This window comes from Xenopus laevis, chromosome 1L (genome assembly GCF_017654675.1).
Source record: "Xenopus laevis strain J_2021 chromosome 1L, Xenopus_laevis_v10.1, whole genome shotgun sequence".
Lineage (NCBI taxonomy): Eukaryota > Metazoa > Chordata > Amphibia > Anura > Pipidae > Xenopus > Xenopus laevis.
Genome location: NC_054371.1, coordinates 157,857,429 through 157,963,749, shown reverse-complemented (window position 1 = coordinate 157,963,749; position 106,321 = coordinate 157,857,429). Strand labels below are relative to the sequence as shown.

The 106,321-nt window shown below is 38.6% G+C and overlaps 1 protein-coding gene and 1 long non-coding RNA gene across 5 annotated transcripts; one reads left to right on the top strand and one right to left on the bottom strand.

Moving 5' to 3' along the window:
• Positions 1–29,667: 29,667 nt before the first annotated feature.
• On the bottom strand, positions 29,668–78,649 carry tbx5.L (T-box 5 L homeolog). Of its 4 annotated transcripts, none has more exon segments than NM_001085701.2 (9): positions 29,668–31,436; positions 34,228–34,457; positions 36,546–36,637; positions 38,003–38,155; positions 50,142–50,289; positions 55,121–55,240; positions 73,578–73,672; positions 74,308–74,473; positions 78,404–78,588. In NM_001085701.2, coding segments are annotated over 8 exon segments (1,560 nt in total). In that variant the 5' UTR covers positions 74,455–74,473; positions 78,404–78,588; the 3' UTR covers positions 29,668–30,861.
• A 75-nt stretch (positions 78,650–78,724) lies between these two features.
• Positions 78,725–80,309, top strand: LOC121394556. The gene is made up of 2 exons (XR_005961762.1): positions 78,725–79,369; positions 79,806–80,309. It is a non-coding gene; the product is annotated as an uncharacterized LOC121394556 (long non-coding RNA).
• Positions 80,310–106,321: the final 26,012 nt, after the last annotated feature.

Below are 106,321 nucleotides of genomic sequence, written 5' to 3'. Positions count from 1 at the left end.
TCCCTTGCAGTAAGGTCAGTATCTAAAATTCTGCATTTTAGGTTACTTTCATTTACTTATTTAAAACTATATTTGGCAGCAGGCCTGCAGGACAGGTCATTTAATGGATTACTGCTGGTACTGTGCACACATTTAAATACATATAAAAAAAGATATTAAATACATATAAAGAAATATCAAATAATTAAGTAATACAGCTGTTTTAAAAAGACATATTGTTATTTGAGCACTGGGAAATGGTTGTGCCATAGTCACATGTAGGTATAAAAACCCTGCAGGTGCAGTATTTCGTACTTTGTTTTGAAGCATGCTTGGAAGATTTATTGCAGTTTTACAATTGTAATGGCAATGTACTTCTGTCTCGCTCATAAATGTTATATGTATTCATTTAGGACTGCTTATATTAGCTAGTTTTCTTTGCCATTTAGGAGGCAACCCTTGAGGAAGGAACAATAGTGCATAATACAATAGTTCTGGCATTATTGAAGAAAATACATACACAGAAAATGCACTGCTTCTCAATAGGTAATAAAACATAAAAATAATTTAATTGTATGCATTTGTAGTATTCTTGTATTAGCACTGTTAATTACTCAAGAGCAATTTTACTCAGTATGTTTTGTCTTATACTTATCCTTTTAAAAAAGGGGGTCACACTAACAATCTTGATTTGATGGATGAGAATTTCAGTAAGAGCCTATATTAATTGAGAGAAATTCAAGGGTTAAGTGCCAGCAACTGCAGACATGATGCTCTCTCTGCTAATACCCCCACCCAGGCTTGGAGCCGCTGCCTCCCCTCATTAAGGAAGCTCTCGCCCTGTCAGCTCGAGCCCACTAACAGGACCTGACTGGATTACAATATGGATCCCAGCGGGTGGGAAGAGGGCAGCTCAGCTCATGGTGTTTGGAATAAACATTTACTCTCATTAGGGGCAAAGTGCAGGTGATAAAACCGATCCTCCTTTTGTAGCTATCAGTCTCTTTTGAAACAAACTCAACTTACTATTCTCTGTATAGACATTTCCTACCAGTTTACTTCTTTTTTTATCTAGGATAACCAGATCACATAACAATTGGAGAATGTGTAGTACATGCAATGTGAGTTTTAGGAATCAGTAATGCAGTCTGTGCAGTATTGTGTCTTGTGCTCCAGTCATCTAAAGATCTAGTAACCATCAAAGGCCTACATCATTGTTATTTATATTGTATGTTGAATGTTGAGTAGCGGATAAGAGAAATTATCAAACTAATAGCATTTATTTGTACAAAATTTTATATCATATTGCATTTATTGATAATGGCAAGCAATGTGACATAGATTGATGGCTGTAAATGATAGATGTTTAGATTGTAAGCTCTTCAGGGGTGCTTTTGCCAATAGGCAAGGTGAACATGTTTCTTTGGGCAGCACTTTATCATGGGCAGCAAATACGTTGTAGTTGCCCTGGTAAATTCAATTTTCTTTTTATAGCCAGAATTTTGCTCTGTAAGTGCAGAAAGCTTAATTGTTTTCTTGGCCCATGTCTGGCTCTAAATGCAAAAAAAGGTTTGGAGGGGTAAGAGATTTATTAAATTTTATAAATAAATTATAGTAACATACAAGTAGATATGATTTTTGGTACCTGTTATGCCCATTAAAGGGTACCTATTACTTTCCCTACTGGAGATACGGGCTGACAGAATGTCAACTGCAGTTGGGGGAAAGAATAGTCTTATGGGGGGAACAGCCATAGATGTGTCCCTCAATCCTATCTACCCTCTCTCCCTGGGAGCTCCAGGATTGGAGACTAGTTAGTTTGCTAGTGGCATTTGTATGTATGTATAACTTGTAAAGCACTGTTAAAGGGATACTGTCATGGGAAAAAAAATAAATTCCAAAAATGAATCATTTAATAGTGCTGCTCCAGCAGAATTCTGCTGAAATGCATTTCTCAAAAGAGCAAACAGATTTTTTTATATTCAATTTTGAAATCTGACATGGGGCTAGACATATTGTCAATTTCCCAGCTGCCCCAAGTCATGTGACTTGTGCTCTGATAAACTTCAATCACTCTTTACTGCTGTACTGCAAGTTGGAGTGATATCACCCCCCTCCCTTTTCCCCACCAGCAGCCAAACAAAAGAACAATGGGAAGGTAACCAGATAGCAGCTCCCTAACACAAGATAACAGCTGCCTGGTAGATCTAAGAACAACACTCAATAGTAAAAACCCATGTCCCATTGAGACACATTCAGTTACATTGAGAAGGAAAAACAGCAGCCTGCCAGAAAGCACAAGTCACATGTCCAGGGGCAGCTGGGAAATTGACAAAATGTCTAGCCCCATGTCAGATTTCAAAATTGAATATAAAAAAAATCTGTTTGCTCTTTTGAGAAATGGATTTCAGTGCAGAATTCTGCTATAGTAGCACTATTAACTGATGCGTTTTGAAAAAAACATGTTTTCCGATGACAGTATCCCTTTAAGGAGCCGCAGAGCCATACAATGCATACAAGTACAATATATAACAGTACACACAGGGAGGACAATAAATACAATAAATATACACAGTACACTGAGCTCATATAAGGACACATATCTAAAGTGCTATGTGGAAAGGATGTCCCTGTCCTTTAGAGCTTACAGTCTAAGTAATACTATTGTTTCCTTCATCAGAAGTGTGTGCTCTGTCAGCCTGCACCTCAGGTAGGGAAACAATTTTAAAGGGATAGGTGCCCTTTAGGGTTTGGTGGCATCTTTGATTTCTCTATGTAAATGTTCCTTCCCTGCCTAATATCTACAGTATATGTATAACCTTTCAAACATGGCTAGCTGCATTTCACCCTTTGACCTTTGCCAGGGACCTGTTGCTTTTCACTTTCATTTCAGTGACCCCTGGGTCAGCTGTCCTAGGGATTGAGCAAGAGGAGTCACCCACCTAGAGATAAAACATAGCTAAAGTCTCATCTCAGCTTGATAAAAGAAAGCAGTACTAAGAAGCACTTAAGAACTGTCTCTGCTTCTCTTCTGCTGTTCCACCAAGATAGTATTCTTCAAACTGACTTTCTCATTCAGGGAGTTAATACTGGCTCTGTTATCTCTAAAAGATACTTCATATTCCAATATCTTTGGTTTTTCTTTAGAAAGGGTCATTGCCAGTTTGTTCTATTAAACAACATATTTGCATAATACAACATCACTATACATTATTCTGGTTTGAAGTTTTCTTTTGATTTACCTATAGGTTAGCACTTGTTTGTATGTGTAGCAATGTCATTATTGTTATTTAATCCGTATGTAGTGAGAATGCAAAAGCACACCGTTTTTTGGGGGGGAAGGGTTAATCTCTTATTTTATCATAGGAATGTTCCAGTCTAATAGAGGTTAAATTAAAAGTAAAAAAAAATGCGAAAAAGACACTTTTTTGCAGTGATAATGGTTGGAAAAGGAACGTTAACCGTATATCGGATATAAGTGTAATTTATAATGAAATACAAATATAACTGTTACCTGGGATTGCAGTGACATTGTATTAGCTCTTGCTTAGTGACATTTTCCCCTCTGATTTGCCCCGTTATGTCCAGATATGTCAGTAGCAAACTCACTATTTTCATGCATCTGACATTTGGCTTGTTCAAGTGCTCCAATGTTGAAATCGCTTTCTAGAGTGAAAATGTTAGAATCCAAAATGGATATTAGAGGCGCTGGAATAATAAACAATGCAGTTTAATAGGGTAAAATGAACCCAATAAATAGGGCTTGATTTGTAAATGCTTTCTGATTATTATTTGTATAAAGATACGTACTGTATAGTTTTTGGAAGCTGTTGCACTTGATTACATTTTAATTTTCAACTTGATCCAACCTGTGAGAATTTACGCATGCGTCCTGTCCGGCGCAGGCGCGCTAATGCGCGCCGACGCTGGCGAAGGGCGGGGGCGCGAAGGCGCCGGCGGCTGGCGCAAGGACGCGGGCGGAAACGCCTAAGATGGACATGCTGGCGTCAGTTCCGCAACGCCAGCGCAAAGACGCCAGTTTGGCGCCAAAGTAACAATATTTAAACCAGATCCAGACTAAGATGCATTGCCTGGTTATTAGGTTGTTTGACTGAAACCCTAGCGTCTTATACTCCTGAATTCTTGTTACCGACCCTTGCCTGTACCTGGACTACGATTTCTTCTGCCTGTCTCGACTCTTCGGCCTGTCTCATCGTTTACGAATATCGCTGCCTGCCTTCTGACCTCGGACCTCCTGACTACGACTTTGCCTAATCCTTTTGTACTTCGCTTGATCGTCTCATTGGCTACTCTCCACAACCCTGCTCCCTGTTCCACTCCAGGTGGGTAGCGGTTGTGTGAGGCGCTTGTGGGTTCAATATCTACAGCTCCAGCTCCTTCTACGACTGGATTATACTGGTAAGCCTGACAGTATAACCAGGCCACTGTCAGGTTTACCAGTATAATCCAGTCGTAGAAGGAGCTGGAGCTGTAGATATTGAACCCACAAGCGCCTCACACAACCGCTACCCACCTGGAGTCGAGACAGGCAGAAGAAATCGTAGTCCAGGTACAGGCAAGGGTCGGTAACAAGAATTCAGGAGTATAAGACGCTAGGGTTTCAGTCAAACAACCTAATAACCAGGCAATGCATCTTAGTCTGGATCTGGTTTAAATATTGTTACTTTGGCGCCAAACTGGCGTCTTTGCGCTGGCGTTGCGGAACTGACGCCAGCACGTCCGTCTTAGGCGTTTCCGCCTGCGTCCTTGCGCCAGCGACCGCCGCCGGCGCCTTCGCGCCCGTCACCAGCGTCACGCGCCGGCGTGCATTAGCGCGCCGGCGTGCATTAGCGCGCCTGCGCCGGACAGGACGCATGCGTAAATTCTCACATTGATGATATTCTTGTTTTTTCTAATTCTTTGGAAGAACACAGACTACATTTAAAGAGGGTCCTGGCACGTTTGCGCACTCATCAGCTGTATGCCAAGATCGAGAAATGTGTGTTTGAACAATCATCTGTGGACTTTTTGGGTTTCTTCATTTCTCCTCAGGGTATCCAGATGGACTCCAGGAAAATTTCTGCAATTCTTAACTGGCCAATTCCGTCTTCCAAAAAAGCTGTTCAACGTTTTATTGGTTTTGCAAATTTTTACAGAAAATTTATAAAGAATTTTTCTCAAGTCATCCTTCCAATTACTGAGTTGACTCGCAATAATCAAAAGTTTTTTTGGTCCACACAGGCTCAGGGGGCTTTTGAGAAACTAAAGACTCTCTTCACTTCAGGCCCAATTCTTCACCATCCAGACGTCTCCCTTCCTTTCATTTTGGAGTTTGACGCTTCAGAACTTGCGGTGGGTGCTGTGTTGTCGCAGAGAACTGGGATTCAAGAGGATCTTCATCCTGTTGCTTTTTTTTCTCGTAAGTTGGCCAAGAGTGAATGTAATTATGATGTAGCTGACCGTGAATTACTTGCCATCAAGCTAGCTCTTGAAGAGTGGAGGTATCTCCTTGAAGGGTCTAAACATCCGATTCTCATCTTTACGGATCATAGGAATCTAGAGTATCTACGTTCGGCAAAGAGGTTGAGACCTAGACAAGCAAGGTGGGCTTTATTTTTCATGAGATTTAATTTTCACCTCACATACCATCCTGGGTCAAAGAACGTTAAAGCGGATGCGTTATCTCGAATGTTCTCTCCTGAAGACGAGGTTCCTCTGGCTCCTGAGACGATTTTAAACTCTAACAATTTCCTCCTGCTACAGTCTACTCTTATAGATGGAATTAAAGACGCATCCATAAACATCTCGGAACCATCATTAGTTCCCAAGGAGGGTTTTCTTCTTCATCAAGGTAAAATTTTTGTTCCAGAACAAATGCGTTTAGAGGTCCTTAAGAATATTCATGATTCCAAATTGGCAGGTCATCCAGGTATCAAGAAGACCATTATCTCGGCTAAGAGATTATTTTGGTGGCCTGGGATGGCTAAAGACTGTTTTAAGTTTGTTTCATCATGTGAAGTTTGCACCAGATCCAAGGACTCTCATTCTAAGCCTATTGGTCTTCTTCAACCACTGCCAGTGCCTTCTCGTCCATGGGGTTCAGTTTCTTTGGACTTTATTTCTGATTTACCTTTGTCCTGTGATTGTTCCACTATTGTTGTTTTTGTGGACCGTTTAACCAAGATGGCTCATTTTAAGTCGTTACCAAGAATTCCTTCTGCCTCTGAGACGGCCGATACCTTCATTAAGGAAGTAGTAAGACTTCATGGTCTTCCAGATGAGGTGGTGTCGGATCGGGGACCGCAATTCACATCACAGTTTTGGAAATCGTTGTGTGGAGCACTCAAGATTTCGGTGTCCCTTTCTTCTGCTTTTCATCCCCAGTCCAATGGCCAGACCGAGCGAACTAACCAGACTCTCGAGCAATATCTGAGATGTTATTCTTCGTACCTCCAAGACGATTGGGTGAATCTTCTTCCTCTTGCAGAGTTTGCTTATAACAATTCCCACCATTCTTCAATCAATCAGTCCCCTTTCTTCGCAAACTATGGTCTTCATCCAGTAACTTTTCCCTCTGCCATTGTTGCTGACATTTTAGTTCCTGCTGTCAAGGACCGACTAACTTTTCTGTCCAATAATTCAAGAAACGTGAAGAAGGCTCAACAAAATTTCAAAACTTATGCTGATCGGAGACGGAGAGGTGACCCGGAGTTCAAGGTGGGTGACTGTGTATGGTTGTCAACTGTTAACCTTAAGCTTTCTTGTCCCAGTAGGAAGTTGGGTCAACGTTTCCTGGGTCCCTTTCCTATTATTCGTCAAGTCAATCCTGTGGCTTTCCATCTTAAACTTCCAGCATCCTGGCACATTCATCCAGTGTTTCATGCTGCACTTCTGAAACCGGCCTCAACGTTTCGTTTTCCTGGCCGTACGGCTCCTCCTCCGCTTCCTGTTGTGGTCGATGGTCAAGAAGAATTTGAGGTTGAGGAGATCCTAGATTCCAGATTAAGAGGCAAACGTCTCCAGTACCTGGTGAGATGGAAGGGTTATGGTCCGGAAGAGAATTCTTGTGAACCAGCTTCTAACATCCACGCTCCGGAGTTGCTGGAAAAATTCCATGGAACTTATCCTGGTAAGCCTTCTGGTTGTCGCGTCCTGAGGCCGCTCCTTGATGCGTATGCGTCCTGTCCGGCGCGGGCGCGCTAATGCGCGCCGGCACGGGACGCTGGCGATGGGCGCGGGCACGAAGGCCCGGGCGGCGGTCGCTGGCGCAAGGACGCGGGCGGAAACGCCTAAGACGGACGTGCTGGCGTCAGTTCCGCAACGCCAGCGCAAAGACGCCAGTTTGGCGCCAAAGTAACAATATTTAAACCAGATCCAGACTAAGATGCATTGCCTGGTTATTAGGTTGTTTGACTGAAACCCTAGCGTCTTATACTCCTGAATTCTTGTTACCGACCCTTACCTGTACCTGGACTACGATTTCTTCTGCCTGTCTCGACTCCTCGGCCTGTCTCATCGTTTACGAATATCGCTGCCTGCCTTCTGACCTCGGACCTCCTGACCACGACTTTGCCTAATCCTTTTGTACTTCGCTTGATCGTCTCATTGGCTACTCTCCACAACCCTGCTCCCTGTTCCACTCCAGGTGGGTAGCGGTTGTGTGAGGCGCTTGTGGGTTCAATATCTACAGCTCCAGCTCCTTCTACGACTGGATTATACTGGTAAGCCTGACACAACCTCCTTAGTTCATCAGAACTGTTTTGAGAGGAGAAAGTAATGAATCACTTTAGCTATAACCCGGTGACACAGGTAGCAGCTGGGTATAGGGAGGAGCTTCTTAAGTCAAAGTTCATTATTTCTCTTCAAACTAATTGAGGCCGCATGTGGACAGATCCTGTATGGTATCTGGGTGAAGGGCCCACCAGTATGGACACCTTTGTATTACTCTGGTTATTTGGATCGGAACAGCAGAAAGTGAGGAGCTGAGACTCCTCTTTACCATGATTTTATGGACAGCTGTAGAGATGGGCTAATTTATTCGACAGGTGCGAATTTCCGCGTTTTGCCATCAGCGAATAAATTCACGAAATTGCTGGAGTTGTCGCCGTCGCCGATTTAGACTCCCGAGAATTGTCTCTGGCATCAAAATTCACCTTTCATGAATTTTTCGCACGTTTCGCGGGAAATTCACACATTTTGTGGCAAAGCGAAATGGGACAAATTCGCCCATCACTAGACAGCTGCTGTCCCATGTTCATATATGACTAAATGTCGTCTGTATTTGTCACTTTATAATTTAATCTCTTGCCATTATAAGCATACCTTAAACATGCCAATTACCAAACCATTTGCTATAATCCAACTTCACAAGTCTCCTATTTGTTACTTTAAGTGGAGCAAATCAATACAAACTATTTGGTGTTACCTATTGGTCGACATGCTTTCAGAGAATGGCTATATTGTGGAGATAATGTGATTGCAGCTATAATAGGGGAGAACAAAAAGAAACAACTGTGTTCACCAAAATCTTTTAGGGATGGTATACTTTACCTTTAGATCTTCAGCAAAATCCACCATTCCAATATCTTGGAATTTCAGCAATATAGCTTATTCATTTGAACTAAGTACTAAAATCCATTGTCATGCACAAACTCACCCTTAGTACCAGTATTAAATAAACTGTCTGCTGGACCAATTACATGCCAGTTATCACCTGTAAGGCTAACTTGCTCTGAGTCCCTCACTACAGGACTGGACATTGGCACAGGGGATGTGAGAGTCCCCTTTGGACCTCAGAGGTTTCCAGTTCCAAGAATCTTCTGTATATTACTCATGTTTCTACTGTTTACTTTTATGTCCATCTGGAATTAGAGGAGAGCTATAATAGCCACTTTCTGTATATATTATGAAGAAAGAAGGGGGGCAGGCTCCCCCAGGGGCACCCACCTCAAAGCTTCATTTAGGAATCTTGTTTTGACATGCAAGCATTAAGGGTCTAAATGTGATGGCCTCAAAGCTTGTATCCCTTTGATCATCTGACACATAACTCTATGGATGGACAGACTGTATATAGTGACCACAAAATTAATTTTATTACAGCATAAGACTACAATCCGTCGTTTATGTGGCTGCTTGGATTCCTAAACTGCATTATAATGTGTTATGCCAAGTCTGATTTTCCCACTATTACGCTGAGAGCAGTTCTACAAGCCCCTGTATAAAGGGTTAAAGACAGCTTTCCCTATGCTCTAGGTGTGTGTGCTATGGGATGGTGATAAAGTGAAGCTATTGAAGAGGTTATCTCTAAACTTTAAATGAAAGCAGAACAAAAGTAACTCCACTTACCATTGGATAATGTCAATGACAGGGGACTGTTCCAATGGTTTCAGTTATGTTATAAGAATGTTGGGACATTGGAACTACAATTGGACAATTGGGTTACTCCAGCACATCACTGAATATCAAAACAAGGGTAACTGTTTACACTGAAACAATAAACAGGACTTAAGTGTGATGAAAGCTAGTTTGTAGGCAATCCTTCATGGGAAGTGATAACAGAAGTGGCAGGTTTGCAGCACAAGTTTATTAAAAATGTTTACACGTAGTTAAACGTAGTTATATTTTTTGAATTTGCCATCTTTTTCTGACTGTTTCCAACTTTCAGATGGGGGTCAAAAAAAACATGCTGTGTAAGGCTACAAATTTATAGTTATTACACATCTTTCTATGGAGGGCCTCACTTATTCATATTCCAATCTCTTATTCATATCAATGCATGGTTTCTAGGGTAATTTGACCCTAGCAACCAGATTGCTGAAATTGCAAACTGGAGAGCTGCTAAATAACTCAAAAAACAATAAAAACCAAATGCAGATTGTCTCAGAATATCACTTTCAACATCATACTAAAAGTTAATTTATAGGTGATCAACCCCTTTAAAGGAGGTTACTTGCTTATTTACTTCTGCAATATTAGTTATTAAGTTATTGTTCCACTTTAATATAGAATTCTTGTTAAGAGGTTTTGCTAAGAATTAAACTCTTTCCTCTGTTTTCTGTATGTAATTTCTCAAAGGGGAGCTAAACCCCACAATTAGGGTTGCCACCTTTAAAAAAAAAAAAAAAAAATACCACCAGTGGTGGGGGCGGAAAATAAAGGGACGGGGCGTGACGCAAAAAGGGGTGGATCCGATAAAGGGGCAGAGCCACATGGGGTCGCGTCACAAAAGGGGGCGGGGCTACCACCCAAAGCCGATGAAGATGTAAGTTTTCATTGGCGGGCAAGGGATTTTGTGAATGGTATTACAAATTACCTCCATATAGTTGAGCTTGGCACTGCTCAGTCCTTCCTGCCTTCTGTTCAAATCGAGCACTGCTGTGCTTATTGACATTGGAGAAACCACCACCTCCTGACTAAGCAGTACCTTCAGGGTTCCCTTTGTGACCAGCGGCAATAGGTGCGGCACACTTGCACCTAAAGAATTGGGTGCAGTCGTCATTCACGCAACAAAGACCAGAAGTGATAACAGATGGACTTTGGTGCATTTGCATCCAATTTGTGACCTAATACAAGAGCAATTGTGTTAATTTTGGTGAATCGGATGCAATTGCATCAGGCGCAGCACAACTACATCAGTAGCATCACCCCCAGCAAAGTTAGCATCCCCCATGTATGACTGTGTCACTTCTGTGCTCAAACTCCCTACCGCTGATGGCAAAGCCTCTTATCCTGAAATGGGAAAAGGGGGAAGCATGCCATAGTACCTCGAACAGTGCTTATATTTGACTGGCCAATTATTTGGCATAACACATGTTCACTTGCTAGATTTTGATTTGTTATTATTAAAACGAGGATGCCTGTTTCCCCCAATTTATGCTAAAACAAATAATAAGGCTCATTAAAATAGAAACACGCTCTCTGGGTTTTTTTTTTTTGCACATTTGGAAAACAAGATTTTAATTTTAAGTCTATATTTGGGCAGTCACGAATGCTTTTAAAATCAGGGCTGTAGAGTTGGTACATAAATCCTTCAACTCCGACGCTGACTCTGACTCCTCAGTTTATGGTACCTCCAACTCCTCTGTACATGAACTCTTTCACCCATTGATAAATACGATTGTAAAAATCCCATAGGATTGGATAAAAAGTGGGTGACATTTTGATAAATCTGCCCCTACGTGTCAATATCAATATGATAATGAAGTGAAGGGGATATTTGCTAGAGACATGCTTTTTCTTTGTGCTAGAAAAACCTCTGTAATCTTCGTTATTTATCCAGGACGGACTTTTGAAATGAAGGAAAATATTAGCATCTCGGAAACCATTTGGGTTAAATAATGAAGATTGCAGAGGTTTTCAAAGGCACAAGCAATATAAAATTGGCTCCTTAATATGTTGAATCAGTGTCTCATGCACTATATATATATATATATATATATATATATATATATATATATATATATATATATATATATATATATATATGTATATATATATATGAATTGTGAAAGGTTTCTGACAAAATATAAAAGGCTTGGTAACTTTACCATGCATGTTTTATGACCGTATAAGAGCCTCTCACATCAATTTTTTACTGACCCCTACTTTCAGAATTTTTACAAATCATCTAGTAAAACGCAAAACCTCTTAGGCGGTTATTTACTAAAGTCAGAATGCCAGAAGCTTGAAAAATTTTAGTTTTTTTTTTACTGTAAAATCCCAATTTTTTAGTGGAAAAAAACAAAATTTATTACTATATACCCTAAGAATGGAAAAAGTCAGAATCCAAAAATCTGGCATCTCAGACCTGCCGAGGTTATATATAAGTCAATGTCCCGAATATATCCTGATCTGCGCTGGGTTTTGTGCAATAATCCGAAGACTTTTCAGGCGAAAATGAGAAAAAATCGGTCATTGTCAGCTTGTGTTTTAAGTTGACATTACAGATATACAGTAGGTAATGGTTCCCTTATTTGTTTGCCTGTTTTATTTCAGATTATATTCTTAATCAACTCAGCATATACATCTTCAGTGTATTTAAATGTACTGTAAAATAATGAATACAAAAGATCCATGAAAGTCTAAGGTAGTATGAATTAGTTTAAAGGAGTAAGTAGTTTCCTTAGCAGATTTTACATTCTGTTCTAGGCCTTACTTACAAACTTCCTTAACAGTCTGACTTGTGGAATTTCATACCAATATAGAGCTAACAATGGGCTCCTGTGACTCATATTTTCCATTAGTTAGGCCACAATCACAGCGTGAGTACTGAAGAGAATCAAAGTATATTGAAAGGACTGCCATGTCTGCTGCCCCAATTTGATCAATAGCAATGATTGGTGTCAGTATAGAACTTCATTTGGCCAGCTGTCTATGTATCGACTTTAAGGAGCTTAGGGAGACTGAGTACTGAGCTGGAATGTATGTGACCCCGAGTAACTCCCTAATTTAGAAAGAAAAACAGCTCTACTACTGCTCCTATAGCACTAGAATAGACCAGCAGCTCTCCCACTAAAGGAAAATTAGAAGAATTAAAACTAAATATGTTGTTTTGCTTTATATAAAATAGTCTTCTCACTAGTGTTGTAGGAGAATCTTGAAGCCACCAAACTGAGGAAAGGCTAGGCCAGTAAGTGCAGAACAATGGCAATATAATAATGAACTCTAAAAAAGGAAAAGCGTGAAGAGTAAATTCATTTTTATATATAAAAAAATGTGTGTAATGTAGTAGAGTTGTTGCACAGTAACATGTCAGTAAGGGCACATCTGGAACACTGACAACAATGACTGGAAACCAGATGAAATTTATAAATAAATCAGAGGTACTTGGATATTACTATTGTAGTTTACAATTAGAAAATTCATAATATTAAAATTGCTTTGTTTTCCAGAAAACCAGCATTTTTTTAATATGAGAGCAGAAATCATTAAAGGAGAAGGAAAGCTACGGAGGCATTTTATTGCCAATAGATTAGCTGCAATAGTGCAAGCTAGAATGCTATATTTATTCTGTAGAATGTTTTACCATACCTGAGTAAAAAGCTCTAGAAACTCTCTGTTTGTTTAGGATAGGAGCTGCAGTATTAATGTGGTGTGACATCACTTCCTGCCTGAGTCTCTCCCTGCTCTGGGCTCAGATTACAGTAGAGAAGGGAGGGGTGGGGGGAGAGGAGCAAACTGAGCATGCTCTTGCCCAGGGCAATGAGGTTTAAGCTGAAGGCAGGAAGTCTGATACAGAAGCCCATGTGTACACAATAGAAGGAAAGAAATGCAGTGTTTCTTTTGACAGGGGACTCAGAGCAGCATTACTTTGGGGGTTTACTGGTATATTTAGATGGACCTTTCTGATAAGGCTTACTTAGTTTTAACCTTTCCTTCTCCTTTAAGGGTAACACACACTAAATAATATAGCAATAATATTCTTTAATAATATTATTTAATATAATGATTGTCTTCCTTGTGAATATTTCTTTGCATTGTAAAATTGTACAGTGCTGCAAAATCCTAGTATTGCTATGTAAAGTTATGCATACTTAAAGCATTTCTTTGCTCTATTAGATGGGAACAATGCTAGTGATTGCCACACCTCCAAAGTGAATGGGAATTGCCATTTTGTGTGGGGTTATGTATAGTTACAGGTATAGCAACCAATCAGCAGGTATTATTTACTGGTCAGCAAAAACATGGTCATTCAGACACTCAAAGGACTTTATTCAAAACTACATGAAAATAGTCAGTATTTCCACTGCCGTATGCATTTTGTGCCCTAGGGAAACTTGGTCATGGGCTTGAAATTCGTAGAGGTTGCAGAAGCTGGCTATTTTAAAGTAGCTTTATTTTAAAGCTTTTTTGCTTTTGTGGCCCTTTGTGCAATTGTTTGAGTGCTTGAATACCAATGTTCTTGCTGTTCAAGGTTTGCCTCTCCCTATGCTAAGATGCATACCCATCTCAATACAAAAATATAGTGTTAGAATAAGGATAATAAAAACAATGGTACCTTTTCCCCGGATAGGAAAGTTTCAGATATACCTTCCTCAGTGCAGTCCAGGATCTGGCACCTTCAAAAGAAAGTAAAGAGTGTTGAACAATGAAATACTGAAAAAATGTACTTACTTTTCTCCCTATGCTTAGGGTGTGGGGCTGGTGCATTTGCACCACCTTTTGTACTTGGTGAAGGCATTTATGCTTTGGCCTTCTGTACCCCTTTTCTTTTTGGTTAGTATTTACTGGTCACCTGTTAAATTAAACATCATATAGGTTGGTATGGGCAAACGTTGTGCCTTTTATTACATGTGGGTTTTAACTTTGTAACACAAGAGTACAGTAAACTGTAATAGCAACACCACAGTGAATGAGAAGGATCCATACTGCATTTTTTAAAGTGTTCTTATTTAAGTCTTTGGGGGGGGGGAGTTACTTCATTTCTCTAGGAACAGTTTGCAAACCATGAACATCCCTCTTCTATGTTCAATAATAAAGCCAACATACATTTTACTATTAGTTCCCCTTGGAGTGATAGTGAAAATGTAAATGTATATTAATGAAATCCAAATTCCAATGCCCTGAAGTGATCTTCTCTTTAACCACCATACAGCTGTCAATAATCTTCTTCACTTTGCTATCAGATATACAAATCAGCCATATTTTGTCACACTACAGACATGGAAAAGTCTCATGAGAGGCTTTACACTGTAACATTTAAAAAAAAGTTGCTAAATTGCCTTTCTTTTATCTCTAGGGATCTGTCTAAAGTTGTTATGCCAGAGCCCCTCCTAAGTGTTTCGTATTAATGGCTTATTGATCAGCTAAAATGCAGGGGGAAAGGAAGGACTCCTTGACCTTTAGCTGTGTCTGGGCATAAAGCCGCACGTTATAACCCATATAGTTTGATATGAACATGGTGTCTGACAGACTGTTAGCCGCAGAGCTGCCTGCCCCTTGTCAAAACACAGTGTTTGGTGTATGTCCCGAGGGGTTACATGGGTAATGGGGTGGGGGGGGGACAAGAGAATACGTGTACCTGACTTGTTGAGGAATTAAAATGACAAATCTAATCCAACTGAAATGGAATGTGGCAGAGGGTCCCTCTGAGTAAGAAATATGTTTAGTGTGACAAGTGTATATACAGGTTTGTGTCCTCTTTTGTCTAGAGGTCTTTAATTGCACAACAGTTAAGGCTAATAAATAAAACCAATTTGGACCTTCTTTTTTCCTAAATTCTGAAAAAAAAATAACTAAATGGACTTTTGTTTTCTTTTGTTCAATCAATTTAACTAGGTTTCTTACATTTTTATAGAACATGGATGAAGGTGGAACAGGTGCCATTCTGCTGCTATGGAACCAAAACCTCCAGAAAGCCTAGCCAGATGTGGTAGGTTTGACATGCAGTTTCTGGAAACCTTCCACACACACACACAAAAGATTTCTTTCAGCTCACCCATTCATGATCTAATTACATGGTGACAATAAAGACCAAGTCAGAAAGGGCATACACGAAGGTGGCACAGTATATATCACCTGTTTTCTTCAAGCAGAGCAAACACTGCTTCTGGTTAAAGTAGACATTTTTATAATTCTATTAAATAATATCTTTACTGATAAAACAGCAACAAGCGTACTCCATTAAAATGTCATTATTTTGCCATGTATATTATTGTATGTATACTTTCTGAGCTAGGTGGTACTCAATTTGCTCACCTTTAAGGCTGGCCTTCCCACCTACCCTTATGGATGTTACTTCACAGGCAGAGAAACAACTCTAATCAACTCCTTGCTGTATCTGGCAACCACCGTGTCAGCCTGTCTGCAAGCACAAAGAGCAGATTTTGCAGTGAAATTGCATAACTCTTTTTCCTCACCAAAATCAGCTGTGTATGTCTGCACACAGGTTGATGCCGTGCAGTTACATGAAGGATCGGCTGTTGCTCCGCATTAGCTTTAAAGGAGAAGGAAAGTTTAAAACTAAGTAAGCTCTGTCAAAAGAAACACTGCATATTACTTTCCTTCTATTGTGTAAACATGGGCTTCTGTATCAGACTTCCTGCCTTCAGCTTAAACTTCCTTGCCCTGGGTGTGAGCATGTTCAGTTTGCTCCTCTTTCCCCCCACCCTTCTCTGCTGTAATCTGAGCCCAGAGCTATAAGTGAGCAGGGACAGACTCAGGCAGAAAATGATGTCACACCAAGCTAATACTGCAGCTGCTATCCTAAACAAACAGAGAGCTTCTAGAGCATTTTACTCAGGTATGGTAAAACATTCTGCAGAATGTATTATTAGCTTGCATTATTGCAGCTAATCTACTGGCAATAAAATGCCTCCATAGCTTTCCTTCTCCTTTAAGGTCAGTTTAACACTGTGCCAGTAACTTTATGATCAATACTTCTGTAAAAAATAAAAAAAATGCTCCCCCCTTTAAGAATCTTGTAAACGCTACCAAATCCCCCCAATAATTCCTTGCAACTGGACTGTGGAAATACAGTGATAAGACTATGCTGTGTGGGAGAGAAACAATTGGAAGGGGGAGAGATGAATACTGCTACTGACCTGCAAACATCCCCCTTTCCCCGAATATGGAATATATTGGTATCAAAAATAGTTTTTACATTTAACATAGACAATTACTTTGGCTTTTTACCCAGTTGGTGTATTTTGTTTCTCTCATTAGTTGCTAGGGTAATTTGCATCCTAGCAATCAGATCACTGAAATTTCAGAACTGAAAAGCTGCTGACTAAGAAGCTAAATAACTCAAAAAACACAGTTAATAAAAAATAAAAACAAATTGCATTTTTTCTCAGAATATCACTCTCTACATCATACTAAAAGTTAATTTAAAGGTCAACAACCCCTTTAAAGGATAGATTGCATTTATTGTATCTTTATTCTGCACACAACTTTTCTGCACTCTGTATATTGGTGTTTATAAATAGTAGAAAAGCACTGTCAAGTGGGTCATCCTTTTTTAATTATTACTAAAATAATATATGCAATTGAGGGCTACTACCCATTCAATCATTAATTGTTCCAGAGAAAGTGTTCCAGAGAAAGCAGTTGTTGAAATGCTGCTTGTGTTAGGTACATGCTTTAAAAAACACAACTCCATTTACATTTTTCATGCCAAGAATCCTTCACAGTTTTTAGTACTACTGAGTGACAGACTACATCATAAGGGAGATTTAGGGGACTTATTGATGGTAACTGATGCTGGACCACAGCAAAGTTTGTGCTAATAGCAAGAATGCTTCAGAAAGAAGTTATAACTATTGAGGTTTACCATGGTTCTTTCAAGTCACATCCTAATTTGCTTTTAGGCCTAAACTCTCCCTTATAAACTGCTTTCTCCACTGACTTGTTAGACCAGTGTACTTTTTGTCTCTCCCCTATATACTTTCCCAGGGCCGCCATCAGAAATTGCAGGGCCCCATACGACAAAATTTCCTGGGCCCCCTGGGCAAGCCCCACCTATAGGTCCGCCCCCCACCACACAGTAAAAAAACAAAAAAAATATTGGTGGCTAGGGTTCCCACATGTTAATAAAAAATAAAAAGATATTGGTGGTCAGGGCCCCCCATAAAAAAACATTTGTGGCCAGGGCCCCCCCATTAAAAAATATTGGTGGCTAGGACCCCACATGAGAAAAGAAAAATTGGTGGCCAGCCCCCCCCCCCACATTATGAGAAAATTGGTGGCTAGGGCCCCTTAAACGTCCATGCCTTCCCAAAGTCAGCACTTACTTGATTAGCCTTCCCGGCTAATCAAGTAAGTGTGGCGTGGCAGGGCCCCCCTTACCCTCGGGGCCCCCTACAACTCTCCCCCGTCCCCCCCTGATGGCTGCCCTGGGCTTTCCTCTGATATAACATTATACAAAATAGAAATTATTATAGTTATATACATATTCTAGTTATATACAAAAATTGTATCATACAGTAACACTTTCCACTTTCTCTTACACTTCCCCCTAGTAAGACTAAAAAAGCTGGCCATAGACACAAAGATTTCATCATACGAATCGAGGATTCGTGCAATTTTCGGAACGTGTGTGGAGAGTCCCGACATTTTTCGTCCTGCTCATTCTTTCCTTCGCCAGGCTTTAATACTTTTACATTAGCCTAGGGATGGTACAAATGCCATCTAATGCCCATTAGAGTAATGAACACAGTTTTTGGCCTGTTCAAGTTTTGGCCAGGACACACCACCAGTTGCCAATAACTTCTAGCTAGATCTATCCAACAAAAAAAAAAAGCAAACTGCTTTAATGTGGCTACCGACTCTGCTATATGAAGCAAATATTAGCATGCTGGCATGTGCAGACATTCAACTGCAACAAAAGTGTTGTGACCCATCTTTTATCTGCACAAACAATATGAAGCCCATGGACCTACCCCAGGATCACACTTCCATCCTACATCTTGCACTGCAATTCTTTTATTTCTTGATGCAATTCTGGAGGAATGCCTTATCACTCGTGTGCATGCTGTCATAACTGAGTAGTTAAAAGTGCAAATGAAACCATAGTCCACATCACGTCATACACCTTCCAAAGTTGGAGCAACACTAAATGGAGGGCCTGCCATTGTGTCTTTGTTAAATCTAGATGGATAAGTCCTAACTAGCTGGCTGATTTACTAGATCAGGCTATACTTCAAGAGAATCTGTTTTCTGCTGGGTGCACCACATCCCCAGTCGTAAGGGTATGCATCTTTGCAATCACCACATTAGCTGGCATGGATACTGGGGTCAGCCCAAGATTCATGATTCGGACCAGAGCCCATCCTTTTTGTACCTGACCATCCATTTTTCCTGCAATTCTACTACAGGAAATAGTTCCTACGGTTCAATCAGGGGTAGTATTACATCATGGCCACTATTGATACACCATGGACCAGGTCAACCCAAACCCAACTGACAATCGCCAACTTTATGCCTAACCGACCTGCTACCTTCTGGCTGCCATAAAACAAAAAGTGATATCACTATATCCAAATTATATATCTCTGCAGCAGAGAGAAGCCAATGCACTTCACTCTTCTCTGCCATGTCTCTACATTGACAGGAACAGAGTCACTCCCTGTGTGCAGAGACACAGACACTTAGCCACTAAACTATCTGCCACATGTGACATTTGTCTTAGGGCTGCTTTGCGTGATTAAAGGGGTCTCTAATAGGTGTCTAATTGTGGCATGGTGAATAATTGTGTTATGGGTGCCTGAATAAGCCAGAAATAATTATGTTCTTCCAGGCAGTGGAGTGATTACTAGGGAAGCAAGGGGTGCGCGTTGAAGGGCTTTTTGCTGCAAGCTGATGAGAGGAGGGAAAAGGTTTCTGATGCAATGGTTGGGCCAGATTGCAAATTTTACCCAGGGTTCAGTCCATTTCTATTGCAATAAATTGCCACTTTAGGTTAGCTTCCACTTCTGGAACTCCTATTCCTTTTCACTTAGTGCTCTCATTAGTCTGTCTCATAAAATGTATGTTTATTTCCTTGGTACCTAATAAAAAAAATATGCAAATGATATGATGGTTATCATGAGCCAGATTATGCTACTATAGGACTGAGAGCTAGTATTTAAAAACCACTGACCCCAGAAAGCCAACCTCTTATGCAAGGGACATGCAGAACATGCACAGCACAGGTGAAGTGGACTATAAATTGTGCTAATCTGAGGCTCAACAGCTTCACATTTTATTTATTTGCTGGAAATAAAAGAAATCTGCATATACTTTTAGATTTTTTTATGGAGATCTAATCTCCCAACGCCCAATGGCCTAACAGGAGACTGGGACTTTTGAGGAAACCACTAAAATCAAATTTGTAATATAACTGTTGATTTTACAAGCAACCTCTTTACTACTTATTAAGCAGTAGTGTTAGTTTGATTTGGCATACAGACTGCTTTTAACACAAGTCTGAAACCTTACTACAACTCTATTCAAAGATGTGTGAATAAATAGTGCCACAGATGTGCTTAAAAGTATATTAGCAAATTCATTCAATGGTGTGGTGCATTTTTGTGCATACCATAGCACGGCACTTAGTAACTGATCTTTATTATATACAATAAATATATAGTTTATATTATTGTTAATTAACACGAGTATTTGCCTATGTGACTGCCCTGGTTTATCTATGGTTTTGTTAAGATGCAGGAAATGTGTTTACATGGTGCAAATGGCAGCATTTAACTAAAAACGAGCAGATCTGGGGTTTGACAATACCACTGCTTAAAAGCGGTTTATTAACTTTATTTTAGCAAAGGCTTCATTCTCTCCCTCTAACTCCCCTTTGGAAAAGAATATCTACCCACTCCCCCATCTGTCTGTTTAGGTAATGCAGATGTTTATAAAAATTCTTCCTGCCACTAAGAAAAATTGACAATCCCCCCTCTCTTCTCTCGGCTACCACCTCCCTCTCTTTTTCCTTAACTCAGCTAAGGATTTTGTTCTTTCTAGCTCCCTCCTTCTCCAGTTGGCGGTGCCCACAACGTACTTGGTAATTTATCAGGATTCCACATTGCAGCCGCACACCCATATGGAACTAGTTCTGCTAGGATGAAGGGAGAGAAGTACTACTAGGTAACTTCAGGGACTTAGGAGCTCCAGACCTTCCCACTGGAAAGATCTGCTTAATATCAAATGAAACCCTGGTCTGCAGATGCTTGTACATTTCCTTTTCAAACTTCATTCTTATATTATTTAACCTTAAGTGAACCAGAGAGGTAGCGTTTGTTTTTTGGAATATTAATATATGTCTCCTTAAGTTAGAGAAAATAATCTGTTTTGTGTCATTAAACCAAATGCTTTCTATTTAATTTTTGCAATTACCTGTACAGGCGTACCATGGCGATCGATTGTTCAGTTGATTGGACAGGTTAAAAGATTTATTTCAACTACTGATAAGATCTCTGCATGTATTGCCTATCTGACAATATCAATGGGAAACTGTCACTATTTGTCCGACATAACTTTCATATGATTGCTGTCTGTCAATTAATGTCCAGAACATCATGTGATTTGTTATTTTTCCTACTTATTTTAATCTGAATGGTTAACGGTGGATTGTTAGACTAAAACAAACAAAGAATAAATTCTGCACATCTATGGCCAGTTTAAGATATAATTAATTCTTATTGGCAGCAAAACCAGCCTATTGGGTTTCTTTAATGTTAAAATTATTTTCTAGTAGACTTAAGTTACGAAGATCCAAATTATGCAAAGATCCTTTATCCAGAAAACCCCAGGTCCCAAGCATTCTGGATAACAGGTCCTATACCTGTAATACTATAACCACTCTGCTAAAAGATAAGTATGGTAAGGTATGGGATTCGCTATCCGGAATCCCGTTATCTAGAAAGTTCAGAATTACGGAAAGGCCGTTTCCCATAGACTCCATTTTATGCAAATAGTCTAAATTTTTAAAAATGATTTCCTTTTTCTCTGTAATAATAAAACAGTACCTTGTATTTGATCCCAACTAAGACATAATTAATCCTTATTTGAAGCAAAACAAGCCTATTGAGTTTATTTAATGTTTACATGATTTTCTAGTAGACTTAAGTATAACGATCCATAATATTGAAAGATCCGTTATCTGGAAAGTCCCAGGTTCCTAGCATTATGGATAACAGGTCCCATACCTGTATTACAATTACATGTGTAAAAATTAGCTGAATTTAACAATTTGATAGGTAGTATAATTGAAAAATGTAAACATTATGCAAATCAAAGGCTTTAATTCAAATATTGTTCAGATGCTTCAGAAACCCATGCTGATATTTTTATTATAGCATTGTAAAATAGGCATGCTTCGTGGCATTGAGGGGTATAAATTAAGTGGCTGATCTCAGATGTATGACTTTTGTCTCTTAAAAAGTTCACTGGACTAAAATATATCAAAAAGGAAAAATAAAAGTGCAATTTCATTGAACACCAGTCAGCAATTGATCATTATATTGTTTTTAAAAGCAACAAAGGCTCTCTGCAGCAGGGATACTTACTTCCTAGGTTAAACAAATTATCTCTAGTATGTGCCTGTGGTAGGGAGATCAGAATGCAATTAGAATGTAAGCTCTGCTGAGGTAGAGGTTGATGTGAATCAGTAAGCATTCTCATCTTAGTGCTGTGTAATATCAGGTCCTATTTAAATAAAGGCTAACAATGATAGCAATAGATGTGTGTGTATGTGCTCAATAGAAATCCAGTAAGGGCTTCTTGTTTGCAGTTGATGCCAAGCGGTGTCTGTTTCCCTGCATAAATGACTGACATGCAGTTTTATTTCCAGGCATCTAACATTTCCACATTAATTTAGTACTCCTATATCTGTCTTGCCATTTCTACTTATTTAATACATACTTTTGCTTATTTAATTTATACTTTTAGTGTTAGGTCTTATGCAGCCATGGTAAAAAGCAACAGTCAAGATTTGTGTGTGTGCGCATAAATTAGTGTTGGAATAATGTAGATCAGGAGTGCCTATTTTAGTGATGTTGTCCCATTATGATCTACATCCATAAAACCATTGTTGGCATTCTGCTCCATGGAAAATTACTTAAACGTATTTATGGGAAAATATATATTATAATATTTAACTATTTCTTATGTAACCTTAACATAATAAATATCTGAATGATATAGGAGGGTGATTTAGATAAGCTGTTTGTTGACAGTGTCTTGAAATCTACTCGTCACCAACTAAAGGTCTACTGGTAGATCCCAGTCTACCTTTTGGGCACCCCTGATGTAGATCATTCGATCTTAGAGTTTTATTGAAACTGTGTGGTAGAGAAAACATAACTGTAATGACATATTTTCATGGTCTTGCAGCGATTAGTGCTCAAGTACAGGTATACGTTATCTGGAAACCCGTTATCCAGAATGCTCCGAATAACAGGAAGTCAGTCTCTCATAGACTCCATTTTAATCAAATCTTGATTTTAATCTGGATCTTTCTGTAATTTGGATCTTCATACCTTTAGACTACTAGAGAATCATGTAAACATTAAATGAACACAATAGGCTGGTTTTGCTTCCAGGAAGGATTAATTATATCTTAACTTGAATCAAGTACAAGTACTGTTTTATTATTACAGAGAAATAGGTAATAATTTTTAAAAACTTGGATTATTTGGCTAAAATGGCCTTTCCGTAATTCAGAGCTTTCTGGATAATGGGTTTCTGGAGACGTGATCCCATACCCGTACCCTGTCCTTGATCCCAATTAAGAACTAATTAATCCTTATTAGAGGCACAACAATCCTGTTGGGTTTATTTAATATTTAAATACATTTTAAGTAGAATTAATGGAGATCCAGATTATGGAAAGATCTTGTCTGGAAAATGCCAGGTTCTGTGCATTCTGGATAATAGATCCCATATCTGTGTATTGAAATGAACTATTTCCCATTCACACTTGAGCGCTGATCTCTACAAGAACTTGGAGACATTTCATTATATACATTACATCACTATAATTACATTATTTCTTATTAAATTATTTAGCTGGTCCATAAACAGATATATTAAAGTGGTGGTTCACCTTTAAGTTAACTTTAAGTGTGTTATATCGTCATTGCTACTTTTTATTACTCATCTTTCTATTCAGGCCCTCTCCTGTTAATATTCCAGTCTGTCATTCAAATTAATGCATGTTTGTTTGGGTAATGTGGACCCTAGCAACCAGATTGCTGAAATTGCAAACTAGAGAGCTGTTGAATAAAAAGCTCAAAAAACTCAAAAACCACAAGTAATAAAAAATGAAAACCAATTACAAATTGTCTCAGAATATAACCCCATACATCATACTAAAATTTAACTGAAAAGTGCAAAAACCCTTTAACACAAATATACATATCAGTAAAAGTAGCAGCTAATTTTGAGAGATGAGAGGTGACACTCTCTTAGCCTTATGATACATGGAGTGGATTGACAGCCAGTGTAATCAGGTGCAAAAAAGTGACGTAATGGTGAAAATGCTACTTTCCTTCTGTTTTTGCCTCCCATAGTGATACATGGAAACATTGCCTAAGACAGGAGTGGCAGCCTGGTGGGGACAGGCAGACTTTTGTTCATAAACACAGCAGTCTGTCACTGCCAAATTTTCCAGTTTAAGTTAAGCCTGGTTACAGGTGTTGTCAAGCATCATATTTACTATAGGCTTTAGTTAAATTATATAGTGATTGAGTCTCACCCCTATTGCAAAACTCTTCATGCTACAGAAGAGAATAATATTTGGCCTTCAAATGCCATGGTCTATTTTGAATCTCACTCTGGCCCTGACACCATCATTTTTCTGAACATCCAAGAATGTAGGTGTTTGTCAAAAAAGGTAATTTCTGTACCCAAAACCACACATGCTCCTGTACAATATCCCAGTTTGTGAATGAAACATTTTTTTAACATTCCTTACTTAATCCACCTATGTCTTAGTCAATAAGACCTGTTTTTAATCAGCTGCTATACCATCTTAAAATAAGTGCAAAGAATACTGGGAATTGTAGTTTTTGTAGTTGTTGCCAGTACCAATTTATTATGGTGAACAGTTTTCTTTATGGTTTCTCCAAACTTAATGTGAATGTGCTTTTATAGGCGAAATATACAATCACCTTTGCTTTTTCACAACTGTTATCTGTTTTTAATAGGTTGCCATTGTTCCGTCACTATGCTGTATTTTCCCCCCTGGAGCCTGATATGTAGTTAAACCTTTTACCTTTCAGCTTCCCATGCTACTGTTAAGCTTAAATAGCAATTTTATATAGCGGGTCCTCCTTTGTATGCTCTAAAGCACTAGCTGGCCATGCCAAACCCAGTCTGCTCTCTTTCTGAGCAAGCCACTCCATCAATTTAATGTTTGCATCTAGCCAGGGAGGAGATTGTAGGAGTTCTGTGGTTAGCTGAGGTCTTTCCCTTGTGATCAAAACATAAAGGCTGGAACACATTCCAGATTTCCTGGTTCTAGGCTAACATTGGCAGATCCGTTGCTGCCTCTTTTCTTAAGTGCCCCCCTGAGAGATAGATGTGGTTTTCAACTTCTCTCCCTCCATTTGCACACTTACGAATCCTGTGAAGAAGCAAGAGAAGCAGACAGAAAAGTACATGTTTAACCCATGCACCTCTAGGCTGCAGGTCTCATTCGTGCTTTCTCCACCTTTTCAATCCATTATATTTTTTCTGCTAACAAGGGTTCAGTACTTATGCTCCTGTGGAGCAGTCATCCAGCAGGCTGCCCAGACATTATTATAAGTAGACTACACTTATTGATGGAATAGTTACTTTAAGAAGTAATGTGCGAGGCAGTGAAATGTTTCCTATTCTATATAGGCTATATATGCCCTTGTGTGTCCCTTTCAGTGTTTTCATTATTGTAATTGATCCAATTAGTCCATTTATTTATTTATTTAGCACAATGAAATAAGAAAGATAGTTGCCGCACTGGCTTTTCCTCACCCTCGTTGATTCCGCTGCTATCGGTTGACTCTCCAGATTGGGTGCTGACTCAAGCGGGACTCCAACTGGCAATGTGTTTTTTTCTATGTTGATAACATTTATTTTAATTTAATTAAATAAATAAATAAATAAATAATGATGACTGCCGAGCATGGAGAGCCTGCATCAAACCATCCCATAGATTTTCAAAGATATTCAAGTCAGGGAACTGTGACGGCCATTCCAGAATATTGTACTTCTCCCTCTGCGTAAATGCCTTTGTAGATTTCGAAATGTGTTTAGGGTTATTGTCTTGTTGGAATATCCAACCCCTGCGTAACTTCAACTTTGTGACTTATGCTTGAATATTATCCTGAAGAATTTGTTGATATTGGGTTGAATTCATTTGACCCTCGATTTTAACAAGGGCACAAGTCCCTGAACTAGCCACACAGCCCCACAGCATGATGTAATCTCCATCAAATTTGACAGTAGGTAGCAGGTGTTTTTCTTGGAATGCGGTGTTCTTCTTCTGCCATGCAAATAACTAAATTTATGTCTCATCAGTCCAAAGCACTTTGTTCCAAAATGACTGTGGCCTGTGTAAATGAGCTTTTGCATACAACAAACAACTCTGTTTGTGTGAGTGCAGAAAGGATTTTTTTTCTCATCACCCTGCCATACAGTTGTTCTTTGTGCAAATTGCACTTAATTATAGAACGATGTACAGATACACCATCTGCAGCAAGATGTTCTTGCAGGTCTTTGGAGGTGATCTTTGGGTTGTCTGTAACCATTCTCACAATCCTCCACATATGCTGCTCCTGTATTTGTCTTGGCCTAGGTTTTACAGCAACTGTGCCTGTGGCCTTCCATTTCCTTATACCATTCCTTACAGTTGAAACTGACAGTTTAAACCTCTGAGATAGCTTTTTGTAGCCTTCCCCTAAATCAGGATACTGAACAATCTTTGTTTTCAGATCTTTTGAGAGTTGCTTTGAGGATCCCATGCTGTCACTCTTCAGAGGAGAGTCAAACAGAAGCACAACTTGCAATAGGCCACCTTAAATATCTTTTCCCATGATTGGACACACCTGACTATGTAGTACATGGCTTAACAAGCTAATCCAACCAATTTGGTATTGCCAGTAATCAGTATTGAGCAGTTACATGCATTCAAATTAACTAAATTGCAAGGGTACCCACATTTTTGCACAGCCAGTTTTCCACATTTGATTTAATTTCATACAACTGAATACTGCTTCACTAAAAAATCTTTGTTCAGAAAACACCCCAGTACTCGGATATTCCTGGGAAATGAAAGACAAACCACTGTTATCTTTTTTGTTGAAAGTGGATTATATAAAACAAGAGAGGTGTTATCTATTTTTAGAATAGGATTATTGTCATAGAGGCTGCCACATTGCTTCCGGTGGGTATTGCGATCTTGGAGAAAGCCAGTAACCAGTAAGGAGAGGTTTCTAAAAATGATATAGTTGCCACATATAATGCTATAATAGATTAGAATAGGCTTCCAAACAACCAAATGATGCTCCCATCAGTATTAGCAAGATGATGTGCTGTGTGTATGTTTTTATACCAGATATTACTTACCATTCAGACCAAACAATCAGATCACAAATTCCTCCTGCACAATAAGCATTCCCTTATTTTTTCTTGAGAAATCAAGGCATCGCATGATATAGATTTGCTCCAGCGGACGCTTTTCTCTTGTTCCCCTCCTATACAGGCTTGTTGAGTATGCATGATATAGCTGAGTAGAAACAGTTTCCCCAGTCACAGGCAGATACAGATGTATAGTATATAAAATAACCTTAGCTCATCAGACTTTGCAGTAAAGATCTGATTAAAGAAAAGACTTTGGTGTCAAATCATTTCCACGACAATAGATAAAGTGATTTTCTTATTTATAATTGTACCTTCAATGGGCACATCTTTACTCTGTTTCAGTCACATTATGTTGTATAATTCAGTAAACTTCACTTATACTTTATAAATATATACATACGTGTGTGTGTGTATATATATATATATATATATATATATATATATATATATATATATATATATATATATATCCCTGCATTTTGTCTATATATATATATATATATATATATATATATATATATATATATATATATATATATATATATATATATATATATATATATATGTATGTATTTATTTATATAGGTATGGAATCTGTTAAATGGTATTCCTTGGACCTGGGGCCATTTAAAGTCACTTGTCTTGCGGCCATGCTTTTGTATGATCATGAAATGCCTCTGTGACTTTAACGGGGTGGTTCATCTTTAAGTCTGTAGAAACAAGTCAAATTATCCAACTGGCTTTCTCAATTCAGAATAACTTGTAAATCTCTTTATCATATGATGATTATTATATTATGATAAACAGATTATGCTGATTGGAGTAACATTCCATGGTATTTATGCAAGAGAGATCTTATTTACAAGTCCCTCTCAATTGAATTGGATGACTAGTGAAACGTCTTCAAGAAAAACACAGCAAGTCCACTTGATTTTACTTATTTCTACAGACATACCATCTTCACAAACATGGTTCACCTCTAAGTTAATGTTATAGAATGGCCAGGTTTAAGAACCTTCATTATTTATTTTATATTTTTTTAATTGGTTGCATTCTTTTGCTTCTTTCCAATTTTCAAATATATTGTTATTGCTACGTTTGATTACTCATCTTTCTATTCAGGCCCTCTCCTATTCATATTCCAGTCTCTTATTCAAATCAATGGTGGCTAAGGTAATTTGGAGCCTAGCAACCACATTTCTGAAATTGCAAACTGCTGAATAAAAAGCTAAATAACTCAAAAACCACAAAGAATAAAGAATAAAAACCAATAACAAATTGTCTTGTAATATCACTTTCTACATCATAATAAAATGTATCTTAAAGGTGAACAACCCCTTTAATATGCCTAAATTTTACAACAGGAATAAATGATCTCCTTTATAACCTAGTATGGGCATTTTCTGTCCTTTGCACAGTACAGTCAATTATATCTTTGAAAATGGCTTGACATGAGAATTTGGGAGTTTTACTTTGAAAGCAGCTAGTAAGTTGCAGGAAAAACTTAGTCCCTTTGTAAAATGTATAATGAAGCAATAGAATTCTTAATGAATCAGATGAAAATTGAGCATAGGACTGGCCAGATATGGCCAGCTTAAATATATTGCAATTTATGGACAAACAATCCCTGTTTTGTTTAAAGGGTAAGGCATTTTTCAGTAGCAGTATGCACAAAATGTCTCTGTCTTAAATATATTGATAAGAGGACCTCTTGTATTTGACATGAGAATATGCCATTTTGTAAACTATAACCTATATAAACAGCGATGGACCATAAGGAGAACTTCATAGGATTTATAATAGTGAACAAAACTGACATTGAGAGAAGAACAGCCAGGCAAAATAGCATTATGTTTACTGTAAAGCATTATGTCAAACCCTTCTTCCTGAGAAGTATGGAAACAAGACAAGGTACTCTCAGAAACTCAATAACAGGAGGATCCTTCCAAAAAAGATGAAGACATAGTGTCTGAAATTCCCTTTAACATAACCTGGACTATTGCTTCTTTGCTGAGTCCACCCCAAGGGCACTGAATTCATGCTATGAATCACAGCAGCACAACCTGTGGCCTCATGCTTCTCTGTGATCATGGAAATTCTCTGTGACTTATGATAGCCATAAATATCACAGTACATTAGTAGTTCATATTGCTTATTAACACATTTAAACCATTGACCAATTCTCTCCATATTTTGCACCATCCGTCTTTTCTTTTATTGCAATAACATGCCAGTCTGATAAAGAGCAGCCCAGCAGCATAAAATAAGCCTGTATGGAAGGCTGCACTAATGAAAATGTTTCTCTGTAGTTTGCCAAGCAGCATGAGAGTGACTCACTTGTGAGATATAGGAATTATGTGATCAGGTGAAACCAACACAGATTTGTTTTTAGATAAATTCATTGCATCAATGTGTGATACAACTTTAACAGTAATAGTGCCTCTGTCCTGTCATTTCTATATGATAAGGGCAACATTACCTGTTCTATTTAACCTCACCTTGTGGTCCATAGGCTGAGCCCACCAAAAAGTTTGTAAAATCCTTGTACATGAAAGAAAGCTGAGAAAATTTTGCATCTGGTAGTAATGGTTAGAAATCAAATGCATTTTTTTATCCAGGAATCCAACTCAGGAAGTCCACACAAAACAAAAATATATTATCTTTTATTATATAACAAGGTCAATGACACAACATTTGACAAACCAAGCACTCTGTTTTATGTGGAGGTGAGGTGCAGGCTAGATCCATTGTTCAGGCCCGTTGTAGGATGGCTGCAGCTGTTGGAAGTGTTGACCACCCAATTATGTAGCCAAGGGTCAACGTTATTTAGCAATTGGGTCACAAAGTAATAATTAAAAATAACTTATGGAGGTTTTCTTACAAAAAAAGGTAATTGTGGGAAGGAAGGTTTAACTTGGCATGATTTTACTCATTTCTGTGGCAGAAGAGAAACCATACTTCCATGATATGCATATTTGCATTATGTTCTTGACGATCTTGGTAGACAATAGATAGTAGCCAATGTCTTTGAATTGGAATGAAATTGGGTGGAATAGCAACATAGCTATGTAGAACTATTGCAGAACAGAAATTGTAATTTTTTTACTCCAATTTTTTACAAAAGCAATACTACAAATGACCACAAGATTCCAATTATATAAGCTGTCATGCATCAAATACTGAAATGGCGGTATCTGCAACCATCACCAATCTACAGTACAGATCAAGGATTTATTCATATGTTTTCCTCCCATGTTTTTAGTTATTGATTTCGGATGAACATTTAATATTCTTAACATTGGTCTCTTTCCTAGAGGGTGACCCAACTCCGAAGACTTGCTGAAGTGTAGGAATCTAATTACAAGCTCTGCTTTTTCTCCAGAGCAATCTTTCCATGTCCTCCTTGACAGAATACACAGCATCATCATTGTTTTTACATAGACTGTTCCATTCTCCTACAGCACACTGAGTAATACACTGCAAACACCAGAGCCGTGTAGGTGCTTACATTAAGTGCATCTTTTTGCCCCTCCTTTTTGCTTTATTTGTCCTTCCACAAGGATGCCACAATATAGTGTTAGCCCACTGCATGAAGTGCAAAGCTACAGGATTTGAGAGGTCTCTATTTTTTTGAGTGTGAATCCTTTTAGGAACACTCCAACTTTGTATTATTCTTCTTTCTATGTAGGATCACAAAGCTAGAGAGTTTAGGAAGAAAGTGGATCACTGAAATAGGTTCCAGTACACAAATCCTTGCATCCTTCCAACATCTGTCCACATTCAATGGCTCTCTGAACAACATATCGGTTTTGCACTCCAAAACCACATCTTTCTGCCCTGTTAGCTGTTTTCATTCCAGTCTGGGACCATACCTACCCCATGCACAGAGTGGTATTGATGTGGTGAAATGGTCCGGGGAACACTGTGTGGGTACAAGAATTCAGTGGGCTGAAGAGCTGATGATTGTTGTAACCCAGATTGAGGATTGCATTGCCTTACAATGGCCTGATGAGAAGACTGATGTTGGAACATGGAGTGAGAATCACTTGGCTGTGTGCCTGCATGATTACTCAGTCTAGGCATGAGGGAACTAGAGGTAAAGTGAGCAGAGAAGTGCTGATATGGGAGGCGCTCCATGGGTTGCATTCCTCCACCTACTGTACAGCTGCTGTAAGAGGGCACACTAGACCAGCTGTTGCAAGATATATCCTCTATGGATGGTACAGGCTCTGTGGCAGGTGCTGAACTAGCATACATGCAGGCCTGTCGTTGGGCAGATTCTGTGCGGAAAGAGGTGGTAGATGAGGAAGAGGATGAAGGTTGTGGGTACCCAGATCGGTAAAAAGGGTCCTCTTCGCTTGGTGAAGTGTCCATGTAGGGTTTCTTATAGGAATGCTCAGCTGGCTCTTCACTTACTATATAAATAAAATACATACATTGTATGATTAATATACATTATCTGTTTGCAACATTATAATCGAATTTCAGGTGTGCCCTGACTAGTGATTTACCAAAGCTAGCTCTCCTAGACATTTTTTGAAGATTCAGGTTTGAACGAATCATTAAGGTTTAGCTGAACCTAATCCAAACTCATAAGACTTTAAAGCTGTGGATAACTGAAAGTGGCAGTAAATAATGCAGATATTTTCTTGTTTTCATATGATATGATGATAATATGCTCATTAGGGGTTGGATTTGGTTTTGTATCCAGCTATTTCTTTTGTGGAGAAATCTGCATTTTGGCCAAACTTGGAAATTAGGGATATGTTGTATTGTTGTTTTTTTTATGTGTCAAAGTAACTTTTGATTATATTAAAATCCAACATTAAAAAGGTTTAATGATTCTAAAGTTATTTGTAAATGAAACTGAAATAAGAAAGCAGAATTTGCTTGTCCCTTGCTGGTTTCTCCACTATACAGATATAGGGTTCCGTTATCTGGAAATCCATTATCCTGAAAGCTCCAAATTACGGAAAGGCTGTCTCTCTCAGACTCCATTCTAATAATCCACATATTTTTTTTTTATAATTTGTTTTTAACTTTTTTTCAGTTACATTTGGGTATACATTTGTAGAAATTATTAGTGAAATTGTTAGTGTAATAGATGGGATGTCTGTTGAGAGCCATTAGTGTAAGATTGTTTTCTTAGCTGCTGCTGCTGCCGCTCTCATTGGCAGTTGTTTTTTGGTTTTTGTTAAGTGTGTATAGGGAGTGGTATTGCTAAAAAATGCCAATGTAATTTCTGTTTGGATTGGTTTCCCAACAATCTGTGTCAAGTAAGTTATACCTCTTTCAAAAATATTAGAATTTTTGGACATGTCCATAAGGTATGAAGATTTGCTTTTGGAGTGAGGCATCGAAGACATTTATCTGAAGGAAGCTTGCCCATTTTAAATCTACGTTCTGTGGTTAGATAGAAGTTGTGTAAAGGTTGTAGGGCCATTTCCTGATATTTACTGGCTGAGAGTGTTGACCTGATTTTGGAGTGATTTTTTTTAGAGCTGTGGATAAAGTGAGGTTGGGTATATCTAATAACCATGGAAACACAATTTTTATGTCTGTTTCTATGTTGATCAGTGAGAGGAGAGTTTGGTAAATGTATGCAGTTGATCTGTGCTTTTTTTGTCTTACCACAGATGTGTGAATGGGTTTTGTTTATCTATCTCTTTCAGGTTTCTAAAAATTTGTGTGGTGTAGTGATGTTTTTGAAGTACTAAAAATGTGTGTGGATGCGAAAGGATATTTTTCAGTTATCTCCTTTGGAATTAGTGGGGTTACATCATTTTTTTAATAGATCTCTTATGATATTTAGTCCTTTTAATTTCCATTGTTCCGAGATTGGGGTTTCTAGACCTTTTGAAAAGTCCTTGTTTCCTGCCCATGTAATATATAGTGAGGTGTTTGAGGATAGTTTGAGTCTGCATCTAGTTGAGTTCCATGTGCAATAGGTATCAGTAAATAAGGGGTTTATACGCATGGCTGGGGGGATATTAACCTGGGGATGTATGTAACAAATAATTGAGTGTAAGATTGTTTGCTAGTTGTTGATCTAAATCTACTGTGGTGAATAAATTCCTGCCTAATAACCAGTCCCCTGTGTAACGGAGAAGTGCAGCTTCGTTATATTCCTTTTCCTAGTGATTTAGGTTGCTGAAGTTTGAAGCGCTGTCTTCTAGGTCTTTTGTTATGCCATATGAATGAATAAAAGATGTGATGTATACGCTTGAGATCTTTAGGTTTTATTAGATATGGTAGCATCTGCAGGGGATATAGTAGTTTGGGAAATAATATCATTTTTATCAGATGTATTCTGTCCAGAAATGTAAGATTAAGGTGTTTCCATCCACATTTTTAAAAATGATTTCCTTTTTTTCTGTAATAATAAAACAGTACCTTGTACGTGATCCAAACTAAGATATAATTAATCTGTCATGAAGGCAAAACTATCCTATTGGGTTTATTTTATGTTTACATGATTTTCTAGCAGACTTAAGGTAGGAAGATCCAAATTACCGCAAGATCTGTTATCCAGAAGGGGGCGGGCTATTGATTTCACAGGGGTGGGTCAGTAAGACAGGCCGGGGATGTCATGGGTGGGGTGAGGACTGTACCAGGGGTTGGGCTATGATGTGGCAATCCGCCAGATTCTTTATCCAGAAAACCTAGGGTTGCCACAATTTACTGGTCTGGGATCCGAGCAGAGAGTGGGCCAGTGGAGCAGGCCGGTGACATCATGGGTGGGGTGAGGGCTATACCAGGGGTGGGGCTATGACGTGTTAATCAGCGATTAGCTGGTTGCCATGTTAATTGAGTTAAATCCTTGTCAGTTTTCCTTATTTGGAAAACTTGGCAGGCAGTCTTGACCAGGCAGCCGGGCTGTCCTGGTCAAAACTGGACAGGTGAAAACCCCAGGTCCCAGGCATTCTGGATAACAGGTGCCGATAATGAAGAAAGTGAAGGGGAGTGCTTGCTGGTCAGAACATATTTTTTTTGCACAAAATTGTAAATTAACGAATGAAATAGCAGCATGTGTCACTGCCCTTAAACTTTTGGTGCTGAAGCAAACACACTTCTGCTGTAAAGTAAAATAAACAATAATACAAAGAAATTATAATTAAAAAGGGTTGCACTTGCAGGAAATGTATGTTTTTTTCAATTTTAGTAACTAACATGCACAAAGCATACTCTACATTCTTACATGCTTACCTTTTCTTTTTGTGCAGTGATATATAGTACCAGACTCATGGGGCAGGGAAGTATATGCACTGGAAGGTGGCAGAAGATCCTGAGATGTGCTGCTAACACCATTCTCACACTGATATTGGGAATTTAGGGTAGAAGATCCTGTAATGTTACGGGTTTCTTGAGAGAATGGGCTGTGGTTAGAGGAGACTTTCTGACGGACTGTGCTTCTTGGCACTACTGGATACTCTTTGCTTAAGAGAAGACAAAATGGAATCAGTGTTTAGTACTTAATAATAACAATGTATACAGATATCTGCATCAGTGTACATCATGTAGTAAATACTGTAGGGCAATGTCAAAATAGTATGAGAACTCTATATCCAATCTTTCCTATTTCTTCTTTTTTTGCAGATTAAAACTTTTTAGAACAAAAAATGTCCAAGTCCCCCTGGTTATTGCAGCATGGTGGGCAAGTATCACGCTTGTGCGAATCCTCCACAAATTATGTGGCTGGATAATGACCAGAATCCTGACAATCACACATCTTATGTAGATGTAGCAACGCAGGTTCTGATTCATCAGATCTACAGTTAGTCCCATGAATATTTGGACAGACAACTTTTTTTCTAATCTTGGTTGTGTACATTACCACAATGAATTTCAAATGAAACAACTCAGACGCAGTTGAACTGCAGACTTTCAGCTTTAATTCAGTGGGTTGAACAAAAAGATTGCATAAAAATGTGAGGAACTTAAGCCCTTTTTTAACACAATTACTTCATTTCAGGGGCTCAAAAGTAACTGGACCAGGGGCTCAAAAGTAATGTGGACACTGACTCAAAGGCTATTTCATGGCCAGGTGTGGGCAAATCCTTTGTTATGTCATTATCAATGAAGAAGATAAAAGCCCTGGAGTTGATTTGAGGGATTTTGCTGTGAACAAACAACATGCGGTCAAAGGAGCTCTCCATTCAGGTGAAACAAGCCATCTTTAAGATGGAAAAACAGAAAAAAAACCATCTGAGAAATTGCTACAATATTAGGAGTGGCAAAATCTTCAGTTTGGTACATCCTGAGAAAGGAAGAAAGCACTGGTGAACTCAGCAATGCAAAAAAGACTTAGACATCCATGGAAGACAACAGTGGTGGATGATTGCAGAATCGAAGAATCCAAAGCATATAAAACATGGCGGAGGCAGTGTGATAGCTTGGGCGTGCATGGCTGCCATGGCACTGGGACACTAGTGTTTATCCATGATGTGACATAGGACAGAAGCAGTCAAATTAATTCTGAGGTGTTCAGAGACATACTGTCTGCTCAAATCCAGCTAAATTCAGTCAAATTGATTGGGAGGTGTTTCATAATACAGATGGACAATGGCCCAAAACATACAGCCAAAGCAACCCAGGAGTTTATTAAAGCAAAGAAGTGGAATATTCTTGAATGGCCAAGTCAGTCACCTGATCTGAACCCAATTGAGCATGCATTTCACTTGCTGAAAATGAAACTTGGACAGAAAGGCCCACAAATAAACAGCAACTGAAAGCTGCTGCAGTAAAGGCCTGGCAGAGCATTAAAAAGGAGGAAACCCAGAATCTGGTGATGTCCATGAGTTCAAGACTTCAGGCTGTCATTGCCAGCAAAGGGTTTTCAACCAAGTATTAGAAACAAACATTTTATTTTCAGTTTTTTTGCCCAATTACTTTTGAGCCCCTGAAATGATTGTGTTAAAAAAAGGCCTTAGTTACTTACATTTTTATGCAATCTTTTTGTTCCACCCACTGAATTAAAGCTGAAAGTCTGCAGTTAAACTGCATCTGAGTTATTTTATTTAAAATTCATTGTGGTTATGTACAGAACCAAAATTAGAAAAAAGTTGTCTCTGTCCAAATATTTATGGGCCTAACTGTAATTTTGTACACTTCTAACATTTGATAAATAAAATAATGGCAATAGCTAATAAAATAACAGCTCTCCACATATTGCCTATTTACTGCTCATACATATTATTCAAAGCACGGCCCTAATTCATGTGTCATCTTTATTTATTACGGTTTCTCATATTGAATTTGATATTTACGTATTACGATTTTCTAATCTCCAGATATTCTCAATTTTTTATAATGTCTATACTATTATTGTACTCAAACACAAACATTATTTCATGATAGCAAACTGTGCAGTGCACAAAATAGAACATACATGAAGTTCAGGACTGGGTCGGACCCACCCAGCATTCTGAGCGCACAAGTTTTTAAAATTGCACCTTAACTGAATGCTGTGCCATATAATGTTGAATCAAGTAATACATAAGTGGTGCCATAGAAGAGTTAGTTACCTCTGCATCCTGGACATCCGGTGTAGCTCCATGTCATCACTTCCCCGAAATCCTTTGGCAAAGGGATTGTTCTCTATCTTTAGCTGTGTGATCTGATAAGAATATTGAACTGAATTCAGGACATTGTTGTGTTACATACAGAAAAAAAAGCTTTAAAAGGAAAATAAAATCATGTGGATAATCCCATTATCCTACTTGATTATCAGTATATACAGTGGTTTCATAATTCCTGATATTAATCTAAGACTCCCTCTGTGGTCACCAAGTCAATATTTGTGTCAATGTACCATTGACAATACTGAATGTGTTGGAATTACATACAATGTATTTTTGAGGAACATTGGGGGCGTACCCTGAATATTGCTTTTTTTATAGATAAAAAGGATGCCTGTTTTTCTTGACTAAATTGATGTCACCCGATAAATCCACTTCATTCAGTGGAGATGAACAGGTGGAAATGATAATGATAGTGGATGATAATGGGTGCCAGGAGTCTGGTATTCTCAATCTCATCTGTCTTGTGCATACCTCAGACAATTTCCCACAACTCGTAAACAGCTCAGAATTAGATATGCAGAAATTGTACTGGTACACAAACTGGTTAACAGCCCTGTACACAATTGAATCTAAAAGACCCATAAAAGAAATGACCTACTTTACAAAATGTTCTAAGGTGGCCATACATGGGCAAATCCAGTTGTTTGGAAAGGTTGCCAAACGAGCAGATCTTGCCCTTATATTCCCACCTTGATCACTTTGTCAGGAATGCAGGCAGTCAGTGCAAGGACCACATCAACTACACAATGTCATTAGCGGGGCGGGTCTATAAAAGGACTCCGGCAGCGCGGGCGTGGGCTGCAGCAGGGCTGGTTAGGGTTGGGTGTGGGTCAGGAAAACCCTGGCCTGCACATCACTAGGCACCACAGTCCAAAGAATATCTTGCTCAAAATTCTCTTGTTCTGTTTAAAGGGGCAGTAAACACCATAATAAACCATTTACAAAATAAGCAAAATAATTAGGCGGAAACAATTCATTCCCGCTATTCTTTTAATTAAAAAAAATTGGACCATTTATTATTCTCAAGCACTAGCTTAATTAAGATAAAATTTGAACAGAATAGTTACAGACCTGCACACAAGCGAGAAGTTTTTCCATTCATTTTTAATGATCGTGAAAGCCTTCGCTTTAATAAACAATTCCCATTGACTTATTTTAAAAACTCACCAGCTTTTACATGCCGAGTTTTTTTCATGCAGCAGAGTTGGTTAGTTGACTAGAGATACTGAGCTGCTATATAAAAAGCGAAATAACTTAAAAAACACAAATAATAAAAAATGAAAACCAGTTGTAAATAGTCTCAGCATATCACTCTCTATGTCATACTAAACATTAATTTAAAGGTGAACAACCCCTTTAATATAAAAGTACAGTATGCGTTACAGAGCTTATAGCTTTACCTTGTGGTTCTGATATGAGGTGACAGCAATAAAATCAGTCTCAGAAAATACATGAGTGCAGAAAGCTGTATTCTTGGACCCAAAGCCATTGTTCTCATCTGCCTTGACAATGTGGAGCCGTGGCTGGTACTTGTGCATTGAATTCAGGATGATCTGCATGAGAAAGACAGAGGACAGAAACGTTTAACTTTTTCACTTATCTGTAGGCTAAAGGCACACTGGGCATTTTGACATTCACAATGGCAGTAAGAAAGTCCCACTGTGCCTACTCTTTCATATAAGCTGAAGAAGTGCTGTCTATGGTGGGCACTGCCAGGCAAGGATCCCATGGAAAGCCTAAGCGAACCACAACTAACTGTGCCAGCATCCGCCATAGGTAGCAAGTTTCTTGACTGCTAGTGGATGGAAAATTCGATGTCTAAGCGGGTTATTTATTAAAGGTCGATTTGTGTTTTCCTGAAAAATTTTTTTCAAGATTTATTATTCCCTGAAGCTTCTAAAAAAGCCCAAATGTGAAAATACTCCAGCTAAAACCCATCGAGGTCACTAAACGCTGACATTCAACCCCAGATAGCAGACTGCTTTGTAGCCATTTCTTCCTGGATGAACCGCCACCTCAAGCTCAACTTAGCCAAGATTGAGCTCATGGTCTTTCCACCCAAGCCGAGCCCTTCACTTCCTTTCACCAATGCTATTGATAGCATGATCATTAACCCAGTTAACTCTGCACGCTGCTTGGGGGGACATCTATGACCTGTTGTTTCTTCCTCCCCATTATAGCCACGATACACCCCTTTCTTTCGCAAGCAACAGCCAAGACACTAATCTATGCCCTTAGTCTTTTGCAATCTCCTCCGAACCGGTCTTTCTGACTCCCATCTCTCTCCAATCTATCTTAAAATCTGCTACCAGGATCCTTCTGCTCTCTCCTAAAAGGGAACCTGCTCCCTTCTACAAGCATTCAAAGCCCTTCACTCCTCTGCTCCTCACTATATTTCTTCTCTTGTTTTGATATACGTTCCTGGTCATCTCCTCCACTCCTCTCAGAGCCACCTTCTCTTCACACCATCCACATGCACTGCCACTTCTCATCTCAAACCCTTTTATCTTGCTGCTCCTTACCTCTGGAATTCTATCCCTGAATTCCTCTGTAGGGAATCCTCTCCCAATCTCTTCAAGAAAAATCAAATTGCCTACTTTTGGAGCACTAGAACATTAGCCTAGTCTTGTGCCTACTGACTATGCCTTACCTTGCGCACTTTTTCATCTCCAATTTGTGCCTGTATGTTCTCTTCTGATCCGCTTAGACTGTAAGCTCTATGGGACAGGGACTTCCTTCCCACTGTGTATCGTACCACATAGCACTTAAGCTCTTTTGTATATGATTTCTGTGTATATTTATTATGTGATTTCTCTTCCCCATGTATACTTTTATATATATAAAAACAAAAAAGAAGGTCAGCACTCACAGGTCTTAAAAATATCAAATAATAAATTTATTTAGGAACTATGGACTAACGTTTCGATATATATATTGTACTTTTATGTACTGTACAGCGCTGTGGCTCCTTAACAGCACTTTACAAATAAAGTTATACATACATACAACTCCATTTTGTGGTAAAAACCTACCAGACCTATAGTTACGTCTATGCTTATACAGCTTATATGCAGACAGCAATCAGAAGTATTTCACTGCAGAGAGCAAGTTAACTGGTTACTCACTTGGCTGAGGATCCTATCCTATACACTTACATGTCATATGGTCCCAGACTCTTCATTGTCTCATCCAAGAAACAATGTTATTTCTTGCTGCTATAAGTACTTTCACAGAGCTAGGCCTGGCCTCATTACATCTACCCTTATTCAACAAGGTAAATATTGCAAAATGACAAATATTGCGGACCTAATTCAGATCTTGTGATGACGGGTGTCCCCCACACAGATTGGAACCACTGTTGTAAGAATCCAAAAGGCCAAATATATGAAAAGCCTATTTTCTATTGTAAATACACTTGAAAGGTCACTTTTAGAGGTCAGGTTGGGTAAAACATATTTACAGTCCATGGTATTTTTTGTAGCTTTGTTCTAAGCTAAGGGGCTCCCCCAGATCTAAGCGTGACCATGACAATAGGTATATTTTTCTTATCTTTGCACTGGTGCTGAAAGTCGTAACTCTACTGTGAATACGGTGGAATTTTGGATCTGTTGCTCTGCAAAGGATTTTAAACTTTTCATTTAACTTTCTTGGATTGTATCAAAAAATTACTTTTCTTCTGAACAGATGCAGTGTTCTGAAAGTAAAATCCTCAACATACAATAAAGAAAATCACCTAAAATATGACCGGCAATTTTTTTTCTTGATTAATGCATTTTATATTATTTCTTTTTGAACAGCAGGCATTGTTTCCTCCATAGCAGGAGAAGTCTGATTGGGTTATCAATTTTAACAAGATCTGACAATTCATTTTAGTTTCACAAGTGAGCATAATCAGCTTGTGTATGTCAGAACCATGTAAAAAGATTAACTCCATTTGTTTTTTTTATTACAAATAATAAAAAGTAATGTATTCACTTAAAGTTGAACGTTTTACGCCACTGAGATAGGGAGACATTTTAATCCCAGACAAAATTTAACATTTTCAACAATAAAAAATGTTAAGAGATACCATTCCAGTCTCTGAATTAAGATTTCCATTTTTGAATAGGAAAATCCATAAAGTTTATAGAACCTGGAAAAATAACAGAATTTTAAGAGGCTAGGAGCAAGGCTCCAAAGACAGAGGCATCTGATCCAGCTTGGGATCTGGAATACAGAAATGATTATTAACTCCTCATATGCTTCTCTGTCTCACTGTACCATGGGTTGTATATGTGAAATTGCAGACTGCATCTCCTGTATTTAAATTTAAAGGTAATGTCTGTCGGTACAGCACTGCAAGTTTTTGTCTGTTTTTGTTATTGCAGCCAACAGGCCTTAGGTATGTCAAAGGACATTTTAATATACAGGTATGGGATCCCTTATTCATAAACCTTTTATCCAGAAAGCTCAGAATTACGGGCCATCTCCTATTGCATACATTTGAAGCAAATTTTTAAAAAGTGATTTCCTTTTTCCCTTATCTTTTCAGTTATCTTCCGAATTAGGATTTATTATAGTAAATATACAGTAAATTATATTATTAATAATAAACTGGATGCACTACTATGGTTTATGTAGCCTAAAAACCCACAGGTTTGCATTCCTTGTGTATTTGGCAGAAGTAGAGAACTGGAATGTGTTGCATTTACAGTCTTTGAATACATTCACATCATCCCGAAGTCTCATTCTTTTCGTTATGTTGGCATGGGATGCTTTGTATATCCCTTCACCATAAAAACTGGCGTCAGAGGGAGCGATGTCCCGCCAACCCCACCCCACCCCACCCTGCAACAGGGGAGACATTCACGAGGCCTCTCTCATCCCAAAGGCTTAGCCAAATTCCTTTGACATGTGGGTAACTTGCAGGCCTCTGCTGTGAATGATCTAATGGTTTTTAATTTCATTACAGAGTCTCTAATTGAGAGGCTACTGCTGCACTTTTGCTCTTAGGGGACATAATGCCCTATTCCCTTAGTCTCAGCTCACAGTAGGGACACTGCTCCCATGTAGCTGCCCCACCCCCAGTCTCCTTCCTTACCTCCCATCATTCTGCTGAAATAAATTCATGCTTCATTACACTCTGGCTCCTTGTAGCCTATAGGGATGCTGTGTCCCCTTCACATGTACAATCATGATATCTGTCTCTGGCTTATAGCTTGCATACCCGCATTGACACTCTTGTTAGCTAATGAATCCTTTTTTCCATATCGCAAGTCTCTCCTTCCAGATATAACCTTCCATTTCTAACATGCAGCAAAAGAAACAAATGAAAGATATATATATATATATATATATATATATATATATATATATATATATATATATATTAATCGCTTTATATCTGTACATTATTTTGATGTATTTATTTCCACCACAGTAAAAAAAAAATGCCCCCAGCATTGCAAGGCTTAATCCACGCTACCAGATCATGTTTACACAAGTAAAGCCTTAAATTATTTCCCCCGTAAAGGTGTTCATACTATATGTATTATACATTATGTTTGAACATATGAGAACACAAGACAGATATCCCAATATCAACAATGCAGCAATGATCATTCTCAAAATGGAACAAACATATTTTTAGAATTACAATAGACAGAGTAGACCCTGCGTAGTGTGTGTACCTCCTTGTAGTATTTAGGGTTAAAGCAGGCGAGATATGTCGAAATGGAATTTCCAGCCTTGCTAACGGATGCTGATAGAATTTGCCCTGTTGTCTTATGATAAATATACAAGCTCAAAGCAGGACTTATCTGAAGAAGCCTTTGAAGAGTGACTTAACCCCTGCGAGAGTCACTGTGGTTTGGAAGGAGCTGCTTGCACTTCCATCCGGCCTCCTGTTGCCCTCTGCTCTTCTCTCCTCTCAGATCTCTTTGTCTCTGGAACTCCTTATCCCATACTGGATGTGAGCTGGATCTGATTCTTTGTTTAGTGTGGAAGATGTGTCTTTGTTCAAATGAATTGAGGAATCCACATCAATTTAGCAAATGAGTGATATCGCTTCATCGTAATGCTGCATACACTGATCTGAAATTATTTTCCACTAATCGTTTACATCAGTGCAATACAACTTTTTGCATGTGCTAGGCCAATTATTTCTATTATTTGATGTTTCAGGGCTTTAATTATATTAAAATCATGATGTCATATGGAGCCTTTAAACAAACTTGAAGGGCCTTTTTTTTTTATCATTCTCATATTTTACAAAAGGGGGCATTTTTTTAATCAGGGCCGGAACTAGGGGTAGGCAGAAAACGTATGCGCCTAGCGCGCAACAGTGGGGGGACACTAGGCATGCTCCTCTTCTATCATTCACGTACCCCTAGTTGGGACCTTTGCCCCCCCCCCCAACACACCATTTACCAGGTATCCTCCTGCGATGCACATGCTAGTTTATATGTCTTGGCAGTGGGGGCAGCTTAACCCTCCACTGTTATTTATGATACACCAGCAGGGTACAACAGGGCTGGCGGGACCCTGGGAAAAAATCAGTTGGGCCCCGCCGGCACTCCCCAGGCCGTTGATCTCCCTCCCCTAATGCCTACCCTAAAGGTAGGTTTAATTTAAGCTTGCTCTGTGGGGGGTAGGTTATGTCAGCTCCTGTAGGGGTGCGGCTGGGGCCCTTGCGGGGTGCGGGGCCCTTGATGTGGCTGCCCAGGTGGGCCTTGCACCCACCAGTCCAACCTGTACAAAGGGTACAGTCATGACACAACTAACTTCACTAAGCACAGATTATATCTTATGACATCACTATGCACTGTTTATAAATGTATAATTTGCAGGGTGTTAATGGCTCTCTGGTGTGACCATTAAATACGTTTGGAATATTTTGGACAACACATTTTTATCACAAGATGACGGGCAGTTAGCTTTTAGTTTTTGTAGAATTGTTTTTCTGATTGATGTTTTAATTCCTTCCAAACACTAAAAACATGTATTGAAATAATCAATGTGCACACTCTATCGCTCACTACTAACTGTTCATATACTAACCTATTATTTTTTTTCTATAGTGTGTATAACTCATAACAAGCACCTCCTTCAGTCACCACTGTAACTGCTCACCCATTATTAGATATCATTCTGCACAAATCCCTTTGTTTAATAATTGCATTTTAAAGCTGACCATACATGGTACAATATTGTCAACTTACTGACCAGTGTATGGGCTCAAGACAGACTTACTGACCGATACGTAAAAGCCATGTAGCAGTTATCTCCCAATGGGTCTACAGATTCTCCCACGTGAGTCGAGTGTTGGCCAAAAGCCAAACCATAAGTCTGATTTGGCTTATCACCTGCCCAATTCAAACAATGATCCACTCTAGTGGCAACCTGGTTGGGTCAAGCTGAACATTGTTCTGCAAACTGTGTGTGCAAAAAGCAGCACTGAGCTCTAACACACCTCCGACATGAGTTGCTATCAGGGTCTATTGATTTGATGCCATTTTTGTATTTTACCAAATGAAAACTACTGGTACATTTTGGATAACTGTCTTCTGTGTTTAGGTAGTGTAATATAACACAGCCCCTCTCTGGCAGGTGGACCATATTCAATCCTATCGCTACGCACACAGGATACATACAGACAGGATTGTCTTTTCTCTGCTGATATTTTTGCGCTGGTAAAGAAATTAATGTGTGTGCCACAGTCCTAGCTGTTCCAAATATATCATATTATGTAACTTATTTGCCTCATTGTTAGACACTTCCACTAACTACTCTTGCTATGCTTCCTTTGCACATTTCTAATTGTTACCAATCCTTATCCATTACATTTTTGTTTATCTGTAGTCCCAAACTTTTTATCTGCTTTTGTAATTTTTTTCCCACAATTTTGCCGCAATTTATGTGTTTAACATGTAGTGAGCTGAAGGTTATTGAATGTTTAGGCTTCTCGAGGAGATTTGGTGCCCCTGTGTAGGGCAGATTCCTTCGGATGACAAGCCTCATCATGTGTCATTTCCGTAAAGTTGACTTCTTTAAATGGGTTATTACTCAACAATTTGACCTCCTAACAACTTTCCCATCTACCAAAAGATGATATAATATCCTCCTTTAATGTTCAGCTAAAATTACTGCTTGTAACCACTGCATAAATCTTCTTTATTAGCATAACGCTTCAATTTTAAAATTTTCACTGACATCTTTGTAAAAGTTTTAGCTTCAGTAATTCCATATATTTGTTTCCCTAATGACTCATGATGAATGTAACTTTTTCTCTCAGTATTTGAATTAAAGAAGGCAAACTATCTTAGGGCGCCTTGATTTCTGAAGACGCCCGAAGTTTCCTTGTGATTCAACTTCGGGCGACTTTGGAAATCGAAGCGCTGCAAGTGCATTGGCGCTGGCGTTTTCTCATTATAGCAGGGGGAAGGCAGGGGGAAGGCAGTTCGGGGCCAGGCAACTTAATCTCCCTGAATCTGACCGTGTGCTAGCTCCCTTACCATTAATTATTTGCTTTGCAAAATATATTGGCCATGGAAGGGTTAGTTTCCAGCTTTACGGTCTTTCCCAACATGTTAAATTATATCTCCATGCGAAAGGCCCAGGAACTCCAAGGTTAAATCCAAAGTCATTTTCCCTTATCTGCACACTCAAAAGCCACATTCAGCAGATAAGTGCTCAGCACCATTAGCAGCCCTTGATCCCTTCTACTTTCTGCTAGACTGTAAAAATAAACACCTTTTTCTTGATGTCAGTTTGTAATTCTTTCTTTGGTTTATTTCCAAGTACACGGAACAAGATAGTATAAAGGTGGCCATAGACGCACAGATATTATCGTACGAAACAAATTTTCATATGCTATTCGGTGTGTGTGTATAACTGGAGACAAGCCAACCAATATCAGCAGAAGACTTGGTTATTGGTGGGCTCCTGAATCGGCCCAAGCGGAAAACTTTAAACATCACCCACTTTTAAGCTGGGCAAAGAAGTGCAGATTTATCTTGATATCGGACGAACGATCGTTCAGTGCCATCTCCCGACCTGCCACTGACCATTCAGATCAAATAAAGTAGTAAAAGAACAGATCAAACAATGTTCTGCCCCTGACAGCAATCGTAAGAAAGTTATGTCCGCCAAAAGTTGGTGACAGTCTCCCACTGATATAATCAGATCGGCAATACGTGCTGAGATATTATCGTTAGCCAACAGAAATTTTCTAACCTGTCCGATAGTCTGAACGACCGATCGCCGTTGCACGAAAAATGTCAGGACATGCCACACCCGGCCTGAAAATCGTACCAAATGGAGATTCGTACGATCGAATCTTTGCATCTATGGCCAGCTTTTGTATTAGCAATCTCACCAAATGATCAGATCTTGCTGTGTGGGCCAAGCTTAATTTTGTGGAATTCTCTACTTAAAGGTGGCCATAGACGAAGAGATCCGCTCGTTTGGCCATGTTGCCAAATGAGGGGATCTCTCCCCGATAGGCCCACATGAAAGTGGGCAATATCGGCTGATCCGATCGTGGGCCCTAGGGCTTTTTAGGGATTTTTTTAATCTGCCCAATCAAGATCTGGCCTACTTTTGGCTAGATATCGATCGGGGAAGCCCCCAAGATAGCCCCACACATGGGTCTGTCGGCAGCTTTTATCAGCCGGTGTATGGGGGCCTTAACTTTTCTCATGCTGGAATCAGATTACTGATTGCTGCTGAAGGTGGCTATACACAGGCAGATTAAAGCTGCCGATATCTGTTCTGCCGATATCTGTTCTTCTGACAGTATCTGACAGGGTCCTCTGATCTATGTTTGGCGACCTTTACTGATTACTAGTGTTGCCACCTGCCCGGTATTTTACCGGCCAGGCCAGTAAAAATGAAGGTTGATCCCAATGTTATTAATAGGGAAAAAGGATAAATATATAGAAAGGCCAGTATTTTTTTCCAGAAAAGGTCACAACCCTACTGATTACTGATGCTGAAAATCCTAGGTGGATCTTACTTGGAGCAACAAACTGATTCCTGAATTATAGGTCTAGAATACCAAACACCAGGGATGTGTTGTTTGCAGCATAAAAATATTAGAGGTATATTACTTAAGTAGTGCATATTAAACCATTTAACTAAAAAACACTATAATTGCAAAAATAACAAAAGCTTAATGGCAAACAGATGAATTAAACACAACAGGTTGGGTGCATGTTTACAGTTCCTCTTCAAGGCTACTTTAAGCAAGGGATTTCCTTGCCTTATACTACACACATTCAGCTTGAGATACACAGGGCAGATTTGGCCTCCAGACTGCCCAAAGTTTGCAACTACTTTTATTTGATATCCTATATTTTTTTTAATCCAACTATCTTACATATAGACTATTAATTATCTTATCATAGTGCCAAATGGATTGAGGTACAGGACTCAATATTGTTTTTAGTGCTATATAAGCATTAATAATAATCTGGAAAGTTTGAATGGGTGTGACTGTCAAGAATATATTTTCACATTATTATGTATAATACTGATGCACTCACATTTCAAAAGAAACAAAGATACCCATGTGGACTCTCACAGGGCTGGAGTCTCAACTAGGGATTCCTTTTTCATCAGGATTCGGATTTGGCCTAATCCTTCTGCCCTGCCGAATCCTAATTTGCATATGCAAATTAGTTGTGGGGAGGGAAATCATGTGACTTTTTAGCACAAAACAAAATGTGCATATGCAAATTAGGATTGGATTCGGTTCGATTCAGAATCTTTTGCGAAGGATTAGGGGGTTCGGCTGAATCCAAAATAGTGGATTTGGTGCATCCCTAGTCTCAACCGTATTGCAGCATGAACTAGATGCTCATGCCTTCACACTAACATACTATATATAACAATATCCTTAGGGCAGCACAGAATGTAAAGTCAATAAGACTGGTTCATGCATAAAGGGTTCACCTACGTTCCTAGATATAAACAAAAAGGCAAAAATGCAGCACCAATATAAAAATGTATCAGTTGAATGATATATTTATATACTCACACACACTATATGATTGTGCATGTGCCTATTTATATAAACAGTTAAATCCTAGAACAACCCCCATCATTCCTCCCTCTCCCTTTAGACTTCCCTTTTTCTTCCCCCTTTTCAAGACAACCATTCAATCAATCGTAAGAAGCCGCAGAGCTCGTTTCTGCCAAGCAGCAGTGTGTGTATAAAAGTCCTGTTCATTCAGCCATTGATATATGAGGCTGATTTAATCTCTGCCTCTTCCAGCATCAACTGCTTTACCAGCGTCTGATCACGAAGTTTACCTGCTGCCTGCTGAAATCTATCTGCACCAGGCCATTGAAAGGATGTTTCCAGCACGCTGCTTGTGGAGTAACTGCCAACAATTGCTATTTCCCGCAAAAACTTGGCTCACCGCTCAGCATGTTCAAGTAATCTTTCTGCTGCAAAATGGTCCTGAAATTACTTCTCGGGTTGCAGAATAGCTGATGTTTCTATTGCAGCATTGCAACTCGAAAGTTTACTTTTATCCTAACTGCACAATCATCTGGGAAATCTTGCAGCCTGCAATCTATATCAGTAGATATTCTTAAATAATAGTAATATTGCTTTTATAGCTTTTCTTCTGATTTCAATCCAAATTAATTACCAAATCAAACCATTCCATAGACCACTGCTGTCAAACTTCTTTCATGTTGCTGCTCCGTAAACCTGATTGGACCGTGTTTGATGGTTAAATTGCATTAAAATATTTATGCCATAGTGTTAGTCTAAGGAGTAATTGGACGGCATGTATTTGAAAAATCCTGTACAAATATTGCAGTTGTATTTTATAATATGACAATATTATAAAATGCAAATGCAGGAGGGTCTGCTGTAAGATGCCATAGACAGTCACTATTAATTGGACCTGTGGGGGGCTGTTTGGGCCTCTGTATACCTTAAATGCCAGAGCCTATTTTGAATACCAGTCCAGACCTCTGCACCGTGTGCTTTGTTATGAAATATGTTTGATAACTGGGCTGAAATAACCTTTGCAGAGAGCATCAAACAGAGCAGTAAAACCATTGCTTTAATCCCCAGGAAAGCACAACATTACTGTTATTTCATAAGGCAAGTAATATAAACTAGGGATGCACCGAATCCAGGATTCAGTTTGGGATTCTGCCAGGATTTCGGCCTTTTTCACCAGGATTCAGATTCAGCCGAATCCTTCTGCCCAGCCGAACAGAATCCAAATTCTAATTTGCATATGCAAATTAGGGATGGGGAGGGAAATTGCGTGACTTTTTGTCACAAAATAGGGAAGTAAAAAATGTTTCCCTTTCCCACCCCTAATTTGCATATGCAAATTAAGAATACGTTCGACCGAATCTTTCGCGAAGGATTCGGAGGTTCGGCCGAATCCAAAATAGTGGATTCAGTGCATCCCTAATATAAACCCTTTACATTCAGATCATATCACGTAAGAGAAGTCTCCTGAGGCCAGAGACTCAAGCAGCAGAGCACTGATGACAGAATGGCTGCTACCATCAAGGTGATAAATACCAGCTTATATCTGCTGTCATATTCACTGTATCTATGTAACTGTGATAAAGCAACAAGAACAACAAAAAAATGCTTTCAGTGGAATTTGAACGGCAACTTCAAAGACACGTTTTTACCACTAAATCTGTTAGGTGCCCAGTAGTCCTGTTCATAATACATTACCTCTTTAATGTCATTTTAAGTAGCATTGCCATTAATGTTAGGAAAAAGTAAAGATATTATAGCATGACAGCGCATAATCATCTGTAAGGTTGCTGTCCCAAACAAACCTGAGATATTTTTTTTTTTTTTTTTAAATTCATAAACAACTACTGTTTGAAAAGCAAAATGTGATTATATTCTTTAAAGGGGAACTATCGTGAAAATGAAAATGTAATATAAGCTTTATCATACGGAAATAAGACATTTTCTAAATACAATCAAATTAAAAATGCTGTACTGTTTCTGAAAAAATCAAGTTTATGTTCACTATCCCTCTCTCAGCATCTGTTTCTCTTCATTCTCTCTTCATGCAGCAATTAGCTGTCAGATATTCATTGACAGTTAGATCCTAGAAGATGTATTAGAGCTCACTCTGTTAAAATCACCAGAAATCCTGTCTCTATATATGCAGGAATTGTGCAAAAGGCAGTTATTTTGTTAGATTTTGTTTGTACTGGAATCAGTTATTTGAGTGAGCTCTAATTCATCTGCTAGGAAAAGAAGCCCCCCCTATAAAATATATTGGATCTAACTGTCAATGAATATCTGATACCCAACTGCTGCAATCAGACAGAATGAAGAGAAACAGATGCTGAGAAAGGGATAGTGAAGATAAACTTGATCATTTCAGAAACGATGTTGAATATTTAATTGATTGTATTTACAAAGTTTCTTATTTCAGTATGACAAAGCTTATATTAAATGTTCATTTTCGATAGTTCCCCTTTAACTTTTAAGGCCCCCTAGTTTAGCGGAATATCAGAAAGGTGCTAAATGTCTTTCATTTAAATTCTGTCGCTTACATGTCCAAATGGATCCAGATGGTTGTTTGTGAGCTTCAGCTTCTGGAAGGAGACTAGCTGCCTCATCCAATGTGCGCCCGTGGCTGGTGAATCTGGGTGAACATACAAACGTCCTGGCATAGCGGGTTCAGCCTTGCCTGTGACTGACCTACAACAAGAAAAAATATTGTTTGCTGAATTGTTTCATGAACAGAGAACACTAAAATATTCTTTGTATGCCAGTGGTTGCACCATATGCACTGCAGGGAATCAAGGTCTAGATGTAGCTCAGCAACATAAAGGTCCCTAACCTAACAGCTGTGCAGAGAGAATAAAAGTACAAACAGACAATCTTAATAGGATCATTTTTCTGAATGTATCCTTTTTGTAAAGAACAGCAAAGGCTATGCCCTGTTCACTGTTTCTTCAAAATTGCTTACAGAATACCATAAAATTATGAGCAAAATAGACAATTCTGTGCTCCTTATAAAGGCATTTATACGTTGGCATTACATTATCTTTGCACGTCTTGTAAACTCTAATGAGCAGGACCCTTTATCTAATGTATTGGTCAATATTTATATGTTATGTGCATAATTTATGTTTACACCCTTCCATTGCAAAGCACTGTTTGCTTATTTTATCCCTTGAAATCTTTACCAGTTGACATTCAGATTAAATCAAGATAACCCTGCTGCAGCTTACAACTAGCCATTAACAAAATATCTGTCGCTGTATAACAGAATTGTATATTATGAATTATGGATATTAAAACTTTCTCTATTTTGGCTCTATTCCACCACCCACCCACACAAACACACCTTTTTATATACTGTTCACCTTAGTGTTTACTTGTTGTCTGTGCATGAAGACATTATTGAAGACAGATGTAACACTGAAATCCTTCTCTTATTGGAGAATTCAGTGTAGGGCCCCCTGAAGTTTGGAACCTGGTGGGACACCAATGCTACAGTCCAACCCTTTGGGCTACTGCCACACCAGTGGAATCAGCCCCTACACGCCTATCATCTTTTTGATGTGCCTGCACCCATAGGCACATGGAGCAATTTTGGCAACACATTTTATTCAGATATTATAAAACATTCACATCAGACCCTGCCCCAGTGGAGCTTACAATCTAAGGTCACATTAACACATAGTAGGGACAGTTAATCAAGAAATTGATTAACCTGCCTATATGTGGAATGTGGGAAGAAACCCAGAAAAATGTCCAAGAAGACACATTCAAACTTCTTGCAGGCTGGAATCAAATTCAGTAGCTCATCTTGCATCAGAGATGGTGCTGCCCACTGAGATGCAATGTCACCCATAAGGTACATAATGCCTCTTTAAAACACCATTGTGTGTAGTTGTTATAGACTGATTTTTACCAAAAGGAAATGCTTCTCCTGCACCCTGCAAAAACCTGTGCATATGATATTTCCTTTAAGCTGGCCATAGACATGCAGATTCTCATATCGTAATGATAGTACGGCGCATTCTTCCGACCTGCAACTAACCATTCAGATTAATTACAGTAGTAAAAGAAGAAATCAGATGATGTTCTAACCATGACAGCAATCGTATGAAAGTTAAGTCCGACAAATACTAGTGACAGTCTCCCATTGATATAGTCAGATAGACAATACATGCAGAGATAGTTTCACCGACAGAAATCTTCTAACCTGTCTGATCGACTAAGCTACCAATTGTCGTGGTATTAAAAATTTCAGGAAAATCCACACAGGGTCCAAAAATCATATGAAACTAATTTTCGTGCGACTTTATCTTTGGCGTGTATGGCCAGCTTTAACTTCATTTAGCATCAGACCTTCCAATTTCCTTCTCCCGTTTGTATTACACAGTTCTCTGCAGTGAGATACATATGCATGTCAGTCTATTCTCTCTCTGGCAGAATGTGGCTTTTCTCAATCTGCTATACACACTTGACTTCATGGTGTGATTTTGATTATAACTTTCACTGGCTATAGTAAACAATTACCCACAGAAGCTTTTTATTCCTCTGTCAACAGCTCTTGTTAAAATGTTTTTTTTTGTCCTGCTTCTTAGCCAAAACACATCCTTACAAAAGTGGTTAATGCTCAGAACGCCCATTCCTAAGTAAAACAAGATGTATTATATAATGTTTCTCAGTATCTCTGCTTACTAACTGGCTATGAAAGTTATAGACTGTTCTGCGGCTTCTGTCAGGCATCTCTTTATTACTTGAATTGGAACCATTTATCAGAAAGTTGTGCCGCAAACTAAACACAAAACCAACTACTAGATTTGGGGGTTAGACTCACAAAGGGGCATATTAAAAAAAAGCACAGACACCACATGCAGTGTACTTCTGGAATGCTAATTTAATAGTGATGCCTCCCTACAGCACTTGTGAACTACAGCTATAATGATTGCTGCCTCCTTGGAACTTGGTTTACCAGCCTTCAATTATTTTAATGTTTTATCCTGTAAAATACTGTTCAGGTGGAAACCCTATTTGGCAAACATTCTAAAGCTGGCATTAATAAACGCTGACCTCAGATTTAACTTTTGCTATAATCCCATTCTGCGTATGCAGAAATTCATTTTAAGACATTCAAAACAAATGTTCATCTGCTAATTTAAAGCATACTGGATATTATACATTGCTTACAAACTCATCATAAGTTGGCCTTTTGATGACCAAGACATCTGTTACTTTCAGTTTCAAGAACAAACTGGGGTTTTCTAGTGCTATTTCTTGCATGATACTGTAAAATAATCTCATGAGAACTAAATGCTATTAGCAGCCGATCTCCATATGACTTCCTGGTGATAATGCCATTGGGTTTACCAGCTAGCAAGTTTTACTAATCTATACCACTGGTGATTGGAGAATATTTCCTTACTACTGAGCAAAGCAAGCAGATTCTATCACTTCACTTTAGGTAGCATTGCATTAAAGAGAACTAAAGCCTAACTTAAGTAGACTAGAAATAGTACATTATGTTTTGGGCTTCTATACCAGTCCAAGGCAACCTCATACTTTTAGCAGAGAAGATCTGTGTCTCCAAAGATGCCCCAGTAGCTCCCCATTTTCTTTTCTGCTGATTCGCTGCACATGCTCTGTGCTGCTATCACTTACTGAGCTTAAACTGAGCTTAAACTGACTCAAAATATACAGTATACATAGAATATAAATGTCTCATATATATATATATATATATATATATATATATATATATATATATATATATATATATATATATAAGGCTAATTAGTAATTAATACAGATAATCAATACATGGCAGCACAGAAACCAGTGCATCTAGCATCAGAATTTAATAATCAGCCCTGTAGCATAACATATTACAGACAAACCTCATTTTCTGCTTGATAATTCGCAACGACCCCTAAGCTTAGATTCTCAACAGCTGCTCAGAGCCCACTGAGCATGTGAGTGTTGCAGATACTTTCCAAGATGGTGACCCCCTGTGACAATTTTTTTCTGGATCACTGCTGCTATTGACAAGCTGACATTTTACACTGGTGCAATAAGTATATAAAATATGGCATATTTAGCCATATTAATTTTTAGGGTTTAGTTCTTCTTTAAGGTAGTACTATATGGATTGATTTTAGTTGGGACATTAAAGCTCCAACTTCCATGCATATCTTATTCACTTGACAGCTTTTCCATCAACTGATAAGAGGGTCTTACAAGATCCATCTAGCTAAGTTCACAAGAAAGAGTCGTAATAGAAACTTCCAGTTGGTACTGGTTGTACAAAGTTTGGATTACTTCTTTGGTTTACTTATTTGTCTTTACTTTTTCAAATAACATGTGTAGAAATGTTCTTTTGTATGCACAGTTTTAAAGCAGAAGGTGGTACCAGCTGGCTGGTATTCTATTTTGTGTGCACATTAGCACACAGCTTAGACTTAGAGTGATTTCTAGCTAGCGTATGCTGAAAGTATTGTCTTATCAAGCAAACTTTTTTTTTCATGATCAAATATTTACAACTTCAGTCTGTAAAAAAAAATACGAGCTCATAAAAATTGTATGGCTGCAGTTGTCTACAAAAACCATATTGGTTAAATGAAATGTGAAATTTTTAGGGCAAGGGCAAACACTCAAATTCTTGAAGCAGACTAATTTCTAAACATATCTAAAGCTTTGTGCCTGTGCAGTAACCCAACAGCTAATGGCATCAAGGGTATGTTCTCTGTTAGCATTTTTAAGTGCCTGAAACTGACCCTGTCACCTCCCGTTCATTTTAGTATGAAGCCAGTGCCAGTACAAATGTTTCTCAGCTTTAGAATACTTGCTAGGGCACAGTTGGAATAGTTTTGTCTCCAATTATTTATTTATATCTCGCTGACATATTACCAAGCTCTTTACAGAGATTATACATACTGTAGTTCAATCCAGTTCCTGTCCCAGTGGAATTCCCTAACATATTCACACATAATATGGTCAATATAATCAAGAGCAAATGAACCTGCCTGTTTGCTTTTCACAAAACAAAAAAACTGGATTACCGAGGGGAAACCCTCACAGACACAAGGAGAATGTACACAAACACATCAAACCTAGAACTTATCTAGAGCTGCGTCTGGCTAATTGCTCAGTACAGCAACTCATGGCACCTAGCGATACATAACATGATCTTAAAAATGTAGAAAAGCTGAGGAAACAAGCCTTTTTGTATCCAGTGTGATGTTAATTTTGCAAATTTGACGATTCTGTTTGATTTAATTGATATTGACCCATTTGTAGTAAATAAATTAAACAAATATATTTAAGGAAAAGAAAGACTTTTTAACTCCTGATACAAGATGAAATTTTGCAGTACAGATTTGCATTGGGCAGCAGTCACTGAGAGATGGTTAAAATTGTTCTGGGCAAAAATCAGTTAAGTATTTGGCACCAAGGTGTCAGGGGATACAATAGTGTCAGTATCACTTTAGAGGACTAAACCTGTTGTAGAACAGACACCAACAGAAACAGATCTTACCATTTGTTATCAGCAAACTTGTATCTGTGGTCATCTGCAGGAACGATATCCATGAGGAGGATGTACTTGGTTTTTGGGTTCAGGCCAGTAACCTTCACTTTGTAACTAGGGAACATGCGCCTGCAAGAGCAAAGTTTGCACATTTGTATAATGCATAAAACGTTTATTATAAACATCATTCGCAGAAGACATATAGACCAATAGTTATGGAAAACAAACTGTCAATTTCAATGTACCAAATAATTCCATTCTTCTGGACGCTTTATGCTAGGCCTTCCAATTACAAGGTTAATCTCAAACCCAACGCAGTAATTTATTTAAAAATGTAGGCATACATGCCTTCGCTCTTCTCCTATAATTATGTCACTAAGTGACATGCATGTATCACTATAGAAAAGGGCATACAGGCATATCATGTTTATTTCACAGAAGAATAAATAAATAAATGTCCAAGCCCACTGCGGTGGATAATTTGCTCTCCTACTTTGCCACCTCTGTGTGGTTACTTTATTCATCTCTGGCCATCAGATTAGTATAGTTCAGATAAATGTTTCCTTTAAGAAGCATTACACGATCAGAAGCCAGAATGAATATGGTGCAACCTAATCTACTCAGCACAACCACACTATATTACAAGAGGCTTTAATAATTACAGATGTTCCTCCCAGTTCATAAATCAAAATTTCTCTTAGTCCATCCAAGAACCACTGCTGCAGAGAGGCTTCTCTTGAGGATTTTTTTTTTTAGGACTGAAAACAATGACCCAGTTATTGGACAAGCTGCTAGAGCATTGATAGACCCCTCTGGAGGTCTAGCTTTTGTTAGTCTGCAACTTCAAGCATCAACAGATGGATAACAATCAGGGACATGGCCAGGCTGTACTATTCAATGATTGTGTTTGCATATTCTTAAGAAAGGGTTCTCTTAACTTCATAATTATTATATATATATAGAGAGAGAGAGAGAGAGAGAGAGAGAGAGAGAGAGAGAGAGAGAGAGAGAGAGAGAGACCTGCACCCAGGCCTTCTTCATTCTTCCTACTGCATTATAAGAAATATGCTTATATATTTAAAAAAAAACATACCCACACTTTATTTACATCACACCATGCATTCACACATTTTGATCCCTTTGTTTGTTTGTTCCTGGGGAAGGTGAGACAAGAGTGACTGAAACATTGGAGAGTGCAGTGCATTTTGTCTGTCTTTCCAACTCTCTCTTTTGATATATGATGTTGTATGCAGTTATTTACAGAGATGGTTCTTTATTCACACCAGTCCTTACCCATACTTTTGAGTTTCCTAATGTATTTACACAACACAAATTTAGTTTAATCAGGAGCTAGATACAGTATCTTTCCTGTTTTGGGGAAAAAAAAGTGTTGGAGTGCTCTACATTACTTTGCAAAAGTATTCAGACACTTCAAAGCACCAAAACACAAAATATTTTTAAATGTCATTGGGGGAAATGTAATAAAATTTGCAATGAGAACAAATTTGTAAAAAAAAATGTACATGTCGCAATGTAATCTTCTTCATTAGACTCTTTAAAGAATCTGAATTGTGCATTGCAAACTTTTAAGACCTGCTTGAAGGTGGTGTAAACTTTTGGGGCAAACTTAACAACATTTCATTAAGAAGTTTTATTACAAACACACGGTCCCCCGAGCGGCAAGCCCTAAAGATTCATGGGGCGCCCTAAAGTTTGGAATCCGGTGGGCCCCCAATGCTCTGGTCTGACAAACACTGCACATTATCACAGACTAAAAAATTTGTGATCGCTATCCTACTGTTGCCAGGCCCGGATTTGTGAATAGGTCACAAAGTCCCCGGCATAGAGCGACAGAATTTTAGGGGGGCGGCATGCCGCCTAACCACACCCACATTGGTTAGGAAGCACAGGGAATTTGCAATGCTTTTTAAAATTTCCAGTGCACCAATCCCCAGTACTCTTAATGCTGAAAACTTGCACATATGCACAAAGGAAGGAGAGGGAACAGGGGGGAATAAACGGTGGCGGGCCTAGGGGTGGCTGCTATGTAAATCCAACCCTGACTGTTGCATGAAAGGCAAAGTGTTTGCAAAGGCAAAATTAATCACTTTGCGAACATTATTATTTGCATTGTGAACAAATTGCGTAAGATTTTTACGATAGCGACCAATATTACATTCTTCCATTTTATAGTAGAAAAAAATCCTAAAAAAACAAAACTATGCTGTTTATGTATATGTATTCAGTTCATATATTTTAATATTTTTGCAGAAATAGCTTTAAGTATTTTGTAGTCGCTAGCTTTGTACACTGTTCCAGAGCACTTCTTTTATTGCTGTTCTTGAGGCAATCCAGTATTACTTTAGTGTCAGGTTTTCTATCATTATTTTAGTGAAAGATGACCTTTCTCCCAATCTTATTTTTTCAGGGGTGTTCTGGTGCTTAGTTTTATTCCATCTGAGAAGGCCAAGAGGGAGCACAGTAGCTCTCTCAGCACTAGAAGAGCTTAAAATTCTGATTAAAAAATCGTGGCGTTACCAAGAGTGGCTTTTTGCTGCCCCTGGTTACTTATGGGGCGTTGCCATACCTCCCAACATTTTAGAAATAGAAAGAGGGACAAAAAGATTTGCCGCATGGAGCGAGATGAATTTTATTGACCATGCCTGTTTTTGTGGCCACCTCCTAATTACTATGTTCATTTTACAAAATTTGGCAGGGTATGAAAGTTTAAACACATTTCTGTGGTTTTTATGTGTTATTACAGTTTTGCTTATGAAGGTGAATTGTCCTTTAAGCTGCAAATAATTTTTTCCCAAGAGACCTGCTTATATTAAATTGTTACAATACAGTAGTTTATTTTGTTTATCTTAAATTGTTAAAAAAATATCTTAAGTGCACCTGGCCCAAGGCATAGAGGAGGGGCAGACAATATTTGATTCAAAGCTGAGATTTTTAAATGAGCTTACAACAGCTACGAATGCTTTAATATAAAATAGAAATTGGATTTGATGTTTAATTTGAAAAGGACTTTTATTATACAGATTTTTGTGTCTGGGTGACAGGTCCACTTTAAAGGGGTTATTCAGTTGTTTTCAGATTATAGACAGAAATAAAGACTTTTTCCCAGTTGATTTAGTATGTTTTACTGTTTTTTCAAAATCTATGTCTGATGTTTCAGGCTGGAGCTCACTAATTAAGGTGCAGATTCTGCAATATTGAGCAAAGTTGATACATTTTTCTGCAGCATCTGTGGCATATTAGCAACTGCAGTATCAATTGTACCCCTCTCCCTATTGTATCTATTGTACCCCCCTCCCAGAGATGGTTCGCAAGACACAAGGTGAAAATTTTAATTTTACACTTCATTATTACAAAAATCACAAATAGATAAAATCTTAAAACAACTGAACTAAAAGAAAGGTTTGGAAGGTGAACAATCCCTTTAAAAAATGTTTTATTCATTTAGTATTGAGGCCCCATATTGGTTTTGTTGATTAATATATTTTGCATCTTGCCACTAGGTGGAGCATGCAGTGAAAACTCCACAGAAAACATTCTGGTAAATCCTTGAAAAATGGCATTAATGCAAAAGCTTTCAGGCGTTGGTGCTACTGGCCTTCTGTCATTTGACAGCCTAAAAGCATTGTAAGAACATTCTATTTTTATCCTTTATATCTGTTTAGTATTTCCATAATATACTTTTTGACTTGCAAATGACCATACACATTTTGTTCCAGACACTGTTACTGGTTGGGTGGCACTAGTACCAAAACCACACATAAGAAACAGATCTATTCTTTGTGAATATAAATCAGATCAGTAGAATTTTCAAAATTACCGTATCTGCTTTGCAGTTCTGTTACACAGAAGCCTGCCAGGTGGCAGAGTTACTTATTGTAAATATGGAAGAATTATGTAGAATTTCAGATGTACAATTTCTGGACTAGTGTGCACTCAGAAACACACACAAGTGCTATGCAATGAGTCCATTGTGAGAATTTTAATTGATGTCCTTGATTGGATGCACCATAGTATATCCATATTATAATTTACAGTACAGTAAAAAGATAGTACAAGTCATTTCAGGGTGCTGTGACATATATATAGACACTATTTCTAAAACAGTTAAAAGTGCACCACTAGGTGACTGTGTGAAGCCCAAATATTTTCATTCAGTGCTAACCTTGCTTTAGTGTGAGCTGCTGTTTATTTGAATGTCCTTTAAATAGATTTGATTTATGTTTACACATTTAGTTCGGAGGTGCCATTTCAGGAACTTTGTGTTTCTCTAAGGACAAAAGCTGCAGTAAGGGTATTAAACTGGCTAATGAACTGCAGCTAAGGGTCTAACATGCGCCCTGCAGACCTTAAAGAGAAAGTATACCCCCTCACCATTACAACTCTCTATGTACAGTATATAATAATATACAGTGAAACATCAATTTTACATGCCCTGATTTTAAGTTTTCCCTCATTTTACATTGTTGTTGTGTAGTCCCACTTATATATTATGCATAATACTTTTCCTTGATTTTACAAATTCCTGGATTTTACACCATTTTTTTCAGGTCCCCTGAAAAACATAAAATAGGGGTTCTACTGTATGAAACAAAACTGCTAGTATCTACTCTAAAACACACAGATTCACATAGATAAAGCCTTTTAAATAAAAAATTATATGGGTTTCCATCAATTGGCTAGATTTAACTTGACTGAATCTCCTAATTTCGTTCCAGATTTACACAAATCTCCTCTTCTTCAGGGTGACTAATCTGCCCGAACTGCCTCCCCTGCCTTTCCGCCTGCTAAAATTTAAATCGCCGGCGGGATGGCACTCGGCGCAATTCGTTTACCAAGGTCGCCCGAAGTTTCCTCATGAGGCAGCCAGCTTCACTTAACATGTCCTCTTTACAGTTCTGAGTGTATTTTAAAGTGTTCCCTATTTAAAAGTAAAGATTTTCATTTAGAATATAGTTTAAGGGTATTGCATCCTTAAAATATTTGTTCTGATTTTACTCCTACCTTATTTGCACATTTTAAAAAACAGACTAGTAAACAGTAGACAGCTTAGTGCAAAGTGGTGTCCGTAGATTCTGGGCAATACAGCAATATCATTATAGAACCCTCCTTTCCAACATCTGGAAGATGACCTTTTTTCTCATTCAAGAATACAAAAAACACAGTTTGTATCGGTAAAGAAAATAATGCTGGCATAGATGAATCTTTAGTTAACCTTGTATTAGAGGCCTGTGCAGAACCAATTTCTAAGATCCGGACCCGAAACCGCAGCCTGTGACCCGAACCGCAACCAGCAAATTTACCCACTTTGATCCGCTACCTGACCCAGACCCGCTGACCACCGTCAAACAGGAAGTGATGTTGCTGCAAACCCAGAAGTGACATCATCAAAAGTGGGCGGGACAAAAACTAGTTTTATAAAATTTTAAAAGGACTAAAATATAGACAATATAAAATAAAAATAAAAGGAATTTAGATGAGACCCGCAACCCACAGACCCGTGACCCGCAGACCTGCATCTATACCCGCACCTTAAAATCCTACCCTCATTCCGCAGGGTGCCCGCTTTTTTTGTGGGTAACCAGTGGGTACCCGTGGCTACATGACCCGCTGCAGGACTCTACCCTGTAAAATCCATACAAACCCTGAAAAATAGAGCTGGCACCATTCCGACACCCCAAAAATATAACTGAATTGAGTAAAATCCAGGAGTCTCAAAATATTAGTAAAGTAGTACAAAAAGCTTTATTTACATCTTGTATAAAAAATAATAGCTTGACGCGTTTCGTGTCCCCACAGGACATTTAATCATAGGCTAACTAGTTATTGATACATACAAAGTATTTAAAGGAAAAGGAGCCAATAGGAAATCGCATGGGCGGAATCACAATTAGTCAACAAATAAGTGTGTGTTATTGCCCCTAGTGGCTCATTATTTAAAATATATTTAAAGTACAAATAGTTATTCTAACCTAAATGTACATATATTTTTTATACAAAAAGAGTATGGCAATATATTTCAAAATAAATTTAAATACAAAAATAAAGAAAATCAAATATGAAAAATACAAACAAATATGAAAAAGCAAACAGGGTTTTTGTACTTCTTTACTAATATTTTGAGACTCCTGGATTTTACTTAATTCAGTTATATTTTTGGGGTGATGGAATGGTGCCAGCTCTATTTTTTTTTTTTTTTCAAATATTTTTATTTTGTTTTACAAAGAAAAAGAAACAGAAGAAAATCAAAATACAGCCGTTGCTCCTATTTTCCATAAAAACTCTTACAGAAAGTAATGTGTTGCATGTAAACAAAACAGCTTCAATAATGCAAAGATACAGATTACAATTATTGCTTTCAACAATAAGGAAAATAGGACACCAATATTAGTTAGACAGAAAAGAATAAACAGAAGTGGGAAAAACAGAAACCAAAGAAATGTATCCATAGGGGGTGCATACTCAGTGAAGAATATGATCACATAAGAATATAGGTGTGTTTTGGGGAAAAAATGGCAAATCTAGGGTGCTGTCCTCCTTACGTACCCATATCTAACCTATTGCTGATAGCCCTCTATATTGAACCCAGGGGCCCCAGAGTTTATGAAAAGAGCGCAAGTCACCCTTGGCAAGTGAGGAGAGCCTTTCCATAGACATATAGTTATCTAGTCTGTGTTTCACCTCCTGTAAGTTTAATGAGTTGGTTTTCCAAGCCTTGGCAATAGTCTGTTTGGCTGCCATAAGGTGCCAGCTCTATTTTTTAGGTTTTGTATGCATTTTCCCCCCCTGCTGAGGGCTTGGAGCTTGAGCACACGGACCCCATATGGAAAGCGGTAAGCTTATCCTTATATCCTTAAATGTCTATGCTTTCTATTTTTTCCTATTATATAGTCTGTAAAATCCATAACTGTATTAGCGGAAGAGGCATAGAAACTCTAAAAATATCCACCACAACATTCATTTGCATCAGGGATATCTGACCAGTGGTACTCTGACTGCATCTTAAGCTGACAAGGAGATGATGTAGTTAATCTTTCTAAGAAGGCTGTGGGAATGCATTTGGGTAGCAGGTTTGACTTTAACCACAGCTGACAGTTCTTTTTGATACAACATATATAAACACATTTCTTTAAAGGAACTGCTTATTGTTGAACCAATGATAGTTTCATCACCAGTGGATGCTTGAACAATTATTTTTGTTTTCTTTAACTCTGAACAATGCAGCATATCATCTTCGGATGCCTCTAATTTTCACTTAAGCGAGTTATGTAATCAGGCAATTATTTTGCTTATTCCCCAAGGCTCCAGTGCACTCAAAGGGCACAAGATACTAGAGGCTCATTCAAGCCTGCGATTCCACCTCCTTGACTGCACTGCTGATCTTAAATTGCTCTGTTCTACAAACGCAATCCAATTATTAAAACAAAAATGAAAGTAGTACAGTTGATTATGGCACTCATATGTTACATTTGTAGGGAATGAAAGAGTAGGTTTGTGATAGCAGAATGCTGGGGAATTGAAGTCCTGTAGTTGGAAGTACATCTATAAATTATTTCCACCTTGTCCATTTCAGCTGCAGCCAAAGGCTTTTGTGCATGTGTTGGGAATGCTGTTCAACTGCTAGAGTTATGTATTTTTGTCATTCATACTTCTACTGTTATAAATACATTGTCAAAAATGTCTGTTACTGCACAGGCTTAGGATAAGATAAGGATAAGTATGCTATACATTCAAGTATTAGATTTTACACAGTAAAATTTTTATTAGACATCTCAAGGTTAAAAAATGATTATACCAATCTGATACAGGTAATAAAATAGCAATATGAGGCCTATTGCAGACATTTCAAATTCCCTTCTGCTTATGTTCCAATCTCGAGAATAAAACAGTTTGAGTACTGGAAAATGCCTTACACAGAAAATAAAATACAGTGAGAAAAAACAAATAGCCTCCATAAAAAAGAAAAAACTAGACTCTCCATTCTAGAAACAAATCCAATAAATCGGGCATGAAATCATCTCTTCTAGCACAAGTGCCTTTGAGATTGCTATTGTTCTTCCAGTTTGGACTGCACCAATCAAAATAGCCCCTTCCAAATTGCGCAAATGGGAAATTTGTTGTCTGTGGCAGACCCTTCCGTTGGTATATTAACATTGCTTGGGAATGTGAATTCTGTATTCTGTCAATTTAAACAGAATTTAGTAGGTTATGATTGGATAGTATATCCATTCAGTAAAGGCTGAGTTGGAATAAAAAGTGTGAAAAGCATTACACTGTAAATTAGGAATGCACCGAATCCAGGATTCGGTTTGCGATTCGGCCTTCTATTTCAGCAGGATTCATAATCCTTATGCCTGGTTGAACAAAATCCTATTTTGCATATACAAATTAGGGGCGGGAAGGGAAATCGCAATACTTTTTGTCACAAAACAAGGAAGTAAAAAATGTTTTCCCCTTCCCGCCCCCAATTTGCATATGGGGTTTGGTATTTGGCCGACTCTTTCGTGAAGGTTTCGGGGGTTCGGCCAAATGCAAAATAGTGGATTTGTGCATCCCTACTGTAAATGGATGAAAATGGAGTCCCCCTGTGAACTCTAATATACAGCACACCTACCCTGCATAAGCCACTATATTACTACTTGCACCAGTAGGTCTAATAATACATGCAGCCTGAAAAAATATCTATTGAATATACATTGCTGCATACTGTACGTCAGCCTGCCTTTATTTGTTTAGTGGGGCAATGATGTTTTCATAGAACTGACCATGTGAATAACATAATCCTCCTATACTGTTATGTGCCGTTGTGTAACATTACTTGATACACTTAACCGTAGCAACCAGTTAGGGTTATACTGTACCAGGTCAGTCGTGACTGATTGGTTGTACCATTTTCTTACTGCACTGATGGTGCACAGTGCTCCCTAGGAAAACTTAAATAGTAGCTTACTCATAACCCGTGTGATGTAATTTTCCCAACAGGGGCAGATTTATCAAGGGTCGAAGTGAATTCGAGTGGAATTTTCGAAGTAAAAAAATTCGTAATTCGAAGTAATTTTTTGGATACTTCGACCATTGAATAGGATACTACTTCTTCGAATTTACTTCGACTTCGATTCGAAGTAAAAATCGTTTGAGTATTTCACCATTCGATAATCGTAAGTACTGTCTCTTTAAAAAAAAAACTTCAATACTTCGCCAACTTAAACCTGCCGAAGTGCTATGTTAGCCTATGGAGATCTGCCAGAGCATTGACCCAAGTTATTGGGTTTCGAAGGAAAATCGTATGATCGTACGATAAAATCGTTCAAATCATACGATTCGTACGATCGCACTACGATCGGAATACAATCGTAAGATGGATAAAATCCTCCGACTTCGAATGTCAGAGGATTATATTCGATGGTCGGATTTCAAAGTATTTTCCACTTCGAAAATCGAACCATGATAGATCTGCCCCAAAATGTATGCAAACAAAAGTAACCAATTCTTCTTGTACTTGTGCATCATCAATGTAAGAATCAATTGAGGCTGGAGAATTAGCACTAGAACGGGTGACGCAGTCACTAGAAATTGTAAATTGCAGCAATGGGCTACCTGTTCTACATGCAGATTTTGTGTTCTCTCTATGGGGTATATTTATCAAAGAGTGTAGTTAATAGTGAAGTTCCGCCACTAGAGTGAAATTCCGCCACTTCCCATTCATTTCTATGGGGTTTTTAAAGGCGTATTTATCAAAGGGTGAAATTTCACTTTCACCCATTGATAAATACGCCTTTCAAAATCCCATAGAGATGAATGGAGAGCTGCGAATTTCACTCTAGTGGCGGAACTGCACTCTTTGATAAATTTACCCCAATGTCTGTGTGGGTTTCTTCCAACAAGTTAAAAATATAGAGGAAATTTAACCAGCTCATGTTTAAACTGCTCTATGTGTGCTTGCAAAAGCACATAGTTGAGACTTAAGTCTGTAAGCTCCACTAGGACAGGGACTAATGTGCATGATTAACAGTCAGTGCTATATAAGACAGTAATAATAAAAATGAGAAGTTCATCAGCTCTTGTACTATTTAGTGTTACAGATATGTCTACAACAATAAATACAAAGGATAGTGAGACATTCAAATCAACCAAACATATAGAAAGGGGTACTCAACATCTTTTACACGACCACAGAAGCATGAAAAAGTTCCAGTCGATTGCTAAATAAGGTCTTCAATTGGCTGTTTTTAGTCCCACATTGATTTTCAGCCTGCAGCAGGCTCTATGTACACTGGTGTCTTTGTTCCTCCAAAGTGCAATGGCACACGGCATGATTCCGGGCGTTTCGCCTACTGAGCATTTAATAGCTCCATGGACAGGTGACAAAACGCCTGTGGCTCCAAGCAATTGCATATGAAATCAATAGTGAGTGATACCGGGCATTTTGTTGCTGGCCTGTGGAGCTATTAAAAGCTTGGGTGGCAAAATGTCTAGGAATGTGCCATGCACCATTGCCCTCAGACTTGACTCCAAAGCCAGGAATTAAAAATGGCCACCGGCATTGAGGCGATTTGGAGTAATATCAAAGTGTCTGATAATCAACATATTGCTCAAAGAATTCTAATTGGAGATCACAAATAGTTGCACAGCTGGCATATAGCCCCTCAATAAATATTGTAAAAATATTTCATTGTTATTAACATGTATTTATAAAGCACCAACATATTCCGCAGCACTGTACAATTAAATGGGTTTATACATTTAACTTACACATTTATAGAAAAAGCAACCAATAACCGGTATAATAGGTGAAAATGGCCCTGTCCCAGTGGCATCACTAGAGAAGTAGACCCCAGTCTGCTTCCTCTGTAGTGGTGGCCCACCATTGACCCAGCCAGGGGATGGGTGCCTGGCAAGAAAAAATGTTTGCAGAGGGGCCCAGGCCCCCAAAGTTACGCCAGAGCCCTGCCCAAAACAGCTGCAAGAGGTTTTGGGAACCAGCCCCCTTGTTGGAATAACCACCCCACTATAGAGTTCCAAGCTTATCCAACTCCAAATCAACAATCAGCCCCAGTTTTAGCATGACTGTTTTGGCTGAATCCCTCCATCCACTGATTTAGACCTAGTGAAGCTAGCCCCACAGTATGGATTATGCATGTTGCTTTATTTATTCCACCATACCTTAAAGTTGAGATTTCCATACTCTGGGGCTTGCTGGACTAGGGGCTTTAAATATGTAAATGTGGGGAAGAAGCATACGGGTGTTCATGCACATTCATGAAACTGTAATATGGTGATAGTAATTTTATATATATATATATATATATATATATATATATATATATATATATATATATATATATATATATATATATATAGATATATAGATATATAGATATATAGATATATATTATATAATATTGTGAGAGTTCTCAACATGATAATTTAATGTGAGCTATAATTTATAAGATACTGGATTCTACCAAATGAGTGATTCATTAGGGAAAATCCTTATATAACATATTAATGTCTAGTCTCTGTATGAATGGTTGTCTATGGTTATATATAGGTGCTGGGCTGATGGAACTTGATCTGATTATAGCCATCCACAGTACAAGTAAGAAAGGTAGAATGTCACTCCCTGCCACAAGGGTACATAGATTTCCAGAAATAGGGGTACAAATAAAGAAGTACAGTATAAATCTTTTAATTACATTGAGGAATATGGTGGCAGCAACTTGCATATTTAGTAATATATATAAGAATGCAGAGTCAGTCAGTCTCCTGTGGCATTTGCATTAGTGATTCAATGAGATATAACATTCACCAGTTACTTCCTACAGGTTTAATGACAATTTGTCTGCTGGAGACCACTGGACACAAATCTTTTACTTCTCCTAAATGTAGAAACCAGTATGATTGTGCCCACTCCAATAATTGCAGATAAAATAAATAGGGATGCACTGAATCTAGGAATTGGTTTGGGATTTAGCTAAATCCTTGTGCCTGGCCAAACCGAATCCTAATTTGCATATACAAATTAGGGGCAGGAAGGCAAATAACATAGCTTTGTGTCACAAAACACGGAAGTAAAAAAAATTTTTTCCCCCTTCCTGTCCCTAATTTGCATATGCTTGGTATTAACTGAATCTTTCATAAAGGATTCGGAATTCGGCCGAATCCCAAATAATGGATTTGGTGCATCCCTGCAAATCAATCTCCCTTTGCAGTACAACCTATGCCCTAGTTTGTTGAACTTTTCTAGAAAAATATAGTGAAAGAACACTTGCAGAACATTTAACAGTACAGGCAATGTTGATACTGCGAGGTACAACTGTATCTACCATCATTAGTGCACATCGGTCAGCCTGTAGCAGCTAGAGACACAGCCACAGGACTTGTTCTCTGGAGTTCCTTGTCCCTTCCATACTGTACTCCCTCTGGTGCCAGCAGTTATTTATTATGAATTTGGCCTCTGTAGGTACTCACAGGGCACCGAGAGAAGGGGCATTGCTATGGACTGGGAGTGACATATACAGATGAGGAGAAAGCTTAGGGTCTGCAGGTTTGACCTTGTGCTGAGACCTTTGATTTCAAAGCAAAAATGCATGTTAACTCAAGTCAGACATTTATTAGTGCAAAATCACCCAAATCAATTCAAACTATTTAAATGGTTCATTTCTTACATACCACTTGGCAGTGTCCCATTATTGTCTCCATACCCCATACAGGCCACACCCTCCTGACGCGTTTCGCACCATTGGGTGCTTCATCAGAGGAGGACCTTTGATTTCAATATAATTTTGACAGCAGTTGTTTTTTTAAAAACTCGTGTGTTTGATTGACAGTGCAGCAAAGTAACAAGTCTGTATCTTTTCTGCTTTTATTTAATTAGAACTTTCCTGTAAAACGTATGTCCCTGCAACGCTTGAATTGTAGGACTCCCATCTCTTGTATGAGCACTACAATTGGCATTTATGAACTTAATGCCCTTAAGGGTGGTTCACCTTTACGTTAACTTTTTAGTTGTTATAGAATGGCTAATTCTAAGCAACTTTTCAATGGGTTTTCATTATTTATTTATTTGACCCTAGCAACCAAATTGTTGAAACTGCAAACTCGGAGAACCCTGAATAAAATGCTTAATAGCACAAAAACAACAAATAATAAAAAAATGAAAACCAATTGAAATTGGTCTCAGAATATACATATAATATACATATATCTACAACAATTAACTCAAAGGTGAACAGCCTTTTAAAGGAACAGTAAATAACCGAAAAGCCCATACATCCATGTGAAAGGTACTGCTGTTTTCGGTGGTACTGGTTACACATCTTAACCCTCTCTGCACAACACTTTTTGGCTTAGGGATTTAACAAATGCATTGGATTTTGTTGCCAAGGTATTAACCCTTGCTAGTGCAGCTCACTAAGCTGCTGGGCCTCCTACTTAGAACAGGTGGGCCTAGTGTAGGGTGCATGATTTACCTGCATGTAAATGTTTAATTAAAATACAAAATATAAATAAATATACAGACATCACACAAGCATAAACAGTCACACAATTCTCTAACGTGTCCTAAAGTTTTCTGCTCTTAATGAAACTTGAAACAGCAGATTGGAACCTCCATGTCTCCAGATATTTTGGTGACAATATAACTTGCCGTAGTAGTATAAGAAATAACATTATTACCACTAATGGAATGTTACTTTTCATGAATAAAATCGTATTTATTTTGTGGCGTTAATATGTTAGAAATCTAGTGCTCACATCTAGCGCTGACACTGTGGGACTCCAAGAACGAATTAAAAACAATAATTAGTTTTATACACCGTACGAGTTACAAATCTGTTACTACGTGCTCTTTGAAGAAAAAAAAGTCGGTTTGAAAAGCTTTTTCATTAGAAACAATGTAACGTGCTTGTTCTTTAAATTTTAAAGAACAGTTGCAATAATTGTAACAAGTAAAAAGGGTGACAAAGAGGCGTGTTTGTCTTCCCTCAGGGAACCCGCCGATCAGTGCCATCATTGAAATAAACTTGTCGTTTTTGCTTTGCTATTTATGTAATATACCAATTTTAGAGATTATAATTTTAATCTAAAAAAATAAAAAAAGTTTTACTATGCTGAACTCAAAGGACAGCAAAGCACTGGCCCTATTCCTTATAATGTTTAATACTATTTTGCCATTGGCCTATATATAGTACACCCCTTTAGTAGATCTATCATCCTTTCGTTTACCTGAAAAGCTACGTATAAAGGAACAGCTTACTGTAACCTAAGAACATCCTTATTGTATATTTACAGTTACAGGAAAGCTGGCGCTCTCAATAAATGTTCTAGGCACAGTCAGTCTCCATAGACAGCAGTGCAACTGTACCCCAGTTATAGTAATGCTTTCTTTTATTTTCTACTGAGAAGCTCAGACCATCACTATAGCAGCTTTTATTCCTGTGTATAAAAACATATAATTAGAAAGAGTATGCTCTTATACTTAATGAAAACTATACCTATGCTAATATACTATATATCTACTTTCTACAATCTTAAATGGTGCACTGTCTTGGCTTTATATATATATATATATATATATATATATATATATATATATATATATATATATATATATATATATATATATATATTTGTGTGTATATATATATATATATATATATATATATATATATATATATATTATATTACAGCAGGTTTTTCTATATTCGAGCAGGCTTAATGATGTTCTGCAGTTGACCCTTCTAAGGAAGCAGGTATTTGGTGCCTACAAGTTTGCTTTTATCAAAGAAAGAAGAACGTATAGAAATGTCCACACAGACTGCTAGATATTTTGGAGTAGTCTTTTTATGGATGGGTTTTCTATTATTCCTTTAATCCCTATGCCCCTAGGTCTCAGAGGTGACTGAGAAATCAAATACCTACGTTTCCAGCCTGGGACAAGGTGCCTGCTATACTTTTAGAACAGTCAGATTTATCAGAATGTATAGGTAAAGCTCCCCATAGACAAATTCACCCACTTTCTATTCATTCCCATCGATCGTATTCGTATCAATGGGTGAAAATTAGAGTTTCCCATCTGCTAAATTGGATTTTAAACATCCAACAGAAATGAAGAGAAAGTGGGTGAGCTCTAATCTCACATTTTGATAAATCTGCTCCAGTATAAAATACACTTCTCCAAAGCCAAATGGCATTAATAGTTTTTAACAAGATCTAAAACGTTGTACAGAGATTGCTTCATAATTTTAATCGTAACCCCAGCAAGTATCTGACACTTGGTTGTCCATTTACTACTAGTAACTAGAGCCTATGAGTAAGTGCCCCAGTAGGCACGAAAAGCGTTAAGCGGTCATCTGTATGTCCTAATAAATGATTCGAATTTGTAATTATTTTTGGTCTCTACTTTTGGAAGAAAACTCACTACTTTTGCTATTTTACATTCACTACTAGTGCTGTAACTACACAGGATAGTTTCGGAGTCACTTAGCAGCTTCCCACGTGGGGCCTCTAATACTAAGGAATCACTAGCTCTGCATTGTGTTCGTTTATTTGTAGGGTTATATTAAAGTAACGTTTATAAAATTACAAGCAGACAGGCAGAGGTTTCCGAACGGGTGTATTTGTATAGTATAAAATAGAACGTGAATTTTGTCTTTTTTTTTTTAAAAGACGAACAGTTTCCCTACAATTTATCATGGAATAGCCAGTGGCTTTGCAACTTGTGAAAAAAGAGACCGTGGGGACTATGCTTATTATATTTATCATGTCAAATTGTAGCCAATTTGCTTCCCAGTTTTCACAATATTTATAAAGAAAAACCTAATTGATTTCTATGGGATATTTTGCGATGATAAACTTGAAACAAAGGCAGCTCGGCCAGCGTTTATTTATTTAAAGGGCAAGTCAACCCCAAAATGAAAATTGGCCTTATAAAAGAAAACATTCTAAGCAACTTTGCAATATACATTAATTAAAAACTTCAGTGCTTTGAAAAAGTTGAACCTCAATTTTACACCCCCTGATTTTAAGTTTCCCCTCATTTTACATTGTTGTTTTGTGGTCCCACCTATATATTATGCATTATACATTTCCCTGAATTTACATTTTTCAGGATTTCACACCACTTTTTTCTGGTCCCCAGTTCTACTGTATTGCTATTGAAAGCATTTGCTCAACTCCTAGTTGTTACTTTTTAAACAATGTTGCAAAAGTCTTAGTTCCCCAGCAAAGACAATTTTGTTAATCAGCTGCCTTGTCTTACATTGTATCAACAGTCTGAGCCACCAGGGCAGAGAATAGAAAGGAACAAACATTGCTTTCAACAGCAAGACATGTACAAATAACTTCAAAACCATAGAAAATGTGTAATGAATCTATATGGGAAAGTTGCTTAGAATTGTGTTTTCTTTTATTAGCCAATATATTATTTTTTGAGTATTGGGCTGATATACCCTTTAACAAATGTGGCCTGATAAATGATATAATAAGGATTCTTTTAATCCACGTTTAAATGATTGCTGCGGGTCTGAATAAAGCACAACACCGACTGTTTCTCATACCCAAGGTTCTGCAGCATTATATCCTTTATTTTACTTGAGTTAATGCATGTATTTTTTATCGTCCCAGATGTGATTGCTGGATGATCATAATATTGTAGCTGCTGTTAGTATTAATACTATAAATAATACTGTTATTAAGAAATAACGTTGTGTCACAGTCGGAGCTATGAATTGTGTAATAAAAAATAAATACTGGAATGATTGTGGCCCAGTGTGATTTGCCATTTAATAGGAATAACAATGACTTTTCCGTTTATTATTATTTCATATGTATGGACTCATTTGCCCACAACTGACAAATATAATATACAAAATATAAAATTGCAGTGATTGTGGCCCTATGATAATATCGTATTTTGTAAATGTTTATTTAGATGAGACTATGGTTCCTACAGATCTCTTACTTGACCAGCAGTTGTATATCTGTGCGATAACTATTCTAGCAGTTTCAACTAGAGTACATCTGGATCCAGTCGGTAGACTCAAATCGTACAAGTTCTATTTCAATCAGACGCCTATACTGTACCTGAAAACAAGGGAGAACCCGGTGTACAAAGGACACTTTAAAATATTTCGGGCTAGGTGTCAGTTAATTCAGACAATAATACCCCAATAATCAGCTCAGAGTCCAGTGCTAACAGTCAGTGGCCCAGGACTGCTGCTAGGAAAGCTGAGTATGTCCATCAAGCCCGGTGATTTTCCAGCCCATCTCTAAAGATACACATTTCGGCATACACATTCACACCTGCTTTTCCAATATTTGGACAAGTTTCAAATGCATCGTTCCCTTGTAGTGTGAGTTTTCTGAATAGTAAAGTAAAACCCAGACAGCAGCAGCACTGCATATTCCGGTAGAGCAGGTAGTCTGTGGAACTGGCTCAGTCCGACCCTGTTATCCCTTAATCTGTACATTGTGGTCTTTTGTAAATAGTGTAGCCTGACTTTTCATTTCCATTGCAAATAAATGTCATACTCCTTTCATTTCATTTTTTTCTTGCCTTTATTTCTAGTGTGTTTATGAATTCCTTAACTATTCCACCTTTTCCACTCCCTTACATAATCTTTGGTTCATTCCTTTATGCAGCCCTGTTTTGCATCTATTTGTCCATTTAATTTATCCCCCTATATTATACTTAATTCCCTTGTTCTAATCCATTTCCAGTTCCTCTCATTATTTAGTCCTTTCCCTCTCTCCTCTTCAGTTTCCCTCTGCTTTACTTGCCCTTTATTCTCGCAGTCTATCAGTTACCTTCTCCTCTCTCCTTTAGTTCCCCTTACCTTTCTTATTATTGGGCCCCCTCTCTTATAAATCACTCTTCCTGTCCTTCAGTTTACGTTTTTCTCTTTTTATTTTTCATACTCCCTTATTTAAGGCTCTCCTGAATTTCCCCTTCCTTCCCTCCATCTCCTTTATTTTCCCCATAATTTATTTCCACTTTACTCTCTCCCTCTATTTGTCCTTCCTTTTGATTATTTGGCTTCCATTTTTTCTTAAATTCCACTAATTTCTCTCCCTCTACATACCTTCCCTCCCCTCTGTCTCTCAACCTCAGTTTCCCTAATTCAGGTCCCCCTCTCATTTACTTCCCAGTGGCCATTGCCTCTGATTTATTTCTCTTTCCCTGTCTCTTTCCCCTTTAGTTCCCCTACCCGCTCTCGCTCGCTCTATAAAGGATCTCATTGCACTGGAGTCCAGCCTGGGACATTTTTATACTCGCAGTCAGGAATATGAAGCACAAAAAAAATCACCTTCGTAAGTAAGCAGTGCTTTTTATTGAAACCTGACAGATGGTTTAATGAACAGTATAATTGGCCAGGACTTATGATTAATAAATGCACTTCTCCGAACCCACAATTATTATATTATATTCGCAATGTGCTTCTCTTACCTTCCAGCCTTAGTAATAATCATTTCTGTGCCAACTTCATGAAATTTCAGCCATAGTTCTCTCTCATGCAAAAACACCTTAATGCCTTCCATTCCCTATGAGCAAAAGGCAGAGTATAAACACATAATCTGGCACAAGGATAAACTCTCCCACATTTCTGCCAGCCCCCCTCTTTTTATGTGAACCTGCGTTAAGGCAGAGCTTATACAACTTAGAATTTTCCAATTAAGCTGGGGTTTTAATATATATGTGGCGGGGGTGGGAGGTGTAAAGTATGTGCCTTTAGCCAGTTACAATGAAAAACTTCCACCAGTTTGTCCAAATTTTCCAGTGGCAAATAGCGGTTTTTAATTTTTTGTTTCCCAGACAAAATGTATTAATTAAGTGTAAATAAATGTGTTGGGATGACGGTTTTTGAATGGGGCCATGCACTGCTTTGTCTGTCATAAAACATTGTATACAAATTGAAATATAGCTTCATTTCTGCTTCATATATATATATTGTGTGTTTGTGTGTGAAACAAATTGTGCATTGTGTTATTTAATCAGTTATTTACTTTGGAGTGCCGGTCCTCCTATTTTGTATTATATGTAATATCGGTCCATGAATAACAATTTGTGCCCAGTGTGCCAGTGCTTTAGTCTGTGAATGTCAGTGTATTTATGTAGCATTTTGCAATGAATGAATGGCAGGCTACCCTCTGTGTGTGTCTCTAGAAATTACTCTTACCTGCTGGGTAAATGCAGCCGGAGGAGAAGTGGGGGTCTTGCTGCTTGCCCCCAATTGATTGTCCTGTTTAGGCTCACACTGTAGTTCTTTGGGCTCTGCTTCCACAGGGGTATCAGGCATCCCATAAGCCTCCTCTGTGTCCGCCATATTCCAGTGGGAGCCTGCACTAAGAGGAGACAAACTGTCATAGGTCTGTAGTTTGGCCCCTGTGTGTCTCTCTGACGTGGGATTACAGTCAATGACTGTCAGTTTCTTTACACACTGCTAGCAGGCTTATTCATGTGGAGAAGTGCCTGTTACTCACACATAACTGAACTGGCCAATATATATGGCTGAAACCATACAACTGTGCACTCCTCAGACGCACCTAAACTAAACACTCAAAATTAATATTTTTGGAATGAATTATGGACAAAGCTAAATTCCCATCATCCCATTTTCTATGGATGATGAAGTCGATGATTTTACAGTTCTCCATTTCAGGGGCATTGACAGGTGGGGATCATTTTGTATGAAAAATACAAAGTCAGTGCCCCTATACAGAACATGAGAAGTACAAAATGCTATTTACTTCAGATGGAATGTCCCATGCAGTTTCATAAGGGTCTTTCTTTTCTTTTTGCAAATTAGATTATGTCTCTCTTGCGCTTTATCTAATAAGCAGTCACTGTGTTGTAATTGGTTAATAAAATGTTGGTGGTGATAAATTGTCCATAATTCTGACTGTACAGCTCTGCATTTACATTGAACATACAGTGTTTTTTGGGAAGCTAGATAGGGCAGCCCCTGCAAACCTCCATAGATAAAATAGCAGCCCCTTTCTGGATGACACACTGCAGAAATATTTTGAATTCATCTGTGTTTTATTATTAAAAGTCGGTTTGTTGTCATTTATGATTCTTTAGGTGCCTCATAGTCCATTTCAGAATGTAAATGTATTGGAAATGAATATATAAACAGGTAGGCAAATCCACACACACACACACACAAATAGCTTGTAGTCTGATAAAACACTGGCTCGACTCGTAATTTACGTACAGTCCGTAGTTTGTGTAAAATATTAGTTATAATGTGTCCTGTTTCACTTGAGAACAACACAATGATGACTTCTGTACATGAGAGTGTGCATTATACATATGAGCTAGAGAGATGTGGTGTGTTTGTACAGCTCCTGTGCATAAGGCCTGCTGTTTTGTTGTAGAAATGTTGAATTTCAGCCTGTGTTTGAGTCCTAAAGCCTAAGGGAACCACGGAACTGGCAGTGAGTCTGCTCCTAGGCGTCCCTGCTGTGCAGTGGGAGAAACAATACCTGTAAGCGGCTCCTTCAGTCCTTTGTCAGTATTAAAGGCCCCTGTGCTTGTTGCTGCTGAGTCTCCAGCTCAGTCCTCCCCTTCCCAAGAAAATAATGGCAGAAGCTGGATCCTTCCCATGGAATCGCCGTTCAAAGCCGGCCCTTTCGGGCAGAAATGTGTATCTAGAGCCCAGCAGCCGGTATGGGGGTCGCCTTCCTCATTCCGCCTTAGATTTGCTGCTTGTCTGAGAGGAAAAAACGGTGATCTCCTCCGCAGCCACAGGGGTTTATTTTCCGTGCAATCAGTGTGAGAATGTCAGTGAGGGAGAGATAAATCCAGCCGGCCTTATCGTTGTGCTGGGGGAGAAGCTCCTTCCCAAAGAGGCAGGGGGTTAGCTGGTAGGGATGGGGTTATGGAAAGGGCATCAGTGAGGCTGAGAAGTGCGAGATCTCTGTCCTGTGTCTCCTTTCTCTGTGTCTCTGTGTGGAGGCCAGTGCGAGTTGGATGGAGAGAGAAATGCAAGCTGTTCTCTTGTACACACACACACACACATACATACACACACACACACAGCCTAGTGTAATGATGGGGAGGGGAGAGCAGCACTGGTATTGCATAGGGTATTGCACAGACACTGTCCAACCACTAGCTCTGCTCCACTCTTACAGCCTGGCTCCTTCCATCACTCCTGCCTCTGCCTTCCACATACTTCTACTGTATGGATCTTCCCTCCTTAGCATTTCTATATATTAGCAAGATATTTGCCCCCTTCCCCCACAGCCTGGTTTCTCCCTCTCTGTCTTCCCCATCCAAAGCTTCTAAATTATCCTTAAACTCTTACTGCCTGGCTTGAAGGCTAAATTGGGCTAATCAGGTCGTTCGTGTTCTAATTCTAATTCTCACTTCATAGTTGTTTCCTTGGCCGTCCGCCTCCTCCCTGCACTAAACTGGAGGATATTTTGGGGGGCGATCAGGTACAACTGCAAGTTTGCTGTAAGGGTGTTGCCATGACAACCCTCATCTGTAACAAGCAAACTGCCCCTGCCTGCCTCCTTGGACTGGGGTGGTGTTTGCAAAAAAAAAAGGAAAGATCAAAGATGTAAAAATAGATATTTTAGTCTCAGGAATGCTCTAACGATTTAACTTGATGGTGCAATGTATACAAAGCAGCGAGGCCGGCTCCAATAAAATAATCAAACCGTCATCCTGAAGGGAGATTGGTTTTATCTGGGTCCCTCTCTCCCCCTCATCTCTGTCTGCGGCTCTGGGAAGGAAAACACCCTGCAGCCCTCAGCACAACAGCTAAACATACATCCTTGTCCCAAAGGCTCTCTCTCTATTTTTTAGTTTAATAACAATTCAGAAGTATGGGTTTACAGGGATATGCTTGGCATTTACCATATCATGTTATATACACATACATATATTGTAGGCTCCTTGCATGTGTTCTGGTACAAAATCATTGTTTTGCATATTAAATGACCTAATGCAGTGCAACACATCTCACTACTATTGTGTGTCTGTGCATAAGTACGTAGAATTTAATAACAAACCATCCTAAATTCTGTGTGTATATTAGAAAAATAGAATTTCCACTAGTTAAAGGGGATGTATACACACAAATACAATTTTGCCCAATGCAATGACTCGCCATTCTAAATTCTTTTGCAGCTGTTATTAGTAAATGTAATTGCAATCAAAACTTCTCCTTTGTCTCTCGCTATTCTTAGCACTGCTGGTTTTGACAATTAAACATTACAGAAGACGCCAGCTCTTTAACAGACTGGTGCAGAAGCATGCACGCCGTTGTTGTAAATGTACCTGGAACATAGTTTCAAGGGTCAGAACCAACAGTGCAGAAAGCGATAGACAACCTATGCCTCTACATTTAGAAATAACGAAATACTGAAAATATTATGTATATTGAAAAGTTGCTCAGAATTACACGTTCTTTCATTAGTATAGCGCATTATTTCACTTTTCAGAGAAAGCTTCTCTTGATGTATCCATAATAATTACTGGTATAACCGAGTATGACAGTCAGTAACCATGCAGGTTGTTTCCCAAGTTGCAGTACAGTAGGTAGAGTAGTTGCCCGGCTCTTAACTGGTCTTTCCTTTCTTGACTGTGCCTAATCAGCGCCCACATAGGTGTATTTGTTGGCAGGCCGAACAGAGAGGAGCCAGATGAAATGGGCTCAGAGGAGAAACAAAAGTCTCTGTGCTATTATTGGCAGATCTACACCCCCAGATCATTTATCTCCTGTAGCTGCACTCCTCGGAAACACTATTTGTGGGAGACCCCCAGGCAGGACCTCTGCAAGGCACCAATTATTATGAGTGCAATATATATATATATATATATATATATATATATATATATATATATATATATACATACATATATATATATATATATATATATAATACACAAAAGCCATGAATATCTTGTAAATGATATCCTTATAAACGGTGAGTTCTGATGTCATCAGTTATAAACGGTGAGTAGTGATGTCACATGACTCACTGAAATGTGTGTATTATAATAAATAAGTACCCCCAAAATATAAGGATATTAGAAGTTACCTCGGAGTTCCATGACCTGCATGTTCATGAAACTCCTCGGTAACTTATATCCTTATATTATACAAGAGGGGGTACTTTATTCACTATATATAATACACGGTGTAAATGAAAAGATACTGTATATTCTAGCCCCCAAAATACACACAAAAGTACAACCTACCAGTTTACAACTTAAAAACACAGGAATCTGTCCTGTTCCATATTGGCCTTGGCTCTTACCTTCAGGCAGTGGCACTGGCAAGGGATTGCCAATGGCAAACACTGTGCAAAGGGAGAAGGTATCCTGGGCTCCTGGGCTCTCAGGTACAGGTCCCTGAGCCACACCATAAAAACTTCTCTTCTCTTGGAAAAGCTTCAGTTTTAGGAAAGTGTCTCTGGTGTTGCCGCAGAAGGCCTGGCAGTTGTGGGTATGAAAATGCCAGGGAAAGGAATGATGCAGCAGCGGCGGATGAGTGTGCGCCAATAAGATGAGCAGGCGCGCACACTGTGCTGGAGAGCAGCGTGAGCTGTGCGTGACGTCACGTCGGCCTGCTTGTGCTGTGTGTCTGCTGATGGGAGCGCTCCTATCTCTTAGATACACCACTGACTGAGTCTGTACCGGGGGTTGGGGGAGTCAGGCCTTCCCTAATTAAAGCCAATGATTGACCTTGTTGCAGGAGGGAGATGGGACAGTTATTACTGTGCACTGAGGTCAACACTGTAACACAGTTTGGGGATAAACTCCGCAGCTCTGATAGTTACAATGCCCGCTGAAGGAAACAAAGGCAGGGTTATATTTAGCAGCAGATAACCTGCATGAACCTTGCCTTTTTAAGGGGATCATTTTTAGTACAGTGAAGCGTAGTGGGGACTGTAACCCAGTTCAGAGGCACTTTAACTCCTTAGTAGCCTGTGGCCTCTGTATGTAGCTGCTTAATATCATTACTTGCTCTATGGGAATTTTTTTTATCACTGCTTGGGTTTATTTTTTCTGCTTTGACTGATGGTTCTTTTTTTCCTTCTCGTTTCTTGTCTTTGTTTTGTCTTACAGTAAACTTAATAGAGAGGGTGCGTGTAGAGGAAAGCGTGCAGATGTTACAACAAAATACAACTCTGAATTTGACACATTTATATTTAAAGAAATGCACACAGGACGCAGAAATTAGCAACTGATATGGCATTGGACACATCTCCAGCAGCTGCAGAGTAAGATATATATATATATATATAATTTCCTATAATAAGCTGATGGGAACACGACTTGTTTTGGGGTCATACTGGTCTCTGCTTGACCTATTGGCACTTTGGGCACTTGAAAGCAAATGTTTTAAAAAAAAAAGTTGGCACAAAGTTATGACTTCATTCCTACACTGCCCTGGTGCAATACCCCCTGCCCCTGAGTGCCCTCCATTGTCCAGTGTGTACCAGTAGTCATGCAGCTAACAACCCATACTGGCTTTATATTAAACAGATTCAGCTTTACCCATAGAAATGTGGTTAACCTCTTATTGTTTGCATCTTCCCTCAACTCTCTGTAATTTTGTGGACTTAACAGCTAGACTAAAATTAATTTCTGCGCCTCAACAAAACATACCTGACCTTTATAATTCGCTTGCAACTGTTTTTTTTTTTTTTTGCCTAGTTTTATTCGCCGACCCCCCAACTTTCCACATACACCATTTGTTTTTGTGTGCTGGCAGGACTGCAAACGTCAACATGTTCCTTGATTCAAGTAGTGACATCAGTTTGATTGGGCTGCCGGATTGTCTGCAGTATGAAAGAGGAGTCAGTGGGCTTAGCTAGAAGATTTACTGATCGGCCTCGGAGCATTGATGGAGTAAAGTGCAACTGGAATCATGTGAGAGGGCATCGCCTTCATCTCAAGCAGCACATATTGATTATTCAGGCAGAACCACAGAAATCCACGCTATTTGACGCGCGTGAATAACAATAGCCTGCTTCAAAATACAATTCTTGGTTTTAAAAGGCCCCAGCTCACCCTGGGGTAAAACAAAAAAATATTTGACATTTTACTTTCGATGGACAAATAATAATCATTTTCCTTTTTATATTTGAGGTCACCTATTAATCAACAATTCTTCCATTATATAATATTTTTTCGCTGCAACAGGAATAAACTGAACCTCTATGTCACTAAAACAACACTGTATCTGCACCTTCACCGCTCGCAATTATTCTAGGATAGGCAATATGCTGATTTTTTTAAATGAATCCCACACACAGTGACAATGGGATTCTTGTTGATGTACACACAATTCTGGCTGGGGTGGGACCCACACAGGACTGTACAGTAAGAAAAATTAAAAATGCTGTGCTGATTTTATTAACCAAATCAATCCTACCCGTTTGGTGGAATACAAATTAAACCAAATGATGGAAAAAAATACGAATTGACTGCATTACATAACACACCTATTAATTATGTTTTGTTGCACGTGTACACGGGCGCTATTTAAACGCTCTTAGAACTGGAGTAGGTTTGTGTTTATTCCCCTGTGCCATGTTTACCTTGCTCTTCGCTTGATACACAATATATACGGAGATGTGATCCAACTGCTGCTCTCGGATCCACGCAACGGCTCATCCCTGCGGATGACACACGCTGCTCTCCAATCTGTGACTGTAATATTTATATGGAGCTGTCACTGAGATCATTTATCTGGGCTACATCAAAGGCCTTTGGCCAGGATACACAAACAGTGTGTGTGTGTATATATATATATATACACTCGAATATAATATATAGACTTGGATTTCTGACAGTACCATCTTCATTGTATTTTTAAAAATGTGAATGTACCTTACTATGCACCTTAGCCACATAGCTTATATATATATATATATATATATATATATATATATATATATATATATATATATATATATATATATATATATATATATATATATGTATAGCAAACAAGGGAAAGTTGTGCTCACCACTAATTTTAAAACCATTAGGTGGGGGTGCAATGAGGCTGTGACCACAAAATACATATAGACAAATACAAATACAATTATTTGTCTATATAGATATATAGATAGATAGATAGATAGATAAATATATAAATATATATATACAAACAGGGGAAAGTTGTGCTCACCACTAGTTTTTAAAATCATTAGGCGGGGGTGCAATGAGGGTGGTGAGGCACAACTTTCCCCTGCTCCAACTATAGTCAGGTGATCCCACTGGTGTCTAATAAAAGGGCAGCCAAGTTTGGGAGTTTTACTTTGAAAGCAGCTAGTAAGTTGCAGGTAAAACGTATTCGTCCCTTTTATAAATGTATAATTAAACCATAGAATTCTTAATGAATCAGATGAAAATTGAGCATAGGACTGGCCAGATATGGGATGACTTTGACGTAGTTGGCCAGCTTAAATATATTGCAATATATGGACAAACAATCCCTGTTTTGTTTAAAGGGTAAGGCATTTTTCAGTAGCAGTATGCACAAAATGTCGCTGTCTTAAATATATTGATAATGGGTTGAGTGCAGAGGAATCTTGTATTTGTCTATATATATATATATATATATATATATATATATATATATATATATATATATATATATATATATATATATATATATATATATATATATATATAAAAACACAAGAGCCATGAATATTCTGTAAATTATAGCCTTATAAACGGTGCTTATTAATGTCACCATTTATAATAGGCGCTTTAGTAATTTTTAGTGATGTCATTTGTCACATGACTCACCGAAACGTGTGTATTATAATCAATAATGTACCCCTTTTGTAAAATATGGAAATAAATGGTCATGGATCTCCTCTACGTCTTAATAATATCCTAATAGTTTGACAATAGAGGATACATTATTTTTTATATATTAAGTGTTCTGTGACAATATAAAGACAGGAGACCTCAGGCCCATTTCTTTTATAAAGGTCATGGAACGCCAAGGTAACTTATGTTATAAGGATTTTACAAAAGGATGTGCTGAGGCCTAATTTTTTATTTTTTTTTAAAAAAAAAGGGAAAACAAAACTAACAAAAAAAAACAGGGTGTCAGTAATTGTTAATAATATAAAAGTTTCATGTGAGACAAATAACATCACGGATGAGATCGCAAAGCACCGTTTGTCCGGCTAACATTTACAAGGTTTTTGTGTGCATATGTTTCTTTTTCAGCATTTATGGAAAACAACATTACTCTTTCTGGCCGCGTATATTATAAGTCCTGTGGGTGGTGACCTGGTTCATATATCTATCTTATGTATTTCAAATTTACGTTTAAGTTATCTACATCTCAATATCGCTTCTTATAAGAAAAACATTGTGTAAGAGATTAATGGGGGTAATATTGTGATAAATACTTGTTCTACGGTGAGTATTAACTAAGTAGTCTGGCTGCATGCGCGGTGCTGCTGCTACGATCCTTGTGCCTAGCGCTGCGCAAAGTTGGCCTGTCCCCAATCAGTCTGCTATTGCAATCTCCTCATGTTAAATCCCATACACAAGATTTCCTGGCGTTCATTCCATGATCCCACGGGGCAGAGTGGATAAACACTTAGTCAACACCTGGATTAAGATTTTAGACTGTTAAATGTAAAACAAAAACGAGATATTCACATTGTAACTAGGAGAACTGAGAACCCAGGTGGGTCATTTAAATCCATCTACACACCTCTGTCTCTCCTGCCGCACTGACTGAGATGCATTGCACACACACATAATTCTGCAGTCTCTCTGGGGGGCACCCTGTGATACAGTTTAGAGAATAGTCTGGATATTTCTCACTGAGGTGTATTTATATATATATTTATTTATAGTTAGTTTTGGGTAGTGAAATACAGAAGTTACTATTGTAGAAGTGATAGAGTTAAATCGCTCAGATTTTTCTCTTTGCCACCGGTTCAGGCCACAGAACTGAAATACAGAGGGGGAAAAAAAATCCGCTACTACACTTAATTAAAATCATTCGCCTCTGAAAAATAAGTTGTGTTTTTTCTGGTTAAACCGAAATCCAGCTTGATAGCCAGAAGTTTAAATAGGAAATAAATGAGTGTTTGTCATGCTTTAAATTGGGTATTTTTGGGCGAGATGCAGTGGGAATGCTATCCATAAAGTCTGGCTTTTCCTTAATCCCTTATAATAAGTGCATTCTGCATTACATGTGATTGAGGCTATTAGAGCGCTCAGCTCATTAAGAGGGCTCTGTGCTGAATGTATAGCGTTCTGTGTGCGCACATGCTCTGCATCAGGCTCAGCAAACTTCTAAATCATCCTTATTCTGGGCACCCGAGAAACCACTTGTTGTGTGCCTGTGGGTGGATTAAGGAGCACAAGATTCTAAGTGACACAGAAAATCCAAGGCAATTGAGATATTACATGGGAAAATAAGAAAAGGAACACGGTGCCACACTGATGTTTGCATGTGTATTTGCACTCACAAGCACATGGTGGGGCTGCTGGTTCCGATCGTATAGTGTAGATGCGGATCTCGAATTAAACTTTTATATATTTTTATATATATATATATATATATATATATATATATATATATATATATATATATATATATATATATATATATATATATATATATATATATATATATATATATATATATATATATATATATGCGACTGCAGTTTTATTACCAGCTTCGTCCCCGAGTCGCTAGAACTAAGTGGAACTAACCAGAGCTTTATATTGTACCTGAGCCTGAACCGTAAGAAAAATATTGGCAACATTTCATCTGTATTTGTCCAAACCAATGCAAAGTTATAAACACCTAGAAATGAGGTTTATAATGGAATGTGTCAACCAACCTTAACTAAACTGTTGGCTACTGTGCATTTATACACCTCTAGTATGGGGAGAAAAATAGCCAAAGGCTGATGAAATACGATGATAGATAGATAGATGATAGATAGATAGATAGATAGATAGATAGATAGATGATTGATAGGTGATAGATAGATAAATAGATAGATAGATGATTAATAGATAGATGATGAATAGATAGATGATAGATAGATAGATAGATAGATAGATAGATAGATAGATAGATAGATAGATAGATAGATAGATAGATGGATAGATAATTGATAGGCGATAGATAGATAAATAGATAGATCGATAGATGATTAATAGATAGATGATAAATAGATGATTGATAGATGATAGATAGATAGATAGATAGATGATTAATAGATAGATGATAGATAGATATATGATTATTAGGTGATCGATAGATAATTGATAGATAGATAGATAGATAAATAGATGATTGATAAGTGATAGATAGATAGATAGATGATTAATAGATAGATGATAGATAGATATATGATTGATAGGTGATAGATAGATAGATCGATAGATAGATGATTGGTAGGTGATAGATAGATGATATATAGATGATTGATAGATAGGTGATAGATAGATAGATAGATATATGATTGATAGATAGATAGATAGATAGATAATTGATAGATACATAGATAGATGATTGATAAGTGATAGATAGATAGATGATTGGTAGGTGATAGATTGATGATATATAGATGATTGATAGATGATAAATAGATAGATAGATGATTGATTGATAGATAGATGATAGATAGATAATTGATAGATAATAGATAGATAGATAGATAGATAGATAGATAGATAGATAGATAGATAGATAGATAGATGATAGATAGATGATAGATAGATAGATAGAACTGATAATGACAATATATTATATCGACAGTATAAATAAATTATAGGTGGATATAGATGAAGGTAGATTAATGGACAGCTGATGATAAATTGGTAGGTATAAGACTTAGTACAGAGGGAGATTTTTAATGTGGTGCCCTTGGTAATTGTAAGTACAATTCACATGCTGGGACACAGCATACCCAAACCCAGAGATGGAGGAAGAACTGCTTGTCGTTAGACTTGAGGGAGAAGGCTATGAATGTCACAGCAGGGATGGGGGGCTGGTATGTGCCTTTAGCTCGATGTGCCTGTGCCCCAGCCATACCACTGTTATTTCCTCCTGTGAGGTTTCCTGACCAGCCTACAGAAGGGCCCCTTTGATGCTTTCCACAATGAGGGTGCAGTGCCCAGCCAGAGCAGATTCTCCCATTAAGTACCAATAAACATAGGGCAGGCTTGGGGACTTGCAGGCTGCAGCAATTTGCTTTTTATGGTTCATTTCTACAAGACTGAACACATGTTCCTGCGAGCAGGTTCCTAGATGCGCTGTAAATCAAATGAGAAGAAGGAGTTTATGAGTGGGGCAGGAAATGGAGGCACAATCAGATATATCACTGGGGGTTATTTCTGTTTCTTATTCACTCTGCTGCCTTAACCCATTCCCGGCCTGTGTGCCTGCCATCATGAATGTGTTTGTTATGACTACTATAAGTGGCCCTATTAGCTGCATACATTATACACACTGACTCTGCTCCCCTCCCTGTGCTACTATCTGAGGCTGTTGTGCTTCTGGCACTGCTACTGGCATTGTTGTTTCAGCCAAAGAGCTTGCAGTTTGAAGGGGCACATTTTTCAACAATTCTTCCCAAATGATATATAAGATACACCCAAAGCTAATGCATATAATGTATAGATAGAGAAATTTGTGTTTTTATATCTATCTATCTATCTATCTATCTATCTATCTATCTATCTATCTATCTATCTATCTATCTATCTATCATATCTATCATCTTTCTAATCAAATTTATCTATCTGCTATTTATTTTAGTGTAGGTGATTATGGAACTATTCAGGATGGAGCAGATGAGCGGTTGATTTCATTTTGGTTTTGGTGCCAATGATGCGGGTAGAATTCTTGCCCTTCTGCCTATATTTTTCTGATCAACATTTTACTGTGCACTGATTTTTATATGCTACAGCATTATTACACTGTACATTAAATATACAGTGCATTTCATGCCCAGCCTCGAAATGAATATGACTTTTACAGCTTCTACCTGGCACCTGGCACAGGCCGGATAGAGGAGACCATATTTAGGACCATAACTTCAATATTTGCTTTGAAGTGAGAGCTTGAGTCCAAGTCAGAGCAGGTGCAGTGGGTGTTAATAAAGTATCAGTATCAGTCACTGATTCGGTGATTCTTTAAAGGGATCCTGTCATGAAAACACATCAGTTAATAGTGCTACTCCAGCAGAATTCTACACTGAAATCCATTTCTCAAAAGAGCTAACAGATTTTTTATATTTAATTTTGAAATCTGACATGGGGCTAGACATATTGTCAATTTCCCAGCTGCCCCTGGTCATGTGACTTGTGCCTGCACTTTAGGAGAGAAATGCTTTCTGTCAGGCTGCTGTTTTTCCTTCTCAATGTAACTGTAGGAGTCTCAGTGGGACATGGGTTTTTACTATTGAGTGCTGTTCTTAGATCTACCAGGCAGCTGTTATCTTGTGTTAGGCTAAGGCCACACTAGGCGATAGCGCGGCGATTTGACTCGCGGCGACTTTTCGCCGCGACTTTTAAGCCGCAATCGCTGTGGAAACTTTTGCGCTGGCGTCTATGGGGAATCGCGAGCATAAAAACACACGCGGCGATCTTTTTTCTATTGTCGCTCGAAATCGCCTAGCGAGGCAATTTCGAGCGACAGTAGAGAAAAGATCGCCGCGTGTGTTTTTACGCTGGCGATTTTTCGCGATTCCCCATAGACGCCAGCGCAAAAGTTTCCACAGCGATTGCGGCTTAAAAGTCGCGGCGAAAAGTCGCGGCGAGTCAAATCGCCGCGCTATCGCCTAGTGTGGCCTTAGCCTTAAGGGAGCTGCTATCTGGTTACCTTCCCATTGTTCTGTTGTTTGGGGAAAAGGGAGGAGGTGATATCACTCCAACTTGCAGTACAGCAGTAAAGAGTGATTGAAGTTTATCAGAGCACAAGTCACATGACTTGGGGCAGCTGGGAAATTGACAATATGTCTAGCCCCATGTCATATTTCAGAATTGAATATAAAAAAATCTGTTTGCTCTTTTGAGAAATGGATTTCAGTGCAGAATTCTTCTGGAGCAGCACTATTAACTGATTAATTTTGATTTTTTTTTTTCCCCATGACAGTATCCCTCTAACGTTTGGCTCGCAGAGCCCCTGTATTCATTTGGATGGATTAATTTTGATTTTTTTTTTTTCCCCATGACAGTATCCCTCTAACGTTTGGCTCGCAGAGCCCCTGTATTCATTTGGATGGATACTGCGCAACCATTGAGACGGCCTCCCAGTCTGTTCTGCCAGTTATCTTACCATTCAGAGTTAAAAAAAAAAAATAGAATGGAAAATGGCAATGTAATTGTTCACAGAAGCTGGGTCTTATTGATATCGGTATTATTTGTATTTATATAGGCTTAGCTCATTAAGAATGAGAAAATCACACATTTCAGACACCTTTTAAGACAGCTCATAGATAGGTGCTTAAATGTGTAAAAACATGATACTTCATGTTTAAAAATTAAAAATCATTTGTGAAATGAGTTGTAATTGGTCTGTATGTGAAGCACAAACACAAGTTGGAGGTTCCTAACAAAACAGCCACCACCAGACTGCTTAGTAGAGACTTTTGACAAACTCTCTGGTGCCCCTAATCGCCAAGTGCAGCAGCTCGTTGTCACGTGTCTTGTTAATTAGAGCCCCTCAACTCACACACACCCATTGAAAGCATTATTGATTATTGACTTACCAATTTCCCTTTCTCACACATATGTGGTGTTTTTTTTTAGTCTATTTATTATTTTTTTAGTCCATTGTTTTTTTTATGCAGATGATCAGATATATTTGTTTTAACCATGTGATATAAAGGGATGCAGCTCAGGATTATCAGACAACTGCCAATCAATTGATTCCTTCCAGACAAACAGAACTGACAAAGTCTTGCTACATCGGCGCAGCAATCACATGGAAGGAAACATTCTCTTTCTTGCAGTGGCTTCCAAAACAGAATTTCTCCCAGCCAGCTCGTTAAAGGTTATTTCATTGTTCTCCTTATAAATATTTTCCTCTTATTCACTTCATAAAAAGTGGGAAGTGTGTTTAGCACTTCTTATTGTAACAACCATGCACTATTTTGGTGTTCTATTTTTTTATTACACTTTTTATTTATGTATTATGATTTTCTGTTTCGCCTTATCTGTCCTGTCTTCTCACTTTCCTTATCCATTTTTTCTTCTTCTTCTATTTCATTTTACAGTACATTTTCTTGATACTGTTTATTCGTTATATTTTTTACTTTGCGCTCAGGGGATGCAGAAGAAACAGACTGCATTTACTCCAAGATTTGCCTTATTTATCCACAGAAAAATGAACTATTCCAGATGGAGAATATGGATGGATAAAAAAATAAAATTTTCATTTTTTTTGCCTTATGACCCAAAATGAATTGAAACATTTTTAAATTATCACAATAAAGTACACGATTACTTTTTTCAAATACGTTTTCCAAAGTAACAAAACAAGTCGCATTTTAACAGCCGTCATAGGATCTGAATAAAAACAAGCATGTGTGTGTTTTATATAAAAATAGCATACATGATAGGAAAATGACATAGCTGGATAATTACACGAAAAACTTTAAAGAAACTGGACTTGCTTCTCTATTACTATAGATACACTGAATTAATAACGAGCATTGTGCATAAAAAAAACAATTGTATATTTTTTTTAATAAGCAGAGTATGATGTATTCTAAAAAAATCAGTAGAAACGATATTTAATTGTCAATGTCCAAAATATATATTTTCCATCTAACAGACATACTGATTTCCTATTGTTTATTATCCTTTTTTGGTATAAACTGTGAATATGGCGTAATAAATATATTACATTAGCGAACGGGCAGGTCTGGATTTCCACTTGGATCCTCTGTCTCTGCCGTTGTCTGTCGGCCTTTATTTTGCCCGTTGAATCCTTAATTTAAAAAATAATATCTCGGTTATTCCTCCTGAAATTTAAGTAACTTTTTTTTTCTTTTTGAATCATGCATTTCTCTTCACAATTTAATGATGCCAACCGCCTTAAATTATATTTGCACTCAGTCTTTTAAAATTCATTTTACGACTACAATTTGGAAGCAAGAGAGGACATTATTATAACATACCCATTAACACTCTAGAAATGGGGCCGGCGGGATCTGAACACGAATAGAGAATACGCACTTACAGACTTTTATTTTCCTAACAGTTGCCGTGGCTTTAGTTCAGCAAATACAACAACAGATTGTTTTATTCGCCATGTTGTCAGCTTTCTAAATGGCATAATCTCCTCTCTTTCTCTTTTTCACATAAACACAGCTATACAACCACTCACTCATACACTCATACCTGTGGGGGACACACACACACACACACACACATACACACACACACAGACACACACACACACACACACACACACACACACTATTTTACACTCACATAGTTTCTTTCCACTCCTGTATGGCATAGACTCACATTGCTTGTACTGTATTTCCATCTCTTTCCTTTCTCCCAATATACCTGTACCCCCATCCTTTGCCTCCCTTCTGCCCACCCCCATCATTCCATTCCTTATGTGACCAGTTCAGAGGGGCCCATTTAGGATTTTTTGCATGTGGTATATTCCCAGCCTGGTTAACTCCTGACCCCAGGGCCCTCATTAGTGCTATCTATGAACCATATTCAGGAATAGTTGTGCCTCAGTACAAGCACCAGTAACAGGAGATGAGCCAGGTGCTTTTGTGTGAAGACCAAACCATGTTGTGCTGGTAACAAGGGGTTTAAGATTGGTTAAACCAGGGGTCACCAACCTTTTTAACTTGTGAGCCACATTTAAATGTAAAAAAGATTTGGAGAGCAACATAAGCATTGGGAAGTCCATGGGGATGTCAAATAATGGCTGTTATTGGCTGTTTGGTAGCCCCTATGTGGACTGGTAACCTACAGAAGGCTTTGTTTGGCAGTACACCTGGTTTTTATGCACCCAAAACTTGCCTCCAAGCCAGGAATTCAAAAATAAGCACCTACTTTGGTTGGTGAGCAACATGTTGCTTGTGAGCTACGGGTTGGGGACCACTGGGTTAAACCATAACGGGGTGGTGTAGCTCTAAGGGGCAGATTTATCAAGGGTTGAATTTCGAAGTGGAAAATACTTCGAAATTCGAGAATCAAATTGGATTTTGGTTTTTTTAACCGAATTTGGCCGTTTTCAGTCGAAGTCAAATCGTTCGATCGTACGATGAAATCCTTTGGATCGAACAATTTCATCGATCGATCGAACAATTTTACTTTGTCTTCTAAAAACGTAGCCATATGTTGGCTATGGGTTCTAGGAGGTCCCCATAGGCTAACATAGCAATTCGGCAGGTTTAAGTTGGCGAACTGTCGAAGTCGAAGTTTTTTAAAGAGGCAGTACTTCGAATATCGAATGGTCGAATATTCAAAGTATTTTCAATTCGAATCGAAGTCGAAGTTTGGCCTATTCAATGGTCGAAGTACCCAAAAAATTGTTCAAAATTCGAAGTTTTTAACTTAAAAAATTCACTTTGACCCTTAGTAAATCTGCCCCGAAGTGTCAGATCCAGCATGGGCACCCCAGGCCAAATCCGCTGATCTTGTTTTATTTCAGTATTTAGGAGTTTATTTTAGGCTGATCGTCTGTAGCCTGGGATGTTTTACCATGTGAGACCTCATCGGGGACTTATTCCTTTTGTGTAATCTCTGGTTTTCACTTTCCTTATGCAGGGCACTAGGGAGGATTTACAGTACAAGGGGATATGCATTAATTCAGTGGCAGAAATTCGCTAAATGCAAAACATAAAATAGCTCCATCTCTCTCAGAGTGTGTTAGAATACGTGAATCCCGCTGTAGAGCAGGGTCCCCACCCATTGCCTTACCCCCAACACATGTAAGCTGTTAAAGGGTGCCGGACACCCCTGCTGGTTCATTGATTGCTTTACTCCCAATAGAATAAAAATAACAGCTGGCGCAGACTCCTGGGTGACTCGTGCCTGTAGCTAACATCCAGTTTTGTTTGGTATGTATGCCAGCATATTTATTAAGTATTCAAAAGACACCCACGCACTGCAAGGGCCATGGGATTTGGGAATCACCAGAATACAACAATTCAAGGAGGCACAAACTGGGATTCCAACTTGCACAAGTACAGACATCCAGTTGTTTTTGTTTTACAGTAGACTGTATCAAACAGTTTATTGACACATTTTTATAGTTTTGAGTTTGAACTTGAAGGTGCTGGCTCTCAGCTCATTAGGTGTGCTAAAACCAGTTACAATAACCAGAGAGAAGCACACAAATGAATTTAATACATTGTCCAAGCATAAGATATACTTAGATAAAGTATCCTTAGCAGTATAATCTGCATGTGTGTACCCCCCCCCCAACGAATAGTCATTGCAAATGACCCCTTGATTAGGCCATCTTTTGGTTGGTGGCAGCAATGCACAAAATGGTGTTGCTGCTTTGGGGTTTGTATTTTTTAGCCTAGTTATAATTACTGTATCCAAAAATGGTACATCAGGAGTTTGAATGGCTGCAGGTTTCCCAGGGAAAAAAGAACTGATTAAATATATGTAAACTTTAGCAGGCATTCCCCATTATACTGTGCAGAAGTAGGTTTTATCCTTTTTGGGTTCTGCTTTGCCAGGGATAACTTTGCCAGATTAGTACAACATGAAAGAAATTACGTTAAACTTCACTCTAACATTTAATAGGGACTCCCGGTTATATGTACTGTATAATGTGAATAAACTATAAATATTGCTTTAAGTGGCCTCCATACTGACCCAATTCCTCCATCAATTGAGCTCTTCCACCAGCAAGGTGAGTCAGACCAGAAAATGGGGGATTTCTGCTATACGGGAATCCCTCTTCCAATGACACAGAAGTGAGAATAGTTGCTTCCAGTTAAGGCAATTTGAAGAAACTTCTTACATTGGTTCCACACAATCTATTCCCAGCCTTTCTACTACATCCTGACCCCCCCCTCCACCATCCAAAACTCCTTGCCTTTAGCAGATGCCCCGCTTTTACAGATGTCAGAGCCCCTGGCAGGACTACTCTATTGGGCTTGAACTGCAAAAGGCAAAAAACCACTGGGGCAAGCATGAGTGACAATGCACCCACAAATAATTTTATTGCAGTGCATGGGAATTGTTGGCACTGAAACCCACCACATGTGCCTGCACCTGGACTGACACAGTGGTTCCAGGTGCAGGCAAGGAAGGGGCTGATTTTTTGATCTGTGTTTTTTCACAAGATTAACCTTACATTATATAGCCATGCATAATGCATCAATCCTATACAATAAAATGAATTAAAATGAACCTTTCATTATGGCAGTTATGGTAGTTGCCCTGTGCCCTACACGTATTATATGCAACAAGGTAGTATGAATATACTAAGTGCAGTATTTAGATAATTGAGAATTGCAGTATTGAGATATTTGCTCCCTACAGACATTGGGGCTCATTTATAAACAGTGGGCAAATTTGACCAGCAACCCACGGCAACCAATCAGATGATTGCTTTCATTGCTCAACCTGCAGCTAATGACTGGTTGCTATGGGTTACTGCCAAGGTGCAAATTTGTCCACTGTTTATAAATGAGCCCCAGCGTCCTAATTCTCACTACATATATGTTTATGGCCATTATTAAATATCAATGGGACTAAACAAGAAACATTTCCTATTTACATAAACTCTCAGAATCACGAACGTTTTTGTGTTATTTAAGACCCTTTACCCCAAACTAGAAATACTAATGCACAGTGTACTTCAAACACTTTAGATAAATGTACCATATTAATGCAATCATTACTAAACCCGTATTGCTTATTCTAAATGTTAGCATTGGATGGGGGGAGTTCTGCCATAAAGAATACCAGACTGGTTTGATCAGGAGCAAGTCGTGTGATTAATGTGATCATCCAGGCCAACCTCATCATTTTTTAGACTGTATTCAACCCTGCACTTCTTTGAACACTGACTTCCCAAGTTCTTTTTTTCAGGAGACCATAAAGCCTTTTTATCTTTATGATAACGGCTCTTTAATCTCCCCTTCCCTAAATAAACCACTTTCATTGAATCCACTTCCCTCAGAATGCCTTGTGGGATATCCGCTAGGTGAGGTGTGAGAAGTGTCTCATGCCAAGGAGAGCATTATATCTCCCATGGTACAACCTCTGAGCCAACATCTGTTGCTTCTTTCTTCCTCTTGGAACTCCAAAAGAAATGTTTGCGGAACTCTGGGCCCAGTGTCTTATCAATATAAATTATGGATGGCGGCACATGCATCAAACTGAATACCACCCTAAATGACCTCAGGCACCTCCCATTGATACGAATGGGAAATGCCTGAGCTATTGCTTATCAAGTTAGCCAGATCCATATGGCCTAATACTACAGACTGCCAGCGCCAGGGGTTGGCTTTTTATGGTTTTATGTGGGTTTTGGTAGTTCCATGTGAACTGCTAGGCTGTAGGAGGCTCTTTTTGGAGTAAACCTGTTTTTTTATGCACCCAAAATTTGGAGTTTAAAAATGGGCACCTACTTTGAGGCCACTTGAAGCAACATTAATGTTGGTTGTGGGCATCATGCTTCTTATGAGCCACTACTTGGGGATCACGGATCAACAGTAACACCTTCCTTAACATGGGAACCCCAGCTTTGCTGCAGTGCCTGGCCCACCATCATTTCTCTAAATCTGACTCTGAAAGTACCCGTTGCAACTTAAACCTTAGTATTAACACTGTTTGCCAGAGATTAAAGGGGTCCTCTTCCCAAAAACTGCTTTTATCATAGAAATAATAGAAAATGTAATATTAATTACATCTTTTCCATCCAATTCTCTGTATATAATTGCTGTTGAAAGCAGTGTGATTATTTACATTACTGCAGGGACAAACCAGTAGCACACTGTTTGTAATGAAACAAGTAAAATTGTTATTTATTTAGCCCATGTACATACAATGTAAGGGCAACGTTTTGGACCCCACTGGGCCCTGGCTTGATAAAGGGCCCAGTTGGGTCCGAAACGTTGTCCTTACCTTGTATGTACATGGGCTGAATAAATAACAAGTTCACTTGTTTCACTGCAGTGTGCTACTGGCTTGTCTCTACATTGAATGCTGGACCTGTTTGGCAAGAAAACACTAAGCACCTGATACCCTCAACAGAGTTGTATTAGAAGGGTTGAGCACTCCAAACCCTACTAATATTTAAATTATTGCAATCCTGGCTCTGATTCTGAAACAAGCAAACTCATTAAAGCTGACATTTGGGACCTATTTTTTAAACCTTGATTTTTTGTGGTCAAGTTTTTAAATGGGAAACTAATTTTTTAGGCTCCCCATGTCCACAACCTTCCAAGCTAAAGTCCACAGTAGTACAAAGGCTACAGAAACAGATTCTTTGGTGTGGCAAATAAAGCCACTCAGTTTATTAGCAGCGTGCAAGGAAGACCATAGATTTCTTTACAGACCAGGCCCAGATCTGTGGGTTCTGGCAAATGCCAGAGGGGCTGCTGTAAGTTGCCATAGACAGTCACTGTTTATTGGGGTGGTGGGGTTCTTTGGGCCTCTGTGTGGGCTGTTTGGCCCTCTGTATCCCTGAAACGCCAGGGCCTATTTTGATTCCCAGTCCAGACCTGTTACAGACCTTAATAAATGGGCTTTGTTTTTTGTAGGGCTTTGTTTGCGTCATATAGTGCATTCACTCAGTTGGTCTCTACATTAGATAGTAATTGGATTTCTATACTAAAGACATGCAAAAGTCAGCTTTCTAAAATGAGAAGTTATTAACATGCCTCATGCTATGCACATAGCACTGCCTAAAAACCAGAGAGGAGTGGACCCTCACTTATGGAGTTTTAAATAGAGACATGCAAATAATTCCTTTTTGTAACTGTGGCCAACTATGTATCCAGAACTGCTGGTTTGAAAGCACATATCCAGACTTGCAGACATCTGTTTTAACCTTGTAAGATATCAGCAGTGCAAAATATTGGACCATGACTTCTGAGGCAGTGATGTGGGTGTAGCATTAAACATGTGAATGCATACATATTCTGCATGGCAAAGGACTTTTCGGCTCCTTTTGGTCCATCTTACCCTAACCGTGATGCTTGGATTGCTGCTATACTGAAGAAACATGCATTCTGTTGTTTATTTTAGAGCTGGAAGATAAGAGATAAGACATTTATTTGGGCAATTTAGCAGAGTGGAGATAACACCAGCCCTCTGGCCACACATGGACTGATTTGCAGCACATCTGATTAATGGACCCATGGGCAGATTCATTGGATTTTGTGCTATTAGGTCAACACAAGGACTTCTGGACTGCAGTGCTTTGTTATATCAACCTCATCAACAGGATGTCTATAGACTGCAAGTCTGTTTGATGAATGCTTATACATACTGGAGGTCACTGACAAACCAAGATTTCAAATTGGAGCGATCAGCTTTGGTGCAATTGCATCTCAGTCTAATTATTTAAAACGCTGATACATGAACAGATATTGTCATGAGATATAGGGGCAAATTCACTAAGCGCCGAAGCGCCGAACGCTAGCGTTAATTCGCTAGCATTTGGCATTTTCGTTACTGCGCAAATTCACTAACGAACGTTGGCGTAGTTTCGCTAGTGTTACTTCGCACCCTTACGCCTGGCGAATTTTCGCTAGCGACGTAACTACGCAAATTCACCAACTTGCGCAGTGTACTGAACGCTACCTTTTACGCTAGACTTCCTTCGCCACCTCAGACCTGGCGAAGCGCAATAGAGTAGATAGGGATTGTTTCAAAAAAAAGTCAAAATTTTTTCTAAGTCCCAAAAAACGCTGGCGTGTTTTCTACATTATGGGTGATAGGTTGAAAAAGATCGAAAAAATTTTTGGGGCTCCCCTCCTTCCCCCCTACATTTCCTGACTCATGGCAACTTACCTAGACAGTGGGCACATGTGTAGGGCAAAATAAAATTTTTATTTGATGATTTGAAGGTTTTCTAGGCATTTGTAGTGCTGATACGTATTCCTCCATTGAAATTTGAATTTGGCGCCGTATGCAAATTAGCCTTCGCTAGCGTAACTTCGCTTTACATAGCGAATCAACGCTAGCGCAACATCGCAACCTTACGCTACCCCTGAGCGCAACTTCAGATTTTAGTGAATTTGCGGACCGCTGGCGAAACTACGCCTGGCGAAGTGCGGCGAAGTGCGGCGAAGTTGCGCCTGGTGCAACTTCGAATCTTAGTGAATTTGCCCCATAAAGTTTGGGCAAATATTATTGTGGTATGAATATATATATATATATATATATATAGTCAAATACAAGAGTCCTCTGCACTCAACCCATTATCAATATATTTAAGACAGCGACATTTTGTGCATACTGCTACTAAAAAATGCCTTACCCTTTAAACAAAACAGGGATTGTTTGTCCATATATTGCAATATATTTAAGCTGGCCAACTACGTCAAAGTCATCCCATATCTGGCCAGTCCTATGCTCAATTTTATCTGATTCATTAAGAATTCTATTGCTTCATTATACATTTTACAAAGGGACTAGGTATTACCTGCAACTTAACTTGCTGCTTTCAAAGTAAACCTCCATACTTGGCTGCCCTTTTATTAGACACCAGTGGGATCACCTGACTATAGCTGGGAAGGGTGGGAGCTACAACATAGAGCTGGTCACTGCTCCTGTATAAACTATAACAAACAAGGGAAAGTTGTGCTCACCACTATTTTTTAAAACCATTAGGCGGGGGTGCAATGAGGCTGTGACCACAAAATACATATAGTCAAATACAAGAGTCCTCTGCACTCAACCCATTATCAATATATTTAAGACAGCGACATTTTGTGCATACTGCTACTAAAAATGCCTTACCCTTTAAACAAAACAGGGATTGTTTGTCCATATATTGCAATATATTTAAGCTGGCCAACTACGTCAAAGTCATCCCATATCTGGCCAGTCCTATGCTCAATTTTATCTGATTCATTAAGAATTCTATTGCTTCATTATACATTTTACAAAGGGACTAGGTATTACCTGCAACTTAACTTGCTGCTTTCAAAGTAAACCTCCATACTTGGCTGCCCTTTTATTAGACACCAGTGGGATCACCTGACTATAGCTGGGAAGGGTGGGAGCTACAACATAGAGCTGGTCACTGCTCCTGTATAAACTATAACAAACAAGGGAAAGTTGTGCTCACCACTATTTTTTAAAACCATTAGGCGGGGGTGCAATGAGGCTGTGACCACAAAAATACATATAGTCAAATACAAGAGTCCTCTGCACTCAACCCATTATCAATATATTTAAGACAGCGACATTTTGTGCATACTGCTACTAAAAAATGCCTTACCCTTTAAACAAAACAGGGATTGTTTGTCCATATATTGCAATATATTTAAGCTGGCCAACTACGTCAAAGTCATCCCATATCTGGCCAGTCCTATGCTCAATTTTATCTGATTCATTAAGAATTCTATTGCTTCATTATACATTTTACAAAGGGACTAGGTATTACCTGCAACTTAACTTGCTGCTTTCAAAGTAAACCTCCATACTTGGCTGCCCTTTTATTAGACACCAGTGGGATCACCTGACTATAGCTGGGAAGGGTGGGAGCTACAACATAGAGCTGGTCACTGCTCCTGTATAAACTATAACAAACAAGGGAAAGTTGTGCTCACCACTATTTTTTAAAACCATTAGGCGGGGGTGCAATGAGGCTGTGACCACAAAATACATATAGTCAAATACAAGAGTCCTCTGCACTCAACCCATTATCAATATATTTAAGACAGCGACATTTTGTGCATACTGCTACTAAAAAATGCCTTACCCTTTAAACAAAACAGGGATTGTTTGTCCATATATTGCAATATATTTAAGCTGGCCAACTACGTCAAAGTCATCCCATATCTGGCCAGTCCTATGCTCAATTTTATCTGATTCATTAAGAATTCTATTGCTTCATTATACATTTTACAAAGGGGACTAGGTATTACCTGCAACTTAACTTGCTGCTTTCAAAGTAAACCTCCATACTTGGCTGCCCTTTATTAGACACCAGTGGGATCACCTGACTATAGCTGGGAAGGGTGGGAGCTACAACATAGAGCTGGTCACTGCTCCTGTATAAACTATAACAAACAAGGGAAAGTTGTGCTCACCACTATTTTTTAAAACCATTAGGCGGGGGTGCAATGAGGCTGTGACCACAAAATACATATAGTCAAATACAAGAGTCCTCTGCACTCAACCCATTATCAATATATTTAAGACAGCGACATTTTGTGCATACTGCTACTAAAAAATGCCTTACCCTTTAAACAAAAACAGGGATTGTTTGTCCATATATTGCAATATATTTAAGCTGGCCAACTACGTCAAAGTCATCCCATATCTGGCCAGTCCTATGCTCAATTTTATCTGATTCATTAAGAATTCTATTGCTTCATTATAACATTTTACAAAGGGACTAGGTATTACCTGCAACTTAACTTGCTGCTTTCAAAGTAAACCTCCATACTTGGCTGCCCTTTTATTAGACACCAGTGGGATCACCTGGACTATAGCTGGGAAGGGTGGGAGCTACAACATAGAGCTGGTCACTGCTCCTGTATAAACTATAACAAACAAGGGAAAGTTGTGCTCACCACTATTTTTTAAAACCATTGCACCCCCGCCTAATGGTTTTAAAAAATAGTGGTGAGCACAACTTTCCCTTGTTTGTTATAGTTTATACAGGAGCAGTGACCAGCTCTATGTTGTAGCTCCCACCCTTCCCAGCTATAGTCAGGTGATCCCACTGGTGTCTAATAAAAGGGCAGCCAAGTATGGAGGTTTACTTTGAAAGCAGCAAGTTAAGTTGCAGGTAATACCTAGTCCCTTTGTAAAATGTATAATGAAGCAATAGAATTCTTAATGAATCAGATAAAATTGAGCATAGGACTGGCCAGATATGGGATGACTTTGACGTAGTTGGCCAGCTTAAATATATTGCAATATATGGACAAACAATCCCTGTTTTGTTTAAAGGGTAAGGCATTTTTTAGTAGCAGTATGCACAAAATGTCGCTGTCTTAAATATATTGATAATGGGTTGAGTGCAGAGGACTCTTGTATTTGACTATATGTATTTTGTGGTCACAGCCTCATTGCACCCCCGCCTAATGGTTTTAAAAAATAGTGGTGAGCACAACTTTCCCTTGTTTGTTATAGTTTATACAGGAGCAGTGACCAGCTCTATGTTGTAGCTCCCACCCTTCCCAGCTATAGTCAGGTGATCCCACTGGTGTCTAATAAAAGGGCAGCCAAGTATGGAGGTTTACTTTGAAAGCAGCAAGTTAAGTTGCAGGTAATACCTAGTCCCTTTGTAAAATGTATAATGAAGCAATAGAATTCTTAATGAATCAGATAAAATTGAGCATAGGACTGGCCAGATATGGGATGACTTTGACGTAGTTGGCCAGCTTAAATATATTGCAATATATGGACAAACAATCCCTGTTTTGTTTAAAGGGTAAGGCATTTTTTAGTAGCAGTATGCACAAAATGTCGCTGTCTTAAATATATTGATAATGGGTTGAGTGCAGAGGACTCTTGTATTTGACTATATGTATTTTGTGGTCACAGCCTCATTGCACCCCCGCCTAATGGTTTTAAAAAATAGTGGTGAGCACAACTTTCCCTTGTTTGTTATAGTTTATACAGGAGCAGTGACCAGCTCTATGTTGTAGCTCCCACCCTTCCCAGCTATAGTCAGGTGATCCCACTGGTGTCTAATAAAAGGGCAGCCAAGTATGGAGGTTTACTTTGAAAAGCAGCAAGTTAAGTTGCAGGTAATACCTAGTCCCTTTGTAAAATGTATAATGAAGCAATAGAATTCTTAATGAATCAGATAAAATTGAGCATAGGACTGGCCAGATATGGGATGACTTTGACGTAGTTGGCCAGCTTAAATATATTGCAATATATGGACAAACAATCCCTGTTTTGTTTAAAGGGTAAGGCATTTTTTAGTAGCAGTATGCACAAAATGTCGCTGTCTTAAATATATTGATAATGGGTTGAGTGCAGAGGACTCTTGTATTTGACTATATGTATTTTGTGGTCACAGCCTCATTGCACCCCCGCCTAATGGTTTTAAAAAATAGTGGTGAGCACAACTTTCCCTTGTTTGTTAGATATAGATATAGATATAGATATAGATATAGATAATATAGATATAGATATAGATATAGATATAGATATAGATATAGATATAGATATAGATATAGATATAGATATAGATATAGATATAGATATAGATATAGATATAGATATAGATATATATATGATATATATATATATATATATATATATATATATATATAGATATCTTGATAAAGGTCCCTGGTGAGGACCGAAATGTTTATCAAATAATTAAGTTGTCTTTTTTAAGATATATCCTGGTGTGCATATTCAGTTACTGAACTGCACCCAGGTGTGTGTTTTGTTTAAAGGGTAAGGCATTTTTCAGTAGCAGTATGCACAAAATGTCTCTGTCTTAAATATATTGATAATGGGTTGAGTGCAGAGGACCTCTTATATTTGTCTATATGTATTTTGTTGTTACAGCGTCATTGCACCCCCGCCTAGTGGTTTTTAAAAAATTAGTGGTGAGCACAACTTTCCCTTGTTTGTTATAGTTATACAGGAGCAGTGACCAGCTCCATGTTGTAGCTCCCACCCTTCCAAGCTATAGTCAGGTGATCCCACTGGTGTCTAATAAAAGGGCAGCCAAGTTTGGGAGTTTTACTTTGAAAGCAGCAAGTAAGTTGCAGGTAAAACTAAGTCCCTTTGTAAAATTTATAATGAAGCAATAGAATTCTTAATGAACCAAATGAAAATTGGGAGATATGGGATGACTTTGACGTAGTTGGCCAGCTTAAATATATTGCAATATATGGACAAACAATCCCTGTTTTGTTTAAAGGGTAAGGCATTTTTCAGTAGCAGTATGCACAAAATGTCTCTGTCTTAAATATATTGATTATGGGTTGAGTGCAGAGGACTTTTATATTTGTATATATATATATATGATAAAGGTCCCTGGTGAGGACCGAAATGTTTATCAAATAATTAAGTTGTCTTTTTTAAGCTATATCCTGGAGTGCATATTCAGTTACTGAACTGCACCCAGGTGTGTTACTCTATAAGTGTGTGCCTAAGCCTTTCAATGCGCATATATATTTATATACATATATATATATTTATTTCGATAGCGAAACCCATAGCCATGGCACAGTTTTTTTAGCACAGAAAAGGACACGAACACCTCCTTTACTTTTGAATGCAGCTTTGCTGGCTTTTATTTGGCACAAACACAATCTTCAGCCCACTGGCTTCACATAAGAAATCACCGTCCCAATTCACACCCTCACTGGTGTTCACATAAACTCACGTTTTTAGCCCTCAACGGCTTTCACTTGACACAAGTCCCAGAATCTTCTCTGGGGCTCATTCAATTTCTAGGTTTAAACATGTTGTACCGTGTTAGCCATTGAAAAATTGCAGAAAATGTAAAGTTTAGTGATACCTTTTATTGGCTAACTGAATAAGTAACAATTGCAAGCTTTCTGAGCCTCTTCGTCAGGCAAAAATAGGAATGTATGCATTCAATCTCTAGGAGGAGTTTCTCTCTTCCTCTCCAGTTCTTTTGGAGCTCTCTCCAACACAGGGGGAATCACTCTCTTTTCCCAGCTGCACACAAGACTCCTTCCCTCCACTCAAGGAGGTTCTCACATGGCCCCTCACCCTCCTCCACGCAAGGAGGTCTCTAGGGGGAAGCTCAGAGGTGTAGTCTCACACCTCCTTTTAACTACAACTTAATTTAACTTCAACTTAGGTGGCTGCAAAACACCTAATGGAGCAAGGGATGGAAGCCCACCCTGCTCTCTTCCATTCAGTCCAGGAACCCACTATCCATCTTTTCCTAGGCCGGTACAGAGTTACACAGCTTTAATAGCAGCAGCAACACACTTTTCCCTGGAGTTTTCATTTCACCAGCCTAATGCTTGTGAAATACCCACAATATCGTGCCCTTTTAACACACATATCTTACAATATATGCGTCTGTGTGTGATTTCTGCGATCCGACAGGTTTCAAAAAATTTGGTAATATCCCTCTGTCCAGGCCCGGATTGGCAATCTGTGGGTTCTGGCAAATGCCAGAGGGGCTGCTATAAGGTCCCATAGAAAGTCAGTATTTAGTGGGCTGGTGGGGGCTGTTTGGGCCTCTGTGTGGGCTGGTTGGGCCTCTGTGTACCTGAAATGCCAGGGCCTATTTTAATTCTCAGTCCAGACATGCCTCCGTCCATACAATAATATTTGTATGTATGCAGTCAATCTTAGAATTATAATAATATGATCTTTACAGATGATTATATCCTGAATTCATAAGTCAAACTCCAGTCTTTATGTCCATGGTCTGTCTGATGTCTGGTATCTGAATTGCCAGTTTAATTCAGGAGCCTAATATACCCACGGTCTGCTAGTTCACACAATGCCTGAGTTGGTTACCATCCTGACCCATATGTGACCATCTTAAATGGTTCTTCAAAGAAATGTAAAAATATTATGGGGTGCTTCTTTGTACAGTGTCAGGCTGGGCAGTCCAGGGCCAACTAAGGATCCTCACCTCAAGGCCCCACCACCTAAGCTGAAGAGGCCCTGCGCCCCTGTTGCAACATATTCCACCATCCTGTGGCTGCTACAAGCTCATCCACCCACCCCAGTCCCGGGCAGGCAGGGGGTCTTGAGCGGTTTTCTGGCCAATGGCCCAGTCTGACCCTGTCTGTTTGCCTCTGTATTTGCTTTGCCCACCCAATTATGGCTAATGTGATGATAGATAGTCTTCTTATATAAGAACTGTATGCATTCTGTTCACCTAAAGGTGGCAATACATGGAGAGATCCTCTCGTTTGGCAATGTTGAGGTGGGCGATATCGGGCTGATTCGATCGTGGACCCTAGGGCCCAATGATCAGAACGGAGGTAAACGGGCGGTTGGATCGCGTGACTGCATCAACGAAGAGATGCGGTCGCAATAAGACAGGATTTTTAGTCCCATCTGATTGAGATCTGGCCAGATCTCGATCGGGGAAGCCCATTAGAGGGCCCCATACACGGGCAAATAAGCTGCCGACTCGGTCTGTCAGCAGCTTTTATCGGCCCGTGTATGGCCACCTTAAGATGGTTATGTTTATTTACCAATGTGAAATCAGTTAGTCTTTTGTAGTTGCGCAGAGTCTCTTAAGCCCATATGTTAATCATTTAGTGCAGTGAATACTTTTCTGTTATAAAACAATTAGAATAGTAACTTGGCACTCCCACAAGTGCTGTTTGCTTTGGATAGAAATGACCTTTCAACTATGGCATTGCTTTTTCATATGCTGCCCATTATTACAGTGGAGCTTTGCAGTAGAATGACCTCTCAGCAATTTTACTGTCAAAAGAAATGTGTGTTTTCTTGAATAAAATGATTAACTCACTGACCAAGAATAGATCTAACATTGTTGACTGTAATTCCCCCAGAACAAAATCATCAGATATTTTAAATTCATTTTTTGGTCTCATTTTCTGGCCCATTCTAGTAAAAGAGCCAGGAAATCCACCCTCCTTAATATATGTGGGAGGGGAAATGAATGGCACATCTGACCTGTTACTGCTAAATATCCATGAATCAGAACAATTCAAAGAGCGTGTTTGACGTTCACATTAAAGAGAAATGTTAAGAGACGCGAGATAAGAGGAGAAGGGAGATCAAGATATATGTATTAAAACTAGAAAGAGCACATGCCATGTGAATATATTTTTTAGTGATGTTATTAGGATCCCTGTTCTAGAATTTAAAATACTTTCTAAAACAGAGACTGGCAGCCTGAGGCACTACAGATACTGTAATGAAAATATATTAATATATACTTGAGTTTGCATGCAGTAGTGACCATTTAACAAGCAAGTACAATCAACACTATTATAGACAGGGTATGTAGCACCTATATTTGTGTATATATATATATATATATATATATATATATATATATATATATATATATATATATATATATATATATATATATATATATATATATATATATATATATATATATATATATATATATATATATATAAAATAAAGTACCCCCTATTTTAAATTATAAGGCTATTGAGTCACCAAGGAGTTTTACGACAAGGTCTCAGTCCTTTTATACAGACTCATAAAAAGCAACTTTTAATATCCTAATATTTTGCATTTGGTTCATTATTTTTTTGATTTTACGCAAGTTTCTGTGAATCATCTCATTACATCACTAAGCACTAATTATAATGAATGACATCACTAAGCAATGTTTTTTTTAAATAATAATTTTTCTTTGTGATCGTTATAGTAGTATCAGGAGAAATAGGGGCAAAATCACTAAGGGCGACTTTTCGCTTGCGAAGGCTTTGCCACACATCACTTGACTTCATCAGGCGCAACTATGTTACCACTTCGCTGATTCGCTGGCAAAGTTTTGCTATTGTAAATTCCTCAGCGAGAGCATTTCATAGCGAACTTTCACTAACGTTCATTTCTGCCTAGCAAAACTTCGGTCGTACACTTATGCTTAGGTCAATTTGAAAAGAGCAGGTACATATAGGTCTTATATATATGACTTTATTAGAGATGTTGGTACAAATGCTGGAAGTGGCCACTTATTATTAAAGGAACAGTAACAATTAAAGTAATAAAAATATAATGCAGTGTTGCCCTGCACTGGTAAAACTGGTGTGTTTGCTTCAGAAACACTACTGTTATTTATATAAATAAACTGCTGTGTAGCAATGGGGGCAGCCATTCAAAGGAGAAAAGGATCAGGTTACACAGCAGATAGCAGTTAAGCTCTGTAGAACATAATGGTGTTATCTGTTAACCACTATTTAACCTGTGTCATATAGCCTTTTATTCAATATCCACCATTGCTACACAGCAGCTTGTTTATATGAACTATAGTAGTGTTTCTGTAATCTGTTATCAGAGCCGGGCCAACCTGGCCAGGCGCCCTAGGCAACCTGGCAGGCCATGGCGCCGGCTCTGTGCACGCTTGACTGCGCATGCACGAAATATGTGTGCGCATGCGCAGAAGAGCATTTATGTGCACGCCACCAGCGATAGATGGGACCGGACACGGGGTAGGCGACAGAGCAGGTACGTGCCTGGCGCCCCCTCAGCTTTGCGCCCTAGGTACGTGCCTACTCTGCCTACCCATAATTCCGGCCCTGTCTGTTATCCACTATTTAACCTGTGCCATATAGCCTTTTTTCAATTTCTGTCATTGCTACACAGCAGCTTATTTATATAAACTATAGCGTAGTGTTTCTGAAGCAAACAGATCCATTTTACCAGTTCAGGGCAACATTACATGATACAGTATTTTCATTACTTTAAAACATTTTAATTTTTTGGTATTACTGTTCCTTCAAAAATATCGAAGGAAGCAAAATAAAGACAAAAGAGATCCTCTATTGTCCTAGACATGAGCCCACCCTAAAACAAATGTGGCATGCCCCTCAAATGTTAAAAAAAAAATGTTCAAACAAAATTTTTTAAAGACAATCCCACTTTAACTTATGTCATTGACAAAAGATTGAGGAGGATGTAGCTTCATCTTATCAGTTTGCCACATCCAAGCTGGCGAAGGAAAGTCTGGCGAAAGGGGTAACGTATTTGGAAAATTTGAATTGTTTGCCTGAGCGAAAATTCGTCTGGCGAAAGGGAACGAAACTTCGCTAACGATGTACTCTTTTACTATTGAATTGTCCTCTACACCTGTAAATTGGAGATGTACCTGTGCTTGGTATTTCTGGTGAATTTACCCTAGCGTCGGCCACATCGCCCTTTAATTAATCTTCCCCAAAAGACTATCTTTTAGGGTAGAACTCCACGGGGGATTTTACCTGCGATACCTTCCGTTCCAACCAAGTGCGCTCCAGCCTGTAACATCGCCTGAGGCAGCGTTGAAAATTTCGCCGAAGGGGGTCCGTGGGGGGCACATCGCTAGCACAGAGAGCGAAATTGCTCTCTCTGCACTAGAA

What these genes read in the sequence shown, in the direction of transcription:
- tbx5.L (XM_041587427.1), bottom strand. Translation starts at nt 74,454, where the DNA reads ATGGCGGACACAGAGGAGGCTTATGGGATGCCTGATACCCCTGTGGAA. An exon ending in AAGTTTGCTGATAACAAATG is followed by an intron (nt 50,290 to 55,120) that starts GTAAGATCTGTT and finishes TTCTTGTTGTAG; the next exon opens with GTCAGTCACAGGCAAGGCTG. An exon ending in ATCTGGATCCATTTGGACAT is followed by an intron (nt 38,156 to 50,141) that starts GTAAGCGACAGA and finishes TTTCTCATGCAG; the next exon opens with ATCATCCTGAATTCAATGCA.